Source organism: Thalassophryne amazonica, chromosome 3 (assembly GCF_902500255.1).
Source record: "Thalassophryne amazonica chromosome 3, fThaAma1.1, whole genome shotgun sequence".
NCBI lineage: Eukaryota > Metazoa > Chordata > Actinopteri > Batrachoidiformes > Batrachoididae > Thalassophryne > Thalassophryne amazonica.
The window spans coordinates 63730562-63874740 of NC_047105.1; the positions used below are offsets into that span (position 1 = coordinate 63730562).

At 41.1% G+C, this 144179-nt stretch overlaps 6 protein-coding genes across 6 annotated transcripts in view; 3 read left to right on the forward strand and 3 right to left on the reverse strand.

Moving 5' to 3' along the window:
• Positions 1 to 5524: 5524 nt before the first annotated feature.
• On the forward strand, positions 5525 to 68616 carry LOC117506880 (rootletin-like). Its single transcript, XM_034166545.1, has 37 exons — positions 5525 to 5858; positions 6463 to 6589; positions 6672 to 6814; positions 10273 to 10464; positions 10550 to 10633; positions 18376 to 18467; positions 18562 to 18727; positions 18809 to 18915; positions 19019 to 19246; positions 22665 to 22755; positions 22845 to 22931; positions 23006 to 23218; positions 24235 to 24434; positions 24528 to 24710; positions 26615 to 26759; positions 26870 to 26988; positions 33193 to 33448; positions 34661 to 34854; positions 34937 to 35064; positions 35273 to 35442; positions 35540 to 35719; positions 37729 to 37863; positions 37995 to 38138; positions 42725 to 42963; positions 43060 to 43219; positions 46087 to 46254; positions 46369 to 46792; positions 48127 to 48290; positions 48392 to 48512; positions 50614 to 50777; positions 51120 to 51335; positions 57240 to 57464; positions 57542 to 57691; positions 57786 to 57986; positions 60001 to 60132; positions 61594 to 61767; positions 64372 to 68616. The coding sequence occupies exons 1-37, from the start codon at positions 5802 to 5804 to the stop codon at positions 64480 to 64482; spliced, it is 6090 nt and encodes a 2029-aa protein (XP_034022436.1). The 5' UTR covers positions 5525 to 5801; the 3' UTR covers positions 64483 to 68616.
• Positions 68617 to 68860: 244 nt separating this feature from the next.
• Positions 68861 to 79134, reverse strand: mfap2 (microfibril associated protein 2). Its single transcript, XM_034166544.1, has 9 exons — positions 79030 to 79134; positions 75902 to 75963; positions 72552 to 72602; positions 72140 to 72166; positions 71972 to 72064; positions 71801 to 71842; positions 71621 to 71708; positions 70931 to 71004; positions 68861 to 70574 (listed from the first exon to the last, which is right to left on the reverse strand). Exons 1-9 carry the CDS (start codon positions 79068 to 79070, stop codon positions 70471 to 70473), a joined length of 582 nt encoding a protein of 193 aa, XP_034022435.1. The 5' UTR covers positions 79071 to 79134; the 3' UTR covers positions 68861 to 70470.
• An 8257-nt stretch (positions 79135 to 87391) lies between these two features.
• Positions 87392 to 101016, reverse strand: sdhb (succinate dehydrogenase complex, subunit B, iron sulfur (Ip)). The gene is made up of 8 exons (XM_034166547.1): positions 100863 to 101016; positions 95108 to 95232; positions 94311 to 94396; positions 90424 to 90560; positions 89860 to 89976; positions 89667 to 89768; positions 89458 to 89580; positions 87392 to 87548 (listed from the first exon to the last, which is right to left on the reverse strand). Exons 1-8 carry the CDS (start codon positions 100932 to 100934, stop codon positions 87468 to 87470), a joined length of 843 nt encoding a protein of 280 aa, XP_034022438.1. The 5' UTR covers positions 100935 to 101016; the 3' UTR covers positions 87392 to 87467.
• A 257-nt stretch (positions 101017 to 101273) lies between these two features.
• Positions 101274 to 109755, forward strand: mrpl20 (mitochondrial ribosomal protein L20). Its single transcript, XM_034166548.1, has 4 exons — positions 101274 to 101462; positions 101568 to 101678; positions 108512 to 108589; positions 108742 to 109755. The coding sequence occupies exons 1-4, from the start codon at positions 101376 to 101378 to the stop codon at positions 108913 to 108915; spliced, it is 450 nt and encodes a 149-aa protein (XP_034022439.1). The 5' UTR covers positions 101274 to 101375; the 3' UTR covers positions 108916 to 109755.
• A 12815-nt stretch (positions 109756 to 122570) lies between these two features.
• Positions 122571 to 131830, forward strand: atad3 (ATPase family AAA domain containing 3). Its single transcript, XM_034166549.1, has 16 exons — positions 122571 to 122844; positions 125248 to 125324; positions 125804 to 125905; positions 126068 to 126127; positions 126201 to 126270; positions 126353 to 126518; positions 126790 to 126859; positions 128851 to 129006; positions 129112 to 129168; positions 129278 to 129403; positions 129524 to 129648; positions 129735 to 129786; positions 129927 to 129997; positions 130571 to 130738; positions 130925 to 131033; positions 131168 to 131830. The coding sequence occupies exons 1-16, from the start codon at positions 122658 to 122660 to the stop codon at positions 131585 to 131587; spliced, it is 2016 nt and encodes a 671-aa protein (XP_034022440.1). The 5' UTR covers positions 122571 to 122657; the 3' UTR covers positions 131588 to 131830.
• A 6465-nt stretch (positions 131831 to 138295) lies between these two features.
• ssu72 (SSU72 homolog, RNA polymerase II CTD phosphatase) overlaps positions 138296 to 144179 on the reverse strand; it is a 6503-nt gene continuing 619 nt past the window's right edge. Inside the window, exons 2-5 of the mRNA XM_034166550.1 lie at positions 143548 to 143691; positions 140766 to 140905; positions 140561 to 140679; positions 138296 to 138707 (exon numbers count right to left, since the gene is read on the reverse strand). Coding sequence (XP_034022441.1) covers positions 138606 to 138707; positions 140561 to 140679; positions 140766 to 140905; positions 143548 to 143691 — 505 coding nt within the window. The 3' untranslated portion in view covers positions 138296 to 138605. The remainder of the gene's footprint in view (positions 138708 to 140560; positions 140680 to 140765; positions 140906 to 143547; positions 143692 to 144179) is intronic.

The window sequence follows — 144179 nt, forward strand, 5'->3', positions numbered from 1 at the left end:
GTGCTAGTAACAAAAAAAATGACTTGCCCCCCAAAAACGTTACTTGCACAACCAAAAGTCAGTCTTATATCAACCTTAAAACTCCTACTCTGATGTGTCGGACTCTTCCTCTCTGGGGAGAGTTTGAGGGGAGAGCAGTGGCAGCAGTGGCAGAGGTTTTTTTTTTTTTTTTTTTTTTTTTCACTTGCACGAGCGAACGAATCATCCATGAAGATTATTTTATTTTATTAACTACACAGATGTATAATAAAACAAATGGTGACTGGTTTATAGCACAATTATGACAGAGTTTGAGGGGAGAGAGAGCAAGGAACCGCAGCGGCAGCCAGTTTTTTTTTCTTTTTTCTTTTCTTTGTTTACATGTGCGCACGAATGGGACAGGAGGTCCTCAAACTGGAGCTCCTGCAGCTCCAGTTATTTGTTGCAGATGTGTAGTTCTACTCTCTGCAAACAGAGGAGAGCTGCTTCTAGAAGAAACTGCTCTATCCTCTGCAGGCAAAGGAGGGTCACAAAAAAAAACCCCCTCATTTCTTTTAACCCCGTACTGATACACGGGCAATATCACCCAAGTCATCAAGAGGCATACATTTTTAACTTATGGTTCAAATTTTAACCAAACTAATTTCTGACAAGTTATTTAAATTAATGTCATGTCTGAAGTTTTAAAAAGTGAAAATATTATATATATGTTTTAATTTTAAAGTAATGCACAAATTTTTAAGGTTTTAGTGTGGACATGCTGTGTCTAGGTGCATTATGGGTATAGGGTAATCTCAGTACGTTCACGACATGAGAAATGCATTTGAGACACTCTGATCAGGCTTCACGGACAACAGCATTAAACTCTAGTGCCTGATACTCTTGTGAATATATTCTCTGGGTTTATAGACGTTGTTATTGTGTTTGCGTTTATTAAATTCCACGCATCTTAAACATAGCAGAGTAGCAGACACTGGAATTTTGTTTTGGCAAGTTTTCAAGGTCTCTACTGCCATCTACTGGCCAGTAGTGTTTACCCAGAATGCCATCTGTCTGTGTTTGTTACAAAACTTCAGAATTAGTGCATTATTCAACATTAAAAGATAAAAGTTATATCTTAACTTTGCACAAATGACAGAATTGACATTAATGGAGTTATTCTATCAGTATTAATTTTATTTACACCAAACCATAAGTCAGCATTGCTTTATTTTCCAAGACCTCCGCCTGATGTCAGTGTTGTCATTGAGTAGAGAATTGAGCTTTATGGCTCCTCTCAGCTGTGTTTGTGCAGGAACCATGTAGTAAACTGGAGCTTCCAGCATGGGGTACGGCGCTCAAAGACAGAAGTGCTGGCTCATTGTTTGGGTCTGTTGTCGCCTTTGATGCTTTCAAAAGCAATCGTAGTGTTAAACTCAAAATCAGCTTGTTAGTAGTTGCAAGTGTACCAGAGACAATACTGGAATTTATCGGTTATCTGTAACTTCTGATACATTTTTGGGTGGTTTATTGTTTTAAGATAACTTTTCAGTTATCTGATTATCTGTTATCAAAGTTAATTTTTTGGTTATCTGTGCCCACCACTGCTCTTTACCAAGGTGTCACATAGGAAACATCCCATGATGGGTAAAAGCAAAGAGCTCTCTCAAGATCTTCACAACCTTATTTTTGCAAAACATTCTGATGGCATTGGTTACAGAAGGACTTCTGAATGTTCCAGTGAGCACTGTTGGGGGCCATAATATGGAAGTGGAAAGAACATCATTTCACTACAAACCAGCCATGACCAGGTGCTCCTTGCAAGATTTCTGACACAGGAGTGAAAAGAATGATCAGAAGAGTTGTCCAAGAACCAAGGACCACTTGTGGAGAGATTCAGAAAGACCTGGAACTAGCAGGTACAATTGTTTAAACCACACAATACTCCATTGCTAAAGAAAAAGCATGTTGAAGCTTGTTTTAAATTTGCTGCACAACATTTAGACAAGCCTGTGAAATACTGGGAGAATGTAGTCTGGTCAGTTGAGACCATAATTGTAGTCTTTGGTTGTCATAATACACACCATGTTTGGAGATCAAATGGCACTGACATCACTCCAAAAACACCATACCGTCAGTGAAGTTTAAAGGTGGGAGCATCTGGCAGTGGCAAACTTCATATAATTGAAGGAATGATGAATAGAAAAATGTACAGAGACATTCATGATAAAAATCTACCAGGATGTTGAAAATGAAACAAGGGTTAACATTTCAGCAAGACAGTGATCCTAAACACACAGCCAAGCAAACCCTCAGTTGGTTTCAGAGAATGAAAATAAAGCTGCTAGAATATCCCAGCCAATCACCTCACTTGAATCCAGTAGAAGATCAATCGAAAGAACTAAACATCTGAGTTCATAGAAGAGGTCCATGGATCCTTCAACATTTGAAGACTGTTTGTGTGGAACAATGTGCAAAATCACACCTGAGCAATACATGTGACTAGTTTCTCCATACAAGAGGCATCTTGAAGCTGTGATTACCAAAAAACAAACAAACAAAAAAGACTTGTATGAAGTATTAAACACATTTCAGTAAGGGTGTTCAATACTTTTTCCCTGCGTCGTTCCATTTTATTACGCATAACTTAATTTATGTACTTATCTGTTTTGGTTTCTTTGCATCAATGGATGACTTGGCTTGTTACCGACATCTGATGAAAATGTCATCTCAATAGCACCTTTAGAAATATATTTACTAAGAAAATGGTGGTATGTTCATACTTACTGTACCTGCTGTATATGTTATGTTGGTGGTCTCTTGCGTCATTACATTTAATTCTGATAAATCAGTCACACTTGTGTCATACATACAAGATATTATAAACCTGTTACATCGTAAGTGTCGTGAAGAGGTTGTCTCATTTTGAAAGCTGCTTGGAGCGCGGCCGACTTGCACCCTTCTTTCCCCTAAAAACAAAGCATACAGGAGGTATGTCCTTTGCTCCCCAAACAATACCATAAGCACGATTTTTTTTTTCTCCCAAGATAAAACGGTGGGTCAATTTAAATTTAAAGAATAAAAGGACAATTTTGGTCTTCACTTGTATGAGGTATTATTGAGAAAGTTTGAGTCTGAATTTCACACATTCTTGAGAAATTTTGGTTTCTCACAATGAAAATATGAAAACCACACCCTATGCCCACTTTTTTAAGGGCTCTAGTTCTGAAAGTAAAAATCCAGTTCATTTTCTCCATTGACATTTCAGAAAATCCTTGTGTTTTAAATGGGAACAATGCAACATTTTTACCTTATTTTTATGGTTTGGGAGTAATTGTAATGGTTAAATGACTTGTTTTGGGGAGAATGGGGGCTTTCTCTCCCACACCAAGGGTCTCATAGCAGAAAACCAGCGTTGCAACTTCAGGGACACCTACCCGGTGTCCTTTGTACGAGTCTCAGGCCTTGTGGAAAACACAAACTGCTTTATAGCATTATAACAGCAGCACATACAGTTGTCCTTAAAAGTTTACTTACCCTGGCAGAATATTACTCGTACATTTTTATTTGGTTATTTATTTATTTTTGGCCATTTTTCAGAGAATATGAATGATCACACAAAAACTTTTTTTTCACTCATGGTTAGTGGTTGGGTGAAGCCACTTATTGTCAGATAACTGTGCTCTTTTTAAATCATAATGACAACAGAAACTAACCAAATGACCATGATCCAAAGTTTACATGCCCCTGTTCTTAATACCATGTGTTGCTCCCTTTAACATCAACAACAGCTTGGAGTCTTTTGTAGTAGTTTGTGGACGAGGCTCTCTGATGGTAAAGCTGCCACTGAATATGTTTTGGACTTTTTTTTTTTTTTTACATCAGTTACAAAGAAATACAAACAGTATGGCACTTTGTGGTAAATCTGCATGGATTAGACAGGTCTCAAAAACTGAGTGACTGTGCAAGGAGGAGAAGAGTGAGGAAAGCCACCAAAACACCCCGACAACCCAGAAGAAGTTATAGTCTTCTGTGGCTGTGATTGGAGAAATTGTGAACAGTACAAATTCTGCATTCTGCATCACCACTTCATAGTGGAGTAAGGTGGAGAAGGATATGCTTTCACCAAAACAGATCAGATCTAGGCTTCCATCTCAGATGTACCTTCTGGCAATTTGTAGCTAAACTTTCAGGTTTTCTTTTTAAGAAAATCCTCCTCTGTACCACTTCATCATGAAGCTGTATAACTGGTGATACAACATGCAAAGAGCTTGACAAATTTCTGTTGTGATTTTTCGCTGGACTGAGGAAAGCAGATGACAGTCTGTACACGAAGAAATCAATGCACAGCATCAGCTACGGACTACATTATCAAGATTGTTTTTGAACTATCTGACTCTTTTTGCAAGTTAACTAAATAATTTTGGATTGGATTGGACTGCTATTTAAAGTTAGTGTTGGCCTGTTTGGAACCTTTTGATCTCAAAGGACCAGTGACACACACCAAAATGTAAGTCCCATTTTTCTTGTTTCTAAATGAATAAAATATAAAAAGACAAGGATCCATTTTAGGTGTTATATATATATATATATATATATATATATATATATATATATATATATATATATATATAAAAAACAAATAATGAATGTTTTTTTCATTCGTGCAATCATGAAATTTCCTACCATTGCACTCATAAACATTCATTATTTGTATATTATATAACGGCTTAGTGGATCCTTGTCATTTGATTGGTGAATTGTATGTCACATGACATGAATTATTAGCGCCATTTGCCATTGTGTTTCATTGACTATGCAGTAGTTATTTTTTAGCGTGCAATTTTACTGCTATGTGAAATGTGCTATTTCACGCACCGACCACCATGCATGCTCACACTACCGGGAGCAGCGTTTAGCAAAACATAACGGAGTTTGTTTTGCTGGCGGATGACGATTTGAAGGAGCTAATTGACACTGCTAATTCTAACGCGCGCGCACACACACACACACACATCCACTACACTGTAGGCCATCTGGAGGCATGAAGAGCTGTTAGGGTGAAAAGGATGAATAAGTTTGAAAAGCTGGACAAATTTCTGACATGATTTTTCCCTGGAAGTACACGAAGTCAGTGAGTGCACGGCATCGCGGACGACATCGTCGCAATTTTGGACTCCTATTTAAAGTTTGTGTTGGACTGTTAAGCACCAGTGACACCAAATGTAAGTGTTGTTTATAAATTAAAAAAAATATCAAATGACAAGGATCTGTTTTCGCCGTTATATAAAACAAATAATGTTTTCATTCTTTCAATGGAAGGAATATTTAATTCGATGAAAGCTTGAGTGGAACATTCCGTCTTTCACCTCATGAAATATTCGTTCCATTGAACTCAGACGTTCTTTATTTGCATATTATTTAATTATTTATTTTATTTGGGGGACTGCCACTTTAAAATTTGGGTTTTTGTGTGTGTTTTCCCCCCCACCTTCAAAAAAAAAAAAAAAAAAAAAAAAAATTGGCCACTTGTTTAAAACGGACGGTGTTGAATTTTCACTTTCCCTGTGTAGTACAGGTGGTTAGCAGTGCTGGGTTCATTGTGAACAGTGTTTCTGTTTTTTTAATCTTGCTAATCCTGCTGTCCTCAATCTGTCCCGGAGGACAGCAGCCCGGTCACTGTGTGGCTGGAGGACAAACACACGTCGTCCCACCGACCGGCTCCGTTTATTTACTGGAAAGCCATAGAAGTTCGTTGATCCTGCGAGGACGACGCGCTGCTCGGATAAAAATCCCGAAGGAAGGTTTTGTTTGTTTGTTTGTTTGTTTTAAAGAGAGCCGCGATGAGCGCCGCGGAGCCCTCAGACTCAGACTCCAGCAGATTGGAGTGTGTGATCCAGGTGAGCTCCGTCTCTCTGCCGCTGTTTTAATATTGTTATAGACACAAATCTGTTCGTGTTCTCACTTGTGGGGGATAAAATGTGCGTCACATTTCGTGCTGGGATGTGTGGCACGACACACTGAACACATTTGGGTTTGAGATTCAAGATGAATGCGAGAAGAAAGTTTAGAATGGCACTTTTACTTCGTGGTATTTACATTTTATCAGGCCACCAGGGGTGGATTAATACACGGGATTGTCTGGGCTGACGTTTAGGGGCCCCGAGTCAAATGGGGCCATTTTTCTTAAGAATAAAAATGGAGTTTGAGGTTTTGTTTTTGTAATCTTTACCCTGTATGTTGGTGGTAGCACAGGTTGTTGTAATTGGTTGTATGTGTTTGTAAAAAATAACTGGGAAGAAGTGGTGTAACGGTGCACCTCCCTATGGTTCAATATGATTCAGTTTCAGTGTTGCGGTACAGTTCAGATCACCATCTCGGTACCTTGCTCAAAGATTTCCTCTTGTAGATGCAGAACAAAATTCATTAAAATTAAAAACATGGAATAATATCACTCTGTGAAAATTAAAACCTTATAGATGTGTATTTTCTCGGGCGCGTCAGAGACTGGAGGAAAGTGTTCTGTCTGAGGAGAAGAGGTTGACAGTCCGAGGACCTTCGCCGGATGCCACCCCTACATGTCTGCCAGCGCGAGTACGAGAGATTGTCACAAAGAACCTCGGTGACGGCTGTGAGTGAGCGCATCGTGCTCTCAGTCTACCAGGCAACATTTTAAATGTTTGGCCCTAATCTGTCTTCACTTTTCTCCGCAGCAGGAGCCATGTCCTCGGTCATGTCACTCCAGGAGGAGAACCGTGTGCTGCAGGGAGAGCTGGTGAGGCTCGAGGACCTGCTGGCGCACAGCAGAGCGGATCGAGATGAGCTCGCCATCAAGTACGGTGCCATCAGCGAGAGGGTAAGACAACACCACACCTGAGACCTGAGGGTACTGATTCCTATGTTATACATAGTGTGATCTAATGTCATGTGCTTTGGACACAGTGTCTGTAGTTTTAAAAATTTAATGTAATATATTGTAAATTTCCTCTTTTTAATTGTTTTTCATCAGCCTGTCTAGGGACTACAGGTGGAAATTAGCACTTGTGCTACAACCTGGCATAATGCATCTCTCCTATTTAAGGATAATGTATATTGTGCACTGTCCCTGTTTCAAATAAATAAATAAATGAAATGAAATGAAAAATACTCAATGTCTGCATCTTTACATTAGTTTAAAAAGTGAAGTAACAAGAATACCAAAATTGTCTACGTTGTTTACACATTTCTGCTTGAATAGAATATTATGTTGCATTCCTGTTTCTCCTCTGTGTTTTCTTAGTGTGTCTTTGTCTGAGATTTGCCCGTCTCCCAGGTGATGGGGGTGGAATGGGCTGAAGTGATATGTTACCATGGCATCTGTCACCCCGGGCAACTATAAACAGGGGCTTCAATGAAGGCGAGAGGAGGTGTAGTGGGTGGGGGCTACATGTAATTTGCGTTAAACATAATGAAAGGGAACAACAAAATGAAGCACTGATGGAAATGTGTTTTTATATACAGCGTAATTGATTTTAGTGGCGTAGACTGAAATCAAACAAGGGCATAGTCAGTTGAGTTTAGTCTGAATTTTCCTCTCTATCCCAGGACGAATTAATTAGGGTCTCACCCGAAGTGAAATTGTAAAGAAAGAAGAAATGTTCCTGGGCTGGTGGCCGAACCCAAACAGCACATTTTTTAACTTTATTGATTATTTTCCTTCTACCACCAAGTGGAGAGAACAGCCTTGACAGTTGGGGCCGTGTGCAGCTCAAACGAAGACTCATATAATCTCGGATGCACACGTTTCAGAGTTTACTTTAACTCCTACAGTATTAACACTCTTGGTGTTAAACCTAGCATAGTGGTAAAGTTTGTCAGAGTTTCCCCATGGCAGCCAGCTACTCTTCCTGGGTCCACATCCAACATAAAATACATACCACATTCCATGAATAAACATTGACATCGTTAGTTTACAAAATCACAACAATTAACTCAATACATTAAAGCAGTTATCACAATGCAAATATTTAGGCAAAAATACTATTAAAGCAATAGATTAGTAATTATAATTTGTGAACATAAATATCTCAACATATTTTTTAAACGTAAATTTATTTTTTATTTGGCAGATATTGAGGTGTAAACAACTGTTTTTCCTCAACAAATTATCCCTTGGGTTGGGTACCACAATGTGAACATTACCAGCATATCCAGTATTGTGGTTCTGTATGTATGTACATTTTGAAGCTGTGTGAATATGCTCGGTCCGTGACAGGTAAGTGTCAGGCATGAGCCCCAGCAATTTAAGTTTAACCACCTATGTAATGAGTTTACCAGTTATGGATAGCTACAGTTTAGGTTTAAAACCTATATATGTTGTCACAAGACAATGCCTTTATTTTTGGGTCCATTTAAGGCTAATTTATTTATATTAGTCAAATCATATGCTAAACTCAACTAGCTGGACAAAACTTGATATAACACATGGTGTGTAGTTGCTACATAATAAACAGTAGCATCATCAACATACATTGTTATAGCTGACTTTTCATGGTTCTACAGGAAGCTAACACTTCATCGATATACTTACTGAGGGACTAAAACTAGATAATTTAAGCTTTTCACTTAAAACTACATGATCAATTGATAACTAACAATTTACATGATAAATCATTGAGGTATCAGGCTCACTTGACTAATCATTTTCACCTTGTGGAGCATTTCTCTGGGAAACATCCATCACACATGTGCCTCAATGTTGAAGACTGCAACACTTGTTTTTGCTCCCATTTTCCATGAACTGAAATCAAAGATCTAAACATTTTCTATATGCACAAAAGACCTATTTCTCTCAAATATTGTTCACAAATCTCTCAAAATCTGTGATAGTGAGCACTTCTCCTTTGCCGCGATAATCCATCCCACCTCACAGGTGTGGCATATCGAGATGCTGATTAGAATATAACAAGTAATTTTATTATTTTTGTAAAGCCTTTTAAAGCCAACTGAGGTACCAAGTAACTTAATATTATCAGGACAATTATTCCAAATGTCAACACCTTTAACGGAAACACAATGACTTTTTACAGTAATATGGATCTTTAATTTCTCAAATAATAATGTTCCTCTGAAATTATAACTGGAACCCCTCATTTTAAACAGATCCTGGACATGTTGAGGCAAACCTTTTATTTTTAATCTTTATATATAATTTGTATTGTGATGTAATCAACCATGTCCCAAACTAACCTGTTCACCTCCAAGATCGTCTGAGACCTGCCACCCAGACAGCTGCTGCAGCAGTTGGTTTGCAGAACCAATGAATTTCTGCACAAACTGTCAGAAACCATTTCAGGGAAGCTGATCTGTGTGCTTGTTGTCCTCATCAGGGTCTCGACCTGACTGCAGTTCATCGTCATAACTGACGTGAGTGGCCAAATGCTCACATTTGATGGTGTTTGGCTGCTGATCAACTCTATGCGAAGGAGATGTGTTGCACATCTGACTCAACTCCCCCAGACCCCCAGTAAAGCAAAACTGCACATTTCAGAGTGGCCTTTTATTGTGGCCAGCCTAAGGCACACCTGTGCAATAATCATGCTGTCTAATCAGCATCTTGATATGCCACACTTGTGAGGTGGGATGAATTATCTCGGAAAAGGAGAAGTGCTCTTGAACACAGATTTAAACAGATTTGCAAACAATATTTGAGAGAAACAGGTTTTCCGTGTGTACGGAAAATGTTTTGGGTCTTTGAGTTCAGCTCATGAAAAATGGGAGCAAAAACAATTCATATTTTTGTTCAGTGTGTGTGTGTGTATAAATTGGTTCACTGCAAACACAAAATAACAGCACAGTAGAAAGCTAGGGACAGTTTGGATTCGGCAGAATATAACTTATCCCACTTCAAGATTGTATATATCTACTGGACTGTATCTATGTGAACACCAGCTAGATGTATATCTAGATTGTAGATCTCTGTGATGTCATATAGTTTTAAAGGTTCCCAAGAGTGTTAAAGCACAGAAGGAAAATGTACCTTGAAATGCTAAAGAAAGAGATAAAAAATAAAATTGAAACGAGAAACTCCTCCTCATAAGATGTTATAGTCAGTAATTGTACTTATGATGTAAACTGTAGCACTGACTGAGAGTATCTGTTTGCACACAATACTTCATCAGTTACTGCAAGTGAAATCACATATTGCTGTCAGAATCTGGACTACTGAACTATGACGTACAAACTGCTACTAATCAGTGTCACAGTATCCAAGAATTAGCTTCGGTGTGTCAGCTGAAACCTTGACCCTCTCCTCATTTTGAATTGTATCCCCAGCTGGAGCAGGCACTGTGCTTTGATTCAGGAGACGCGGACCATTATTCATCAGAGTCGCGCAGCCTGGCACAACAGAATGTGGATTTGCGCCGTCGTCTGGACGAGGAACAAGCAGCTTACAAGCGTAAGCTCACTGCCTACCAGGAGGGTCAGCAGAGGCAGGCGCAGCTCGTACAGAAGTTACAAGCCAAGGTACACTTGTTACTGTGTGTCTTTTGCTGACACACTGTTGCTGGCTCATGTGAGAAAGACAGTAATGTTTTTCCTACTTTTTTAGTTGCTTCAATACAAAAAGAAATGTGGCGATCTGGAGCAGGTACTGCAGGAGAGGACCGAAGAGCTGGACAAACACAGGCTGAGTGTAAGTGGAATTTAATACATGTCAACAACTGTGGGAACATTATCTTTTATTTTCATTTCATTTATTTGTTTATTTGATAGGGACAATGCAATCAGACATAGAGCAAACGATGTTTGCAACTGATGCGATGCACAAAGAGTTTATAGCTACAGCTAATTCACAACTCTTGTCCCTGTTTGGGCCTTTCTACATTTTACATAATTAACAATTTATTTAATTAACAATCTCATTCACCATTTCATTCAATCATTGATCTACCTTCTCACAACTTACCAACACACATCTATAATACATACTCTAAAAACTGAATTTCTATATGCTAACACACTCACGCCTTCATTCAATCCTTCCTTCACCCACTCTTTCACTCACAGTGCTATTTACAGATGGGTACATCATTGGCGACTTTTAAGCCAAAAGCCTGGAGGTGAACATCCTAAACTCAGAAATGGTCTTGAGCGGCAATGAATTCCACAGCTTTATATTTTTAAAAGAAAAGGCAGACTGACTCTGTTTCCGTTTGGTCTCCAAATAAATGAACTGAGTTGCTCGGGCACTTAATTATTAATACATTTAAATAGCAGTTTGAGAAAGCATAGATTACTAAAGCTTTCAAAGCAGTTTATTCTTCTCAAGAATGTTACAGCAATGGCAGCAAATGGGCTTTTTATCCATAATTTTTATTATTTGATTGTACAGTGAAGTAATGCACTTTGTGATCGAGGGGGTGGCCTGGGCCCATGCTGTCATGCAGTACGATGTATGTGAGAATATCATAGCATGCACGGACAGGAGGGCTGCCTGTTTTAGAATGTAATGGTCCAGTCACATGGCACTTAATGAAGGGCAATGAAGCCCAAACAAAACAAGAAATCTGGACTTTCGTTGCCATCGTTTAACCTTTGCCTAGCTTCATTCCTGCAGCAGTCGCTTCGTCAGGATTTTTAAACTGTTAAAAAATGTGAAAGAATGCCACTGAAAACCTCAGTTCATCCATATTTCATTTTGCTGTTGTTCTTGACGGTTTTTTATCGTTTGCTTAGTTTTTGTAACGTTAGTGTTTAGTTTGACTTCGTTCGACCAGCTGAATGTTTTCCCACATTACAGAAACCGTTTCTGAGCACTGCTGCTGCTGCCACTGCTTCATGTACCATCAGAAATTACAGGGCAAACTCAGCCTGTTTGGTTGGATTTTTTTATCTGGCTGGGGGGTCAGCTGGGTGGGGGATCAGCTTCAATGGGCTCAGGCACCTTATATAGGGAAGAATTAATCTTTTGTGTGGATACAATTAATTATTTTGCCACAAGCTGCTGAATTTGAAACAACAAAAAAGTTGTGTAATTTCCAACGGTACTTGAACACAGCAGCAGCAGCTCCTACGTGCACTTATTATTTTTTATTAATATAACAATATGAGTGTAGGAATGACAACCCAGCCCTTATGTACATGTGGCAACAGGTACATAATTCAAAAGATTATATGAAGAGCTGTTCTGGAAGGCAGAATTCATGTTGTGGATCAGTGGCAGCTTGTGGAAATAACCACACATGGGGAGTGAATGCGCCGCATTCAAATCAATATATATGGCTTACTACTAATACAGTGACAGAGCAGTCACCATGGCACACTAGCGTTTTTTTTTTTTTTTTTTAACTGGACCAAGATGGAGCGCGCAGTGTGTCGACAGTCAGTGCGGATTCTGATGATGAAGGAAATGATCCCTCTTTTGTTCTGGGTGAGTAACCAGAGCAGGTGGGTCCACTGATGTGCACTCGGATCTCCACATCTTCTGTTTGCATTTTCTCCAGGACTCAGGCGCTATGAGCTCTGTCCCGGTGCTGAGTCCTGGAACTCAGAGATGCAGACACACACTGTTCCAGCAGTGGCTCCAGGCGTGTTTCGTTTAAAGCGTTGAGATCAACGTTAGTTTCAGTTTCGTTTTGTTCCTCTTTCGTCTCTTTTGCACTCTTGGTTTGCAGACTGTTTGGTGATAAAGCTTGTTCATCCACCTTTTCTCAATGAATTGTGACTTTTTTTCCTTTTTTCCCTTTGTTCAGTAATCGTCGTACACCACGTGACTGGGCCATAAGATCTAATTAATTTAAAGCAGTTAAGATTTATTTGTATGGTTTTAGAGACTTTCTTAATATGATTATCAAATTTCAATTGGGGTCAAGGACCAGCCCATGATATTTAAATTCTGTTACAGATTATATGTTTGTATTTTGCAAATGTATTTGAAAACTTTGTTCTACATTTTGTTTTCTAATTGAAAAACACATTGAAACTATCTTAGTTAGATTTAGCACCAACTGATTTTGAATGAGCCATTGGCTCTCCTCAGCCATACATCAATCAATCAATCAATCAATTTTTTTATATAGCGCCAAATCACAACAAACAGTTGCCCCAAGGCGCTTTATATTGTAAGGCAAGGCCATACAATAATTATGTAAAACCCCAACGGTCAAAACGACCCCCTGTGAGCAAGCACTTGGCTACAGTGGGAAGGAAAAACTCCCTTTTAACAGGAAGAAACCTCCAGCAGAACCAGGCTCAGGGAGGGGCAGTCTTCTGCTGGGACTGGTTGGGGCTGAGGGAGAGAACCAGGAAAAAGACATGCTGTGGAGGGGAGCAGAGATCGATCACTAATGATTAAATGCAGAGTGGTGCATACAGAGCAAAAAGAGAAAGAAACAGTGCATCATGGGAAGCCCCCAGCAGTCTACGTCTATAGCAGCATAACTAAGGGATGGTTCAGGGTCACCTGATCCAGCCCTAACTATAAGCTTTAGCAAAAAGGAAAGTTTTAAGCCTAAGCTTAAAAGTAGAGAGGGTGTCTGTCTCCCTGATCTGAATTGGGAGCTGGTTCCACAGGAGAGGTGCCTGAAAGCTGAAGGCTCTGCCTCCCATTCTACTCTTACAAACCCTAGGAACTACAAGTAAGCCTGCAGTCTGAGAGCGAAGCCCTCTATTGGGGTGATATGGTACTACGAGGTCCCTAAGATAAGATGAGACCTGATTATTCAAAACCTTATAAGTAAGAAGAAGAATTTTAAATTCTATTCTAGAATTAACAGGAAGCCAATGAAGAGAGGCCAATATGGGTGAGATATGCTCTCTCCTTCTAGTCCCCGTCAGTACTCTAGCTGCAGCATTTTTGAATTAACTGAAGGCTTTTTAGGGAACTTTTAGGACAACCTGATAATAATGAATTACAATAGTCCAGCCTAGAGGAAATAAATGCATGAATTAGTTTTTCAGCATCACTCTGAGACAAGACCTTTCTGATTTTAGAGATATTGCGTAAATGCAAAAAAGCAGTCCTACATATTTGTTTAATATGCGCTTTGAATGACATATCCTGATCAAAAATGACTCCAAGATTTCTCACAGTATTACTAGAGGTCAGGGTAATGCCATCCAGAGTAAGGATCTGGTTAGACACCATGTTTCTAAGATTTGTGGGGCCAAGTACAATAACTTCAGTTTATCTGAGTTTAAAAGCAGGAAATTAGAGGTCATCCATGTCTTTATGTCTGTAAGACAATCCTGCAGTTTAGCTAATTGGTGTGTGTCCTCTGGCTTCATGGATAGATAAAGCTGGGTATCATCTGCGTAACAATGAAAATTTAAGCAGTACCGTCTAATAATACTGCCTAAGGGAAGCATGTATAAAGTGAATAAAATTGGTCCTAGCACAGAACCTTGTGGAACTCCATAATTAACTTTAGTCTGTGAAGAAGATTCCCCATTTACATGAACAAATTGTAATCTATTAGACAAATATGATTCAAACCACCGCAGCGCAGTGCCTTTAATACCTATGGCATGCTCTAATCTCTGTAATAAAATTTTATGGTCAACAGTATCAAAAGCAGCACTGAGGTCTAACGGAACAAGCACAGAGATGAGTCCACTGTCCGAGGCCATAAGAAGATCATTTGTAACCTTCACTAATGCTGTTTCTGTACCATGATGAATTCTAAAACCTGACTGAAACTCTTCAAATAGACCATTCCTCTGCAGATGATCAGTTAGCTGTTTTACAACTACCCTTTCAAGAATTTTTGAGAGAAAAGGAAGGTTGGAGATTGGCCTATAATTAGCTAAGATAGCTGGGTGAAGTGATGGCTTTTTAAGTAATGGTTTAATTACTGCCACCTTAAAAGCCTGTGGTACATAGCCAACTAACAAAGATAGATTGATCATATTTAAGATCGAAGCATTAAATAATGGTAGGGCTTCCTTGAGCAGCCTGGTAGGAATGGGGTCTAATAAACATGTTGATGGTTTGGATGAAGTAACTAATGAAAATAACTCAGACAGAACAATCGGAGAGAAAGAGTCTAACCAAATACCGGCATCACTGAAAGCAGCCAAAGATAACGATACGTCTTTGGGATGGTTATGAGTAATTTTTTCTCTAATAGTTAAAATTTTGTTAGCAAAGAAAGTCATGAAGTCATTACTAGTTAAAGTTAATGGAATACTCAGCTCAATAGAGCTCTGACTCTTTGTCAGCCTGGCTACAGTGCTGAAAAGAATCCTGGGGTTGTTCTTATTTTCTTCAATTAGTGATGAGTAGAAAGATGTCCTAGCTTTACGGAGGGCTTTTTTATAGAGCAACAGACTCTTTTTCCAGGCTAAGTGAAGATCTTCTAAATTAGTGAGACGCCATTTCCTCTCCAACTTACGGGTTATCTGCTTTAAGCTACGAGTTTGTGAGTTATACCACGGAGTCAGACACTTCTGATTTAAAGCTCTCTTTTTCAGAGGAGCTACAGCATCCAAAGTTGTCTTCAGTGAGGATGTAAAACTATTGACGAGATACTCTATCTCCCTTACAGAGTTTAGGTAGCTACTCTGCACTGTGTTGGTATATGGCATTAGAGAACATAAAGAAGGAATCATATCCTTAAACCTAGTTACAGCGCTTTCTGAAAGACTTCTAGTGTAATGAAACTTATTCCCCACTGCTGGGTAGTCCATCAGAGTAAATGTAAATGTTATTAAGAAATGATCAGACAGAAGGGAGTTTTCAGGGAATACTGTTAAGTCTTCTATTTCCATACCATAAGTCAGAACAAGATCTAAGATATGATTAAAGTGGTGGGTGGACTCATTTACTTTTTGAGCAAAGCCAATAGAGTCTAATAATAGATTAAATGCAGTGTTGAGGCTGTCATTCTCAGCATCTGTGTGGATGTTAAAATCGCCCACTATAATTATCTTATCTGAGCTAAGCACTAAGTCAGACAAAAGGTCTGAAAATTCACAGAGAAACTCACAGTAACGACCAGGTGGACGATAGATAATAACAAATAAAACTGGTTTTTGGGACTTCCAATTTGGATGGACAAGACTAAGAGTCAAGCTTTCAAATGAATTAAAGCTCTGTCTGGGTTTTTGATTAATTAATAAGCTGGAATGGAAGATTGCTGCTAATCCTCCGCCCCGGCCCGTGCTACGAGCATTCTGACAGTTAGTGTGACTCGGGGGTGTTGACTCATTTAAACTAACATATTCATCCTGCTGTAACCAGGTTTCTGTTAGGCAGAATAAATCAATATGTTGATCAATTATTATATCATTTACCAACAGGGACTTAGAAGAGAGAGACCTAATGTTTAATAGACCACATTTAACTGTTTTAGTCTGTGGTGCAGTTGAAGGTGCTATATTATTTTTTCTTTTTGAATTTTTATGCTTAAATAGATTTTTGCTGGTTATTGGTAGTCTGGGAGCAGGCACCGTCTCTACGGGGATGGGGTAATGAGGGGATGGCAGGGGGAGAGAAGCTGCAGAGAGGTGTGTAAGACTACAACTCTGCTTCCTGGTCCCAACCCTGGATAGTCACGGTTTGGAGGATTTAAGAAAATTGGCCAGATTTCTAGAAATGAGAGCTGCTCCATCCAAAGTGGGATGGATGCCGTCTCTCTTAACAAGACCAGGTTTTCCCCAGAAGCTTTGCCAACAAAACATGCAGACAAAACTTCTGCTGCCTGCTCCCGTGACTCAGCAGGTGCATAAAAAACTGCATCATCCGCATAGAGTTGGCAACTGGCACCATTGCAGGTTACAGGTAAATCATTTATAAAGATACCAAACAGCAAGGGTCCCAGTATAGAGCCCTGTGGTATGCCCTGTCGAATGTTTAAAAATGACAACTTATCCTGAGCTACTTTAACACACTGTTCTCTGTCCTGAAGATATGATGAAAACCAGTCCACTGCCTCCGAAGAGATGTTAAAGAAAATGGCATTTTAGATAAGAGCAGGCTGTGACTGACCATTTCAAAAGACTTTTTAAGATCTAAAAATACTGCTCCTACCACCTGACCCCTATCCAGGGACTTTTTCACATTTTCAGCCAAACAGCAGTTTGCTATTTTGGTTGAATAACCAGCTGTAAAACCAAACTGAGCTGATTGGCTTCCAGATGGTCAGTCAATTATGCAACTACCACTTTCAAATCACCTTTGATAGTATAGGCAAAATTGATATGGGCCGGTAACTGCACATGGAGTCCTAGTCTCCTGCTTTAAAAATCGGTACAACTGCTCTTTTCCAGCGTGAGGGAAATTTAGAGGTTCTTATAGACAGATTGACAACATATGTCAGTGGTTTAACCAGGACATCACTGTATCTTTTTAGAAAGCAACTATTGATATTATAAATATTATTTGATTTCGAGTTTGACAATTTTGTGATGATTTGTGCAACCTTTGTCTCATTGATTTGTTTACTGTAAAAATAGTCCACAGATGACATCTGGACTGGAAAATTAACATGTTCAATAGGTGCAAAATCTTTAGCTAATTTTTCAACTGACTGTACAAAATAAGAGTTAAATTAATTTGCCATTGTGGCACTATCAGTAATATTCTTGCCATCTATGGAATGTTCCCCAATTCCTTTGTGCTTAGTTGTTTTATTAGTTAGATTATGTAAAGATTTCCAATGTGAGCTATTGTTTCCCTTTGCATTACATATCAATTGAGTATAATGCTCATCTGATGGGTAATGCACTGTTTCCACATAAAACATATAAAAATGATTATGCATCAGGCTTTATTATTTTATTGTACAAATGTTTCGAGGAGCTTTCACTGCAAGTATGTCAATAAAATAACACAGAACGAACAGGTTTCAAAATGCAAGCCACATAAAATGAAAAGATAGTGAGTGAAAACAAGAGATCATTGCATGATATGGAGAAATGTTTTAAAACTCCAATCTGATCCCAGTATGTGGAAGTCACAACCCGTGAGTGTGAGTGAGTGAGTGAGTGATCACCCAGTGCTGCCAAATGTTCACATGGGTGAAAATGTCTTACGCTGGTCACTTTCAGCCCATAGTTTCACTTTGTGCAGTAGATATTACAAAATGGTGTGAAATTATGCTTATCATTTTCACTGTGAACATTACACAGTACTGTGCAAAGGTCTTTAGTACTGTAGAGTAGAATAAATTACATCATATCAGTCATATTTTACTCATTTAACGCCCGCCCTCAAATGAGACTGTGCTGCCCAATTGTATTGTATTTTGTACTCAGTAATTGATTACATTTCAAAGTAATCCTACCAACTCTGATAGTAGTATATTTTGGTAATTTTTAGTTTTTTTTTTTTTTTACGTTCATAACAATCAATGCTGGTTTCCGAACCATCAGGGGATTTGTTCATGGACGTTTCACTGACACAATGAATGACCCGTCTGCTGTTTTGTCTTTTAGTGTCACTGTGAAAAAACAAACGGTCACCATCAAGATGAACCCAGCAGCAACCTGGAAGACGCCTTAATTCGCCTGGAGGAAGAACAACAGAGGTGCCTTCTCTTTCCACCAGAGACGCACTGCATGGTGCTATTTGTGTCCTCATGTGCGTCAGCGTTTCTATTCACATGCTTTACTGTTTTCCAGGAGCAGCAGCTTGTCTGCCGTGAATGCCATGCTGAGAGAGCAGCTGGAGCAGGCCGGTTTGGCCAATGAGGCTCTCAGCCAGGACATCCGCAGGCTCACCTCTGATTGGACAAAAGCCAGGGAGGAGCTGGATCAAAAGGAGTCTGACTGGAGGAAAGAAGAGGAGGTGGGAGAAGGATGTTGACCAAAGTGTAAGTTGTTCAAATGAGCAAACTGAGTTTCATTAAGTATGTGGCCTCCTTTTTAGTCCTTCCACAGTTACTTCAGCAGTGAACACAGTCGACTGCTGATGCTTTGGCGGCAAGTCGTCGGCTTCCGCAGGCATGTGTGTGACCTGAAGAGCGCCACCGAAAGGTTAAAATGAACATTTTCTGAAATACGTCCTATTTGCTAATTCAGCTAAACGGATGAAATCTGAGAATATGATGCTAATATCACGACTTCTCTCCAAACGCAGGGACTTGTCAAACATGCGTAACGAGCTGGCCTGGGTGTCCCACTCTGCTCAGGTGTCCTGTTCAGGTCTGTCTGCCGCCCTGCACAGCCGGGAGGGAGGAGCAGCTCTGAGCCTGGAGCGAGAGAAAACTCTGAGGGTTCAAGTGGAGCAGCAGCTGAAAGAGCGCGTGAAGGACATGATGAATCTGCAGAGCAGAACGGATGCAGAGAGAAGTGAACTCAGTGCCAGGTCAGTGACACTGAGCTCGGGTCGTGCATTCTGGTCACTGATCTCCATGTAAAATCTTGCAAAGTGAAGCCAACGCTCACCATGTTATCACTTCCTACCAGCCACACATAGTAACGTGATATGTTGACCTTCTACACTTCCTCTTTATTACAGAATTAAAACTGCAGTGATGGAAGCATAGCTTTATGGAAGAGAGAAATACACTCAACAAAAATATAAACGCAACACTTTTGGTTTTGCTCCCATTTTGTACGAGATGAACTCAAAGATCTAAAACTTTTTCCACATACACAATATCACCATTTCCCTCAAATATTGTTCACAAACCAGTCTAAATCTGTGATAGTGAGCACTTCTCCTTTGCTGAGATGATCCATCCCACCTCACAGGTGTGCCATATCAAGATGCTGATTAGACACCATGATTAGTACACAGGTGTGCCTTAGACTGTCCACAATAAAAGGCCACTCTGAAAGGTGCAGTTTTATCAAACAGCACAATGTCACAGATGTCGCAAGATTTGAGGGAGCGTGCAATTGGCATGCTGACAGCAGGAATGTCAACCAGAGCTGTTGCTCGTGTATTGAATGTTCATTTCTCTACCATAAGCCATCTCCAAAGGCGTTTCAGAGAATTTGGCAGTACATCCAACCAGCCTCACAACCGCAGACCACGTGTAACCACACCAGTCCAGGACCTCCACATCCAACATGTTCACCTCCAAGATCGTCTGAGACCAGCCACTCGGACAGCTGCTGAAACAATCGGTTTGCATAACCAAAGAATTTCTGCACAAACTGTCAGAAACCGTCTCAGGGAAGCTCATCTGCATGTTCGTCGTCCTCATCGGGGTCTTGACCTGACTCCAGTTCGTCGTCGTAACCGACTTGAGTGGGCAAATGCTCACATTCGCTGGTGTTTGGCACGTTGGAGAGGTGTTTTCTTCACGGATGATGTGAAGGAGATGTGTTGCACTGCATGAGGCAAATGGTGGTCACACCAGATACTGACTGGTATCCCCCCCCAATAAAACAAAACTGCACCTTTCAGAGTGGCCTTTTATTGTGGGCAGTCTAAGGCACACCTGTGCACTAATCATGGTGTCTAATCAGCATCTTGGTATGGCACACCTGTGAGGTGGGATGGATTATCTCAGCAAAGGAGAAGTGCTCACTATCACAGATTTAGACTGGTTTGTGAACAATATTTGAGGGAAATGGTGATATTGTGTATGTGGAAAAAGTTTTAGATCTTTGAGTTCATCTCATACAAAATGGGAGCAAAACCAAAAGTGTTGCGTTTATATTTTTGTTGAGTATATAACACTATGCTAAAATACCCTTGCCATATGAGCATTGTGTTCTTAATAATTTGCATTTGTTTAATTAATTATTAAGATCCTTTTGTCATACGTACACTTTGTACATGTTCAAATTGAATCATCATTTGTTCTTGTTGTGTAAGTCAAGGAATATTTGTTGCTCGCCCTCTGTGCATTTGCAGGTATTAATGAGACAAATTTAACTCAGTAGAAAGTTAACTTTGAGTTTGCGAAAATTAGCATGGAAGCTAACATCCGCAAAATGTCTTGTAAATGACTCTAGAGGTCTTATCAGGTTACAAAAACAGCACTTTTAGTTTTAGAAGTATTTCTTGCTAGCTTTTACATAATATACCAGAAATGAAGTTATTAGCAAGTAGCTACACCAGGAAGTGATGTCACAATACTAACCTCCACAAAATGTATTGTAAATAAGTTCAGAGGAGCTATTAGGTTCCAAAAACAGTTTTTGAAGTGTTTATTTCTTGCTAGCTTTTATATAATCTATGGTAAACATGTATATAAACACAGAAAACAAAGCAGTTTTGAAGAGCCCAGCGACTTATGTCATGGTGCAGCTCTGCTCTGATTGGCTGTCACCCGTGTCACTCAAAAACAGATGCACGAAAAGACTTTGCAATACCTGATGGCCATATTTGATGGCCCGGGTAAAACATCAGGCCTATGTATAGTGATAACAAGCAGTGGTGGCCTTGGTGACCACCCAACCTAGGTTTTGGAAATGAAAGAAAGTGACAAAAAAAGAAAAGGTAATTACGAGCAACATGTAACTTCAAAACCACACATATGCTGAGTGTCAGAGAGAGGAGGAGGACATTTGCCTCAGCTACATTCATACAAAATCCTTCCTGCATGACCATATTATTTGAGTTTTAAAATGTAACCGCTCTTGAGCAGTGAGAAAATAACGGATTCTTTCTCTGATGTGGTAAGATTTTGTATGGAAATGCATTTTCTCTCTCTCTCACTCACTCATGGACCCCATTTACTGCATACCTCACTTGACCATCTACCTCGTTCTTTCACTTTCATAGCTAAATTAATAGAAAAACCTTTCCGCAACAGTGAATCCTTTCTGCAAGGTTGTGTGGAGGAATGTCTGTTATTTGAGGTTTACAAACAACCATGCCTGCTTCTGATCCATCATCAATCCAGCATCCACAAACCAGTCAGCAGGTGGCAGACATGTCTGTGGGATATTGCATAGGAAAACAAAGTCAAAGTTAACCAAATTTTAATCTGTTTATGTTTCTTTCATGGTGTTTTGGTAAGTTACAAGATGATGGCTTACTTATTTTTAGGTCATCTTTTTAAAACTGGGTATTTATTTGATCTATTAATTTGCTCACTGCATTTTACAGGGTACATGCATAGGCTTTTATTTAATGTGTTTAATTTGGTGCAGATCTGGATTAAAATTCTGATCCAGTCTTTGTTGGAGAGGGGTGACCTTGATTTAGTCACTGTACTCTTACAAATAAGCCTAGAAAATATATCATAGAAGTATGGACTGTTGCCTTGGTGCAAGTCTGCATTTTCTCGTGAGTGCTTTTTGAGTTCCATACATCAGTGTGTAATTGCGAAATAACAAGTAATTTGGTAGGAATAAAAAATTGGAGGTGTACATCTTGACAGATAGAAGGAACAACTTTAGTTACATGATATGCACCAGATAATGTTGCAAAGTGGCTTCAGCTAATATACAGTTGTCATGGAAACAGAAGAATGAGATTTTAAGGTTGTGTTTGGGTTCAAAATTTGACCCTCTAAATTCCTTGGCATTGAGCATGTGGCATACTGTAGCCTACTGTTGATAAGGTTCAAATTTATGGAAAAATAAAGCTGGTTTTGTTACAGAGAGTTAAGTACTCAATTGTATAAGGCAAACACAAGCACGCCTCTGTATAAGGTGCCTCCATCAGTGTTTGTATAATGATGGGAAGGGAGTGGTAAGATGGCTGCTCCACGGCTTCACCTGTCTCAACAATTAGTAATCCAGATAAGTACATAGACATGAGTGATTTTGTTGCACATCTATCATATGTCTTTCTAATCCTGGAATACTTTAACCCACAGATTGTTAGAATCAGTGCGAGAGGGTGAGAAGCTTAAGAACCAAATTGAAGAAAAAGACAAAGAGATTGTCATACTGACAAGAAGGCTTGAGGTGAGTGGTTTTTGGTTGTACTGATGTTGTACTGAGCCCCCCTCCCCCTTGTGGTGACTGAGGTTTTTGTGCTGGCTGTTTTTTTATAGGAGCATGCTGATAGTGATGAGACAGACATGCAGGCGATGAGATCGCAGACTGAGACGCTCATTGACACTCTGAGGGAAATCGCTCAGGTAAACATTTGCACGTTTTCATGTCGGTGGACAGCACACGAGCAGGGAGGGATGCATGTTATCTTCCTTTGTAGTCCATTTTGTCAGATGGAGAGTCGTCATCGGAAGCAGACCAAGACAACTCTGGGGCTCCACTGTTGGCTTTGATCCATGGCCCCTCTCATCGCTGCTCCTCAACTCCTAGGAGGCCTTCCTCCCCTTCTCGGCTCTCCACTCCGGTTCGTGTCCCAGAAGCGGCTCTGGCCTCTCTGCGCTCTGCGGTCACAAACAGACAGCTACAGCTGCAGGTAACGTGTCACTTTCTTGGTCTTCTTTTTGAGGGGTAGCTGTTTCTGTTTCTAGTACTCCGTCATAGTGATAGACCAGGTATTTCTACTAAAACTCAGCATGCTGTGGCTCGACTCTGAATGATTATCAGAACATTTTGATTTTGTGAAGTTCTGTGATCACAGTTATCATCACAGTGATTAACAGCCATCTTGACAAAGTTATAACAACTTACTCAAACTAATTTTGAGCTATCTTTTATTGATATGTAGCACAAATTCATGTCTTTTGTATCCATGATAGCACAAGTAGATTATGGATATTGACAAAATGTTGCAGACAGATGATTCTTAGATCAGGCAAGAGTTGTTTAAAGGTGCTATGAATGATTTATCTCCCACTAGATATTATACTAGAGCTACATTTCTAGACTTAATAAGGTTTTCCCCCTCAGCCACTCCTCCTCAAACCTCCCTCCCCTGTCTCGAACAGAAAGAATGGCAGTTGGAACCTTGTAATAGTTAGCTCTAATAGATTTCTATGAGTGGAAAAAGCCAGACGTCTGTAGATTCTAGTCCAGCCACATTCTTTGTTAGATACATTTTTATCCTCCAACTGTGACTTTTGGGTGCATTTCTGAAAGTCGCTTCCGCCTGAAATCTTGAAAAATATTAGCGAGTGCTGGTGTCTCATTATAAATGTGGGAAGGTCACTCATTTTACAGGATGTGACACACAAGGAAATGTCATCCACTAAATGTGTATGTGTGGCCACAGGACAGAAAAACTCAGAGCACAGAGGGAGTATTGCTTCATTCTCTACACAGGATGCTAAAAAGGCACTAAATATTCACATAGAAAATAGTTGTTTGCTGTTTTATTATCGTGTAAAATATGATTTTCTTTTATCACTTTCTTTTTCCTTTATTTCATGAGCTTGCCATATGATTTACATACACTCCACATAGACATACATTAATACATACAGTCACTTTATACACACACACCCCTCATTCACTGGTGTCATATGTTTGCAGGACACTCGTGGGCGTTTGTTGTCTGCTCAGACTTCAGTGCAGCAGTTACGCCGCCAGCTGTTGGAGACTGAATCTGCAAAGAGAGATGTAGAACAGCGAAACCAAACACTGCAGAGAGACAAAGATGCAGCACAGAGAGAGAGAGAAACAGCACAGAGAGAACGGGATCGTCTGAAACAGGAGCGAGACACACTGTGCAGGTTTACAAACAGTTCTGTCAGTGTTCACATCACGAGGTAGCATTACAGTTAATAATACAACATATTGTTCTGTCCACTTTGTGAATGTTTCAGTGAAAAAGTGAGCTTGGCAAAAAGTGTGCAGGCGGCACAGAGTAGCAGCCAAATGCTTCAGATGGACTGCGAGAAGCTTGAGGCGGCTGTAGTGTCCATGCAGCGAGAGCGAGACCACGAGAGGGAGGCGAAGGAGCTCGCTATTCAGGAGAGAGACCGGGCAAAGGCAGAGACTCAGAGGATGTAAGTGGGCTGGCTGATTAATGGTGATTAAATCAGTCAGATGAGGACACTAATCCACAAAGTCCATCATAGAGAAAAACTGTGCAGCACACTAGCTCACGTGAAGGCTTTAGGCTCCTGCTGTGTTCTACTACGCAATATCTTCAACAACCAACACAATCCCAGAAGATACAAACATTTTCTCTCCATTTACCCAGAAATCCACCTGACCCATTTCGTTTACAGGCAGAAAAGTAGAAACTGAAACTGCAGAAACTGCCTAAACTGATTGAGCTGATAAATACATAGAGGAGCGTACAATCGCAAAATGACCAATTTTTGTCTTGCTTTATACTCAGGAACCATAATAGATACAGCCTTTTGCAACCCACATCACAAAGACAATCGTTTGCTGTGTGCAGTAGTGTGGCTGAGAAAGATCCCTAAGCTCTTATGATGTCATTATGTCATCATCAAGCATGGGCCCTGGCTCCCTTTCTGAGACAGTTACAGCATTAATAAATCAGTTCAGTTAATCAGTTGAAAAAACTTAACACTTTAAAGTGCAGTATTAGTAGTACTATTAGTTGGTGTAAATCGGATAGACATTAGTCTTTTTAGATTTCCTATCAAATTTATACCCTAATGAATGATTTTTATTTGCACAAAGCTAAAAAAAAAAAATACTTTCAAGTTCAGCACAATTGTTCTGAAAAGATTAAGAAGTTAGATGGCAAAAATTAGAGTGCAAACAATTAAAATTTACCATTTGATGCCCAAAGCATTGTGAAAAGGCATTTAGTGCATGTGCCCAGAATTAAGTTCTCATCAGCCATTTATATTGCAACATCTTCATTCTGTTATTAATATATTGGTTTTGGTTTCTTACACCCACTGTTACCCAGTCATGTTAGACAGTGTGAGATTTTCAAGTTGCGATAGTGCGGTTGAGTGTGCGTATGTTTCGACTTCAGCAACATTGAATCTTTCTATAGTCAGCAGTTCCTCAAAAACTACATTCAGTTCAATTTCAATTTAGTTAGTTTAGATAGTGCCAAATCACAACAAATCTGCCTCAAGGCGCTTCACACAAGTAAGGTCTAACCTTACCAACCCGCGGAACAAGCACACAGGTGACAGCGGTAAGAAAAAAACTCCCTGTGATGATGATGAGGAAGAAACCTCAAGCAGACCAGACTCAGAGGGGTGACCCACTGCTTAGACCGTTCTACCAAAAAGGTTTACAATACAGAACACAACAACAATTGAGAGTCCATGCAGGGGTTCAGCGACCGTCAGGGGAGGGGGGTCATTGAGCCACTCGTTGGATCTGTTCCTACAGCAGAGTCCGTCCCACGTTCGCCACAGAAATCATCCAATCCAGCATGTGGATCCAGCCTCATCTCGGGCAGAGAGAAAAAGAAAACCGAATCAATCTGCCAGACAAACTTATGTCTGCCAGACACTTAAGGTATAATTGGTCAGCATTAAGCAACAGGATAGCAGAAGAAATTCCAAGGTGATCTCCGGCCACTAGCCCTAAGCTTCACTAACAGACCCAGATGTTAGATAAAGCTAAGGCCGAGACCCACTGTGTTGACTAATAAAATGAATTAGTAAACACGATCAAGGAAGAAGGAGACTAGTGAGGGAAGCCACCAAGACATCTCTGAAGAAATTCTTGGTTTCTAGTCTGTAACTGCAGAAACTGTGCACAGTGCAACATTTACCTGTTGCACCATCAGCTGCACAGGTTCATGGTGGAGTGAAACAGAGAAGGATTTTTATACAAGAATGAAAATCAGACCTCGGCTTGAGTCTCCCATGTGCCTTATAGCAAACTGTTGATAAAACCTTCACATCTTCTTTTTCAAACAAACAAACAAAAATACTTCTCTGCTGCCTTGCTTTCTACTTTACTGCAGACAGAAGCAGTGGGATCAGAGCGAGAGTCGAGCTTCTGCTCAGCGTGCAGAGTTGTCTGTAGTGAAGGAGACTCACCAGCAGGGGGAGGTTCAGAGGCAGTTGCTCGAGGAAGCAAAGTCCCAAATATCTGAAGCACTAGCCCGGGTAAGGAAACTTAAAGCTTGTATCCCCCGACATGTTTAATTTGCTCTTTAATTTAGAATTCTGACCTTTATTTGTTGAGACTTTTATATGATCCTGATTTTTCCATCCAGGCTGAGGGTCGTAACGCAGAGCTTTCCCTGCTGGTTAACAAGCTCCAGTCTGAGGAAGCTGCTCTGAGGGACTCTCTGGCCAAGATGGGCAGCATGAACGAGAGTCTCGCCCAAGACAAGTTGACCTTAATGCTATATCCTTCAGGTAGAACATTTAATTGATGTATTTGAATCCGTCAACAAAGCCTGTTTCAGAATAAGTCTTTGTACCTACTCTTACTCCATGTTACCATATTTGAAAGAAATCTTGCAGAACATTTCTATAAAAGTCATTAATAGGTAGGTCAAACTCTGTCAGACTGGAAGTTAAAGCATGCAACAGATTGACTCGCCTGTGTGAAAGACATTTTTGTGTGGTGCAGTCAAAGCGAACATGCAAGAAGTAAGTAACACAATTTTTGAAGTGACACTGAAATGATTGTTTGAGCATTTTTGCAAACTTCCTTAACAAGGATTTTGCAAGTGGAGCTGATTGCATTTTGTTACAGTTGCTTAAATTTGCATATTAATGAAATAACCATGATCTTTTGAGAGCCACTCTATGTTTCATTAGTACTCAGTGGTGGAAAGCTGGGATTTAAAATATGAAAACTGTATATTCAGTTCATACGTTTATGAACTTGAGGAGAAGCTTGTTTTGGATTTCTGGCTGTATTTCACCTGTGTTCACATCTGGAATATTCACATTGTATCAGTGATACCTTGCGTGGAGTATGACTGTTGTAACATTTTTACTAATTTGTACATCAGAGATGTGTGGAATTAATTGATGCCCTGATTTCAGCACTGGGTTTGCAGTGGCCATCAGAGTTTTGTCTGGATGTGGTGAAAGTGTTGAGTTTGTGGAGACATTCACTCATCTCGACAGTGACATTCATGCCTCTGGGTCCTCTTTGTTTGAGCTCAGGAGGTTCCTGGGAAGACTGAGGTCATGGGACAGAGGCATTAGGTGATGTTGATATCTGTGCAGGGTAATGTTGGTCCAAGTCTTTTGGGTCCTGGTGATTCCTTTCTTACTGTATCATTACAAGACTTGGACACTAACCAGTGACCTAAGCCGAAACTAGAAGTTTTTGGTAGCAGGTCTCGATGGAGGATCCTTTGGAGCAGCGAGAATGATTTTCTGTCAAACAAACGGTTACTTCAGGAGACTCTGATCGCTGGCATTGTGAGGTAATATCAACTATGGGATTTTGTCCATGTAGCATGCAGGCGGTACAGGGTTGAGGTCCCCAGTGGCTGGAGAAGGACAAGATGATGTGCATGTTTCACCTGGCTGCAGCAGAGGGATGGTTGCTTTTGAGAGGCAGGCATGGACCAGCAACATATGACACCAGCGCATGCTCCCAGACCTGACTGAACCTAATCTGTATAGGACAGGCATCTATCAGATTAAGTATTATCCGCCAACGAAGTTGGGCAGAGGTTATGTTTTCACCCCTGTTTGTTTGTCTGTTTGTCAACAGCCTGTAACCCACAATTTTTCATATATTGTTATGAACTTTTTACTGAGGATTCATATCCTGATAGGAACTGATTCAATTTTCAAGGTCATAGGTCAAAGGTCAAAATCAGGAAAAAAAATATCCTTTATCATTGAACAGTAAGTCCCTTCGGCTGCCTCCCTTGTTTGCACTCGGGGTCGCCAGCACAATCCAAGGTGGATCTGCATGTTGAATTGGCACAGGTTTTATGCTGGATGCCCTTCCTGATGCAACTCCACATTACATGGAGAAATGTGGCAGGGGTGGGATTTGAACCCGGAACCTTCTGCACTGAACAAATTTTCAGAAATTCATAACTGTCAAAAAAGATCAAATTTCTTTCATATTTGAGATTGTTATGTAGGATGTTACCCTTTATCAACTGATAAAGTTTGATCTGGATCTGATCCAAATGACAGATTTTGTGGCCATTTAAATGTAACATTGAAAACCCCATTTAATGTATATATTACATTATATCTTAATCAAATGTGCCCCAATCACTCTCATATTTGAAAGTGAGGTGCAGACTGGCACTTAGTGTCACCTGACAAAGTTTGATCTGGATCTGATCCAGATTGTGGATTTTGTGGACATTTGAATTTAATATTGAAAAGCCAAATTTGGTGTACATTTTGCATTCTATCCCAACCAAAGTGCCGCAGTCATCATTTTTCTGTTATAGATTTACCTACACCACCAAAATTGGATGGAGGTTACAATTTGTTATCAGTTAGAAACCAAGTGCCCAAAACCAATGACAAATTATGCACAGCAAAGATAACCAATGTTCTATGAAAATGGTTTGAAAAATCATTCAGAAACTGAAAAAGTTATAGAAAAAAAGCCTGACAACACCACAAAAAACTTCAAGTGCATGAACTACACTCAACAAAAATATAAACGCAACACTTTTGGTTTTGCTCCCATTTTGTACGAGATGAACTCAAAGATCTAAAACTTTTTCCACATACACAATATCACCATTTCCCTCAAATATTGTTCACAAACCAGTCTAAATCTGTGATAGTGAGCACTTCTCCTTTGCTGAGATAATCCACCTCACAGGTGTGCCATATCAAGATGCTGATTAGACACCATGATTAGTGCACAGGTGTGCCTTAGACTGCCCACAATAAAAGGCCACTCTGAAGGTGTAGTTTTGTTGTATTGGGGGGGGGGGGGGGATACCAGTCAGTATTGGTGTGACCACCATTTGCCTCATGCAGTGCAACACATCTCCTTCGCATAGAGTTGATCAGGTTGTCCGTTGTGGCCTGTGGAATGTGGTCCACTCCTCTTCAATGGCTGTGCGAAGTTGCTGGATATTGGCAGGAACTGGTACACGCTGTCGTATACGCCGGTCCAGAGCATCCCAAACATGCTCAATGGGTGATATGACAGTGAGTATGCCGGCCATGCAAGAACTGGGACATTTTCAGCTTCCAAGAATTGTGTACAGATCCTTGCAACATGGGGCCGTGCATTATCCTGCTGCAACATGAGGTGATGTTCTTGGATGTATGGCACAACAATGGGCCTCAGGATCTCGTCACGGTATCTCTGTGCATTCAAAATGCCATCAATAAAATGCACCTGTGTTCTTCATCCATAACAGACGCCTGCCCATACCATAACCCCACCGCCACCATGGGCCACTCGATCCACAACATTGACATCAGAAAACCGCTCACCCCACACGATGCCACACACGCTGTCTGCCATCTGCCCTGAACAGTGTGAACCGGGATTCATCCGTGAAGAGAACACCTCTCCAACGTGCCAAACGCCAGCGAATGTGAGCATTTGCCCACTCAAGTCGGTTACGACGACGAACTAGAGTCAGGTCGAGACCCCGATGAGGACGACGAGCATGCAGATGAGCTTCCCTGAGATGGTTTCTGACAGTTTGTGCAGAAATTCTTTGGTTATGCAAACCGATTGCTTCAGCAGCTGTCCGAGTGGCTGGTCTCAGACGATCTTGGAGGTGAACATGCTGGATGTGGAGGTCCTGGGCTGGTGTGGTTACACGTGGTCTGCGGTTGTGAGGCTGGTTGGATGTACTGCCAAATTCTCTGAAACGCCTTTGGAGACGGCTTATGGTAGAGAAATGAACATTCAATACACGAGCAACAGCTCTGGTTGACATTCCTGCTGTCAGCATGCCAATTGCACGCTCCCTCAAATCTTGCAACATCTGTGGCATTGTGCTGTGTGATAAAACTGCACCTTTCAGAGTGGCCTTTTATTGTGGAGAGTCTAAGGCACACCTGTGCACTAATCATGGTGTCTAATCAGCATCTTGATATGGCACACCTGTGAGGTGGGATGGATTATCTCAGCAAAGGAGAAGTGCTCACTATCACAGATTTAGACTGGTTTGTGAACAATATTTGAGGGAAATGGTGATATTGTGTATGTGGCAAAAGTTTTAGATCTTTGAGTTCATCTCATACAAAATGGGAGCAAAACCAAAGTGTGCATTTATATTTTTGTTGAGTGTAAATACGTACACCTGAGATCTAGTTTAGCTTATGAAAAGCCACTTCTAACAAGACTTTGACCTTGAAAATTTTCTAAGGTAAAATGTGTGGAATTGGAAACTACTGTTGGCGGAGGTTTTTGCTCCACGAGCGTGGTGCTCTAGTTTTTTCTGTCATTTTCCATTTTACCACCAGGGTGTCTCACAGACTCTACTTTGGCATTCCATCCAGGTACATTTGGCAAGACGGTTTATCACTTTGTTTGGTTTTTATATCAGTCTGAGAGAACAACACCATCTGTGGTCGATTAACAAGTGGAAACGCACACATCCACATGCGCACAACAAGCCCATTGTACTCTCCCGTGTTTGTCTCCAATTGAGTGCACGTGAGCATGAACCAAATACTTTAGCAAGCACCATTAGGGGGAAACATGACACCTGGTAGACTGGCAAAACACAGGAAGAATGTAAAAGTAAAACCTGAATGACAAGATGAATAAAACATGTAACTGGAGGTGATACAAAAGTACAGTTTTTTGTCCCTGTGAATGCGAGATTTGCATGCACTGTATGCGAGTGATCAATACTGACCACAGTAACCTTCAAGAAGTAGAAGCTCATTGGACGTGCTTAACACAGTAGAAGTTAACCGCCCAAACAGGTAAGGTGAAGAAGATTTTAATTCTGTACAGTTCTCTTTATACCTACTTGTCAGTTTAATAGGTACAGTTAGATAAACCTAATACACTGCAGTACAACAGTTGTGCACTAAACTTTCTCTTTATAAGGATTATGATGTTCCTTTTTTGCGGAAGGTGTTTTATTTTCATGTCATTTTAAAGGCTGTGATTTGTGTTGCCCTTGAACTGTACACTCAAACTAACCAACATGGGTGTTGTTGGTTTGTACGTTACATGAATGTAGGTCTAGCATGTAGCTCTACGATATAGAATCAAGTTTTATGGGTGAACACATTCAAATTATGTAGTTTTAGCATAACATGCAACAACTTAAATTTTAAGTTGTTCAGTGAACATAACAAATTATTGAAAGTATTTTCACCCAAGTAAAATACGTTAATGTAGCCAGAAACAATTTTGCTGAGTGACCTAAATGTAAATTTGTTGGGTCAACATGATGAATTTGCGTTACTGTTACTTAATTACCATGGGTCAGGCCAACTACATTCTGCTCGCTTGTTTGCACTCGGTCACCACAGCAAATCCAATTTGGATCTGTATAACTTATGCTGATCCAACACAGTAAAGTTAAGTTGACATGTAACTGTGCTATTTTAAAAGTAGTTGTAACTACGTACAGGGCAGTGGTGGTGACCGAGTGGTTAGTACACTTGGTTTCAGTACGAAAGGTTCCCGGTTCAAAACCCACCCCTGCCACATTTCTCCATGTAATGTGGCAGTGCATCAGGAAGGGCATCTGGAGTAAAACATTTCAGGTCCATCAAATCATGCACAAATAGATTCAGAAACATTTTATACCCCACTGCAATACGGACACTGAACATTTCCAATCATTTTCACACGTGGTCCATCTAGATCTGAAAGACTGAGTCCTTCTGAGGGTCGGACTGTATGTGCTTTATACACTTATGCACTTTTTCCAGTCTGCCTCACCTGCTATTCCAATTGAGTATGTAGAATGTATGTATGTGGGGTTTCTGGATATAGGGGAGGGCAGTGAGGGGAGATGTATGTGTAGTTTTTTTTGCATTGTCTTATATTATTTTAGTACTCGATATATATATATATATATATATATATATATATATATATATATATATATATTTAGAGCACCATGAGGACTGCTATCCAGTTTCATTGTATTTTGTGCAGTGACGTTAAAGAATTCAATTCAGTTCAACACAATACAAATGTTCATATTAAAGTCATGACACGGTTTGAATGTGGACTTTCAGCAGATACTACTGGTTAATTTACACTGGTTCTAATATACCATAAATGTATTAGTAAAGCTTTAATAAATGCAGCTAGACTCAGGTTTCTTTTTGTCTAGATTTATTAATTTTTTTTTTTTCATTGTAAAAATGGTCTGATTCATAGTTTTCATGGATAAATTTGTGCCTTTTGTCAGGTACAAAATCTATGGTGGAAATGCACCATTTAAAAAGCAAACAATTCCGGACTTGCACCTTGGGTGCTCATTGTCGTGAGGCACATTTACACAACCAGGACACTAATGTTCAGTGAAAAAAATTTTCTCGCAGCACCCATGCATGATGGACGTCCGTTTTTTTTTTTTGTTTTTTTTTTTGTAAAATATGCAGATGTTTAATGGACATATGCACACTGCGCAGTATTAGTCTTTAACTTGAGCCTCCTATTTAATTCTCATACTCAGCTGGAGGAAGAGAAAGTCCTTCTGCAGGCTCAGAAACGGGAGGCAGAACAAGAGAAACTGACCATAAGGGATGAACTGGTCCGCCTGGAGCAGGAGAGGTTGGAGCTCGACTCGACTCGCGTCGCACTGCACCAGTCCCTGCAGGATGCAGAGTTAAACCATGTTGGGATGGAGACAGAGCTGCAAAATCTGAGGACAGAGAGGCTTAAGATGCAGGAGAAAGTCACTCAGGTACACAACTCTTACACTGCATCATCCTCTAAAGGGAAAAAACAGTGATGTAAAAGTAAACTAATGTGGCTTTTCTTTTGAATTGTACTTTTTAGCAACATACCGGTAGGTTATTTTTTTTCTCATTTGTTTTGACTAGTGCAGTGCCCGTAGGAAGTTTGTATTCCGATAGAAAATTAGGAGCTTCAGTAGATTTCTCCTGGATGGTCGTATGAGGCTGCGTTTGAAGGTGGGATGTAGTTATCCCACCTTCAACATAAGTACACCTTTGAAGGTGTACTTATGTTATAGTATATTATTACTTGAATATAGTATTTCATATTGTATATTATAATTTGAACATAGTATTTCATATTGTTTAAATTGTTTTATTATCAATTATATAAAGGGTAAATGGACTGCATTTTATATAGCGCCTTTCCATCTGCATCAGATGCTCAACATGCTTTACAGAAATGCCTCACATTCACCCTGATGTCAGGGTGCTGGCGTACAAGGCGCTCCCTACACACTGGGAGCAACTCAGGATTAAGGGCCTTGCCCAAGGGCCCTTAGTGATTTTCTGATTAGGCTGAGATTTGAACCGAGGATCCTAAACAATTAAAACATTTTGAATATTTGAAACAGCAAATCAGTACTCCACCTCCTGAACGCAGTTTATTTAAACTTGAACTCACAGCAAATATAACATTTTATTTAGCTTATGTACTTAATGAAACATTGTACAAATTGTGGGAAAATATATTTTACTCAGCTTATGTACTTAGTGAAACATTGTACAAATAGTGGGAAAATTGTTGGTGTTAGCATAAAATGGATTTTGCTAACATCTCTTCAGTGTTGTCAAGTTAAACTCAGTCACAAGGAACACTGACAGCATGCCTTTCACAGTAAAAGTATTTGCTGGGATGCTGGCATTAAGCATTTTATTGTAAAGTGTTTGAGCAACATGTGAACTATCTGATGTTGTTTAACTTTGCTACCAGTAACATCAGCAAGCCACGCCATCTTGGAAGTACAAATGTTACAATGTTAATCAAAATAAGGATTTTGAAAATGAATCCCAAAAATTTTCATAATAAAGGATGTGCCATATGCAAGCCATCCGAAAGCTGAGGTCGATCTGACAAATGGAGAGATATGTGAACCACATACACTCACATGGATGCTTCTTGCTTTATAGATAGGTTTTGTTTTGTACTCTTGTTTCAGCTTTGTGGCGAGGTGACCTCATTGGGATCTGAGTTAGGTCTTGCCCAAGGAGAGGCCCAGCGTAACGAAGTGGCATTGGAAGAGGCTGGCCGTGGTCGAGCAGACCTGGCTAGAGACAAAGCAGCACTGGTGGTCCAGCTGGCGGCGTCCGAGAGAGAGAACGCCACGCTGTCAGAGGAAGTAGCAGCCTTAAGGTTTGTGTTTGCCGCTTGTCCAAAATGATGTGTGTTAACTTTTCTGTCAGTGCAGATTGTATTTGATACTGTAACCCTGCAGGACAGAGCAGGAGTCCCTGGAAACTAGTCTGTTTGAGGTGCAGCAGCAGCTTGTTCAGGTGGAGTCTCGCAGGGAGCAGCTGGAAACTGAGAGTCAGAACCTTCGAGTCCACTGTGAAACTCTAACCAGTGAGTGCAAGGAGAGAATTTGAGGCAGCATGAGGACAGATAGAAAATACAGAAAAGTGGCTGAATTATCCCCCTTTAGGGGCAAAACTAAATGTTGTTCAAAAACAAACAACACAGTAGTAGGCAGTAGTATGACGGAAGGAGAGGAACCTAATGACATTTGGTTGTATCCTGTGACTCACTTTTATTTTCCTGGATGGAACTTCAGTTGAAGTGAAGCGTGTGCGCTCATATGGGGAGAATGTGCTGGCCCAGGCTGAGAGGGAGAAACAGGCTCTGAGTCAGACTCTAAATGCTGCCCAGCTGGAGGCCCAGCAGGCTTTACGCAACGCCAGCGCTGAACACCGCGATGAGCTGGAGAGACTCGTCTTAGAAAAGGTGCGATAGCTACACTGTTGATCACTTCACTGACCAGACTGTTGATTCTGATGACTCTTGAGTCCATATTTCTGTTTTTGGCTGCTCTGTGTGACAGGAAACAGTGCGTCGCAGCCTGCTGGCAGAGCATGAGAACGCGCTGCGGAAGCTCCAACAGGAGAATGAAGAGCAGCTCCTCAGAGCACAGAGAGAAAGGGAGGAGCTGCAGGATGAACTGAGGAGTCTCCAGCACAGCAGAGATCAGAGTCTGCTGCAGGCTGAGACGGAGAAACAACAGGTCAGGTTTGGATCCAGTGCTCAGGGAAAGTGCAGTCTGATAATACAGTTATGGTCGGAGTTTACACACATACACTCATCATGGGCTTTTGGTGGCCATCAACAAGCTTCTGGCATAATTCCTCCTGGATATTTCACCACTTTTCTTGGCAGAATTGATAGAGTTCATTTAAACTGATTGGTTTTGTGGCACAGACCCAGCTTTTATCGCAGAACACGATTGGGTTTGAAGTTGGGGGGTTTGGGAAGGTCATTCCAGATTCCTGCTTTATCCAACCCAGTACCAGTTTTGACATGTGTTTGGTATCATTGTTGTGTTAGAACTTGTAATTGTCCAAACTGCCTTGCTGTTGATGTGAGGTGGTGTTACAAGCATACAGAGCATACAGAAAGTATTCACAGTGCTTCACTTTTTACACATTTTGTTATGTTACAGCCCTGTTCCAAAATGGAGTAATTTTTTTTCCCTCAAAGTTCCACCTACAACAACCCCATAAGGACAACATGAAAAACTTTTTTTTTATTTTTATTTTTGCAGAAGAAATCACATGCACATAAGTATTCACACCCTTTGCTCAATACTTTGTTGATGCACCTTTGGCACCAATTACAGCCTCAAGTCTTCTTGAATATGATGCCACAAGCTTGGCACATCTGTCGTTGGGCAGTTTTGTCAATATGAATAATGGAGGAGCATTTTGGATAACAACTGCAGAACACATGTAAACTTTACATTGTGTGCCTCCATCCGTGCAGTGAATAATGAGTAGGTACTGTGCAGCACTGTCCCATCTGTTACCAATGCAGAGCTTAAGTGAGGGAAATAAATATGTAACAAGGCCATGTTTTATTCAGCTCCCAAAATGCTGTGTGCCAAAAAATTTAATTATTTCCCATGTTTAGTTTTTGCACACATACGCAGCTGCACTGTGACAAGTTGCCAAGCATGCACAGAGGTTTGAGACAGAAAATATCACTCGGCGAGATTATTATTGGGTGTTTATATGAATCATAACAAAAATTGAAATACATTTATTGAGTTGAGAATAGATTTGTTCTGTCAGGGATCGTGTATGGCCAGTTTTAATTCAGACAGATTTTGAGTCACCTTTGTAATATTTATTAAAGCTTGACTTACATAGTGTCTGATGGATCGCATTATTTTAAGACCTTCCTAATTATTTGCTCTGGAAATATTATGCTGCGTTTACACATGATGACGACAAGTCATGAATGCCACAAAGTATGCATTGTTGGCCGCTGATCACGAATGTGAGGATTTGAGGCAGAGGCATCAGGTGTCATCAGGAACTTATGTTACCATGCGTTACGATTAATGGCACATGTTGCTGGCAAATTATCAGGAACCATTACACACAGTCAAGAATAATGTTGCGTGCTGTTCCACGCTATTGCGCATAGCAGCGCATCGTTACGTTCTGTCACGTGAATGAGGCGAATTGTCTCCACACACACCCATATTCATCCCTTTAGTTGCTGGACATTTCAGATCGCTTCAGTTTGCTCCTCAAAATCCACAGCAGAAGAACTTTGTGATTGCATGTTTAATTGGGCTTTGTGCCATGGAGTGGCACAGAGAGGAGGAGGAGACGGAGAGAGCCAGATGTGTGACTTCACGTGGCTGTCATCTCGCGCATTTTCCCCAAACATCAGGCGCAGTAGCAGCAGCAGGTGGAACACCTGCAGGAGCGAACTGATGAGCATTGGAACAAAACTTTAAGCCGACTTGGCGTCACTGTCCTTCTTCAGCATACTGCAGCAATGAAATTGAATGCGGTGCAGCAGGGTTTAATTGTGCGCAAGTCAGAGAAGAACGCTGTCACGCTCTATTAAGGATCATCACTCATCAAGACAGCTCAGTTATGACCTCCACAACATGCTTTAATATTCATGTGACATTTTTGAAAGCTGCTGTTGTGCAATAAGCATATTGTTTGAATCTTATACTGTACGTTTTACCTGTATATCGCCTTTTTCTCTCTTTTCAAGGCCCTTTCTCTGAAGGAGGCAGAGAAAACTGTTTTGTCTGACAGGGTGTCCATCCTGCAGGCTGAGCTGTCAGCTGCAGTGCTGGAAGCTGAGCGGATGACAAGAGAAGCAGCTCAGTGCAGGGAGCAGGAGCAGGTGCTGCACCAAGTCATACAGTGGCTATAATTGGTAGAATTCAGCCTCTGGTTTAGCTAAAGTTTCTGTTTAATGGCACAAACGTATGAGGTAGAACAACTGAATTGACTTTTGCATGTGTGTTTTTACAGATTAGAGTTGCGGCTCTGACTAGTGAGCTGCAGGAGCTTCGTGGTCAGCTGGAAGATTCGGCTTCTGTTCACGGGCGGGAGTTGCAGAGTCTGCGTGAAACTTGCACCAACATTCAGTCACGTGCTGATGCTGCTCTCAAAGAGGTACAGTGGATAAGCCATTTCAGGATTAAAAATAGTCTCACTGTCTTGAGCAGTACCCCCTCCTGCCAACATTTGAACATACCAATGTGGGACACCCACGCGTGGCCAGGAGTGCCAAGGGCGCGAAGCGTAACTGGGGGGGGGGGGGTCCGGGGTTCCGGGGTTATGCCTGAACCCACACAGTTGTGGGACTATTTCAATAATTTTTTTTATTCAGTTTATAAAACCGCCAACTCACGAGAGCGTCACCCCAAGGCGCATCACACAAGCAGTTCAAAAACAATTTAAAATGAATTAAAAACAACAAATTTAAAAAACACAATTAAAAGATCAAAAAATAAAAGAATAAAATTTTAAAAGGATGCAACGCTCTAACCATAGCACTCTGATGAAACAGATGTCTTGAGTCTTGACTTGAATGTCTCTACAGTATCAGACTGTCTTATTGACACTGGGAGACCATTCCATAGGACTGTGGCACGATATGAAAAACCCACAGACTTTTTTTCACCCTCTGAATACAAAGTAGTCCTGCATCCTGTGAGCACAAAGCCCATGCCGGTACATAGGGTTTAACCAGATCAGCTAGGTAGATCGCTGCTAGTCCATGAACAATTTTATAGGCCAATAACAGAACCTTAATGGAGAGATCAATGGAGAGATGGCAGAGCAGGTGTGATGAGGTCAAACTTTCTGCGCTGTGTCAAAATTCTGGCAGCAGCATTCTGAACTAATTGGGTGTCCTGCACACACACACATGCAGAATGCGGGACACGGGTAAATACCGGGACTGTCCTGCCCAAAGCGGGATGGTTGGCAGCGCTGCCCCTCAGCGCTCCTCTAGTTTAAGGTGTGAGGTGTCTGAATTGGAACAGTTAAATAGGCTGATGTGTTGAAATGGATCCAATCACTGAAAGCACATTAGTAAACGCTTTTTAATTTGGCACTGTACGACCATGTTGACGCACTATTTGACCAGTGTAGTTGGCCACCGCACTCTTGAATTGGTTTAAAGGCCACCGCACTCTTGAATTGGTTTAAAGAGTGTCATAGAGTTTGTATATTGTAGTGCTGTAGTGGGAGGATGATAGTGTCATGTTTCACACCAAGGAGTGTATGAATTTGGGATGGCTGATTTTGACTTAATGCAGAAAATGCTCATTCAAGATGGCAGTTGTGTTGGTCATACAGTCAGTTAAATAAGTATTTGATCCACTGTCGAGTTTGCATCTTTTCCCACCTACAAAGAATGGAGAGGTCTGTAATTTTTATCGTAGGTACACTTCAACTGTGAGAGACAGGATCTAAAAAAAAAAAAATCAGAAAATTACGTTGTATGATTTGTCCTTCTTGCTGTGAGTGCTATATGAGTGTTACTTAAACTAAATTTTATGTCCTGCTCCTATGTAGAAAGTATGGGGATGTTATGTCTTCCTGTTTGTGTGTGGTCATTTTCTTGAGGACACCTTAATTTATTAACAATACACAGTCCATGTAATATGGAGTTGCATCAGGAAGGGCATCCTGTGTAAAACCTGTGCCAAATCAGCATGGAGATCCACCTTCGTGAAAACAAGGGAGCAGCCTCAACTTTACTTACAACATGGGTACTCCCTGGGAAGTAGTTGAGCTAAATGGATTTTAGAGCTGTTGGGTGCTTATATTTGGTTACTAATGAGGATGAACTGATTTATTTTTAACAGCTATTTGTCAAAAATACTCTGACAGACTTTATTTTCAAACTGTGGGTCTGTTACAGGGACACAAATACAGTTCCATATAAAAACAAGCCAATTAAGCTACTAATATGCACAAAAAATTCCAACAACTACAGTCATTATTTTTTTTAATCAAATTTGCTGGTTGTCCAAAAACCTGTGATTGGCAAGTCAACTTCCTCTCATTGGAATCCCTGAATTTGCATTAAAATGTACATCGTGACAGTCAATGGATGGAACATAGTGCATCTATGAGCAGAGGTGGGACAAATTCACTGTCAAATCATTCTCAAGTCATCAGTCTGCAAGTCCCAAGTCAAGTCTCAAGTCAGTTTGCAAACAGTTGGTTTTAATTATGACTTGAGACTTGACTTGACACTTGCTGATTCATGTCTTGAGAGTGACATGATGGTGACTTTGTCCCACCTCTGTCTATGAGATACAGTGGGGCCAAACAGTCAGTCCCCGATTGTGCAAGTTTTCCTACTTAGAAAGATGAGAGAGGTCTGTAATTTTCATCAAAGGTACACTTCAACTATGAGAGACAAAATGAGAAAAAAATCCAGGAAATCACATTATAGGATTTTTAAAGAATTTGTAAATTATGGTGGAAAATACATATTTGGTCAATAATAAGAGTTCAGCTCAATACTTTGTAACATACTTTGTTGGAAATGACAGAGGTCAAACGTTCCCTTTAAGTCTTCACCAGGTTTGCACACACTGTAGTTGGTATTTTGGCCCATTCCTCCATGCAGATCTCCTCTAGAGCAGTGATGTTTTGGGGCTGTTGCTAGGCAACATGGACTTTCAACTCCCTCAACAAATTTTCTATGGGGTTGAGGTCTGGAGACTGGCTTGGCCACTCCAGGACCTTGAAATGCTTTTTATGGAGCCACTCCTTCATTGCCCGAGCGGTGTGTTTGAGATCATTGTCATGCTGGAAGACCCATCCATGTTGCATCTTCAATGCCCTCACTGGTGGATGGAGGTTTTGGCTTAAAATCTCACGATACATGGCCCCGTTCATTCTTCCCTTAACACGGATCAGTCGTCCTGTCCCCTTTGCAGAAGAACAGCCCCAAAGCATGATGTTTCCACCCCCATGCTTCACAGTAGATATGGTGTTCTTGGAATGCAACTCAGCATTCTTCTTCCTCCAAACATGACAAGTGGAGTTTTTACCTAAATGTTCTATTTTGGTTTCATCTGAACACATGATATTCTCCCAGTCCTCTTCTGGATCATCCATATGCTCTCTGGCAAACTTCAGATGGGCCTGGACACGTACTGGCTTAAACAGGGGGACACGCCTGGCACTGCAGGATTTGAGTCCCTCTCTGTATAGTGTGTAGCCTTTGTTACTTTGGTCCCAGCTCTCTGCAGGTCATTCATCAGGTCCCTCCGTGTAGTTCTGGGATTTTTGTTCGCCGTTCTCATGATCATTTTGACCCCACGGGAGATCTTGTGTGGAGCCCCAGATCAAGGGATATTTTCAATGGTCTTGTATGTCTTCCATTTTCTTACAATTGCTCCTACTGTTGATTTATTCACACCAACCTGCTTGACTATTGTAGACTCAAGAGGAAATTATCCATGCCTTTGTCTCCACGCGGTTGGACTATTGCAACAGCCTGTTCACTTGCCTGGGTAAGAAGGAGATAAATCGGTTGCAGTATGTCCAGAACTCTGCTGCGAGGCTTCTGACCCGCACCAACAGGAGAGCCCACATCACGTCTATCTTGGAATCCCTCCACTGGCTCCCTGTTGCCTCCAGAATTAATTTTAAAATCTTGGTTTTGACTTTCAGAGCACTACATGGTCAGGCTCCTGATTACATTGCTGACTTGATTCAGCCTTACACCTCAGCCCGCAGCCTCAGATCTTTAGGTCAGAACCTGTTGATGGTTCCCCGAACCTCCTTTAAAACTCGAGGAGACCGATCTTTTAAAGCCGTAGCGCCTCGTCTCTGGAACAAACTCCATCTGTCCCTGTGATCCCTGGACTCTGTTGAGATGTTCAAAAAGCAACTAAAGACCTACTTTTTAAACAGGCTTTTCATGGCCAATAATCTTTTAGTACTGAGTGTTTTACTGTATATTTTTATTGTTTTACCTTGTAAAGCGCTTTGTGACCCCTGTCTGTGAAAGGCGCTATATAAATAAAGTTTACTTACTTACTTACAATGTTCTTCCTGGTGTCCTTCAACAGCTCTTTGGTCTTGGCCATGGTTGAGTTTGGAGTCTGGCTGTTTGAGGCTGTGGACAGGTGTCTTTTATACAGATAAGTTCTAACAGATGCCATTAATCCAGGTAACGAGTGGAGGACAGAAGAGCTTCTTAAAGGAGAAGTTACAGGTCTGTGAGGGTCAGGAATCTTGCTTGTTTGTGGGTGACCAAATACTTATTTTCCACCATAATTTACAGTTAAACTCTTTAAAAATCCTACAATGCGTTTTTCTGGATTTTTTTTTTCCCTCATTTTGTCTCTCATAGTTGAAGTGTACCTATGATGAAAATTACAGACCTCTCTCATCTTTCTAAGTAGGAGAACTTGCACAATCAGGGACTGACTAAATATTTTTTGGCCCCACTATGTTGTTCTCAATTCATTTGTTACAATACTTAAGTAAAACATTGAAATGTTCAAAAGGATTATGGTTAATTCAGTCATTGGCAGCCTTCACTATCAAAAAGCCCATTAACCATTAATTAATAGAAACGATTATTAGAAAATTAATGGAACCCTCTGCTCTTCCATGTGACAGTTCTCAGTTCCTGTACTAAATACCCTGTGAAATAATTTGCCACTGTTTTTTGATGTTGATTGTGTATTTTCTTGTACCACGTGATGCTTTTTGTGCTCCAGCTGGAACAGTGCAGAGCCTCTCTCTCAGCTGCCGAAGAGAGTCGAGACCAGCTGAGATGGGATGTAGTGGAGCTTGAGCGACAGCACTGCCAAACTCAAGATGCAGCAGAAAAGTACAGAAGAGAAGGGGTGGAGCTACGGCGCAGCCTTGGTGATGTCACCAAGGAGAGAGACACTCTCAGCCAATCAAATGCTCACCTAAGGGAAACTGTCAGGAGTGCAGAAACGGAGAGAATTAGGTAATCATTGAAGTTCATCCAAGACCGTGATGACCAGAATGAGAGATAAGAGTAAATGTTCAAAGTCAAATGTTTTTGTGGTTTTGGGTTTGTCAGCATCAAACGTCAGTGTGAAGAAAAGGAGCAGAGGCTGGCTGTGCTGGAGGAGAACTTTGCACTGAATCAGAAGGAGGCGAGCGAGCTGCGAAGTTGCCTCAGGGAAGTTGAAAGGTCAAGACTCGAAGCTCGAAGAGAACTCCAGGAGCTCCGCAGACAGGTCAGCCATGCTGCCTGTTCCCATTATTCCTATAGACGATGTTTAAGAGGTAACGTGGAAATTGGAAATCCACTCAGTGCTGCTGCTGTTAGAGCTCAGTGCAGCTGATTCAGTGTATCACTCCATTTTACTGGACAGAGTTAAAAGCTATTTTGGTGTTTTTGTTAATGTGTTTACATGTCTGAGGTATTAAAGGCCTTTCACACCGAGCGAGCAAACGCAGCGCACATCGCACTAAAACCCATTCAATGAGAATCGTCATGCAAATGCTGCGTCGCGGTGTGGCGCACAAAAACTGAGCCTGCGCAACACTCCGCCGGGAGTGCTATGCTCCACTGGGAGCACGCACCGCTGCTTGACATTAAACTCACTATGGTCAAAGTTCAGCTTAATCCAACTTTCACCGCTGCGTGCTGTAACGTAGCTTTGCGCATCAGGCCAAAACACGGAAGTCGACAGAGTGCAGAAATGTGTGTCAGAGGAACATCAGAACTGTTAAATTGCACAGCAGTTTTCTAAAGAAAATCATTACAAATGCTTTTTTTTTTTTAAACCTCAAGATTAATTTCTGATTACTGTACATTTTGAAGTTACAAAACGTTTTTTGCATTAGAAAACTCGTAATTAAAATGGTTTTAAGTTTAAAATATATTCTTTAGAAATCTTAGATGTTCATTTATAAATTAAAACCATAACTTATTTGTTGTTGTTGTTATTTCAGATGAGATGATTTCTTCAGTAATGTGATGAGGACATTTAGACATTTATTTTTACATTAATAAAATGGTATGAAAAGTAATGTGGAGGCAGCATGGTGGATGAGTGGTTAGCACTGTTGCCTCACAGCGAGGATGTCATGGGTTCAATTGCCGTCTGTGGCCTTTCTTTGTGGAGTTTGCATGTTCTCCCTGTGTTTGCGTGGGTTCCCTCTGGGTGCTCTGGCTTCCTCCCACATCCAAAGACATGCACGTTAGGTTGTTTAGAAACTTTAAATTGTCAGTAGGTGTGCCTGCGGGTGAGGATGTGTTTGTTTGTCTCTTTGTGGCCCTGCGACAGACTGTCGTCCTGTTCAGGGTGTACCCCGCCTCACGCTCTGTGACTGCTGGGATAGGCTCCAGCCCCCCGAGACCCTTGTTTGGAGTAAACAGTTGAAGATGAGTGAGAGTGTAAGTGATAAGTAATGTGTACATTTTTAAGCCTGATAGATTCATTCATGTCTGCATTTCAACCAGGAAAAAAGACACTGTAAATAAATATAAATATTTATTATAAACACAACAGGAGATGATGTAACAACTGCAGTGTGTCTGTTAATTACGATTTCTCAATGTTAATAAACCTTGATGAAATAATTTTTTAACTTAGTCATTTTGACATTTAATTACGTCCTCATTGACAATGTGATTGCTTTTAATGTCGTAATCAGGACAGAGTAATTACTAAAATATGAGTTTAACTGTTCTAGTGATTATGAAGTAGGGATGTGAATCTTACCACAGCTCACGATTCAAGTCGATTCCGATTCTTGGGGTGACGATTCGATTCAGAATCGATTTTCGATTGAAAGAGCTCCGAGAAATAGTTATATTACTTAAAAAATGTTTATGTTTAAGAAAATGCAGCTTTACAAGGTTAATCAAGTGATTCTGAAGATGTAAATTTACTTATGTGCTTTGCTCCTTCAGAGTTGGCTGGCAGTTTAGTGAAGTGATGGAGTGTGCGCTGGTCAGTAGTTGGCAGAGACCGCTGCTCTGCTTCTTTTAGCTCCGGGTGATAGCGTAGCATGTGAGCTTGCGGATTTGAAGTGTTTCCGAAGTACTTGACTTTCATTTTGCAGATTTTGCACACTGCATAAGTCATGTCAAGCTCCTTCTTACGCAGCAAATAATAAAATCCAAAATGTGCCCAAATATTTGCCTTCAACAAAGATGGTGCTGGGTGAATTAGCTCTTTGCCCGCCATGCTAAGCTGCAGCTCACGAATGTTTGAAGCACGTCGGACGCTCCTCTAGCGGGGACGCTGTAGTACGGAGGCTGTTGCCTGACAAACAGTACACGCAGCGAGTAAGTAAGAAAATGTTTTAAAAAATGCTTTTTAAAAATCGATTCTTGGATATTTTGAATCAATTCAGAATCTTAATAAATAACAATCGCGATTTGGACGTGAATTGATTTTTTTTTACTGGCACCCCTATTGTGAATGCTTTGAAATTGTACACAATAGGGGCAGGGCTTCTTCTATCTGTGCAAGTGTCTTTTTGACTGAACGTTGACTTCATGGTCATGTTTAAAGATTCATTAATTTAATGTTTAAATATAAAAGGAAATAATACTAATACTAATACTAGAGCACCGCACTCATACAGCGCAAACCTCTGCCAACACTAGTTTCCAAATCCACAAATTTTTACCTTGGAAAAAATTTTCAAGGTCAAAGTCCAGTTAGAAGTGGCAATTCATAAGCTAAATTACGGTACATGTGATCACATGTCAGGAGTATGTATTTAGGTCATGCATTTGAATCAGTTTTTTGTGGTGTTGGCAGTTTTTGTTTTGGGTTTTTTCAGCTTTTTCAGTTTCTGAATTCTTTTTTAGATAATTTTCACAGATGTTTTTTTGTTTGTTTGTTTAACTCACTGTGAACATGTATGATTGGGATGTGGATATTTTTGTTGTTCCTGCCTATGGCTGCTTCTTTTGATTTATACATTGTTTTATCCTTTAATGTTTCAATTTTACGGACTATGTATTTATTGTAAAGCACGTTGAATTTTCTGATGTAAAAAGGCTTCATGGGACTCAACTTATCAGGTAGTTTGTCAGCTACAAGTTGTAGTGTCAAAGCTTTTGTGCTTTTTCTGGTTCCAGCTGAAGGTTCTTGATGGAGAGAAGGAACAAAGAGGGAGGGAGGTGTTAGAGCTTCAAACCCGCCTGTCGCTAGAGGAGCAAAGAGAGGAGGAGAGGGCAAAAGAGGTTTTTGCCCTCAAACAGAAGTTAACTGAGGCTGAAATGATGAGAAGCTCCATCAAGAAAGAGGTGCAGATGGAAGAGCCTCTGTCATTTTGCCTGTAATTTAACAAATGTACTGTACTCGTACAGTGTTGCTATATTTACTGTATCAACATGTTTTTTCTTCCTTTTCCAATTTAGCTTGTCCTGATTCAGAAGCGCCTAGTGGAATCAGAGGCAATCTGGCAGGCCTGTGAAAGAGAACTGACCGCTCAGGTGCAGGAGGCACGTGGCTGCGAGAAGAAGCTGCAGGACGAAGCCAAGAACCTGGCGCTGCGTGCTCAGGTTGCCCAGGATGCCGCGGCTCAGTCCAGCCTACAGCTGAGCGAGGCCCAGGGCCGCCTGGTGGCCACAGAGGCGGAGCTGACCCGAGCCGAGGCCGGGAGGAGGGACCTGGAGTTTCGTCTGAGCAACCTTCAGTCTGCTCTCACGCGTATGCTGGGCATTTCAGCTGGGGGTAGAGGAGTTCGGGGGAGAAGCCCAGGGGGTGGTTCTCCATCTCCTAGCAACATCTCTCGCCACCACAGCATCTCACCTTTACGCTGCTCACTGTTACCTGCCAAAGGTGAGATTATAAAGTACAGCACTGATGAGTTAAAGGGTTGTCACACCTTCAGGATTTGGGCCACATGTAGGATCAGAAGTTGATTCAAAGCACATGTTGATATGAATTGTGGGGTAGATTGGGTCTGTTTGTGTTAAGTTGTTACTCATCATCAGGCATGGTTCGATTACCCATTTCACAGTAAACCATGGATTGAAAATGCCAGAAGTACAAAAAATGTGAAAGTTTCCTATTTGATGGTATGGGCTTTGTCAGCAAACATTATGTCATTCCACAGAATTCACTTAGTGAGCTTCACGTTGCTAAAACCCGTGTGTCATGGCTGAAAGACTAAAGGAATATTTTGATTGTCAAAGTAATAATAATAAAAGCTTAGATGAGGAAAGCCACCTAACCTGCAAAGCCAGCTGTTGAAGAGTGCCTAAAAGAAAAAGATAAACATCACACCATCTTATTTTGAAAATAACTTATCTAAGATCTAAATAGGGAGTTGCTATATTTGTGAAATTAATCGCTAGACATCTTTAATAAGGCAGACAAAATGGCTAATTAGCTGGCTAACATCCATGATTTTTTTTCTCCTTTGTTACTTATTTTGATTGTTATTTAAAACAAAATGACCTGAGCTATTTAACAAAATACATACTTTTCAGTCATGAAAGACTCCTCTAAGATACCAGTGGAAAATTATTTCTGTCCACTGTACAGCAAACAAATCTTACATTATATAAGTTTTAATATTTTTAAAAATGTAAGACAATAAAACAATGTGCTGCTTTGACACTTTGCTTTTAAATAATTCCTGCTGTAACCTGTAAGTTAGCTCAGTAAATCTCTATGCATTCATCAGTGCAAAAGATAAAAAAAGGATTTCCTGAGAGTTAGAACGTGTGAATATGCTGTTAAAAAGAAGAAAGAGAGCATGTGCACATAAAAAGAGTGTCCATAGATGTTATAATACTGTGTGTTGTGGTCATTTTGCATAAGGTTATCATACCATCACCAGATCATATCGACTCATACCTACTTGTCATATGTTGTAGGTTTGTATCAGGTCATGGTAAATGCTTACCATGTCTGGAAATTTCCCATAATGCACCACTAAATGTTCAGAGCAGAGATCCGTTCAGAGTAAGCCAAAAGCTGTTAAGAGTGACTATGAATCTGCTCCTCCATCACTCAGCGTGATGGAGGAGTTCTTACAAACTGGAGGCTGGACATTTTTTGCGTAGAGCCAGTACATCTTGAAGTAATCCGGTGAGGAGGCGTTACCATCGTAGCACCAGGCTTTCCAACTCCTGTTGACTTTCATTCTTATTTTGATTATTTTACAGAATTCAGAGTAAGCACTCCTGATAACACTCTAGGCTCTGGAGCTGTATCTCCTGAGAGAGGGGACACCCCGCCTCCTCTCCCTCAGACAGACCTGGACCCTGACACACTCCGAAGCGGTCTTCGAGACTTCCTTCAAGAGCTGCGAGATGCACAGAGAAACCGTGTAAGAGAGTCTGAAGGAAACCGCACAGTACACATTTGACATAATGCAAGGATTTTTTGTTCTTCTTTATGGTTTAAGTCTGGTTATCGCTGATTTTCAAGGACGATGCCCGATGTAAGCTGAGGGATCTGCAGAGGGAAGTAGAGGAGCTGAGAGGGGAACGGGAATCTTCTCGGAGTCAGCTTGCTCAGCTGCAAAACACCTTGCAGGAATTTCAAGAAGGTAAACGTTTGGATTCGTCTTATTCCAATCAATCAATCAATCAATCAATTTTTTTATATAGCGCCAAATCACAACAAACAGTTGCCCCAAGGCGCTTTATATTGTAAGGCAAGGCCATACAATAATTATGTAAAACCCCAACGGTCAAAACGACCCCCTGTGACCCCCTGTGATTCCAACCATAAGACAAAACAAGAATGGCACTCATAACGTCTACCAAGGTCCAACTGTCCATTGGTCACATTCCTGTTATTGTCTGAGTTATTCCTTTGACGTTTTGTTTAAAGATTCTGATTGTCGTCTTTTATTCCTGATTGCTGAACTTTAATCCTGATCACTCATCTTTGATCCTGACTTTAGAGCTTGATCATTGGACTTTGATCATTACTGGTGACCTTTGATCCTGTTACTCATCTTTGATTTAACTTTAAACTCTGATTGCTGACCTTTGATCCTGATTGCTAATTACTGTGGTTCCTTGTCAAAGCTTATGGTTTAAAGTTATGGGAGGTTTTGGCCATTTGTCTGTCTGTCTGTCTGAAATCAAGAGGACCTTTGATCCTGATCTCTGAGCTAATCAGCAATCCTGATTACAGGGTCAGAGGAATCATGATCAAACATATAAAATGTACTATCCCTGCTTTGATCTGGATCCACACCGGAAGTACCATAATCAAGACTTCCTTGACTCAAGTGTAGAGTATTGAAATGTATTTTTGTAATTTAATTATAAGCTCAGGGCATCACCAGCCTTCACATCAGGAAATCATGCTAAGAGTCAGCTTTGATCTGTTGGTCAAGACTTACCTTACGTATCTTGTCCAACTGAGGGGTTAAACCTCTGTCTTTAACTGAACACATAAGACAAACTCCACATATTTTTTTTTACTATTTATTAAACTAATTGCAGATAATAAAACACATGTAACTGAAAGTATTGTAATATGAATAATGTTTCTTGATAATTCCCTGTTCTGACACAGAGAAATGAATTAACAATGCAACAAAAGGAGAATAATAAAGCAACAACTAAAATAAATGACTGAATAAAATAATTTTTTGAACAAGGTTTATTTATGATTTATTGCAGCCCAATAACAGAACACCAGAAATTGTAACCCCACCCACAGTAACATTGAGGAAATCACTTCCCCATATAATAATAAAAACAACAGTAATAAAAAAGACATTTGAAAAAATCATTACCATTGAGGAAAAGGCCACCTTGCACATTATTTCTAACCCAAAACTCAGCAGTCTTATCTGGCCCAGGTCAGGTGACGTCAGCCAGTCCGTTGAGATCCAATCCTGAGTGCGAATTATCTCCCACCAGATTCCTGGTCCAGGGCTGCAGTGCTCTTGATATTCTGTGTCAGATTTAACCCTCCCAGCTTCCCATATGATGACAGGGCTGGACGGAAGACTGAAGAGACAAAGACAAGAGAGAGCCCGTTCTTTGTGGGGGGGGGGGGGGGGGGGGCTTTTTATGTGAACTCCAACATGGCTGTAAGCTCCACCCACCTAGCAGGTCAGACTGTTTTAACAAATGAAATGACTGAGAAGAAAAAAAGAATGAAATATAAAAATAACATACATAACACAACACCTCCTCTATTATGACTTTTATGGTCTTTTACCTAAGATCTTTTATCAATCAACTAAGAATGCAGGATGAGAGAAACAGAAACTATTGGTGTAATAAAGGTTAACTGAATAACAAAATCCTGGCAAGGGAGCATGAAGTCCTGCTGCTATAGAAGCAAAAACTTGCAGAGAAACAGAATCGTGGCCAGCAATGCTAAATAATGCACTGGGCCCAAATTTTGAGCTTGGCCTGTGGCATTGAGTTTTGACCTATTTTTTAGAAAATCAAACTACTTTGTCCTTGGATGACCTGCAATCATTCCTTGAAGTTTGGCCCAAATGTGATTAAAAATTCATTGAGCTATGTTGGTCTGTCTCTCACTCACTCACTCGACAAAAAACTAATCCTGCCTACACGATTGCGGGTGTAACAAACAGACAGACTTAATGGTAACAGAAACTTAACCTCCCTGGCTGATGTAATACATACTGATATTTGTGATTTTCATGTATTTAGAGAAGCGCGGCATGGACGAGCGTCTGTCCAACATGCAGATTCTCCTGCAGCAGCAAGAGGAGGTTGTGAGGCGAGGGGAGAGGGAGAGGAGAGCCCTGGCTGACAGAGTGAAGGATTTAGAGCGATCCCTGCAGGTTGCTGAGACGGATAAGAAACACGTACAGGTACACACATTTGTTTGTGTGTGTGCAGATGAGCACAACGTGACTGTGCTGGGACCTGCACAGCAGCCACCTACTGCCACAGTGACCATATGTCAGTACTCAATAACAGAGCCAGATTTAGACAGTGTTACACCACCTGTGGGGTCCCATGTTGATTCCCCGTATGTTGGTCCAACATAGCTTTGGACCGCCTTCTACGGGCCTCTGCAGTCTGCTTCTAAAAACACAGGATTTGTCACATAGAGCAGTAAATCTGTTTATTTACAACTCCAAAACACCAGATTGATTTGAAAATTAAAGTGTCAGTTGGTGAAGTTATTTCTGCTCCTTCCTTCTCTGCAGGATCAGTTAAATAAGCATCGTGCTGCTGAAATCCGTCTGGATGCAGAGAAGAGGCGTCTGCGAGAAGCTCTGGATGCAGCTGAGACGCGGGCTACCAGGGTGGATGTAGGGAGACGCAGTTTGGAAGGAGAGCTGCAGAGACTCAAAATGATCCAGGGAGATAGGGAGGCTGAGAACCATGCATCTCAGGAACGCTGTGACTCCCTGCTCAAACAGGCATGTGATAGCTCTGTTATGTCTGATTGTGCAAAATCATTTTTTTTCCAGATTTTTACAGTTGCCTCTATTTATGTTCTTTACTGTGTGAATGTGGGGAGGGGGGTGCCCCCACTGCAGGCAGCCACTCTTGTAACATGATAGGCACAGCATAAGACCATTTCTTAAAGACTTGATGATGTTCTTTTTAATGACTATCATATCAGTTGTGAGTATTCTAACTATAATATTGTTATAATATTTATTTTTAGACACCTGGGGACTTGTATTAGTTTGCTGAAAAGGTGTGTAATACAGTGCATCCGGAAAGTACAGTGGGGTAAAAAAGTATTTAGTTAGCCCCTGATTGTGCAAGTTTCCCTACTTAGAAAGATGAGAGAGGTCTGTAATTTTCATCATCCAGGGTTTTCATGTATCCCATAATCCCTTGCATGCCAGAGTCGCTGCAGTCAAAACAACATAGAGAATCCACATGATGACAATTGTAAATGAATATTATACTACAAAAATGTATTTTTTTATGCTTTTCATCACATTAATAAGAGACTACTGCATGATATCCTGAAAACTTGCTAAAACAATTATAACAAATAATCCGTGTCTGCTACGTTTAATCTCCGTGGAATTTAATAAATGCAAACCGAATTTCAGACAAGTCTGGAACAAAGAGGACAAACAGTGTTGTAAGGAACAATAATCAAGACGTTAAAGAGCAAACTTCACTTTCCCCCAGAACGATATGATCAGGAAGTGAGCGTCGCTCACAGCAGCTCCCATTGAAAATAACGGAGAGACAGCCTGTGATTCTCGCATGTTTACATAAAACAAACACAATAACAATGTCTATAAACCCAGAGAATATATTCATGAGAGTTTTAGGCACAATATAAAAATAGCTTTATGTTGCGATGTTAATGCTGTTGTCCGTGTGCAGCGGTTAAAGTGCAGCATGATCAAAGCGTCTCAATGCAGTTCTCAATGTTACTGAGATCTCACAGTGCGGCGACCTGTCCGAGGTTTTGCGGGATTTGAAACCTGAAAAGGGCGGATAGGTACACTTCAACTATGAGAGACAAAATGAGAAAAAAAATCCAGGAAATAACATTGTAGAATTTTTCAAGAATTTATTTGTAAATTATGGTGGAAAATAAGTATTTGGTCAGTAACAAAAGTTCAACTCAGTACTTCGTAACATAATCTTTTTTGGCAATGACAGAGGTCAAACTTTTCCTGTAAGTCTCCACCAGGTTTGCACATACTGTAGCTGGTATTTTGGCCCATTCCTCCATGCAGATCTCCTCTAGAGCAGTGACGTTTTGGAGCTGTCGCTGGGCAACACAGACTTTCAACTCCCTCCACAAATTTTCCATGGGGTTGATGTCTGGAGACTGGCTTGGCCACTCCAGGACCTTGAAATGCTTTTTACGGAGCCACTCCTTCGTTGCCCGAGCGGTGTGTTTGGGATCATTGTCATGCTGGAAGACCCAGCCGCATTGCATCTTCAATTCTCTCACTGATAGGAGGAGGTTTTGGCTTAAAATCTCATTATACATGGCCCCGTTCATTCTTCCCTTAACACGGATCAGTCGTCCTGTCCGAACAGCCCCAAAGCATGATGTTTCCACCCCCATGCTTCACAGTAGATATGGTGTTCTTGGAATGCAACTCAGCATTCTTCTTCCTCCAAACACGAGTTGAGTTTTTACCAAAATGTTCTATTTTGGTTTCATCTGACCACATGATATTCTCCCAATCCTCTTCTGGATCATCCATGTGCTCTCTGGCAAACTTCAGACAGGCCTGGACATGTACTGGCATAAGCAGGGGGACTCGCCTGGCACTGCAGGATTTGAGTCCCTCTCTGTATAGTGTGTAGCCTTTGTTACTTTGGTCCCAGCTCTCTGCAGGTCATTCATCAGGTCCCTCTGTGTAGTTATGGGATTTTTATTCACCATTCTCATGATCATTTTGACCCCACAGGATGAGATCTTGCATGGAGCCCCAGATTGAGGGAGATTATCAATGGACTTGTATGTCTTCCATTTTCTTACAATTGCTCCCACAGTTGATTTATTCGCACCAACCTGCTTGCCTGTGGTAGACTCACTCTTCCCAGCCTGGTGCAGGTCTACAATGTTCTTCCTGGTGTCCTTCAGCAGCTCTTTGGTCTTGGCCATGGTTGAGCTTGAGTCTGACTGTTTGAGGCTGTGGACAGGTGTCTTTTATACAGATAACAAGTTCAAACAGGTGCCAGTAATACAGGTAACGAGTGGAGGATAGAAGACCTTAAAGAAGAAGTTACAGGTCTGTGAGAGCCAGACATCTTGCTTGTTTGTGGGTGACCAAATACTTATTTTCCACCATGGTTTACAATTAAATTCTTTAAAAATCCTACAATTTGATTTCCTGGATTTTTTTCCTCATTTGTCTCTCATAGTTGAAGTGTACCTATGATGAAAATGAAAGACATTTCTCATCTTCTAAGTTGGAGAACTTGCACAATCAGGGGCTGACTAAATACTTTTTTTTCACCACTGTATTCACTGTGCTTCACTTTATCCACATTTTTTTAATGTTACAGCCTTATTCCAAAATGGATTAAATTCATTTTTTCCTTAAATTTCTACACACAATACCTCATAATGACAATGCGAAAGAAGTTTTTTATGCATATTTGCAAATTTATTAAAAACAAAAAAAACAAGAAATCACACGTACATAAGTATTCACTGCCTTTGCCATGAAGCTCAGAATTGAGCTCAGGTGCATCCTGTTTCCACTGATCATCCTTGAGATGTTTCCACAGCTTAATTGGAGTCCACCTGGGGTAAATTCAGTTGATTGGACATGATTTGCAAAGACACACTCTTGTCTACATATAAGGTCCCACAGCTGACCGTGCATGTCAGAGCACAAACCAAGCATGAAGCCACAGGAATTTTCTGTAGACCTCCGAGACAGGATTGTGTCGAGGCATGAATCTGGGGAAGGGTACAGAAACATTTCTGTGTCATGTTTGGAGGAAACCATGAACCATCCCTACAGTGAAAGATGGTGGTGGCAGCATCATGCTGTGGGGATGTTTTTCAGTGGCAGGAACTGGGAGACTAGTCAGGATTGAGGGAAAGATGAATGCAGTAATGTACAGAGACGTCCTGGATGAAAACCTGCTCCAGAACACTCTTGACCTCAAACTGGGGTGATGGTTCATCTTTCAGCAGGACACTGACTCTAAGCTCACAGCCACCTTACCAAATGAGTGGCTTCAGGACAACTCTGTGAATGTCCTTGAGTGGCCCAGCCAGAGCCCAAACCTGAATCTGATTGAACATCTCTGGAGAGAATTGAAAATGACTGTGCACTGACACTCCTCATCCAACCTGATGGGGTTTGAGAGGTGCTGGTGTCAGTATATGCGTCAGCATTTGAGTGCTTCCACCAAGCTTTCACATCAGCTTTGAAGTCAGAGTCAGATGCAACTGACGTGCTCACACGGAATCATAATCTCGACTTGTGTGTTTTCTGTGCTGTGATGCCATCCGCGTCACATGGAAGCTGAAGGTCCACGTGCCTGCACAAAAAAGAAATTCAGGTTTGTTTGTGGTCTCAGGTCTCAAGGTCCTATACAGACCATGAGGCCCATTCATGCCAGGTAGCATGAAGCAGAACACATCACGAAGGAGATGAGTGTATGACTCCTCCTGGACAGGACACCCGGCTTTGACAGGCTTTACTGCCAAAGCCGGTATCCATTTACAGCTGGGTGGACTGGGACAATGCAGATGAAGTATCTAGTCCATAGACCATCTGCACTCTGTAACTGGTAGAATGTCCTGGGCAGTAGGTTACCCCTTTGAGTTTTTCCTTACCACTGTTGCCTATGTGCTTGCTCAGGAGGAGATAGTAAGGTTAGACCTTACCCATGAGAAGCACCTTGGGATGACTTTGTTGTGATTTGGTGCTATATAAATAAATAGAATTGATGGACACAGACAGGTACCGTGACTGGGAATTGATCTCATATTTGTAGTGTGTTGTAGAAAATCATCAGCCATAATACAGTCCAGTAAAATAAAGGTTTGAATGAAAGGTATAACTGAATATCATAATCCTAACAGTGGTATAAGATGTCATTAGGAATACTTAAATCTGACCCAGGGGAAGAAAATATAACTAGAGCTAAATAGTTCCCAGGACATGACCTTGGGGCACACCTAGGAAGTTGAACTAAACATAGCAGCAGCAATGGAAAAATTCCTGTCAGTAAGTTAGAATGAAAACCATTATAGGGCTGAACTGTACGAGGGTAGGCTGAAAAGTTCTAAGGCTGACTATGATGCACTTGTCGAATTGAACAAATTCAGGGTTATTTTTCTACATAGTCTCCCTGTAACTCCACACATTTCTTCTAGCGGTGCTTGAGTGCTTCGATTCCCTTGGCATAGAAGCCTTCATCTTGAGAGTCAAAATAGTCCTCAATGGCAGCCATCACCTCATCATTGCTCCGATAATGCTTCCCAGCCAAGTTTTTTTTCAGGTTTGGGAACAGATGAAAGTCCGAGGGTGCCAAGTCAGGGGAGTATGGTGGGTGATCTACCAGTTCGAATCCACGCTCGTGGATAGTGGCCATGGCCACTGTTGACTTGTGAGCTGGGGCATTGTCTTGATGGAACAGCACCCCTTTCGTCAGCTTTCCTGGTCGCTTCTTTTTGATAGCCTCGCGTAACTGTCTCAGTAGGTTAGAATAGTACTGTCCATTTATGGTTTGTCCCTTTTCAAGATAGTCCACAAACACAATGCCCTTGGCATCCCAGAAAACTGAAACAATGACCTTCCCCGCAGATGAAACGACCTTGGCCTTCTTTGGAGGTGGTGACCTTGGGTGTTTCCACTGCATTGATTGTTTTTTTTTTTTGTCTCTGGTTCAAAGTGGTGAACCCAACACTCATCCTGGGTAAGAAAATGTTCCATGTAATTGGCTGGATCCTCCTCAAATTGCGCCAAGTTTGCCTTCGACATGATTAGCCTGGTGAGTTTGTGATCAGGTATCAGAAGATGTGGCACCCACCGAGCTGACACCTTTGACATTCCAAGTTCTTCATGCAGAATGTGTTCAGTTCTCTCACGGGATATTCCCACAGCATCTGCTAGCTGATTAATCGTCGATCATCTGTCATCCATCACCATTTCATGAACAAGGTCAATGTTTTTCTGGGTTGTGGCTGTTGCAGGCCGCCCAGACCTTGGGTCGTCTTCAAGGCTCTCTCTGCCCCTCTTAAATTCAGCTGCCCACTTCTGCACTGTAGATATGGAGGGAGCTTCATCCCCTAATGTAGCAACCATATCCGCATGAATGTCCTTGGGCTTTAACCCCTTCTTATGCAGGTACTTAATCACACAGCGATGCCAGATTTTGTCTATTTTTGCCGTTTCCCTCTACCACGAACTTTCAAACTTGGCTATGAACCACAAACTACCTCACAACCTGGGAGAAAATAACACAATCATCAGAAGAGTTGAACTTATTGCATGCCAATTTTTATTGAAATGGCATTTCTCCTTCTTGGTGAGCCTTAGAACTTTTCAGCCTACCCTCGTATATGCCTGTCTATGTCCTCAGTCTCTCAACCAAGATACAGTGATCATTTGTGTGAAGTTGTGGAAAGATCCAGCAACACACAAACTCAATGTTTTCCTTTATTACAATCCCCTACCCCATCTGAGCTTGTAGCAGGGGATTGGCGGCCACCAAGGCCACCTTCGCATGTTTTCATACACAAGTAAGTGGGCAAAATGTCGACCGGTCTGGAGGAAGGTGTCATCCTACAACTTTGTCCTGGTACTGTTGTCTTCACTATTTTGTTGACTGACTGACATTAGTGATGTGGTTTCTGCATACTTCAGGTAGCAGATGGAGAAGCTTGCGTGGCTTCACTCCAGAGAGAAGTGGACAGGCTGAGCCAGGATCTGCTCAAAGCACAGGACAGAGAATGTTTACTCAAAGAGAAGACTGCGGCGCTGAACCAGCGACTGCAGGAGGCCACCGCTGCTCACTGTACCACCCAGAGCAGCCTGGCTGCTCTGCAGAAGATGCTGGGCATCAACGAACAGGACAAAAAACATCTACAGGTGAGTGAAAGACGAGGAAAAATATGTGGTAGAAGAAAGCAGGGTTGTGGTGTGATTGTTACTCTGTGGCCCCGAAGGATCAAATGGATGAAGCTCGCACCTCATTAGCCGAGGGGAAGCGAAATATGGCCGCCCTCACAGAGCATGTGGAAAACCTGCAGACTGAGTTGAACCAGAGCAAATGGAGAAAAGAGGAGCTGGAAGCTGAGCTCACCAACACTCAAGAGGTGAGACAGTCATGTTGGGGCAGCTTGGCAGTGTAGCTTTGTCAGTTCAGATGTCTCTAGAAACGTCTTTATATGTGATCTGTTGCTCTGGCAGGCTTTGCGTCAACGCTTGACCAGTCTCATAGAGGCTCAGCGCAGCATCCAGTCGGCGCAGACAGAGCGCACAAGTGTGGAGGAGCGACTGCGCGCTCTGCAAAGAGCAGTGGCAGTGCTGGAGACCGAGAAAAAAGATGCAGAGAGGCAGATCGTAATGCTGGAGAAGGACAAAAATGCTCTGAGGAACACTCTGGACAAGGTCACCATTGTATTTTGTGCACAAATTGCTCAGCTACAAATACAGATGTGAAAAGTCATAGTGAACGATGAGTGCTTTCTCAGCTGGTAGCAAAAACGTGTATGTCTCTGCTTTCTAAAGGTAACTTGACACTTGCATGAATTTAATCCCAGTGAATAAACTGTTCCAAACAAGTGTGCAAAGAAAATTTTGAAATGTTCAAAATCTCTGGCACGCATTAATTTTGTGAAGTACATGTGAAAATTCCGCAACCTATTCAAAAACACTGTTGGCCACTGCGAGTCAATGCGTCAGTGCATCACAGCGCAGCACATCTGAATGATTATGATGAGATGTTAAAACTATAATAAACATAATTTTACAGATACTCATAAGAAGGATGCAACTGTTTTACCAAGCCATTACAATACAAATATTACAAATAAATTACCTTTTAGACTATTCCAAATGCATTCTCCACGTCATGAAGCGCACGAGAAAAGCTGCAGCTGTAGATAATTCCTCTGTGATTCCGGGAGCAATTAGAGATGGTTTCATCAACCAATTTCTGAGAGCAAATGATTAATCCCTATGAAATAATTATTTTATATAATGCAGCGTCCAGCGGCACAAAGCGCAGCATTTAGCAGGACAAAGTAGGTTGCATTGGCACGATGAATTGCGCGGCAGTGCAGTAATTAAAAGCAAGCAAGTGTCAAGGTACCTTTAGACAAGGCTGTTTTAAGGCTGGTAAAGCCTGTCTTTTGGGATTATATGACTAGCATGTTGCTGTGGGGTTCCTGGGGCTCTAGATTGGGTAGTGTTTATAAAATAGGTAGCTGACATTTTTCAAGGGTGGTAATAAATTATGAAAACTTTCTATAATTATTTGGAATGGCGTGAGTCCAGAATGTAATTATCAATGCTCATTATTCACCGTTGTTACGTATTATCTGTAATTTCTCCAAAAATATTAGTCCTATCAATGTTCTGTTTTCGCAGCGTTCATCCTTGATCCAAAATACATAAGCATACCAAATAGCAAATGTCAGTTTGCCCCAGTTTCTCTGTGATTGGAGTTATACACATGTAGGTGCGCACAGATACACATACACAGAGGTCACTTGGCTTTTAATTTATAGATGATTTACCGCCCCCTGCTGGAATGGAGTGTGAGTTCAGAATTTAATTATCGACGTCCATTATTCGCTGTTGTTAAATAATATCCATAGTTTCTCCAAAAATACTAGTCCTATCAACTTTCCGTTTTTGCGATGTTCATCCTTGACCCAAAATACATAAAACATACCAAACAGCATATGTCAGCTTTCTCCGTGATCAAATTTATACACACACATGCACGTACACAGAGGCCACTTGGCTTTTAATAGATTCTATCGCAAATTTATGTTGGCATGTTTAGTGCTGTGATCCATTTTTTTGCCCCTGGTTACCCAACTCTAGTTCTACATGGAGAAACCTGCTCACCTCTCCTGGTGTTGCCAAGTGGTCTCCCAGTCAAGTACTAATCAGGACTGACTCTGCTTTAGTTTGGAGTTCTGACTTAATGGGGTGTGCACAGAGCGGCACAGCTGTGGTCCAACAAGCAGAAAGTGTCAGTATGAAATAAAACGTGGTCCATGTGTGGAAAACTGCTTCTAAAAATAATAGACACTTTGAAATGATCCCCGAGAGGATCCTTAGTTCAAAGCCAAGCCTGACTGGAAAATCACTAAGGGCCTTCGGGCAATCCCCTATTGCTCGTGGTGTGTAGTGAGCGCCTTGTATGGCAGCACCCTCACATCGGGGTGAATGTGAGGCATTATTTGTAAAGTGCTTTGAGCGTCTGATGGAGATGGAAAAGCGCTATATAAATGCATCCATCCATCCATCCATTTTCTTCCGCTTTATCTGGAGTCGGGTCGCGAGGGCAGCAGCTCAAGCGGCAGGTTTCTTTTATCACATGGGGTTTTGGGGGGTGGTTATGGGTGATGCCATACTTTACCTTTGTTTCTGTATGTGTTCCCATAATCAGGTGGAGCGTCAGAAGCTGAAGACTGAGGAAAGCAGCATGCGTCTGTCTGCAGAGAAAAGCCGTCTGGATCGTTCTCTCAACACAGCCGAACAAGAGCTGCAGGAAGCACAGCAACAGATACTTCTGCTGCAGGTAGAGAGCGAGCCACAACCGAAGTTACACTCACAAATCTGTTTATTAAATCCAAGATGTGCACGTCATCACATTCAGAGAGCGTTAGAGTTTAAATAGTGAGAAGAGAGTAACTGTCAGAGTGAACCCTGACACCTCTCACTTCGCTTTCCGAGCTCTCGGTTTTACAACTCGCTTTGAGAACACCAATGAAAGTCAAAACCAGAAAAACCCAGAGCTGAAAATGAGACTTCACTAATCCATTATAATACCAACTGTTTTTTGTTTTGGGAGGGGGGGGGGGGGGTTGTGCATGTTAAAAACAAGCAAATAAAAATGCTGCAGTGTGTTTGTCTCACAATTAAAGTATCTCATGCTGAGAGCCATGTGTCAGAGTGTTTGTGCTGTGACTTTAATCAGGGTCTTCTGGTCTGCACAACTGTAGATCTGTAAACTGTAAAACCACAGCCAGGGCCATAGATATTTGGCCACAGACACAAATCTCCCCCCCATTATTTTACCTGTGTGCTCCACCACAGTGGAGTTGAAATAAAACAGTCAGCATGCTTCAGCATTATTCAGTGGGTTTAACAAAAATATCATCAGCATACACAGTCCCTCCATTTCACAAGAAAGAAAGAAAACAAGAAAGCTTAGGGTTAGTGGCCGACGATCACCTTAGTCTTTCTTTTGTTTTTCTTATTGCTTAATGCTGACAAATTATACTGTATTTTGTCTTTCTGATGCTTGATTTTGTACCTTACTTGTGTGAAGCGCCTTGAGGCAACTTTGCTGTGATTTGGCACTATATAAATGAAAATAAATTGAAAGAGACCAGGTAGGGAAGCCGACAACACACCTGTAATATCTCTGAGGGAGTTATAGGCATCTATGACTGTGATTGGGGAAGTGTACATAGCATGCATTGTGCAACTTATGTCTGTTGCATCACCATTCAGAATGTCATGGTGGAGTGGACCAAAGGAGGAGTTTTTTTATCCAAGGAGCAGCTCAAATCTAGGCTTGAGTCTCCCATGTGCCTTCTGGCAAATTTTGGCTACAATTTCACAGCTATATATATATATATATATATATATATATATATATGTGTATATGTATATATGTGTATATGTATATATTCTTATCTATGCCACTTCACTGCGAAGTTGTAGCCATTTGCGCACTAGCTCCATGAAACAGCCATGTGTTTGATGTAGTTCCACATATGTGTCTAACGGAAGTTGATGATGTCATCGTTGTGTTTCTGATGTGTGTACTGTGTGAGCTACACACACACTGGCTGCATTGCTCAGACACTCATGCCCCGCTGTCCAAGATTTCTTTGCATTTGTTCATATGGTACGTGTGTGTGTGTGTGTGTGTGTGTGTGTGTGTGTGTGTGTGTGTGTGTGTGTGTGTGTGTGTGTGTGTGTGTGTGTGTGTGTGTGTGTGTGTGTGTGTGTGTGTGTGTGTGATGAGCAGACACAGCTGGCTGACACGGAGCAGTCTCACAGTCTGTGTGAGGACTTGGCGAGGCAGCGTGATGAGGCCCAGCAGGAGGTGGAGCGGCTGAGGATCAGCTTCAGGGAAATGGAGAGAACTCTGGGAACCAGAGAGCGAGCTCACCGCCACAGAGTGAAAGGCCTGGAGGAGCAGGTATCCACCCCGTGTCCAGTAAACACACAAAAGTCAGCATAATATACAGTTTTGTTTTCAACATTATTTCGCAATCGGCACACAAAGGAAGGCACCACATGTTGTGCTGCCACCTGGTGAACGCTGCACAGTGGTACAAACAGATTACGCTTTCCTTCCAGTGAAGTTTACAGAAATATTTTAAAATCTGAAAATAAACTGTGAAACCTATGAACTTTGCAGAAATGTCACTTCATGAACACAGTGAGACAGTGAGCATGATTCATTGTATTTTAACATATTTTTATCTCCTCTATTTTAAGGTGTTTTTTTTTCTGTGTGCTACAGCATAATTTTACTTTTCATATCAGGGTTTTTTTCTTCACATTTGTATGTGGCTGTCTTTAATTATCAACCACTGAGGCTTAAATGAGCTGCAGTGCAAAAGTCCACTGATTCACACAACAGAATCATATTTTAACCATATTTCCATGACTGTTATGTCTTCATGTGAAAATAACTTTACAGTGAATTATATCCACACACACTCACACACTCATCTTCAACCGCTTAGTCCCATTAAGGGTCTCGGGGGTCTGAAGCCTATCCCAGCAGTCATAGAGCGCGAGGCGGGGTACACACAGGACAGGAGGCCAGTCTGTCACAGGGCCACAGACAGACAAACAAACACAGACACACCCACTCGCACACCAGGTGTTTGACTCAGGCAGCGCAGCACAGCAAGCGGAACAAAAATGGAGCTCTGATCCTTTATACATCACATTGTTGAACAACCTCCGCCGCATAGTGCTGATACAAATGCTGTGGATGCACTGAAATGATTGATTTTCAAATTAATGGATATATCTGCACCATCATGGATTGTCATTGTCCCGTATTATTATAGTGGAAACCCTGGACAATAACATGCAGTTGTGCACATACCCTGGGGGAATTTTTGATTTTTGGACATTTTTCAGAGAATATGAATGATAACACAAAAACTATTTTTTCACTCATGGGTAGTGGTTGGGTGAAGCCATTTCTTGTCATACAACTGTGTTTACTCCTTTTAAACCATAATGACAACAAAAACTACCCAAATAACGCTGATCAGAAGTTTACATACTCCAGTTCTTTATATCGTGCGTTGCCCCTTTAACGTCAATGACAGCTTGGAGTCTTTTGTGGTAGTTGTGGACAGGGCTCTTTATTTTCTCTGATGGTAAAGCTGCCCATTGTTCTTGGCAAAAAGCCTCCATTTCCTGTAAATTCCTGGGCTGACTTGCACGAACTGATATTGAGGTCAGGAGACTGAGATGGCCACTCCAGAACCTTCACTTTATTCTGCTGTAGCCAATGACAGGTCCACTTGACCTTGTATTTTTGGATCATTGTCATGTTGGAATGACCATGCGCAGCTTCCGAGTTGACAAGTACAAATTTTCCTGCAGTATTTTTGATAACATGCTTCCATTCATCCTGCCATCAATTCTAACCAAGTTTCCTGTGCATTTGCAGCTCACACATCTACAAAACATCAGCGGTCCACCTCCATGCTTCACAGTAGTAAGGGTGTACCTTTCATCTAAGGCCTTGTTGACTCCTCTCCAAATGTAACGTTTATGGTTGTGGTCAAAAAGTTCAGTTTTGGTTTCATCACTCCAAATGACTTTGTTCTCTGTGCTGTTTGGCATATTGTAAGCGGGATACTTTGTGGCATTTGTGTAGTAATGGCTTTCTTTTGGTGTCTTGACCATGCAGCTCATTTTTCTTCAAGTGACTCCTTATTGTGCATCTTGAAACAGCCACACCACTTTGTTTCAGAGAGTCCTGTATGTTAGCTGAAGTTATTTGTGGGTTTTTCTTTGCACCCCAAACAATTTTCCTGGCAGTTGTTGCTGAAGTATTTATTGGGCTACCTGACCATTTGGTTCCAATAGAATCCCTAATTTTCCACTTCTTGATTAGAGTTTGAACACTGCTGATTGGCATTCTCAGTCCCTTGGATATCTTTTTATATCCCTTTCCTGTTTAATACAGTTCAGTTACCTTTTCCCGTAGCTCCTTTGACAATTCTTTTGCTTTCCCTGTGACTCAGAAACCAGAAACATCAGTGCAGCACTGGATGAAAGATGCAAGGGTCTGTCAAGAGCCCAGAAACTCACTGACCTTTTACACACACACACACACACACACACACACACACACACACTGATTAAAAGCAAGCAGATCACAGGTGACGATGATTACCTTTACTAGCCATTAAAACCTGTTTGTCAACTTGTGTGCTTGTTATCAGGCCAAAATCACCAGGGTATGTAAACTTTTGATCAGGGTCATTTGGTTAGTTTCTGTTGTCATTATGATTTAAAAAAGAGTAAACACAGTTGTTTGACAAATACATGGCTTCACACAACCACTAACCACGAGTGGAAAAAAAAGGTTGTGTGTTATCATTCATATTGTCTGAAAAATGGCAAAAAAATAAAAAATTCTGCCTGAGTATGTAAACGTTTGAGGAAAATTGTAAACTGAAGACAGACAGACCTGTTAAGTTGCCACTCAGACCACTGTTGCTTGTTATATAACATTTATGTTTGTCACCTGTTATCATTACTCCAGGTGTCCACCCTGAAGGAGCAGCTGCAGCAGGAGATGAAGCGACGGCAGCCTTTCTTTCCGTCCTCCTCACTGTCTGGAGGAAATTCAGTTAAAAACCAAGCAGCAGATTGAAAGGTGCACCAGCACGTCGCCTTCAAATCCAGTGAAAATACACTCAGGATGAAAGATGGCAATATGTACAAAAAAAAAAAAGTATTATTTTTTTTTTAATCCTAAAATTTTCACTCTACTGTTACACATAGGATTTTTTTTATTCCTGGTGGTCATCTGAACTCCATCATTGCTCAGCATCTTCCCAAACCTCCTGGTCTTATTCAAGAAGGAACCCAAATTTCTGCAGGATTCTCCTCCAGACAGGATTTAGAGCAGGAACGAAAATCTCTGCTCTGCCAGTTTGCACTTGGCCTTGATTCCTTTACATTCATATTAACATTTGGGGACACAAAAGAAAGTCGTCATTGTGTGCCAGTGCTGGGAAACAAACAAACTGACTGCAATGAAGGAGCCATACTGGATTGGGTCCCGGCGGGGGGGCACAGATTTCATTCATTATGAGAGGACACTGTGTAAAAGCACATTTATGACTTTGGTTATTTGAAGGCTGATATATCATCACAGATAATAAGCTAGAAAAGCACTCAATTGAGAACATATTTATACCAACACTTCTTTTCATGTGAAACAAGCAGTCATATAGTTTTTTTTAATATTATATATAGGTTTTTTGTTTTTTTGGATGTCATAATAGGTCAGTTAGTTAAGAGTAGTTCAATAGAGTCACAGGCACCTGGCAACTCTGAGACGTGTTCAGGTGAGCTAGAGGATGAATGAAGAGAGGGAGCAGCGTTAACACGAACAAAGCAGTAAATCAGAGAAATTAAATATTGGTTTGTGATTGTTTCACAGTAGTTACATTCTAAAGTATATATAAATATGGCCACAACTCTACAGAAAGAATTTTGTATAAATGTAGCTGGAGCGCACAGGTGTTCTTCCTGTTCGCTCTCTGTGGTTCAGCCACACCATTGGTCAGAAACTCACTCCCCCGAAGCTGGCTGTGGGGCATTTTGGAAAAGCGCTGGTTCCATGCAATGAATGCACGGGCACTGTGAGCACAGGTAGGCAGACAGATCATCCAATCATTTCACAGGTCTGCCACTGCCAAGTATTATACTTTTTTTCTTTTTTCTATTTAGTGAGAGCATTTGATTTAATTGCTGTTGGGCACTAAAGAGAAATTTGCGTGCTCTGCCTTTAATTATATATTTATAGGTGTGCTACTCCAATTTTCTGACAATAGATGTTAGTTCTGTTTGCAATACCAAAACAAAACTTCCCTCCTCAGCCATTCCTCCCCAACCCTCCTCTGTATTGAGCAAAAGTTAACGGCAGGTGGAGCCTTTTAGCAGCTCTTTGTATGGGGAAAAACCAAACTTCTGTGGATTGTAGTTCAACCATGTTCTTGGTCAGAGGCATTTTTTGGGCTCCAAATGTGATTTTTGGACATTTCTGGAAAGTCACTGTCATCCACCATATTAAAAAAGAAAAATTCAATGTGAGTAGTGAGCAGTGAATACTGCTGTGTACTTAGAAACTTAAGACATGGGCAAGTTTCATAGGGCAGAATTTACGGCCAGACCAAAAATGTAAATGGGACTGAAAAGCTCAGAGCACAGAGGGAGTGTAGCTTCATTCTCTGCACAGGATGCCCTTAAGATACTAAACCTTTACACAGAAAATAGTTGTTGGCCATAACATTAATGTGTAAAATGTCCGTTTTGGACACCTTAAAGGTGAGGCTCAACACTTCTGTCACATTTGATTCATTATCATTTCAGGAATCCTGTCAATAAATGTCTCAAAATGGACACTGTAATCAGCAAATGCGCACACACGTGTATCTGAGGTTAAAAAGCTGGAATGGAATGAAATTTTGACTGGTATCTTTGTGTTAAAAATGTCCATCTGAATGGAAATCTGCAAATTTCAGCAACTTTATTGAAGTTTGACTTTATTAGCCTAATACGTTTAGCGTGCCGATTTTTAGAACTATGTAAAATGTCTCTACGTGGTACTTTGTGGTGACAAAGCCAAAAGGTGAAACAGACTTTTTTTTGTCTCTGATCCAATCTGCTGAAGTACACTGCCAACATGGTTTAATCCAGATTATTTTTTTATCCCAACCAAAATCAATATAAACTAATCATTTAAAGGTGCTTTATTTTAAACACAGTCATACAAAACCAAATGCACCCTTTTAATCCTTTTGACACTGATTTATGGAAGGAAATGAACACTTGACTTTTTCATCCATGCATACAGTTTGAGCGCACAGAAATCGTACAGTGGGTTGTGTTGAATGTATTCATACATTTAATTGGTCTTGTCTTGTTTTTACATCATATATACTGAGTAACAAACGTTAAGAAATTGATGATACGTTCCTGTTTTAAACATATTTGATTCTGTGGATGTTTAAGTGTATAATTGTCACACCATTTGCATTTTTCTTTAAAATTTTTCATTTTAGGTCATTTTGAAATCAGAATTTTTGTATTTATGTTTAAAACTCATGTATCCTTTTTCCCAATTTTTGAAATTATACCATATTCTAGCAACTCACATCATTAATTTTTTGTGCTTCTATAATGTTTAACTCACCTCGGTTCTTGTGAAATCTCTGATGTAGTCCCATTATGAAGCCAGTCTGTGTCTCATCTACATGTTTGCCTTTGTGGATTTTTTTTCTTAAATCCGAGTCTTGTCCTTCGAGCAGCAACTTGGTTGCTGCTAACTTGGCTATTTTTAAGATTGAGTTACTTTAGTTACTTTGCTGAGTGCTCAGTCTTAAAAATAACCAAGTTAGATTACTAGTTACTTTATTAGTTACATTCAGCAGCTGCCGACAAGTTGTCCACAGCTGCTACTGAAGTAACTATATAAAATAACTGTATAAACTAACTTTTCAAAGTAACTGTGGCAACACTGCTCAAAATATATGATACAAATTCTGAGCCAAGAATTGTCATAGGATTTTTTTGTTTGTTTTTTGTTTTTTGAAGTTTGGTCTACATTATTGTGCAAAGATCTTTGGCTAAAAAAAAATGCCACAAAGCAAAGCTCCTGCAAAAATATCAAAGTTTCTAAATCTAAAATAATTAACAATAATCAACTTGAAAATAACATTTTGGTTGAACTATTCAACGGTTTCCTAAAAAAGATGATTAGTTTTATGATTGATTTGCTGATGATGGTAGACTCACGTCTGTAAGTCTTCAGAGGAATCAAGTTTTCTTAATCTGAAGAGGTCTGTTACATTTGTTAATGTACTACATTATTTAATAAATGTAGACGGAGTTCTCGAACATTTAATTTTTTTTAATTAACATTTGGAAATTTAAAATTTGGTCTTTTACTTTTTAATGACGTACCAATGAAGAGAAAACCATGAAAAGAAACACAAGGGTGCTTAAGACTTGAACAGTATTGTGTATCACATTAATAATTACTTTCCTTACAGAGCATTATTTGAAGAAAAAAAAATGTAAATTAATAAAAACCTTCAGATATAAACAGTCAACCCTTTGGTTTTATTCTGAAGCACATTCAGGAAGTGATGAGTGAGTACAAGTAGAAAAAGGAATCTTAAATGTTGAAATCATGCTGCATTCAATGTTCCTGGAAATGGGACGTCAGACGTCAAAATTACATGTTTTTTTGTTTGTTTTTTTCCCTCTACGCATTATGCAAAATCCTGACGTCGTTCTGGTTTGCTTTGTTGCTTTTGTACAAAGAATCCACTTGACCTAAGAAACAATCTGTTTTTAAGATCAAAAGTAAGATTTATAGCATGCTTTCTTGAAACAAAAAAGACAAATCTGTGATTATTATCTAACATAATTCAGGGGATAACATGAAATCCAGAAATTACAATTTAGAATCATTTCCTACATTATTTAAATCCAGTTCCTTTTGCTCCCCCAAGTGGCATATGGAAATTCCGAGTTTTCGCTTGCAAACAAATGCAGCATAATTTCGACAGCTGCATTTATCTCTCCTCCAAAATGTCATGGTTTCACTTCCAGGTCAGCCCGAACCTTCTCACCATATATTGTGATAATTGGTTCATTAGTTTTTGAGTCACTCTGCTAACAATCAGACAGACCCAGGAGAAACCAGCACCTCGGAGGTGGAGGAAATGACAGCAGTATGGAGACTACAAATGGAACCCATATGTCTGCAAGGGGAAAAAAACACTGGCAACCATAATTCATGTGTTACATAAAAACCTCTCAGCATGCTGAGCTCATTACATACAGAAATTAATCATTTTTTAGAACTGAGCAGTTTTTCCTCTGTCTTTCAGGTGACAGTTCAGGGGGCTCATTGCCACTAAAATAAGAATATTCAGGATGTATTCTCTGCTGGGTTGCTAACCAGAGCTCCAGGTGGCAATGGAACCACAAAATTAATGGTCCAATCAACACCATTGACAAAAAGATATTTATTAGTATTGCCTGATGTCAGTGTTCAGTGGCCACCATTGATAGGTGATCACATGACAACTGATTTCACCACAAGTAAAATACTACAGTAAAATATCAACAAACATAAAGCATGTGATTAATATGGTACAGTATGCAAAAACATTTATGTGCATCTCTAATATTTAATGTTTTATAGCACCAGTGTGATGATTTTATAGCACCAGTGGTTGATACAATCATCCATGTTCTTTGGAATACATTTAAACAGGACGTATATAGGTGACGGCATAGAACAAAAGGTGGAGGGGAAAAAAAACAGGAATGGAACAAAAAGCTCAAATGTAGAAGTGCTTTTCACCCAGGAGTGACGTTGCACAGCAGTGGTTTCAAACTCCGAATACTCGAGGGCCATTGGCCTTGAGGGCATCAAAGATTAAAAAAGTTGGGATCTGGGCCATTAGAGGTATTTTACATGCACAGTAAAGGCTGCGTGCACAAGCTGATTAGTCGACTTTACTGGTCTACAAAGACACTTTAAGCTTGATGTCGACTATTAATTGAACACATAATTATGGCACTGTGTGTCAGCAGTGCTTGGTTTGTTTCACCCCCACTTCGTAAGACCTCCCCTAACATGGCAGTCAGGTACAACTGTGTGTGAAATGCCAGAGGGTGGAGCCAGACCATCAAAATACTGGTGACTGACTGAAAAACACCTTCTACTTTGTGCTCAGTCTCCTCGTGGTATTCAACACTATGGAGGCCCAAAGCAAAAACTGAATGGAGGGATCACATTGGTGAGGACATCCTGTAAAACCAGTGTCACACGGGACAACCTGACAGGACGCCATGCGCTACAATCAAGATGTGCCTGCCACTGTCATGGATCCCAGGTGTGAATAACGTATGATAATATGTGATCTGGATAGAAGATCAGCTGGTTTTTCAGTGCAGACAACCGCAGATAACAGGGATGTCGCCATAGCGGTTAACGCTGTGATCACACCGTGCTCCACAAATCAATTATTAACAAGCAATGGGCCACAATGGAAATGCTTCAAAAACCTCTTAAAGTGTATGCAGACATATTTGGCCTCTCTATTAATAAAGTGAGATGAAGACAAGATATTTGGGAATTTACACACACAACAGAGTGACTTGCATGAGTTAATTTTCTCTTATACTGACATCTTTTCTCACACTTAAGTAGAACAGATAGTGCTGTTGCTTCCACTCGTTTCTGTAAAAGGTGTATCACGAGCCATCAACGTATCCATTCATTTTTGTGGATATGATTTATTGCTGTCAAACATTCCCTTCTCGTGGTTTTATTCATGACATCAGAAGTTAGTCGACCCAACTTTCACGACATAACTCGACTTTAAAAAAATCTGAAGTGCAAACACCTCATAAGAAATGATGTGGGCTCTAAATTAGTGGAGGTTATGAGTCTTATCTGGCCCTCAGACTGCCAGTTTGAGACCGCTGTTGTAGAGGAAGACTCAGAGAAAGCAAAAGGTGAAAAAATGGGAAGATGACAAAGTCAGAGGATGAAGTAGTAGAAAAGCAGAAGGCTGGGAGAGCAGGCAGTGTCCCTGATCTCAGTAACCAATCAGCAGCCGCCACAGCTCTTCCCGCAGCTTCCTCCTAGTGATGCACACTGGCCGCTAAGCGCTGCCACGCCACAGCGAGAGAACTGATCACGGCACAGGTCCGCTAAACAGACAGAGAGGGAGTTGGCGTGGTTATGTCTCCATGCTGATACGACTCACAGGTGTCAAGCTGTTTGACACCAGTTTGACACCTCTCTCTGTCAGTTTGTCAGCAGGACAGCTACAAAAAAATGTTACAAATGGATTTCAATCAAATTTGGAGGAGTACGCCTTGAATCAAGGGAAAGCTGATTGTAATTTTGAGGCACATGGCTCCACACAGGCAGAGATTCACCTCTTCACCCAACTGCTTGGAAATCAGTTGAGATTCATTTTGAGATATCCCGCTGACAAAATGGACAATCAAATGCTGGTGATCACATCACCTCCTGAGTAGAGGAAACAATACAATGAACCCACCTCGGAGCAGTTCTTCATGTGCACACACAGTCCTCACACAAATCTCCTTGTTGATGACGTAGACTCGTCGCAAACTGAGTGAAAACACGTGCAGGTCAGACAGGCTGCAGCACAGTCCAAAATGCAATCATCTTCCCACTCTCACATCAGGCAAACGGCACTGTAGCCTCTAAATCTGAATTGGCCTCTTCTTCAATTTTCAATTTATTTTCAATTTATATAATTTATATAGCATCAAATCACAAAAACGTTGCCTCAAGGTGCTTCACACAAGTAAGGAAAAACTCCCTCTGATGATTTGAGGAAGAAACCTCAAGCAGACCAGACTCAAAGGGGTGACCCTCTGTTTGGCCATTCTTTTGTCTTCATCATTTTCACAGGAAGCATATAAAGACCATCATAACTGTGCAGCCACCTTAGATCCTCAAAATGTAGCATTTTCTATGACATTTATCTCATGCTATCATGAGAGAAAGCAAACATAAGCCGAAATTGTTATTTCTTGTCATCTCACACTTTGGCTATATTGCATAAGCTGTGTATAAAAATTTTGGTGATAATTTGTGGTGTTTTTTTGTTGTTTTTTTTTTTTTTTTTTTGGTGCTGCACACATTGTTTTGTTGGTGGAGGCTGAAACAGAGCTTCGGTGAAACAGTTCAGTGCTCCTTTAAAATGCTACCCTGTATGTACCTGTAGAAGCAGATGTTGTTCAAGCACTGCTTGCACGGCTTGTGCACGGAGTAGAGTCTTGTGCATGGGTACTGCTCCTCTCTGCAATCTGGAAACATTGCACAGCCACATGTGCAGCACAGTTATTCTGAAAGTGAAGTAAATGATGATCATCTGTCCGCTTCTCTGTAACTTTCTTACCGAGAGGGCCAGGCTCTGTGGGCTCCGTCTCCAAATCCGATTCTGAAATCCACATGGAAAACAGATGCGGCTTCACAAATGAGTAGTAGGAACAATGCAACCCACTTGTAAACACTGTCATAAGTGTGTGAGTCTGACTGGAGGACAGCAACAGATACAGAGCAGATGTACCTGACTTTTCAGGGCGGATCAGTTGGTCCAGTCGCGTTAGCCGTTGGTAGGTGTCAGGAAAAGAGTCGTGATTCTTAAGAACGTCTGGAGCCTCTAAAGAGACAGAGGATTGTTAAATATCACAGTGATTAACTATGAAAGGAACATTTAAACATGCACAGGCCTCACCTGGAAAATAGTCCGAGTCATAATCCCCTGAGAAGATACACACACACAAAATCACAGGAGGAAAGAAATGTATTTGATGAGATCACCACTTTTAACTGTGACCTCCACACGTGCACACATAAAGTATGGCACCATTAAAAAACAAATTCATAAACATCTGCATACTATAATGACAAAAAAGGAGCCGGCAAGGGCTGAATGCATGACCTCATATAAAAGATGTTTACAAGTGATATCCCAGATCAAAGCGAGCGGTTGAAGTGTTGTTTGCACTGTGACAACAGTTGCTATCCGGGGGGTAAATAAAAATAAGAGGAGGTAGGAGGACGGCTCAAATCATCAACAGATGTGGAAGATCTGATATCATGCGAAGCTGGAATGATTCATGTCTTAGTTCCCTTGTTCAACTCACCCACTAAATGAAACCTTTCTTCCTCGTGCGGAGGCTGGGCGAGCAGCAGGACTGTTGACAAGTTAGAAAATAATCACAAAGTTGCGTCAGCAAATTGCAGAGTGGAAAGTACTGTCATTTAGCAGATTTATTTTCAGTAATTCAGCTTCAGGTACAGTTTGGATTGTGCAGTGTGCGCGGTTGCTTTTGGACTCAGACCTTCTGAATCTGATGGATATTATTTTCTTATGTCTGCCTTTGACCTACAGTCTGTAGAACTCTCTTATAAAGAAACGTAAAGGGCACTCAGAGTACATACCTCTGCCCAGGCCTAATCCACACTACCATGAAATGTTAAAGGAAAATGCCAACATTTTCAACCTGGAATCTATTTTCAGATGTTTTGGGGTTCATCTTTTCATTTGGGACAAACATTAATTACACAGTCACAGGCTAACAGGCTACATGATGTAATGGCATCTGGGAAGCTAAAAACAATCTCAAAAGTGTGTGGTAGATTTTCTAAGAAAACCTTATTGGAACTGTGGAAATGGTCAGTGTTGACTCCTAAATAATGTCACACCAAAGGTCTGTACTATGTTGAACAACAAACCATATCTGTGAAATTGTGAAACTAGTTACTAGCCTAGCCTAGCTGTAGTTATGGAAGTTAACTTGCAAGTAGTTTTAGTGTTGAGTTCACAGCATGATATAAATGCAAATACAAACAAAGTAGCGGGTTGCGATTGATGTTGACTGTTTATTAACTAAGTTATTGAAGAAGCAGGTGGCTCTGTGGAATAGAAGTTGAACTAAGTATATAGACTGGGGCTTGGTTCCAGCTGTGTCTTTCAAGCTTCCTGTTTGTATCACTTCCTCTGCATTGCCCCAATCCACCCAGCTGTAATTGGGTACCAGCCTTTGGTGGATAATTAACAACGGATAAACAGACCCCCCCGGGACAGTCATCAACTCTAATCATTTCACATTACGTTATACAGCATTTACTTCTGGGTGATTCTTAGACTACGGGCACTTATTATGTCCTTTGATCATATTGTATGAAAAACAGAAAAAAGGGGAAATTTCACACTTTTATAGTTATCTTTACAATGAAAGTGTGTTAAGAAATTTATTCTAGTAGTCTATGATGACTTTTTCACCTTTTTTCAGCATCATTATATGCAAATATTGCCGTTTTGTGCTTGTCCCACACCCAGACTTTTGATCTTCAATGATAAAAATGAATGGTAAAGAAACGTTTTTTCTAATGTTTTAAAATATCTCTGAATAAAATATCAGTAAAATAATCAAAACATAATTGGGGTATTCAATGTCATACAACTGTTGTGATTTTTTTAAACAAAATGTAGTTGTCCCACACTATTGCCGTAATTTCCACCACAACACTGTAATGTCCCTTTAAACAGTTTGTATGAAAGATTGTTTGGGTAGTTTCTATGGAGATAAACAGTGACATCAGAGCACATGTATATAGCGCCAAATCACAACAAACAGTTGCCCCAAGGCGCTTTATATTGTAAGGCAATGGCAAATGGAAATTACATTTACAAGGCCAATAGTGCCCGTAGTTAAAGAATCACCCTTCTATGTTATTATTGCTAGTTGTAGCATGTTGGCTTATCTAAACTGTTTAAGTGGGAGCGAATGTGTACAGTTCATATGAACTTTTTGCATCACTCAGCATATTGTGTGTTCGGTTTTGCTGCTCTGATTGATTGTAAGTCTGTTCAGTTGCAAATGGAAGTTCCAGAGGAATTCTGGTCTGCGCCCAATGGTAACGCTCACTGGAAATCAAAAATTAAATGGCAGATTCCAATTCTCAATTAAGAATTCCTCTGGCTATGCCAGGCTAATGATAAGTAAAGAGCTTATTAGCAGTCTCCTTTTATTTATTTCTTTAACATTGCACACTGGGGTTTCTTGTTATCCATTTTTCAGGAAATTGCCTTATGATGTGACAAAGACAACCATGCTCCTGTTTCATTAGCAGTTTTAAAAAGGTGTTCATCTCTACCAAGACCCAACACTTCTCTTTTTATCTGTCCTGATCTGAGTTTAAGTACAGGTGTGTGCACTGTTTTACCAAAGTACAAACAACATGTTACTCAAAAGGACACTAAAAAAAAAATAAATAAATAAAGATTAATTGAAAGTAATACTTCATCTGCAACTGGCTTGAAATCTCATTAATTCTTCCTTCTCTGCCAAATTTAACTAAAATTTGTTAATATCTTTCTGAAATATTCTGCCAACAAACAAACACAAAGTGGGTCCTTGGTGGAGGTAATAATCACTATATTGACAGAGCGGCACGCTCCGTCAAAGCCCTTCTAGGTTGATAATGCCATTCACCTTAACCCTTTATTCAAAATTAAATGATTTCCAAGTCAGCCCTAACCCATGACGGCCCTTTTGTGATATCAGCTGTATTTAAACAGGGGCCTTAAAGTACTGGCCTGTGGATACTAATCTGGCCCATGAGAAAATTATGTTTAAAATGAGCTTTTATATTAAATGTAGTTTTTTCATACCTAATAAAATGGGATTTGCAATTCTTATTTTTGAAAATTTGTTTGATTTTCTAGCAAGTCTGTGAAACTGAGAGGATAAAAAATGGGCTTTTATTTTGACATAGCACAAGCTTGTTAGCCTGCACTAACAACCAGTAGACAGTGTGCAGGGGCTCAACCACTAATTACTCTTCTTTTCTCTACAATCTTCCTGATGCACCACAAAATGTTAAAGGTGGTGTAAGTCCCTTTTGGGTTACTGTATCAACATGGTGGCCTCCATGAGGGGGCCCGCTCCCACATAGACATGAAAGGCTCATTCGAAGATGATATAACACATTGATTCATTGTTGCAGGTAAATTCTACACTAATGAACAGGTGGCTATGAATGCTATACTCCATTCCTGCTGATAAATGACCCAAAATCCTGCACACTGTAGCTTAAAAAAATAACACAATGCTAAAATACCCTCAGCCGAATGAACATTGTGTTCTATTACAATTAGCAGTTGTTTAATTAATTATTAAGATCCTATTGTCTTACATACAATTTGTACCTGTTCAGTATAATAGGACTAGACTTATGCTGAGAACAGACAGACGGATGGACGGACGCAAAGCCTTTGTAATACCTGATGGCCTCGGGTAAAAATGGTTGAATTAAGTTTAACATGACATTTTTCTGTCTCATGTACAGGAATGAGGTTGCTTTTCTTGTGTAATACAGCCCGAAACAGCTTTACAATAAACTCTGAGCTTTGTTGTTCTGTTAAATATTCTAATGTTCCCTTTTACTGTCATACTAGTCTGGATTCTGATGAACACGCGGACGTTACCTGGCATGCAGATGAGCAGGACGACTCTCATGGTCTCTCTGAGAGGCAGACTGACTTTGACACTAAAGAGAGGAGAACAGAGTATAAAAAAGGTGGTTGGTCCTGGATATTCCACTCTCCCACCTCACTCCACTCTCTCCATCTGCCCTCCGTCACCTTTCCATCTCCCCCACTGCTCTCCCCTCTTGCTGCCCTCATTCACCCCTCACGCTCCCCCTCCTCAGGCCCTAATAAGCCAAGGCAAGAAAAGGGGGAGAATCCTGACAGTGGGAATGTGGCATGTCTGTCTTCCTCAGAAGAGTTTTTCTGTTTTCTTACTTTTCTTTGTAGCAGACAGTCTCGGGCCTCATTCCAGGAAAAGAAACAGAGGACCCCTCAAACCCACCCCACCCCCCCCCCCCTCTCTCTGTCATTCCTTCCCCTTTCTTTCTCACCCTCTGTCTCCACATCCGTTATTTCCCTCCTGTCCCCTTCACTGGTCATTTCCTCGAACCCCCCCCCACACACACACCCCGGTGCTTCTCCTTCACCAAGCAAAGAGCAATTCAGGTTGAGTGAAAGTGACAAGCAGACACAAAAATGTGAACAATATCAAGAGGCATCCTCTGGTAAATCAAATGATCAGTTTTTCATAGTTGCAGAGCAAAGATTATTCATCAAGTACAGCGGAGGCCACAGACTGGCAACCCACAGGCCAAGTGAGACCCAGATCTGCAGTTTACGTCCATCGGCATGACTTGGTTATGTGACAATTGAGGAGTGAGGACATCAAAAATTTACAAATATGAATTCAGTATTATCTTGTGCCAAGATGGAGAATCTATAGATCTTCGTAACTAACAGTATTTGCCCACAGAATATTATTTAGGTGCTGTGTGGAGCAGGGTCAAAAGCTGTAACTTTTTCCCAGTGAATTCTGGCATTTGTTGGGGGGGTGTTCTGGCTCCTGCACTGCCCAAAGCTTGCATGGACTGAGTATTGGGTAGGGTTAGACTTCAGGGCCTTTGTTGGTGAGGAAATAAAATATTGACTGACCTTGACTTCACTGATGATGCTGTGACCTTTGCAAAATCAAAGGATACCCTGATTTCAGCACTTGAGAAGCTGAATGAGGAATGGGAGAGTCTGGGTTTGTGATTGTCCTGGATCAAGACCAAGATCCAGGCTTTCAGTGACCTCCTGGACTCAGCCAGTAGATGTGTGTCTGTATGTAGTGAACCATAATTTAGAACCATGAATGAGTGAGTACTGATGGGCAGGGGTGGTGACCAAGCAGTTAAGTGTGCTTGTTTCCACTGCAGAAGGTGCAGAAGCTTCTCCATGTAATGTGGAGTTGCATCAGGAAGGGGACCCAACATAAAACTGGTGCCAAATCAACATGCAGATCCACCTTAAATCTGCTGTGGCAACCCACAGTGAAAATAAGGGAGAAAAAAAGGGTACTGCACCAATGAGTCCCTTCGGCTGCTCCCTTGTTTACACTCAGGGTTGCCACAGCAGTTCCAAGGTGGACCTGTATGTTGAATTGGCAGACGTTTTACACCAGATGCCCTTCCTGATGCAACTCCACATTACATGGAGAAATGTGGCAGGGGTGGGGTTTGACGTGGGAGCCTTCCGCACTGAAACCAAGTGCACCAATCACTTGGCACCACCCCTGTACCTCACCAATGATAGAGAGGTGCAAACAAGTTGCCAGTAGCTCATCACTGCTTTAATTATCAGGAACCACTCTGCAGAAAATGCTTAGAATTTGTTAGTACATAAATAATGAATGTTTATAAGTGCAATGGTAAGAATATTTCATGAGGTGAAAGATGAGATGTTCCATTGACGTCCCAGCGAATACTGCAAATGCTTCCAGACAGTTTACGTCATACTGAATCTGTTTTTGTGTGTATGTGTGACAAGAATAAGCACCATCACCAAAACAAACCCTGCCATGTTTATTTTTAAGCTAAGCGCAGCGCACACTGCGGTCATGTCGTGCAATAGCACAAAATGTATAGCACCAAAATTACAAGCTAAATAGAACCAAAACAGCACAGTAAATGGAGCACAATGGCAAATGGTAGGAATAATCCATCCAAAAGCACCAATCAAATGACAAGGATCTATTTAGGCATTACATAACCCTGATTAATCTACATTGGGCTTAAGAACTTGCAGCACTGCCGGTTTTATGCTTTTCAGCAGGAAACTGGAGATTATCCTGATTATTAGCATTTTCTACTTTTAACTGTTTTTGACTTTTTCCTTCCATGATTGAATTTCTGATGCGGCGCCTCCTGCAGATCTGTAGACTGTGTTACACACAACAAGTTTGTGGTTTTTGATTTTACACAGCCACTGCATTATTCTGTGTAAGGACATGCGGGACTGAGTCCATGTCTGCGTCAATTACTCAGTGTGTCTGTGCGTTTGTGTACCAGAGCACAGACATTTTTGTGCATCACTGTAGCTATCGGAAACCATATGTTTTCACACACATCTGGGAGTGATTAACCCAACCCCACCATAGAGTCTTTCCCTTCTCAGAGAGACCCCGTTTCCCCACACACGCACCCATGCACGCCCACACACACACACACACACACACACACACACAGTTGTGAGGAGGAGACCATCAGGAGGTGCATTGCCGCCATTCATTTGCAAAGATAATGATCTTAACTTAAACAACCACAATAATCCTGATGATCTCTTTGTGTGTGCACCCTCACCAACCTCCATCCTTTTGGAAGCCACTGATTTTCAGTTTAGTTCTTGGCACCCTCTTTCCATTGTAGTGCCATTCCTGCAGGCTGTGCAGTGAAGTACCTCCTACTCTTCCTCCTCTCCAGTGAAAACACGGGACCACATGTCAGCCCACCACAACTAGTGTTAAATGCAAACTACTCCAAGTTACTCTGGTGTCACATTAACAGATAAAAAAAGGACCCAAACTCAAATTACACGTGACCCATGCGGAGTCACCACAAAGGCCAAGTGATCTTAACTCCCAACTCTATGATCAAATGACGTGAACTCGTCCTCAGTGGTTCCATTGTTTGAATCAAAGGAACGTGCAGATCCAATGAAAGCAGACAATCAACACTCAAAACTCAGTAGTTTTAAAAGGGTCTTACCTAGACAGATTCAGTTTGCTTCGACTCTCCTCAGGTCTCATGCGTCCTCTGTGTGCTGAGAAACTGAACACTGGTTGTACCACCCCACATCTGGAGTCTCCTCCCTGTCCCGTCCCAGCTTTGGCCCCCGGACCCTAATCACAGCAACAAGCACACACAGAGACTCTAAAGTTTAGCTGGACGCTTTTAATACACATGTGGATGCACTGAATAAAGCAGCTCGACTCTTTGTTATTTAGGAATCTTTAAAGTGGTTGTTGCCCCAAATGGTTATAAATTAATGACTTGTATCACCTTTCTGAAAAGGTCTATAAGGCATGTTAATGCAGTCTGGCCTCCAGTATTAAAAATCTATAATTTATTTTCAAGGGTTATAATGTGCCATCACATTAAAATACGCTAAATTCAGCAGGACCACAAAACACTGGATAAAGAAATTTGGAAGATTTACAGCATTGAGCTGCATAGCACTTGTACTGTCCAGGTTTAAAACTCCAGCTTTTGTTGGCTTCTGTTTTATTCTTCTCTACAAGAGTCAGACAGAAGTCAGAATTCCAGAGCAAGAATTTTAGCTGAGGAAGCTTCTGCGATTTGAAGCGAAACGTCCTTGCGTCAAGCATCCCAGTCCAGTCGAAGATTCAAGCTTCTCTACTATGTCCAGGTGTTGGTTTATTTATTTATACCCTCTTCAAATCCATCAATCTTGTGCAGGCTTTAAAACAGTATGTTCAATTGTGAATGCCAGTGGACAAGTAAGAAGTACAAGGACACAATACAATATAAGACTTCAACCACCTGGATGAAGTAAGTATTCATCTGATATTAGTAAGGTAAACTGTTCACGTAACACTTGCAGTACTCTGTAAAATGACGACCTCTAGAGGACACTGACTGTGCATCACTGTACATGCACGTCTCAAAACATGAGGATATATTTGTGAAAATTCATCAGCAGTACATCAGACCTGTTTCTGGTGGGTGGTGACTCTGCCAGCGTTGCTTCTTGTCACCAATCCTGTTTGTAATGTTCATGGACAGGATTTGAAGGGGCAATCAGGGACCAGAGGGTTTTCAGTTTGTTGGCCTCAAAGTTGCATCTCTGCTTTTTGCAGATGATGTGGTTCTGTTGGCTTCATCAGGCGGTAACCTCTGATGCGCCCTGAGTAGGTTTGACACTGAGTGTGAAGTGACTGAAATGAGAATCAGCTCCTCTAAATCTGAGACCATGGTCCTCCATCGGAAAACAGTGGATTGTCCCCTCTGGGTTAGAAGAGTTACAACATCAAAATTCTCTTTGTGCACTTGCATGCGGCGCACATCTCATGTTCAGTCTGCACTGGTTCACAGTGAGTTTACTCACGAGTATGACACACTGCATACAAGTGCATGAATCAAAGTTGTGCAAGTGTCAGGGAGCCTTTAATTCCCCAAGTGGAAGCATTTAAGTATCTCGGGGTCTTCGTCGTGAGTGGGGGTAAATTGGAGCTGGAGATCAATAGATGGATTGGGTCCGTGTCTGAAATTTTATGGACGTTGTACTGAACCGTGGTGGTGAAGAAGGACCTGAGCCAGAAGGCAAGGCTCTCAATTTACCATTCGATTTATGCTCCTAACCTCACCTGTGGTCATGAGGTTTGGGCAATGCCTGAAAGAATGAGATTGTGGATGCAAGTGGCAGAAATGAGATTCCTCCCTCTGGTGAGGATGCTCCCTGGTTGTCTCCCTAAGGAGGTCTTCTTGGCAGGAGGAGGAGGCCCCAGGGAAGACCCAGGACATGCTGGAGAGATTATATTTCCCAGCTGGCTAGGGAACACCTTGGTATCCCCCAGGAAGAGTTACAGGACTTTGCTGAGGATAGCGAACTGTTGGATGAGCTCCTTGCTCTGCTGCCATCTCAACTCAGACATGGAAAAGCGGCTAAATGAATGAATGAAAAATTCTATATTTTTTGTCAGGTATTTCAGAAAGTGAAAATTTTATATATTGTAGACTGATTACATATAAACTAAATTGTTTCAAGCATTTTTAAAATTTTGATAATCATAGTGTACAGCTCCAAAAACAGAAAAGAAAATGTATCTCTGAATATTGGAATATTTCATAAGATCTATCCCAGAAAGGACATACTACAGAAATGCCAAACCTCTGAAAAGTACAATTATTTATACACTCAATACTTGGTTGGGGCTCCTTTTGCACGAATTACACCAATGTGGTGTGGCATGGAGGCGATCAGCCTGTGGCACTGCTGAGGTGTTCTGGAAGTCCAGGATGCTTTGATAGCAGCCTTCAACTCGTCTGTGTTATTGGGTCTGGTGTCTGTCATCTTCCTCTTAATAATACCCCACAGAGAATCTTTGGTGTTTTGTCCATGGTGCCAATCAGGTACAGTAATACCACGGCCAGCAGACCAGTTACTCGTAGTTTTACTGTGGGCAGATACCAAGTCCTTTGGGAAAAGGAAATCGGCATCTCCATAAAGTTTCTCACCAGAAGGAAGCATGAAGTGCTGTAAAACCTCCTGATAGTCTGCTGTGTTGACTTTGGACTTGATAAAACACAGTGGACCAACAACATTAGAAGTCATGGCACCCCAAATCATCCCTGACTATGCAAACTTCACACAGGACTTCAAGCTACATAGATTCTGTGCCTCTCCACTCTTCCTCCAGACTCTGGGACCAAAAATTTACTTTCATCTGAAAAGAGGACTTTGGACAACCCAGTAAGCCCATTTCACTGCAGTTTATGGCAGTATTACAAAAAGTACATTAATCTATGGGTTCGTGACGAGGGCACGGAAATGGGTCACTTTTCATGATGAGGCACTAAATGCGGGGTGGAGGTGGGGGGTCTGGGGGGTTATGGTTATGGTTAGAGGAGACACTTTCGCTATGGTTATGGTAAGAATTAGGAGATGAGGATTATAAATAGCAAAATAAGAAAACTTACGAAAATGGGGTACTTTTCATGATGCGGGCACGAAATAAAAACATGAGACTGGGCTGAGCAACATTCCAGTTCTTTTAATTCTTATTGCAGATAAGACACTTCTGACTTCTGATTGTGTCTTGGATCAAGAGTGGCTTAATTGCGACTAGAACTGCAACACTTGTAGCACATTTCCTGGACACATCTGTGTGTGGAGGCTCTTGATGCACTGAGCCCAGCCTCAGTCTACGATGAAGCTCACCAAAGGTTTTGATTCAGCTTTGCTTGGCAACTTTTTCAAAGTGCCCACCCTTGTTACTTGTGCATCTTTTCCTACGAATTTTCTTTTCCATTTAACTTTTCATGAATACACTGCAAACAGCCAGCCCTTTCAGCAAAGACCTGCTGTGCCTTGTCAGTGTCAGTGAGAGTCTTCTGGAACTGTCAAATCACCAGTCTTCGCTATGATTGTGGTTTGTGTACTGAAAAGGACTAAGAGATTTGTGGTATTTATACTACATACTGTTACATATTTTTTTTTCCTTTTTGGAGCTGTAGATCGTAATTATGAAAAAAAAATGCTTGAAACATTTTAGTTTACATGTAAAGTGTCCAGAAGATATAATTTTTTCACTATCTGAAATATCTGACAAAAAATGAACTCTTGAACAATATTCTTATTTTTATTACTCCTTATTCAATAGGCCAAAGGGGTATTGTCATGGTGACTTGGCAGGCATTAGGCAGCGCCATCAACTGGCTTGTTAGTGCAATTGCTCTGAAATGGAGAGGCTTACCTTTGGGGAAGTTTGAAAATGGAGGAGCTTGAGGTCAAGGTCACAGACTAAAAGGTCTTGCTAATGCCACAGGAACGCTGCCACCTAGATTTCACTGCCATGGAGGCTGAGGGGTACCACTGGCAGCCACCAGCATTTTTTATTTTATATGCATCTGTAGGTGTGCATTAAAGGAGGTGATTGACAATCCATACAGATAGATTGTACTACAGGATTGACTCATCATGTGAAGATGTGCTACCAAAGAGATGAACAGCTTTCCATGAGTATTTTATATTAAGACAAACTGCACTGTCACGACCAGCAATATTGGCGATAATGATAACAGCTCATAATGCATAATTGTAAACACAGCAGCTCACTGAAAAGCTACAGACATAATGAATTATTTTGTATCTATTACAACCCCAATTCCAATGAAGTTGGGACACTGTGTAAAATGTAAATAAAAACAGAATACAGCTAGAAGCACTCACAGAGTGCAAACCTCCACCAAGGCCATGGGGTCACTGACACCATAACATCTACATACCGTGGAATCATTGAACCTAAAAAAGTCTAACAATGATGTTTGCTCAGTAGTAAAAAAATTTTCATCTGCTGTGACTGGATAGCATGTATCCTTAGCGCTTGGCATCACAGTTTATTGCAACTTGCACCTTTCCCAGAAGCTACTGTCATCTGAGCACTGATATTGATATTGCATGTGCTTATAGACAAAAACAAATAAGAGACAAAATTCAATTTATTATTCACCTAACTGCAAATATATGAATTGTTTAACATTTATGAAACACTTCTCTGAACAAGGCCATAGGGTCACTGACCCTAAAGAGATTCCCTCCTTGGCACAGTGATCTATTCAACAATTCAGTTACAACCAAAACTATGATACATACACTTTTCTTTCCTTTATATTTGACATCTTTGACCATGAAAACATACCACTAGAACTTGGAATCACTTTTATGTCTTTATTAGTTCAAACGTTATTGTATAAAAACAATTTTTCGGTAATGGCGGTTTTCTTCTGGATCTAGCTCCATAACATTTGAAGCTACATCAAATCTGATGACACCTTACTGAATCAGTACAGATTCAGCTACAATTTGGTGTTAGTTGTGCATCTCTAGCTTCATTTGTCACCTCACACTGACACATTTTCTATTTTCCCTATATTTTTGCATATTCTGGATCACCAAATCCGGAATCCAGATCCGATCATCACCAAACTTTGTTGTTTGATAGAACATTTGACTATGTTACACCTTAATTTTTTCAAGCCTATCTGCCTTGTTTTTGTGGAATTAGAAACTAGAATGTCAAAATTCCCCCAATCCCGCAATGGTGAAGAATCCTTTAAAAAAAATTCATGGATCCGGATCGTGATCCGGATCACCACTAACATTTAATCACTTGTTCAGCTTGTCATTTCCAACCACTCCACAAAATTTCATCAAAATCCGTTCAAAACTTTTTGAGTTATCCTGCTGACAAACAGACAGACAAATGCGACCGAAAACATAACCTCTTTGGCAGAGGTAATTATTTGCAAATCCTCTTCAACCTATATTCAATTGAATACACCACAAAGACAAAATATTTAATGTTCAAACTGATAAACTTTGTTTTTGTGCAAATATTTGCTCATTTTGAAATGGATGCCTGCAACACGTTTCAAAAAATCTGGGACAGTGGTATGTTTAATCAAATCAAATCAATTTATTTATATAGCGCCAAATCGCAACAAACAGTCGCCCCAAGGTGCTTTATATTGTAAGGCAAAAGCCATACAATAATTACATAAAAACCCCAACGGTCAAAACAACCACCTATGACCAAGCACTTGGCGACAGTGGGAAGGAAAACTCCCTTTTAACAGGAAGAAACCTCCAGCAGAACCAGGCTCAGGGAGGGGCAGTCTTCTGCAGGGACTGCTTTTAAGAAGGACATTCATCGACTGAACCGGCTCATTAAGAGGGCCGGTTCTGTAGTGGGTCTGGGCTTGGACTCTGTGGAGACAGTGGTGGAGTAGAGAACACTCACAAAGACCCATGCCATCCTGTCTAATGAGAGTCACCTGCTGAACTCTGTCTTCTCCATCCAGAGAAGTTCAGTAAGTTCGAGATTTCGGTAATTGAGATGTTTTACAGAGAGACTGAGGAACTCATTTGTTCCGCGTGCCATTAGGCTGCTTAATGAGGCCTCTGCTGGGAGGGGCAGGAGGGAGAATGTGTTTTAGCAGCTAGTTTTTAGTTATTATTTATTTATTTCTGTGGTGGGCTTTGTTCCATTTTATTGTATCTTTTAATTCTATTTATCCTTGGAGCACAGATAATGCACAATTTCCCTTGGGATTAATAAAGTATTTGTCTGTCTGTCTGGTTGGAGCTGAGGGAGAGTTTACCATTGTGTTACATCACCTTTCCTTCTAATGACACTCAATAAATTAGTGTTTGGGACCTGTGGACACCAATTGTTGAAGCTTTGTAGGTGGAATTCTTTCCCATTCTTGCTTGATGTACGACTTCAGTTGTTCAACATTCCGGGCAACAGGTCTGGGTTGCATGCAGGCCAGTCTAGTACCTGCACTCTTTTACTACGAAGCTACGCTGTTGTAACACATGCAGAATGTGGCTTGGCATTGTCTTGCTGAAATAAGCAGGGACGTCCCTGAAAAAGATGTTGCTTGAATGGCAGCATGTGTTGCTCCAAAATCTGGATGTACCTTTCAGCATTGATGGTGACATCACAGATGTGTAAGTTGCCCATGCCATGGGCACTAACACACCCCCATACCATCACAGATGCTGGCTTTTGAACTTTGCACTGGTAACAATCTGGATGGTCTTTTTCCACTTTGGTCCGGAGGACACGATGTCCATGATTTCCAAAAAACAATTTGAAATGTGGACACACCAGACCACAGCACACTTTTCCACTTTGCGTCTGTCCATTTCAAATGAGCTCGGACACAGAGAAGACGGCGGCCTTTCTGGATGTTGCTGATATATGGCTTTTGATTTGCATGGTAGTTTTAACTTTTTAACTTGCACTTGTAGATGTAACGACGAACTGTGTTAACTGACAATGGTTCTCTGAAGTGTTCCTGAGCCCACGTGGTTAAGATCCTTTACACAATGATGTTGGTTTTTAATGCAGTGGCGCCTGAGGGATCAAAGGTCACGGGCATTCAATGTTGGCTTTAGGTCTTGCCGCGTACGTGTAGAAAGTTCTCCAGATTCTTTGAATCTTCTGATTATGGATTGTAGATGATGGAATCCCTAAATTCCTCGCAATTGAAGGTTAAGAAACATTGTTCTTAAACTGTTGGACTATTTTTTCACACAGTTGCTCACAAAGATGGGGCGAGGATCACCCCTCACCCCATCTTTGCTTGTGAAGGGCTGGGCCTTTTGGGGATGCTCCTTTTATACCCAATCATAACACTCACCTGTTTCCAATTAGGTGTTCTTTGAGCATTCATCAACTTTTCCAGTCTTTTGTTGCCCCGTCCCAACTTTTTTGAAATGTGTTGCAGGCATCAATTTCAAAATGAGCAAATATTTGCACAAAAACAATAAGTTCATCAGTGTGAACATTACATATCTTGTCTTTGTGGTGTATTCAACTGAATACTGAAGAGGATTTGCAAATCATTGTATTGTTTTTATTTACATTTTACACAATGTCCCAACTTCATTGGAATTGGGGTTGTATATTCGCACACCTCTTGGAGAGTTTTGGCGAGCAAGAGGGATTGTTTTTTGCGCGTGAGGGTGCGCAGAGGCCATTTTTCAATCGCAGATCAGTTGTGGACTCGGTCTAAACAGGGTGCTTACACCATATTACACTGCAGGCAGCAAGCAGCATTTTGTTAATAATCACCGGCCTTGAATAAAGGTCTGCCTCATTTAGGCGCCGGTCTGAGCACGGTTTAAAAAAATAAATGCTTGGGCTTTTCATCAAGGAAAAGTGGTTCCCACTTTCCTCGAAATGGTGAGTGTCAATGCTGAACTTCATTTCCTACCTCTGTTTCAGCTGGGCACATCCAGACTGCTCTGTGCGGTACATGCTAGGAGCTTTTAAATGGAAATGCAGAAAATTCCTTATACAAAATGTAGTATATACTGTGTTTATTACATGGAAAACCATACAAAAGCATTGGGACTTTTGCTTTTGTCCAGTGACTGCGAGTAACCGATTTAAATGCTGACTGTTTGGCGAGTTTTACTGTAAATAGCCATTATAATTACTATTATTAACAACAAACTTGTGAATTTTCTGTATACAAGTCGCAGGGCCTTCCATACTAGTAAAAACAAAACAATGCGATGTACTACAGAAATTGTTCAAAGCCAAACTTTAAGCCACAGGCATTTATTTTCCAAATCTGATTAACATTTACACATTGTGCCTGAGAACCAGCTGCTAATTTGAGCACAAGTCGAACAAAAGTACAGAACACCGCAGATTTCCTATGAGCAGCAATGTAGCTGCTGACATGCTGCAGACATGCACACATCTGACAAAAGCACACACTCTTCTGCACATAGACAGCACCTTCACAAGTTCTCAAGCCGTGCATGCGCACGCATTCATACACATGTACACACACACATATATTCGCATTAGAGTTTTCTGAGTGTGTTGATAGGTGTGCTTTAATTAGAAAATATTTATTAATGTTGTACAGGAGGATAACAAGGTTCAAACAGCAGCTGCTTTCTTCTCTTTGTATGTGGCCATCATCTTCTTGATCTCAGCTATCGCTTTTCCCGGGTTCAGCCCCTACAACAACAACAAAAATAAATAAATAAATAAATAAAATAATAATAATAACAATAACAGTGAGATTATGAAGAACAGCAGCCTGTGAGGCCACAGTGTGGGACATGTGACTAAATCATACCTACTCCTGACAAAATAGATTACTTTATTAATCCCCTCTCAATTAATAATTGAGAGGGGATTAATAAAGTGTCCTTGCTTGCTCTATGGAGCAAGCAAGTGGGATGGCAAAGGACAAGAAACAGTTCAAGACAATGTCAGGAAAACCACGCTCTGATTAGAGCTTGCTTTGATGACGACGACAATTATTAATGAATTCTTTAATAATCTGCAGCCTAGGGCTCAGGTGGTTGTCATAATTTCTCAGGTTATTATTCTTGTATCATCTCCACTGATTTAAAAAACAAAACAACAACAAAAAAAACATTAACAAAAATGTGCTCCAGTGAAGGATATTCATCACAGCAAAGAGCTACAGGGTCCCACATCTCTGCCCTGCTGGAAGTGCCACACTGAAGGACAGCTGGGCCACCAGCAGATATGCGTCTAATGATAAGTGAAGGATCGCATCATGTAGAGATATGCTTGAAACGCAGGACTAGAAAAAAAGAGACCTCTGAACTCTGAAAATTTGTTTCTAAAAAGTAAAGTAACATAATGACAAAAGTTTTTAATAAATTATACAATAATTTAAAGTTTGGTGGAGAAGAAAAAAAAAAATGCTTTGGGGAACCATTTAATTATTGTATATGTTCAAAATTTCAGTTCACTTTGTAAGAAATGTTGCTAGGAGCACCTGTGCAGAGCAATATGGTGGAATTATGCAAAAAAAACAAAAACAAAACAAAGACAAAGCAAAATGGGTCAGTGCACCAAGCATGCCGTGCTGCTAATGTGCACCACAACACTGAGCTTGCTTCACTATGTGGACAAATTAGGAGACATTTACTGAAATACATCTTTTGTTTTCTGATACTGCATTTGGACAAAAACAACCAGCTGTGTTGCCGACTTTAACACAGTATATTGGAACTTTGGTAAATAGAATACTGGCAGTACTGATTTCAAAATGTAAAGCCACAAGTTAATAATTTATGTAGAACAAAAATTGATTTTCTTTATTTTGGGCGGCTGACTGGTTTGGATTAGGATATGAACACAAACCAGGTGATACTGGAACCCCCCCCCAAAAGTCACAAATATCACAAAATGATACTCACTGACAGCTCCGCCATACTTGTCGCTTGGCTGTTTGATATAATTGGTGACAAACTATTTTCCTTCATGCATATATTCGTTCGTATGGTGTGTTACCATTGTTGATGTTTCACCACCAGTTTAGGAGAGCCATCAATGCTCATAGGCAGATGGACTGAGCAGGCTTGAGGCTGATAATAATGACAGTGAGCTCATGAACAATACCTGCATTCACCTGCTGGTATCTGTTGTCCAGTACAATAAATGCAACAAAGGCAGCAGTCCTCATACAGACTGCTGCCGATGACGGGGATATATGCATGAAGGCATAAAGAAGGCAACAGGCCCCCCTACCTCCAAGACTGCCCCATCAAGTCCAAAGCTGGTGAAGTGATCTCAGACCAGCGAAAACAACTTCAGTGTTGGGTTAAGGACCACCTTGAGCTGCAAGCAACCCAGAATGTCACCACCAATACTGCTCTAGATGCCATCCCAGATGTGCCAGTCCTGGAGGAACTAGACACACCACGCACTCTGGAAGACCTTAAAAAAAAAAAAGCTAGAGGGAAGGCACCTGGAAGTGACAGCATCCCACCTGAATTTCTCAAGAGTGGGGAAACCAGCCTCTACTTAAACTACTTTGCCTTTGCTGGGAACAGAGACACATCCCTCAGGACATGCAGAACACTGAAGATGTATGCTGTCGGGTTACCTTAGGGCAGGTCTTGGTGCAGTTCATGATTGTGTGACAGCGGTAGAGAGAAAAAGGATCCTGCAGTTTGGCCAAACGCTCCTCTGTATACTCATCTCGTGAGTCAATCATCCAACGATACGCCTGGCCAAGAGAAGGAGGTACAATTCTTCATCCACATGCTCATTTTGTATGCCAAGAATTCAGAGTTTGTTTTTGTGTATGCACACCTGCATGAGGACAGCAGGTCCGAGATATTTGTCTCCATTCCACCAGTAGCTGGGGCAGCTTGTACTGCAGCAAGCACAGAGGATACATTCATACAGCCCGTCCTGAGCAGGAAAGGAACACCATTTTATTTCCACATGACTACGACCGAACTCATTGTTCATGTTTCCCCCCCAAATAAAATCAGAGGTGCACCAGTTTCTGCCTGTCCTCCACACTTTGCAGGTACTGCTCCTTCCCTTCGTTTGTCTCGTCCCTCTTCTTTAGGTACGGTTCAATGGACTTGTACTGGGCGTAGAAGTTACTCATGTCCTAAACAGAGATCCAGTCAGCAACACCCCAAGAAAAATGATATATAAAAAGTGAAAAGCAGTAAAGCATGTGTAGCATTTTCTAAATGAGTGAACATGAGGTGCTAATCTGGTTATTTTCATGTAATAACTATAAAAAGTAAGATCAGAAATTATACAAATAGAGACCTGAAAATGTGTCAGTTTCATGAACTCAGCTACATGAAAACAATTACTAACAGGCAGTGCCCTCACAGGTGTCTATGTTTTTGTCCAATAATCCAGTTAATAACACTGACAGGCTAACAGCTTTTTGACACTCAGGGCTTTTTTTTTTTTTTTTTTTTTAACGAGCTCAAACCACTGGAAAAAAAAATCTGTTATCAGCTAAACTGTGTGTGTGTTTTTTTTCCCTTTTTTTGGGGGGGGGGGGGGGGGGGGGGTGTACAGATGTACAATATTTACTCACAGGCACCAGATCCTTGACCACATACATATGTGGCAACGGGTAGATCTTCATTGGTTTGCTTGTGTTTGTGTCAATCTTATTAAGACACGCAAGTGTGTTGCCTCCATTGATGTTCATCGCACAGGAACCACAAATACCTGCAGTTAAAAAAAGGCTTGACTTGAGGTTTAACAGTGTCAGTTCCTCCTGCTCACTTCAGCCCCGTGTCCATGGAGCATCTTTTTCTGGGCAGGAGTGTCTTTTTTTTTCCTCAATTGTTGTAAATGAGGACAGTGCCTATGCAGCCACCTCCAGAAAAACAAAACAAAAACCCACTGCACCCAGCAGCTTGCTTGTTTGTTTGTTTTCTGGAAGTAGCTGCATAGGCACTACCTGCTCCACCAAATCAGAGTAGGACTATTTTTTGCTGATTTGTCACTCAAAATCTATCACAAGAGAGACAACCAATAATCATCTGTGACAGCAGATTGGGCAGACACTTGGTTCTCAGAATTCCTACAGTTTGCAGGGGTCACCCACCCTGTTCCTGGAGGGCACCTGCCCTGCATGTTGTCTAACTCTCCCTGTTCCACTCCCAGGCAATTATCTCTATTAGGTGTGCTCAGCCAATCAAGAACTGGAAAATACCACTAAAAAAACAAAAAACAACAACAACAAAAAAATCAGGTATGACTTCAGTAGGTAGACGTGAAAAACATGCAGGACAGGTGCCCTCCAGGAACAGGGTTGGTGATCCCTGGTTTAAGTCAAGACAGATTTTCCCTAAAAACCCAATTTTCAGTAAATTTAGACTTACTCATGTCATCACGTAAAGGTGCCATGACACTTGCATGACTTTGATCCACGCACATGCACGCACGTCTTCGTGACGATCCCACCCGCTGTGGTCCTAACTAGACACCACGCTTTGTTCCACTGGGTGCCCCACATTGTGTGCTGGACACTGCGTCTATAAAATAATTTAGGAGTTGATTTTAGAATGCAGGCACCCACTCATGAAAGTGATGGAGTCTAAATTTGTTAATTAAGGGCCATAACTCTGGTACAATAAGTCCAACTTGAACGTTATGATCATAAGAGTATTACCAACCTATAACAAGGACCTGTACCAAGTTTAATGAAAGTCCTCCTAAAAATGTGAGAGGAGTTGGTTTCAGAACACTTAAATCCTTTTTGGGATGCAGGGACAGAAATCACCATGACATAATCCCCCCCTTCGGACCTTCAGGCAGCAGGGGATAAAAACTATATAGCACTATGAAACATTTAAATATACAACAAAATAAATATGATGCCAAAATGACCTGACAAGTTTTTCAAAATTATATCTTTACTTGAATATTTAGTCATTGACAACACCAATATTTAGCTATTAGTCGCAATGTTTCTGTGTAGGCTCTCAGTTGTCCAGGTGGTTTCCATAGCAGAGAAGCTTGAATCTTCGACTGGACTGGGTTGCTTGACGTGAGGATGTTTCGCTTCAAATTTAGCTTCCTCAGCTAAAATTCCTTGCTCTGGTAGTCTGACTTCTGTCTTTACTCTTGTAGAGAAGAATAAACCAGAAGCCAACAAAAGCTGGAGTTTTTTAACCTAGCGTCCTTTCCAGCTTATGTACCAGTGCCAGGGCCTCATGGCCACAGTTGGTCGCAATATTTCTGTGAAGGCTCTCAGTTGTCCAGGTGGTTTCCATAGTAGAGAAGCTTGAATCTTCGACTGGACTGGGTTGCTTGACGTGAAGACGTTTCGCTTCAAATCACAGAAGCTTCCTCAGCTAAAATTCCTCGCTCTGGTAGTCTGACTTCTGTCTTGACTCTTGTAGAGAAGAATAAACCAGAAGCCAACAAAAGCTGGAGTTTTTTAACCTAATCAAGGACCTGCAGTTGGAGGCAGATGAAACTATGGTGTCATTTGATGTGACTTCGTTGTTCACCTGCATGCCCACCGCTGAGGCCATCTCAGCTGTGAGGCAGAGACTGCTGGAAGATGTGTCTCTACCTGAAAGGACCAAACTCACACCAGACCACATCTGCCAACTCTTGGAGATCTGTCTTAACACCACGTATTTCCTGTTTAGGGGGAATTACTACAGGCAGATCCATGGTTGTGCGATGGGGTCTCTGGTATCCCCCATTGTGGCCAATCTGTACATGGAGCGAGTGGAGAAGATAGCCTTGACGTCGTTCACGGGCATCTCTCCCAGTCACTGGTTCAGATATGTCGATGACACATGGGTTAAAATCAAGCAAAAGGAGGTCGAGGACTTTACAGAACACATCAATTCGGTGGATTCCAATATCAAGTTCACACGTGAGGATGCCAGAAACAACCATTTAGCCTTCTTGGACTGTGATGTTACGATTGGAGAGAACAGGCAGCTCCAGACAGAGGTTTACAGAAAATCCACTCACACTGACCAATATCTGCTCTTTGGCTCAAACCACCCCCTTGAACACAAGCTCGGGTGATCAGGACTCTTCAACACAGAGCCCTACAGGTGCCCACAACTGCAGAGAGAAGGGCTAAAGAGCAACAACTTGTACGGAAAGCCCTCACAGTATGTGGGTACCCACGCTGGTCCCTGGACAAAGTGCAGAAGTCCCAGAAAACAATGAGACCAGATAGACAGGAGACGGACACAAGAAGAAGTGGAGTGTCTCTCCCTTATTTAGCAGGAGTAGGGGAAAAACTACAGAGGATCTTCAGACAGCACAAAATCCCAGTTTACTTTAAACCAGTCAACACCTTGAGACAGAAATTAGTTCACCCTAAGGACAGGATCCCTAGTTACAAACAGAGCAATGTAGTGTATTATATCAGATGTCAGGAAAACTGTAATGAACACTACATAGGTGAGACGAAGCAACTTTTACACAAGAGGCTATACCAGCACCGCAGAGAGGTAGCCAGTGGACCTCAGTCTGCAGTTCATCTCCACCTGAAAGACACTAACCACATGTTTGAGGACAAGGAAGTTAAAATCTTAGCCAGAGAGAAGAAATGGTTTGAGAGAGGTGTCAAGGAAACATTCTTTGTAAAACAGTTGAAACCCAGCATTAACCGCGGAGCGGGTCTCAGACACGCTTTGTCCCCTGTTTACAATGTGGTACTCAGGTCAAACCAGTTTCAGTCTTTTGTTCATGGTAATGAGTCATTCACGTCATCAGGAGAGAGTCGTCAAGGGAGCCATCAGGGGAGGCTTCCGTCCTGTCATTAGGAGAGTGCTAACTAGAGCACAATAGGTGCTAATTAGAGCTATTGTTTAGTCACTAGCCTATAGCAGTCAGCCTCTTGGTAGGTGGGGTCTGGTTAGGTTAAAAAACTCCAGCTTTTATTGGCTTCTGGTTTATTCTTCTCTACAAGAGTTAAGACAGAAGTCAGACTACCAGAGCAAGGAATTTTAGCTGAGGAAGCTTCTGTGATTTGAAGCGAAACGTCCTCACGTCAAGCAACCCAGTCCAGTCGAAGATTCAAGCTTCTCTACTATTTAGCTATTAGAATAATCTACAGAGTATGTTTCAAAAATACTGAGTAACTTCTGACAAACACAGCAATTAAATAACTGTGAATAAACAAGGTATCACAGATGTTGAAGATTCACAAAAGTTCGATTTTCAAACCAATTTAGAAAATGTATAATTTTTCTTAATCCCACAAAGAGACCGTAATATCATTGGCCTCCTTTAATATTAATATTTTCCACTGAAATGCAGACATAGATGAGATCCTAGATATTCCTTATACCTACATTAGCGTGTAAGGTCAGGCAGACTCAGGTGGTGTGTAGATTTTAAAGCTCTTTTAGCCATTCTTGCAATAAAGACACACAGTTGAATAATTACCCTTCTGTAAATATGCCAATGAAACCTTCTAATGTTCATATTACTGACCTTCTCTGCAGGAGCGGCGGAAAGTCAGAGTCGAATCCATCTCATTCTTAATCTTGATCAAGGCATCAAGAACCATTGGGCCACAACTACATGTACAAAGCATCATATGGGGAAAAACACTGAGTTTGAAATTAAAAATAAATGAAGAAAACCTCACTTCATGTTGTATGTAATCATAATAACAAAAGCCTGGTGTGCCTTTTAGAGTTTTGGATCTTATGCCGCATGTTCACAGAAACTGACAGTTTCCCCAGACACAAGTAAGGGAACAGATGGTGTAAGAGATCTGAAAATGTGCTGCGATGTCAAAACCAGCTTTGCTAAATCCACCTCGAGTCTGTTCACATGTGCTTAGTCAAACTTTCAACACGGTTCTAAGCATCATATATCAGTGATACTCCATGGGACATAAATATTTGTATCAACCAGAATAATCACTGTATGAATAGGTAGCTGTTCAAAAAAGGTTGTAGTCCACAAAAATGGCAAAAAAAAAAAACAAACAACAACAGACTTTTGATTTGAATATTTGCATCTAAAGTCTTCTGAGTGCAGTGAAGAAAAACAAATAAACAGAACCTTTCTGTAAGTGAAGTTAAATATTTTAAGAAAAGGACTAGTCTGCTGTTTGTTTATTTTTGAGTAAATAATCCATTATTTTCAGATAACAGGTCACCCTGATGTGCATGATCAAGCAGATCAGTATGTAAGCTAATGACTGACAGCTGCAGTACATAACTGCAGCCTTCCTTCCTCTCCCACCTCTTAACTACAAAATTAAAAGTTGTATCACATACGTGTTGAGGTCAATCTCATAGGTCTGGATGCGGGGTTTGTCTCCTGGAGTATCTGGGTCCCATCGGTACACCTCAAACTTCTTTATTCTGGACTGTGCTGCTGCTGTTTGGGCACATCGGACTGCCTGACAGCACAGACACGGGAAGAAAGAGAAAGAAAAAGAAGAATAATTTTTTTCTAGGTAATAAACAAGTACACGTCCATAGCTACATTTTGCTCTTTAGTTATCCAGAGAAATATCACTGTCACTGAATACTCTAATACACAATCAACTCAATCAACTTTTTTTTTTATATAGCGCCAAATCACAACAAACAGTTGCCCCAAGGCGCTTTATATTGTAAGGCAAGGCCATACAATAATTATGAAAAACCCCAACGGTCAAAACGACCCCCTGTGAGCAAGCACTTGGCAACAGTGGGAAGGAAAAACTCCCTCTTAACAGGAAGAAACCTCCAGCAGAACCAGGCTCAGGGAGGGGCAGTCTTCTGCTGAGACTGGTTGGGGCTGAGGGAAAGAACCAGGAAAAAGACATGCTGTGGAGGGGGGCAGAGATCGATCACTAATGATTAAATGTGGAGTGATGCATACAGAGCAAAAAGAGAAAGAAACAGTGCATCATGGGAACCCCCCCACAGTCTACGTCTAAAGCAGCATAACCAAGGGATAGTCCAGGGTCACCCGATCCAGCCCTAACTATAAGCCTTAGCGAAAAGGAAAGTTTTAAGCCTAATCTTAAAAGTAGAGAGGGTATCTGTCTCCCTGATCTGAATTGGGAGCTGGTTCCACAGGAGAGGAGCCTGAAAGCTGAAGGCTCTGCCTCCCATTCTACTCTTACAAACCCTAGGAACTACAAGTAAGCCTGCAGTCTGAGAGCGAAGCGCTCTATTAGGGTGATATGGTACTACGAGGTCCCTAAGATAAGATGGGACCTGATTATTCAAAACCTTATAAGTAAGAAGAAGAATTTTAAATTCTATTCTAGAATTAACAGGAAGCCAATGAAGAGAGGCCAACACGGGTGAGATATGCTCTCTCCTGCTAGTCCCCGTCAGTACTCTAGCTGCAGCATTTTGAATTAACTGAAGGCTTTTTAGGGAACTTTTAGGACAACCTGATAATAAAGAATTACAATAGTCCAGCCTAGAGGAAATAAATGCATGAATTAGTTTTTCAGCATCACTCTGAGACAAGACCTTTCTGATTTTAGAGATATTGCGTAAATGCAAAAAGGCAGTCCTACATATTTGTTTAATATGCGCTTTGAATGACATATCCTGATCAAAAATGACTCCAAGATTTCTCACAGTATTACTAGAGGTCAGGGAAATGCCATCCAGAGTAAAGATCTGGTTAGACACCATGCTTCTAAGATTTGTGGGGCCAAGTACAATAACTTCAGTTTTATCTGAGTTTAAAAGCAGGAAATTAGAGGTCATCCATGTCTTTATGTCTGTAAGACAATCCTGCAGTTTAGCTAATTGGTGTGTGTCTTCTGGCTTCATGGATAGATAAAGCTGGGTATCATCTGCGTAACAATGAAAATTTAAGCAATACCGTCTAATAATACTGCCTAAGGGAAGCATGTATAAAGTGAATAAAATTGGTCCTAGCACAGAACCTTGTGGAACTCCATAATTAACTTTAGTCTGTGAAGAAGATTCCCCATTTACATGAACAAACTGTAATCTATTAGACAAATATGATTCAAACCACCGCAGCGCAGTGCCTTTAATACCTATGACAATAATGATACATTTTTATAATCACAGAGCAAAAATGACTGACAGAACAATGATTATTGTATTTTGATTACTTAAACATTTACAAAGACAATTAAGGAAAAAAAAAAATCCAAATTATTCCCATTTTAAGATTTAACTCCTTTATTTCTGACAAAGGCATTGACTGACTTTGTACAACAGAGATCAATTTTTTTTTGTAGCTGTGGGACCTTGTATTCTAGTTTTCTTGTAGTTTTGGGGTATTTATTTGGCCCAGGACTCCTACAGAACTACACCATCTAAATATTTGAGCACATCATGCCAATGACACAACACAGCAATAACACTACTTGTAAAAATATGCTTCAAACAGCAGGTCTTACAGAATTTATCTGACCACAAAAATATAATAAATATCAGAGTTATTTTAAGAAACCACATCAGCCCAGAATGTTATTTGCTGGACATGTTCATGCTGTAGTCAGTGTACTGGAGGATATGGGGAGCCCATTTCAGGAAGAAAGCCAGGACCTTCTCAGATTCAAAAGACACTGTGGATGAGCAGTCAATTGAGTGTCTAACCACTATTGTTGCAAATGGTCAACAGCAGTATGCAACATTTCTGGATGATCTACTTAGAATAAATACTTAGCCAATTACAGCAATGATTACCAGAAACAAGGTGGTACTGTTCAATGTTCAAGCCCAAAGATCCAAGAAATCAGAGGATAAGGTCAGTCTCCTCAAATGTGAATCTTCCCTCTGTGCAAGTCTGTATGTTGCATGGCAGACAAGAGATGGCGACTTGGACAATTTCTTCTGTCATGAAAACCACCCCTTTCCACCATCTCTGTCTACCTATGGGCAGTTACACCAGGAGAAGAAGTCTGACCCCATGGCCTGTCTTGAACACAAATTGGAAGCATTAAACGATGTGACAACAGATACTAAAGTGCGACTCATGGATGGTGCGGCACTTGCTAACTTTCTTATGGTCCAGTCACACGGCACTTAACGAAGGGCAACAAAGCCCTAAGGAAACATGAAATTTGGACTTTTGTTGGCACAGTTTAACCTTCGTGCAGCTTTGTTCCTGCAGCTGGTGCTTCTTCGTCAGGATTTTTAAACCGTTGAAAAATTTGAACAAAGGGCAAAAAAAACCTCAATTTGTCCGTGTTTCGTTTTGCTGTCATTCTTGATGTTTTTTAATCGTTCGTTTAGTTTTTATAACATTGTTTGGTTTGACTTCATTCGACTGGCTGAATGTTTTCACACAGTGCAGAAGATGATTTGTAAGCTCTGAGGCTGCTGCTGCGTTCATGTACAGTCAGAAATTACAGGGCAAACTCAGCCTGTTTGCTTGGATTTTTTTTAATCTGGGTGAGGGGTCATCTTCAATGGACTCAGGCACATTATATAGCCCAGAATTAATCTTTTGTGTGGATACAATTAATTATTTTGCCACAAGCAACTGCTGAATTTGAATCAACAAAAAAGCTGTGTAATTTCCAATGGTAGTTGAATGCAGCGGCAGCCGCTGCGTGTGCTTATTATTTTTTATTAAATATAACAATATGAGTGTAGGAATGACAATCCAGCCCTTATGTACATGTGGCAACATGTAGATGATTCAAATGATTATATAAAGAGCTGAATTCACGTTTGTGAATTCCATCATCTACAGTCCGTAATATAATCAGAAGATTCAGAGAATCTGGAGAACTTTCTACACTAAGCAGCAAAGCTGAAAACCAACATTAAACGCCCGTGATCTTCGATCCCTCAGGCGGCACTGCATTAAAAACCAATATCAGTCTGTAAAGGATCTTACCGCGTGGGCTCAGGAACACTTCACAAAACCATTGTCAGTTAACACAGTTCCCTGCTACATCTACAAGTGCAAGTTAATACTCTACCATGCAAAGCGAAAAGCATACATCAACAACATCCATAAACGCCGCCGCCTTCTCTGGGCACAAGCTCATTTGAAATGGACAGACACAAAGTGGAAAAGTGTACTGTGGTCTCATGAGTTCACATTTCAAATTGTTTTTGGAAATCATGGACGACGTGTCGTCCGGACAAAAGAGGAAAAAGACCATCCAGATTATTACCAGCACAAAGTTCAAAAGCCAGCATTTGTGATGGTATGGGGAACTTAGACATCTGTGATGGCACCGTCAATGCTGAAAGGTACATCCAGGTTTTGGAGAAACACATGCTGCCATCTAAGCAACGTCTTTTTCAGGGATGTCCCTGCTTATTTCAGCAAGACAATGCCAAGCCACATTCTGCACGTGTTACAACAGCGTGGCTTCGTAGTAAAAGAGTGTGGGTACTGGACTGCCTGATTGTGGTGTATTCAACTGAATATAGGTTGAAGAGGATTTGCAAGTTATTGTGTTCTGTTTTTATTTCCATTTTACACAACATCCCAACCGTCACCAGTTCTGTTCATTACCTTTATGGACAGAATTTCTAGGCGCAGCCAGGGTGTAGAGGGGGTCTGGTTTGGGAAACACAGAATCTCATCTCTGCTGTTTGCGGACGATGTGGTTCTGTTGGCTTCATCAAATCAGGACCTTCAGCGTGCACTGGGGCAGTTTGCAACCGAATGTGAAGTGTCCGGGATGAAAATCAGCACCTCCAAATTTGAGGCCATGGTTCTCGACCGGAAAAAGGTGCCTTACCGTCTTCAGGTCGGTGGAGTGTCCTTGCCTCAAGTGGAGGAGTTTAAGTATCTCTGGATCTTGTTAACGAGCGAGGGAAGGATGCAGTGTGAGCTCGACAGACGGATTGGTGCAGCGTCTACAGTGATGCAGTCGCTGTATCGGACCGTTGTAGCGAAGAGAAAGCTGAGCAGGGGGGCAAAGCTCTCGATTTACCGATCAATCTACGTTCCGATCTTCACCTATGGTCATGAGATTTGGCTCATGACCGAAAGAACGAGAGAGAGAGCAAGTACAAGCGGCCGAGATGAGTTTCCTCCGCAGGGTGGCTGGGCGCTCCCTTAGAGATAGTGTGAGGAGCTCTGTCACTCGGAAGGAGCTCGGAGTCGAGCCGCTGCTCCTCCACGACGGAAGGAGCCAGCTGAGGTGGCTCAGGCATCTTTTCTGGATGTCCTCTGGACACTTCGCTGGAAAGGTGTTCCAGGCACGTCCCATTGGGAGGAGGCCCCGGGTAAGACCCAGGACACGCTGGAGGGACTACGTGTCTCGGGTGGCTTGGGAACACCTTGGGGTTCCCCTTTGGCTGACGTGGGAATGGTCTTTAGTGCGAGCTGTCCGGGGTTCGATCCCACAGCCATCCTGGCCACAAAGGTACTACGGTCACATATACTATATCACAATTATCTGGGAACTACTTTTTGCGCAGGAATTCATCAAGCACATCGGCCACAGGAACGTACTAACACACAATCCCCAGAAACTTGAAAGTTTTTCGGCCATAATGCATCCACTTTTAGCTTGTCATAAGCTAAGGTAGTGGTGCTCGTGAGAGTGTGGTTGTGCCCATAATCGCTTCTACAGCAGCACCTTCAGGAATAAGGTAGATAGAGCTTTCTCAAATGTGAGATATGCATGTTACTCTACAAATTCACACTATGTGGACGTTTTGGTGTGTACTGTGGACGTTTTTGGCATTTGGGCATTTTAGGTGTGGACTTTTTGGTTTATGGATGTTTTGAGTAGAAAGCCTCAGAACCATAACGTCATCATGTTGGAAATAGCATCAGACAAACCACAACTTCTTGCAAACGATGCTGCCCAGTTTTACTCTCACAAGAAATAAGAAAAAAAAAATACAAAAATTAATAGCATGTGTAGGTTGCGTTATTTTCTAATCACTAGCAAACAAACTAAAGAAAACGTCACCACTAAACCGGTCTGAAAATGTTTTATGTTTATACGTAACCTACATTCCAAAGCATAGACGGAGCCCTAAACTGTCAAACAGTTGCAACACCACTCCTATTAAAACAAAACAAAGTCATTTAATGAGTAAGGTTATTTCTTGAAATTTAACATACCAGCAGCGTTTTGGAGGAACGGAGTATCGACGCAGCACAGCACCTCAAGGACGAAAAACCAACTAGAGACATATTAAAAGCTTCTCTCTGACCTCCACCGCTTACACTGTTTTCCCAGCATCCACCGCGGCTGCGTCACAACTAGCGGTGCATATGTTTTGTGAAGCTGTACCTCCCGGATTTCTAGCTATAATCGGAACATTGTTTCATTTGTGGAAATATCGAGGCAATCAAATCTGATTTCGTTGTCTAACTACACACACACATGGACCGTAGCTAGGTGATTCGTTTGACCCCGCTATTCAAAACTGCTAACATAACTAAACTTTGTCATGTGAAACTCGGGCACCGGAAACAGTCGGTCCGCACTACATTCCCGGAGATAAAAACGAACGCACTCTCTACATTCAGCTTGCGCATGTCAGTTTGAGTTAACACGGAGCTCGGAAATGCGCTAAGGTTTCTTTTTTTTTTTTTTTTTTGGAAGAAAAGGTTGGCTGAATGAAATAAGAAATGGTGTTTCTAACATTCCCCTGCCATATCAGAAGCCGCGGTCCTGACAGATACTGGAAAGTGCAAGAACTTCTCAAATATGCAAGGGTAGGATTAAGGCTATTTTTTAAACTGGTTGGATAGCCGGCTTGTCCTAATCGAATAATAACAGTATGGCGTTTTGTTTTTTACTTTCTGTGTGTTCTTCCTCAGCATTTTAGAGGCAGAAAGAACCGATGTTACAGTTTGGCTGTGCGGGCGGTCACCAGGGCTTTTGTCTTCGCCACCAAAGGTCGGATACTGAAGAAACGCAACATGCGTAAGGTATGACGCAGGAAGTAGTCGGCACCATTCACTGGTCTTGTGCTAATATAATTTCTTCTGCTTCTCTTACTTAGCAGACAAGACGTAACCAAGGCGTATTGCTGCCGACCGCTGTACATTCTAAACTAATTTGAAATGCTGTTCCCTTTTTCAGACGCCGCTCAATGCTGAGAGTAACAAAGCAAAAACAGGATTTTATACATTATTTGCAAATATATTAAACAAAAACAACTGGAATATTACATTGACAAGTATTTACAGTGTAAGTCCCGCTATATGGAGCCATAATGCAACTAAATGTCCTTTGTGTATTGTTGTATTGAGTATTTGGATGTTATCTAGCTGAAAAAGTCTGGATGGGGTAGCCCTTCTACTAAAAGTGTGAAGCCACATAATGTGTGGTGCAAATATTTGCCGGAAATGGATCACTTTGCCCCGTTCTGGATCACGACACTTTGTCACTTTGGGGGCATTCCTGGCATCTGGCTGGAGGCCTTCTGGTGCAGAATGATACACACTGTGCCCGAGAATGTGTTTTGAACACAAAATGATATAAATTCTACTTATTAAATGAGAATTTACTTAGTTTCGAAAGGCACTGTTATATGTTTTTACGAGCAAAATATTAAGTGTTTACTCAAATTGGGTGGCATTCCTTAATAAATGAAGATAAAATAAAATATGTGGTAATAAACATTCTTGGATTTTGACATCTTCACCTAAGCTTTTAACTCAGTGAAGTGGGTCAGGATAGCACAAGATGCCCCAACTTGCTATCATTTTGCACCTGATATTGTTAGAGATGGAGAGCAAAGGAGGGTTTTAAATGTGTGGAGGTGAGATTTCTCCCAAATTAAAAAGTAAAAGCCCCGACATTCATGTCCATTCATGATGTTGAGATGACCCCCAAAGTACACATGGCTCACAAGTACTGACATGAGGCTACTGCTTCAGTGTTCCACATCTGGCAAATTTTCACGTCAGAGATAAATGTGTGCAGCAATTAAACAGCAAGACATAACACACTGACATTTTCTAACCAAGTAAGTAAGTATTTTCCCACTCTAGAACCAATGACAATGAATGGCTAACTCACCGTTGCTACTTCTTAGAGATCGTCACTTTCATACTTGCAGGAATGAGTGAGTCAGAAAACGCGTGCACACCACCGAGACCGGGATGTTTTGATTCCTCTGTTGATCACAAAGATGGCTGGATCCGGTCGAGCTTGTGGTCGTTTGTAGACAAAACATCAGTCTTTCCATTGGTACCAAGTATTAGCTTATTCGTGCTGATTACAAGAAACGGCAGCGCAAATACTACAGCAGTGATCCGGAACTGGCAATGAGCCAGAACTGGGCAAGTGACTGTACTAAAAAAAGAATAGCTAATGTATATATCATTTTATTGGCTATTGGTGGAAGTTTGAAAAAAAAAAAAAAGAATTAAAAAGATGCTGTGTGCACAAAGGGATCGCCAGTGGAACAGTGAGACTGGATCGTATTGAGATGCAGATCTGGAAAAGGCTTTATGGAATATACAGTGAGGAAAATAAGTATTTGAACACCCTGCGGTTTTGCAAGTTCTTCCACTTAGAAATCATGGAGGGGTCTGAAATTTTCATCTTAGGTGCATGTCCACTGTGAGAGATCAGTATTAGAGCCTCGTTCTGACACCGGAAGTGCAGAGCACACTTACAGAAATGTTGGCCAGTTTTAGGAGTGTTTGTCCCAGTTCATATATTGAGCAGAACACAGTCACTGTAATTAAGTGGAAGAAGTTTAGAACAACTGCCACTCTTCTTGTAGCTAGTCACTTCAACAAGTTGAGAAACCAGAGGAAAGAGTTGTGATAAGAACAGTCAAGATATATGAGGTTTGGACAGTCCATAGGAACATTGGAGAAATGTAGAGGTGCAGGGTCAGAAGCACTGTAGTCTACTCTGTGCCACACGGAGGAAAAAGTTTTGGAAAAGGCTTCACTGGATGAAGTATCTTCCCCCAAACCACAAACATCACGTCATTGCTATTATACCCTTCTATCTGTTTTCTAAAGTTGCTTATTCCAATTAAGGGTCATGCCGGTACTGAAGTCCATGGCGCACATTTCATTTCCTTTCATTCATCATTGTGATGGAGACTTGCCCTCTATCTAGTGCCCATTTTCCCCTAATTCACTGGATTGAGCAGGTCTCATAATTCCACTGTTTTTGATTGTAAAAATTACAGACTTTTTTGTGGATCTCTGAGCCTTTTTTTTCTTCAATCCTATACAACTGGTTTCAAGGCACTAAACACAGAGTTAGTCAGAGTAGTGTGACTGCTCTTCTGAAGTTATTTTTGGAGCAGGATATTACACTTAAAGGATAATAGACTGTACGTACACTGGAGATCAAAATTAGAGAACATAAAATTTCATAAATGTCAAGGTCAATGCTTAGTCCCATTTGAATTGATCCAAACAGGAGCAACAGAGCAGTATTTTAAGCATATTTAATGAGTTACATCTATTATATGAAGCACAGTATAAAAACTTAAATGAGATGTTTAAAAAGGAACTGATCAAAATTACAGAACACTTTTGAATACCTCCCAGTTATGTGTTAATCGCAGAAATAAAACAATGGTTGTCTTTGCATTTCCTACACCTAAATGAAGACAAGAGTGAGTGTATTCTCTTTGGTGACCCACAGATAATGGATGTTGGGGGATTGTTGTTTAAACCCACTGTCAGACATCTTGGGGTGATGTTTGTCAGTGCTTTTAACTTCGACAAACAAATTGACTCAATCAATTTTATTTATATAGCGCCAAATCACAACAAACAGTTGCCCCAAGGCGCTTTATATTGTAAGGCAAGGCCATACAATAATTACGTAAAAACCCCAACGGTCAAAACAACCCCCTGTGAGCAAGCACTTGGCCACAGTGGGAAGGAAAATCTCCCTTTTAACAGGAAGAAACCTCCAGCAGAACCAGGCTCAGGGAGGGGCAGTCTTCTGCTGGGACTGGTTGGGGCTGAGGGAGAGAACCAGGAAAAAGACATGCTGTGGAGGGGAGCAGAGATCAATCACTAATGATTAAATGCAGAGTGGTGCATACAGAGCAAAAAGAGAAAGAAACACTCAGTGCATCATGGGAACCCCCCAGCAGTCTAAGTCTATAGCAGCATAACTAAGGGATGGTTCAGGGTCACCTGATCCAGCCCTAACTATAAGCTTTAGCAAAAAGGAAAGTTTTAAGCCTAATCTTAAAAGTAGAGAGGGTGTCTGTCTCCCTGATCTGAATTGGGAGCTGGTTCCACAGGAGAGGAGCCTGAAAGCTGAAGGCTCTGCCTCCCATTCTACTCTTACAAACCCTAGGAACTACAAGTAAGCCTGCAGTCTGAGAGCGAAGCGCTCTATTGGGGTGATATGGTACTATGAGGTCCCTAAGATAAGATGGGACCTGATTATTCAAAACCTTATAAGTAAGAAGAAGAATTTTAAATTCTATTCTAGAATTAACAGGAAGCCAATGAAGAGAGGCCAATATGGGTGAAATATGCTCTCTCCTTCTAGTCCCCTTTAGTACTCTAGCTGCAGCATTTTGAATTAACTGAAGGCTTTTCAGGGAACTTTTAGGACAACCTGATAATAATGAATTACAGTAGTCCAGCCTAGAGGAAATAAATGCATGAATTAGTTTTTCAGCATCACTCTGAGACAAGACCTTTGTAATTTTAGAGATATTGCGTAAATGCAAAAAAGCAGTCCTACATATTTGTTTAATATGCGCATTGAATGACATATCCTGATAAAAAATGACTCCAAGATTTCTCACACACTGGTGGTAAAGTCAAGTTTTTAATCAACTATGGCTTTTAGCAAAGGTGAAGCCTTTTTTAAATTGTGTAGATCTGGAAAAGCCATTCATGCTTTAGTTGTTGGACTATTGCAATGGACTTTATGTTGGAGTCTCCCACTTTTCCCTTATTCCTATGTTTGTTTTTAAAGCTTTGAATGGTTTGGCCCCACTATGCTTACACATATTGACACATCTGGACCAAAACAGTTTTGAGATCGTCTAAACAGCGTGCACTAGAGTTTCTGAGGTCCAGTTACTGCCACTGGGGAGACTGGGCTTTCTCTGTGGCCGCACCCAGACTTTGGAACAAGTTCCCCCTGAGATCTGCACCATCACTGACTTGGGTATTTTTTAATTTAAATTAAAAACCTTCCTTTTTAGAATGGCTTTTACACAACCAGTAGTGCTCTGACATTTTATTTGGTTCTTATCTGTAAATATTTTTGGATGTTTTTATTGATGTGTCTGTTTTAAATTTACTTATTGTCTTATGGTTTTAAGTTATTCTCTGTGAATTTTTTTTATCTGACTGTGAAGCACTTTGGTCACCCTTTGGGCTGTGGAAAGGACTATAGAAATAAAGTTTGATTCCTTGGTTGGTTGGTTGGTTAATCTGGCACCTGGTGCTAATTTCCTTAATCATCTGACAAACCCTATTTAATTGGCAGGCTAACTTTCCAGTTTTCACTGACTTTTTGAGCCTTTCTAAAGTGACTGAAACCCTCCGGCAACAGGTTATCCAGATGAAGTCCTAAGGGATGACCCTATCAGCCATAGCAGGAGAAGTTAGCCATTCCAAATCTGTGATTTCTAGAATATTGCATCTTTACAACTTCACAAACTCATTCAAGTTCCCCAAGAAGGTTGGTCATCCACAAAAGACAAATGCAAGAGAAAACAGAATCTCAATGGGCAATCAGTCCAACACTGCAGTGCTGAACAGGGTAAGGATCTGTCTCATCATACAGTGTCTCGATGTTTAGTGCCATCACATTCAGAAGAATGTAGTAGATGTCAACATGCTCTACTAAACGGTTGTCCTGAACATTTGGACTGAAAGCCCACACTACAGTGACTAAACCTCTCATAGAATAGAATATAAACTTTGTCATTGCACATATATACATTTAATCCATCCCAATTACACTTAGACACAATCTAACCAGTAGGAGCACTGGGCAATGGAGCCCAGTCCGGTGCCTGGGAACCAACTCCAGATGTAGACACTGCCTTGGTCAGGGGCAGAGAAAGGAGCAGACCCTAAATAAGCATGTTTTTGATTGTAGGAGGAAACCCATGCAAACGCAATGCAGAAAGGCCTGGAATCAATCCCGCGACCTTCTTGCTGTGAGGCAACAGTGCTAACCACGACTCTACCGGGCTGGACTAACCTTTGCCGAGGAGCCTGTTGTGTAGACAGGAGAACTGGTCCAAAGTTCACTTTAGTGATGACAACAAGTTTAATTTATTTGGGTCAGATCAGAAACCTTATGTTCGCTGTGTAAAACTGGGGAAAGAGTGAACCCCAAGTGTGTAAAGACGTCATTGAAAGGTAGAGGAGGAAGTGTAATGGTTTGGGGAATGTTTTCTGCAGGTTGAGTTGGACGTCACCTCATAAAGCCTCTACATGGCAGAGTCAGTGCAAATGTTTAACAGAATTTCTTTGACAACATGTGGTCCCTTACCTGCATTCATCACCAATCAGCCAGAAATTTCCATGCAGGACAATGCCCCCTGTCTCAGCAAAATGGGTAAAGCAGTTTCTTGAAACTGAGAAACATTGAAATAATGAAATGGCCAGCCCAGAGTCCTGATCAAAACTCAATAGAAAACGTTTGGGAAATCTTTGGTGACAAAGTTATGACCAAGAAACCCACTACAGTCACTGAACTGTGGAGGAGACTGGAAGAAGAGTGGACCAAAGTCACACCAGAGCAGAGTGAGAGACTAGTGACGTCCTGTGCCTGCAGATGTACTCAAGTAATTCAAAGCAGTGGCGTGTATGCTTCCTACTAATTGTTGATTGTTGTAACCTTCAGGAATTTAGTTGTAATCTTTCTCTGTGGTCAGTCATCATTGCTGTTCTCTAATTTTGATCAATGTGTTTTCCACCAAATAAAGGTGTTATGTTGATGTGCCGTGGTTATTTTGTAGAATGCTATAGTCACAACAAAAAAATCCATTAAATGTTGAGCAATGAAGAGTACATTATTTCTGAAAAAAGTAAATGTTCATGAATTGTTCTGTAATTTTGATCTCCAGTGTACATGTAATACAGCTCCAAAGTGAGCTCCTGTGTAGCAGCTTAATTGTGCTGCAACTAAAACCAGTGTAAACTCCTTTGTGCATAGCACAGCACTAAGTTGAAATTGCATCGTCAAACTGATGATTTATAAATTGTGTGTGTGGGGGGCTGTAGTGTTTTGCTGATGTTTGTTGTAGTAACTAGGGGGGTGTGGCACTCAGTATGCTTTTCAAGTGATACTGTCATATGGACTAAAAAGTCAAGCACTATTTTTTTTTATTTTTTTTTAAGGAATGGTACTCTAAAGGTTTTGGCTCTACCCTATTTTCTGGATCTACCTCAGTCTTTGCTGGTTTATAACCCAGGTCAAGATAAACCTTTTTGCTCAGCTTTGTGACAAGCAGTTAATGCGATCGATCTGTTATTGTTTACCTTGTTGTTTTTTGTTGTGCACTGGCTGCCTGGTCTGCAAAACATCTGTGGTAGCAGCACGTGGGCACAGATGTTCATTTTGTCAGTTGTTGGTGCGATTTGGCAGCATGTTTTGCTGTTTGCTAAACACCGTTTTTCATGTTTGCTTGAAACGAGCATGACTGGTGATTGTATTTAATCTCTGGAAAGTTATGACATCATCACGAGCACTCATTTTAGTTTTTGAGTAAATATTAGAGTGGAATCTGAACCTTCTTGGTAGAAGTAATAATTATTTATAATTGAACAAGATAAATCGTGTTGTCTTTCAGCTCTGGATAACCCGCATTGCAGCGGCAACGCGAGAACACGGCCTGAAGTATCCTGGCCTTGTACACAATCTAATAAAGGTTAGTTAACACATTTACCTTCAACTTCATGACTTGTCGCCTTTTTTAAATTGCTGAATATCACACCATTATGCCACTTCTGCACACTGCTGCTTGTTGGAGCATCTGACCCCACTGTGGACGTAACACATTTCCTCTCTTCCTCCACACAGTGTAGCGTTGAACTCAACCGGAAGGTTCTCTGTGATCTGGCTGTTACAGAACCACGGTCATTTGCCGCACTAGCAAAGCTGGCACGGGCTCGGCAACAAGAAGGCTTACGTGCGGCACTTGGTGACGGCAGCGAGCCTTCCGGTGTTTTCTCCCGCGTTGTTGTATTTCAGTGAAGGACTGCTGCTGCTGCTTTTACAGACCTACAGTTATGTTGAACAAAAACTAACGCTGCTCCTGATTGTGTCGTCTCTCGTCCCACAAACCACACGCCTTGAGACCAGAGAGTGAACTAAACACCTAGTGCATCTCTCTGGGTGAAAAAACTTCTAGCTGACTGTTGTGATGCCTGGCCTGCATCTCTTACTTGTGTCTTGCATAAAAATGTCATATAAGGAAAGATGGTTTCAACGCTGGCATTTTCATCCAAATTAACTTGTCCCTCGCCTTAGGGATGTTTCTGCTGTGTCTTTGAAGTCGATAGCAAAACAGTGTTTTCCTCATGGGCACTTCAGCAGGACAGATGATTACTTATGCTTTGACTTGATTCCTCTCTTTAAAGGACATTTTATTCTCTCACTCTACTGCCCTGCACCCATCCTGAGATTGTGACATTTGGGCACCGTTCATATCTGAGAAAAGAGAATTTTACAATAACTTTCTGTACTGCCGAATTACTTTTTTTTTCTTTTCCCTCTATCCAGGGTGACCTAGTTCCTGTAGATTAATGCTACAGTATGCATCTCTTAAGGTTAATTTCAGAATATCTCAGACGTGAATAGCAGTTGTAGGTCCACAAACCCCTGTTCCACTTACTTCCTACAATTCAAAAATCCTTGTCATCTGTACCAGAGTCTCCATTGCACTGCTGCCAACCACTGCTCCTTTAGCCTTATTTAAATCATCTGCTGTAAGGAGAATGTGAATAAAATCCATTTATCCACCTGTTTGTCACAAAAACTTGAGTGAATCTATTGTGTTTTTGAAAGTATGTAGTAAAAGTGATTTCAAACTTCTCTGTTGGAATGTTTCTGTATTTGTTATGATCACGCTCACATTTTTCTTTTTAAATTGAGTGACCATTTTGGTACCTGGATCCAAAATGTGCACTCTTTGTATAACTTTGTTTACCCTCCTTTCATTGATGTACACAGACTGTCAACAGTTGTGGTCACTAATTTAAAGTGCACGGCGCTGCCTGTGTTTGTTCATTACAACTGACAAGGCCAATATTGAGTGATCTGTATGGTGTGAATTAGTGGGTAACTGGAAAAATGACAAGTGTATTAATAAACCTAAACTGTCATGTAAGAAAGGATAAAAGTGGGGGAAAAATGCAGATCTGACTATCTGGTGTGGCGACCCCGAACAATAATGGGAGCAGCTGAACTGACAACAAACAAGTTCAGTCACTCTTCCCTGAAGAGTGCAGCAGATAAGTGAAACAATCCTTCACATGGTTATACAAGCACCAAATTCAGCACAAATACAACTTAGACATTACTCTTGGAAAAAAAACTGACTAGCCACTTGAATTTTCGATAGGGGGCCAAGTAAGGGTCAACTGAAGAATTGCACAGGGGTCAAAATTTAAAAATGTTTCATTCATATTGAAAGCTATACCACATTTTACCATTTTGGTAAAAATAAAAAGTGGTCCAAATTATTGATTGAACTAATAGGATTAATAAATGGAAGGGTTTTGACTGTGTTGAATGTTTGGTCTGCAGGGTAAAGGTCAAACAGTCTCGACGTCTACTGGATTTTATGACGTAAGATATGTTATCCCCTAACGTGACAAGTAAGCATGACTTGTGCAAACTATTCCTTTATAAAATTCTATTAACCAATAATTTGCAACACATTTCACAATAATTTCAACAACTTTAACTTAACTAGGCCCTATCCTATAACCCCGTATACATCTCAAGTACAATAATTTTTGACTGCTGTTTTAAGTAGGAGGGTATATCACCTTTCAAAATCACAGGTGGACGTTCGAATTTAACAGCGAATGGCCGCCAGGGGGCATTAACCAAAATGGCTGCCGATCAGCTATCGGAATAACAACTTTTCTATTTTTGATCCTACGTTTTAATGTGACACCTCTATTCTAGGGTTTTTGAACATGTAGAATTAATTTGACTTTATTATAGTGATAAATTATAGCCAGAAGGAATTATGCACTTTTACATGACATTTGAGAACTTTTTTCATTCATTCAAAGTCTTTACTGTGTCTATATTTGAATCATGAAATACACGATAGTGCACATTTTATCATAAAAGTATACTAACCTAACAAGCTTCAGGAATTTTGGTGAATTACTTGCTGTCATTACACAACATGCTAAGAATGTGTGTCTTTCTGACAGGATACGCATGGTATTTGACAGCTACCAAGATGTCTCTGTTAAGAGTGCTGAATGTCTGAGAAGGACATGCGACGTTGCTCCTATAGATCTAGCCATCATAAATGAGTCTGTGCCCATTCCCCAGCAGCATGAAAAGTTTTGGGCCTCTGCTTCTAACAAACAAAATGTGCAACTTCTTGCCCGTGATGTTGCACAGCGTGAGCTCCCGAATGTGGTTGTCAGTGGCATGGTTGTCAGTGACAAAATCATTCCAGCTGTGGTCAAAACATCTGATGGTATTGTCAACGAAGTGACAGAGCTCACCAACTGGCTAGAGGAGGCTCACTGTTGAATTGTACCTCATTGCTGGTGGGAAGTCCAGAGAGGATCAATCAACTCAATCAACTTTTTTCTTATATAGCGCCAAATCACAACAAACAGTTGCCCCAAGGCGCTCCATATTGCAAGGCAAGGCCATACAACAACTATGAAAAACCCCAACGGTCAAAACGACCCCCTATGAGCAAGCACTTGGCCACAGTGGAAGGAAAAACTCCCTTTTAACAGGAAGAAACCTCCAGCAGAACCAGGCTCAGGGAGGGGCAGTCTTCTGCTGAGACTGGTTGGGGCTGAGGGAAAAAACCAGGAAAAAGACATGCCGTGAAGGGGGGCAGAGATCGATCACTAATGATTAAATGCAGAGTGATGCATACGGAGCAAAAAGAGAAAAAAACAGTGCATCATGGGAACCCCCCCACAATCTACGTCTAAAGCAGCATAACCAAGGGATGGTCCAGGGTCACCCGATCCAGCCCTAACTATAAGCCTTAGCGAAAAGGAAAGTTTTAAGCCTAATCTTAAAAGTAGAGAGGGTATCTGTCTCCCTGATCTGAATTGGGAGCTGGTTCCACAGGAGAGGAGCCTGAAAGCTGAAGGCTCTGCCTCCCATTCTACTCTTACAAACCCTAGGAACTACAAGTAAGCCCGCAGTCTGAGAGCGAAGCGCTCTAATGGGGTAATATGGTACTACGAGGTCCCTAAGATAAGATGGGACCTGATTATTCAAAACCTTATAAGTAAGAAGAAGAATTTTAAATTCTATTCTAGAATTAACAGGAAGCCAATGAAGAGAGGCCAACACGGGTGAGATATGCTCTCTCCTGCTAGTCCCCGTCAGTACTCTAGCTGCAGCATTCTGAACCAACTGAAGGCTTTTTAGGGAACTTTTAGGACAACCTGATAATAATGAATTACAATAGTCCAGCCTAGAGGAAATAAATGCATGAATTAGTTTTTCAGCATCACTCTGAGACAAGACCTTTCTGATTTTAGAGATATTGCGTAAATGCAAAAAGGCAGTCCTACATATTTGTTTAATATGCGCTTTGAATGACATATCCTGATCAAAAATGACTCCAAGATTTCTCACAGTATTACTAGAGATCAGGGAAATGCCATCCAGAGTAACGATCTGGTTAGACACCATGCTTCTAAGATTTGTGGGGCCAAGTACAATAACTTCAGTTTTATCTGAGTTTAAAAGCAGGAAATTAGAGGTCATCCATGTCTTTATGTCTGTAAGACAATCCTGCAGTTTAGCTAATTGGTGTGTATCCTCTGGCTTCATGGATAGATAAAGCTGGGTATCATCTGCGTAACAATGAAAATTTAAGCAATACCGTCTAATAATACTGCCTAAGGGAAGCATGTATAAAGTGAATAAATTGGTCCTAGCACAGAACCTTGTGGAACTCCATAATTAACTTTAGTCTGTGAAGAAGATTCCCCATTTACATGAACAAACTGTAATCTATTAAACAAATATGATTCAAACCACCGCAGCGCAGTGCCTTTAATACCTATGACATGCTCTAATCTCTGTAATAAAATTTTATGGTCAACAGTATCAAAAGCAGCACTGAGGTCCAACAGAACAAGCACAGAGATAAGTCCACTGTCCGAAGCCATAAGAAGATCATTTGTAACCTTCACTAATGCTGTTTCTGTACTATGATGAATTCTAAAACCTGACTGAAACTCTTCAAATAGACCATTCCTCTGCAGGTGATCAGTTAGCTGTTTTACAACTACCCTCTCAAGAATCTTTGAGAGAAAAGGAAGGTTGGAGATTGGCCTATAATTAGCTAAGATAGCTGGGTGAAGTGATGGCTTTTTAAGTAATGGTTTAATTACTGCCACCTTAAAAGCCTGTGGTACATAGCCAACTAACAAAGATAGATTGATCATATTTAAGATCGAAGCTTTAAATAATGGTAGGGCTTCCTTGAGCAGCCTGGTAGGAATGGGGTCTAATAAACATGTTGATGGTTTGGATGAAGTAACTAATGAAAATAACTCAGACAGAACAATCGGAGAGAAAGAGTCTAACCAAATACCGGCATCACTGAAAGCAGCCAAAGATAACGATACATCTTTGGGATGTTTATGAGTAATTTTTTCTCTAATAGTCAAAATTTTGTTAGCAAAGAAAGTCATGAAGTCATTACTAGTTAAAGTTAATGGAATACTCAGCTCAATAGAGCTCTGACTCTTTGTCAGCCTGGCTACAGTGCTGAAAAGAAACCTGGGGTTACTCTCATTTTCTTCAATTAGTGATGAGTAGAAAGATGTCCTAGCTTTACGGAGGGCTTTTTTATAGAGCGACAAACTCTTTTTCCAGGCTAAGTGGAGATCTTCTAAATTAGTGAGACGCCATTTCCTCTCCAACTTACGGGTTATCTGCTTTAAGCTACGAGTTTGTGAGTTATACCACGGAGTCAGACACTTCTGATTTAAAGCTCTCTTTTTCAGAGGAGCTACAGCATCCAAAGTTGTCTTCAAAGAGGATGTAAAACTATTGACGAGATACTCTAACTCCCTTACAGAGTTAGGTAGCTACTCTGCTCTGTGTTGGTATATGACATTAGAGAACATAAAGAAGGAATCATATCCTTAAACCTAGTTACAGCGCTTTCTGAAAGACTTCTAGTGTAATGAAACTTATTCCCCACTGCAGGGTAGTCCATCAGGGTAAATGTAAATGTTATTAAAAAATGATCAGACAAAAGGGAGTTTTCAGGGAATACTGTTAAGTCTTCTATTTCCATACCATAAGTCAGAACAAGATCTAAGATATGATTAAAGTGGTGGGTGGACTCATTTACTTTTTGAGCAAAGCCGATAGAGTCTAATAATAGATTAAATGCAGTGTTGAGGCAGTCATTCTCAGCATCTGTGTGGATGTTAAAATCGCCCACTATAATTATCTTATCTGAGCTAAGCACTAAGTCAGACAAAAGGTCTGAAAATTCACAGAGAAACTCACAGTAACGACCAGGTGGACGATAGATAATAACAAATAAAACTGGTTTTTGGGACTTCCAATTTGGATGGACAAGACTAAGAGACAAGCTTTCAAATGAATTAAAGCTCTGTCTAGGTTTTTGATTAATTAATAAGCTGGAATGGAAGATTGCTGCTAATCCCCCGCCACGGCCCGTGCTACGAGCATTCTGACAGTTAGTGTGACTCAGGGGTGTTGACTCATTTAAACTAACATATTCATCCTGCTGTAACCAGGTTTCTGTTAGGCAGAATAAATCAATACGTTGATCAATTATTATATCATTTACCAACAGGGACTTAGAAGAGAGAGACCTAATGTTTAATAGACCACATTTAACTGTTTTAGTCTGTGGTGCAATTGAAGGTGCTATATTATTTTTTCTTTTTGAATTTTTATGCTTAAATAGATTTTTGCTGGTTATTGGTGGTCTGGGAGCAGGCACCGTCTCTACGGGGATGGGGTAATGAGGGGATGGCAGGGGGAGAGAAGCTGCAGAGAGGTGTATAAGACCACAGCTCTGCCTCCTGGTCCCAACGCTGGACAGTCACAGTTTGGAGGATCCAAGAAAATTGGACAGATTTCTAGAAATGAGAGCTGCTCCATCTAAAGTGGGATGGATGCCGTCTCTCCTAACAAGACCAGGTTTTCCCCAGAAGCTTTGCCAATTATCAATGAAGCCCACCTCATTTTTTGGACACCACTCAGACAGCCAGCAATTCAAGGAGAACATGCGGCTAAACATGTCACTCCCGGTCTGATTGGGGAGGGGCCCAGAGAAAACAACAGAGTCCGACATTGTTTTTGCAAAGTTACACACCGATTTAATGTTAATTTTAGTGACCTCCGATTGGCGTAACCGAGTGTCATTACTGCCGACGTGAATTACAATCTTACCAAATTTACGCTTAGCCTTAGCCAGCAATTTCAAATGTCCTTCGATGTCGCCTGCTCTGGCCCCCGGAAGACAATTGACAATGGTGCTGGTGTCGCTAACTTCACATTTCTCAAAACAGAGTCGCCAATAACCAGAGTTTGATCCTCGGCGAGTGTATCGTCGAGTGGGGAAAAACGGTTAGAGATGTGAACGGGTTGACGGTGTACACGGGGCTTCTGTTTAGGGCTACGCTTCCTCCTCACAGTCACCCAGTCAGCCTGCTTTCCCGACTGCCCGGGATCTGCCAGGGGGTAACTAACGGCGGCTAAGCTACCTTGGTCCGCACCGACTACAGGGGCCTGGCTAGCTGTAGAATTTTCCACGGTGCGGAGTCGAGTCTCCAATTCGCCCAGCCTGGCCTCCAAAGCTACGAATAAGCTGCACTTATTACAAGTACCGTTACTGCTAAAGGAGGCCGAGGAATAACTAAACATTTCACACCCAGAGCAGAAAAGTACGGGAGAGACAGGAGAAGCCGCCATGCTAAATCGGCTAAGAGCTAGTAGCTACGCAACCTAGCGGATTCCTAAAAACACACAAAGTGAATAATGTGTAAATAATTTAGAGGTGATTCAGCAGAAGGAGTGCCCCAATCAAGGCACCAAACAGGCCATGAAGCAGCACAGGCAACGCACGACAACAGCGAACGCACGACAACGGTGCTAAAATAAAATAAAAATCGACTAAACACGCTGTGGAGCAGCACAGATAACGCACGACAACAGTGCTAAAATAAAAAAATAAATAAATAAATAAAAACGAAAGCGTTAGCAAGCTAGTTAGCTTGCCAACGCTGATGAAAGTTAGCTGATAAAAGTGCTCCGTCGCGATGTTTCGACTGTTAGAGGTCTTCCTTAGGCGTTGGAGCACAGTAAAAAAGTAAAAAGGTAAAAAACTCTTGAAAAAGACTGTTAGTTCAAGTCCAAAGCAGCAGGTAGCAGTCTCTGTGTAAACAGTCCCAACAGAGAGCCAAAATTCTGATGCAATCTCACTCCGAAGACCTAGATGTCCATTCTTTAAAACTTGTCCAATTTAGTAAAAACAAACATTCCCACGTTTCAATTAAATTCCACTTTGCATAGGCTCTCTGATGTCTGAGAAGGGCCCATCACAAGGAGAAAATGGCCCATTACCCGTATGCAATACATAACTGCTATGAAGGAGAGTGGTCTGTTGGAGTTGTGGGTTTCGTATGGTACTCAGGAAAAGAGAAGGTTCATACCTCTCCATTCCTTGCATGAAAAGCTGGGAGATGACCTTTGCCTTGTCCTTGTCAAACCCCATATCCTGACTGCCAATAACTGTATAAGCAAAATAGGCTCAAAGCAGGCAGCACTTCTGGCAAAACCTGTGCAGTTTCAGCATTTGCAGAGAGACCAGATATGTCTGATAGTGGATTTAAAACTCGCAGAGGAATATCTTGTACATGTTTGGGCAGGCAGTTGAAGCAAAACACAGTCAAAGGCATGTGATGTACTGAGGTACAGTACTGTTCAGAATAATAGTAGTGCTATGTGACTAAAAAGATTAATCCAGGTTTTGAGTATATTTCTTACTGTTACATGGGAAACAAGGTACCAGTAGATTCAGTAGATTCTCACAAATCCAATAAGACCAAGCATTCATGATATGCACACTCTTAAGGCTATGAAATTGGGCTATTAGTAAAAAAAAAAAAGAAAAGAAAAGGGGGTGTTCACAATAATAGTAGTGTGGCATTCAGTCAGTGAGTTCGTCAATTTTGTGGAACAAACAGGTGTGAATCAAGTGTCCCCTATGAACATGCTTTTCTCTTTGAAAGCCTGGGGAAAATGGGACGTTCAAGACATTGTTCAGAAGAACAGCGTAGTTTGATTAAAAAGTTGATTGGAGAGGGGAAAACTTATACGCAGGTGCAAAAAATTATAGGCTGTTCATCTACAATGATCTCCAATGCTTTAAAACGGACAAAAAAAACAACAAAAAAAAACAGACGCGTGGAAGAAAACGGAAAACAACCATCAAAATGGATAGAAGAATAACCAGAATGGCAAAGGCTCACCCATTGATCATCTCCAGGATGATCAAAGACAGTCTGGAGTTACCTGTAAGTGCTGTGACAGAAGACGCCTGTGTGAAGCTAATTTATTTGCAAGAATCCCCCGCAAAGTCCCACTGTTAAATAAAAGACGTGCAGAAGAGGTTACAATTTGCCAAAGAACACATCAACTGGCCTAAAGAGAAATGGAGGAATATTTTGTGGACTGATGAGAGTAAAATTGTTCTTTTTGGGTCCAAGGACCTGAGATAGTTTGTGAGATGACCCCCAAACTCTGAATTCAAGCCACAGTTCACAGTGAAGACAGTGAAGCATGGTGGTGCAAGCATCATGATATGGGCATGTTTCTCTTACTATGGCGTTGTGCCTATATATCGCATACCAGGTATCATGGATCAGTTTGTACATGTCAAAATACTTGAAGAGGTCATGCCCTTGAAATGGGTGTTTCAACAAGACAATGACCCCAAGCGCACTAGTAACCAAGCAAAATCTTGGTTCCAAACCAACAAAATTAATGCCTCACAGATGTGAAGAAATCATGAATAATTGTGGTTATACAACTAAACACTAGTTTAGTGATTCAAAAAGCAGTTTGAACATAATAGTTTTGAGTTTGTAGCGTCAACAGCAGATGCTACTATTATTGTGAACACCCCCTTTTCTACTTTTTTTTTTTTACTAATAGCCCAATTTCATAGCCTTAAGAGTGTGCATATCATGAATGCTTGGTCTTGCTGGATTTGTGAGAATCTACTGAATCTACTGGTACCTTGTTTCCCATGTAACAATAAGAAATATACTCAAAACCTGGATTAATCTTTTAGTCACATAGCACTACTATTATTCTGAACACTACTGTATGTACACTGTCAGTGTTAATTTAACACTGTCAGTGTTACTTTTACACTGGTGATTTTACTGTGTACTCAAAACAGCAGTCAAAAACTGTTGCGCTTGACATGTATATGGGGTTGTAGGACAGGGCCAGGACGAGACCCCTGTACAAACTGAAACTGACCTTTGTCACCATTTTTGCTGTTTTTACCCCATAACTCCATAACATTCAGTCACAGATTGTCCAAACTATACCTTTTTTGAATATTTCTGTTCAGACAAATAATGTGGTATAGCTTTCAATGTAATTGGAACATTTTTAAATTTTGACCTCTGTGTAATTTGTCAACTGACCCCTACCTGGCTGCCTATTGAAAATTCAAGTGTCTAGTCGTTTTTTTCAAAAGAGTAATGTCTGTGTATTTGTACCGACTTTGATGCTTGCATCACCATTTGAAGGATTCCTCTGTAAATATTCTGTTATCTGCTTCACTAGAAGTTCTGCAAAGTCGAGTGGAGAACTATCCAATACTTAGACAAGCTCCCTCCACCCTCTTCTGTCACATAGCACAGGTATTGACTTCAGTCTACTCAACAGCTTCAAAACCTCTTTCATTGGAAGAGTTACTGATACCTTTGTTTGCATTTTAGTTCAGGTTTACTGCATGGCACCAAATCACAAAATGTAGCACTGTGTTTAGGATTGTTGTCACAGGATGGGGTGAACAGATGTTTAAATCATGGATTGTTGTGATAACTTCACTAGGAAGGCTGCTGTTTTTCATGCATCCTGATGGATATTTTTGCAGGGTTTCTCCAAAAGTAATGAATATAGCAGAAATATTTGGTGATAAATTTGAGCTTGATCATAGGCAGAAATCCAGAGGTGACAAGGGGCGCATGAGTCCTGGCCCGAGAGTTGAACCCTCAAAATCATTGTAATTTGACTTCAAGAAGATTGAAGTCTTCTGCTTTTGAGGATGGTACATTTATCAGAGATTAGACTAGTGCCATGTAATGAGTTCATAATGTCATTTAAAACATTTGAATGTTAACCCTCAAGTTACTTAGGTATTTGATTTTTTTTTATGTGTTTATTTAGCACAAAATAAAACTCATAAAATAAGGTACATACAGTGAGGAAAATAAGTATTTGAACACTCTGCGGTTTTGCAAGTTCTTCCACTTAGAAATCATGGAGGGGTCTGAAATTTTCATCTTGGGTGCATGTCCACTGTGAGAGACATAATCTAAAAAAAAAATTGGAAATCACAATGTATGATTTTTTTTAATAATTTGTATGTTACTGCTACAAATAAGTATTTGAACACCTGTGAAAATCAATGTTAATATTTGGTACAGTAGCCTTTGTTTGCAATTACAGAGGTCAAACGTTTCATGTAGTTTTTCACCAGGTTTGCACACACTGCAGCAGGGATTTTGGTCCACTCCTCCATACAGATCTTCTCTAGATCTTTCAGGTTTGGAGTTTCAGCTCCCTCCAAAGATTTTCTATTGAGTTCAGGTCTGGAGACTGGCCAGGCCACTCCAGGACCTTGAAATGCTTCTTACGGAGCCCCTCTTTAGTTGCCCTGGCTGTGTGTTTGGGGTCATTGTCATGCCGGAAGACCCAGCCATGACCCATCTTCAATGCTCTTACTGAGGGAAGGAGGTTGTTTGCCAAAATCTCGCAATACATGACCCCATCCATCCTCCCTTCAATATGGTGCACTTGTCCTGTCCCCTTTGCAGAAGAGCACCCCCAGAGTATGATGTTTCCACCCCCATGCTTCACGGTTGGCATGGTTTTCTTGGGGTTGTTCTCATCCTCTAAACATGGTAAGTGGAGTTGATTCCAGAAAGCTCTATTCTGGTCTCATCTGACCACATGACCTTCTCCCATGCCTCCTCTGGATCATCCAGATGGTCACTGGTGAACTTCAAATGGGCCTGGACATGTGTTGGCTTGAGCAGGGGTACCTTGCTGCCCTGCAGGATTTAAACCATGACAGCATCATGTGTTACTAATGTAATCTTTGTGACTGTGGTCCCAGCTCTCTTCAGGTCATTGACCAGGTCCTCCTGTATAGTTCTGAGCTTTCTCAGAATCATCCTTACCCCACAAAGTGAGATCTTGCATGGAATCCCAGACCGAGAGAGATTGACAGTCATCTTGTGTTTCTTCCACTTTCTAATAAATAATCATAACAGTTGTCTTCTACCAAGCTGCTTGTTGTCCTGTAGTCCATCTCAGCCTTGTGCAGGTCTACAGATTTGTCCCTGGTGTCCTTAGACAGCTCTTTGGTCTTGGCTATGGTGGACAGGTTGGAGTGTGATTGAGTGAGTGTGTGAACAGGTGTCTTTTATACAGGTAACAAGTTTAAACAGGTGCAATTAATACAGGTAAAGAGTGCAGAATAAGAGGGCTTATTAAAGAAAAATTATCAGGTCTGTGTGAGACAGAATTCTTGCTGGTTGGTAGGGGTTCAAATACTTATTTGCAGCAGTAACATACAAATAAATTATTAAAAAAAATCATATTGTGAGTTCCGGATTTTTATTTTTTTTTTAAGATTATGTCTCTCACAGTGGACATGAATCTAAGATGAAAATTTCAGACCCCTCCATGATTTCTAAGTGGAAGAACTTGCAAAACAGCAGAGTGTTCAAATACTTATTTTCCTCACTGTACATAAAACAACCAGAGAGAGAGATAGATAGAGAGAGAGAGAGAGAGATAATACAATATAAATAAAGTGCAAGGGAGTAGTGCTAATGTAGGTAGTAACTCTAGTGCGTCCAAATGGTAGAATTTACAAATCAATAATTCTGTGACAGGGTGAGATGGAAACGATTGATCTGCTGTGGCGACCCCTAACGGGAACAGCCGAAAGACAAAGAAGAATAATTCTGTTACTAGGTTATTACTACTTTCTATTGGAGTAAAGGGGCGTTTCTGTTCGAGGACAGTGAGGCCTGGCCCCACCACCAGATGTCGCTGTGGAGTAGTAAACAACCAGCATGACCAATATACAATTTTTCAGGTTTTTTTTGTGTGTGATATTGGATAACAACAGTAGCGCTGGTTGATGTATCTATATATAGGTCTTTCCTCTGTATGCATTTTCTTCAGTACAATTAATTTTGGCTGCATTTTTTGTCCCTTTTAAGAGTTCCTCTTGAGAAATATTTCTCTTTGTTGTCCCCTAGATGGTGAAATGAAATTACGCGTGGCCTGCTACACACATTTTGTTAAAATTACAAAGTTAATTTGGGTCACCAGGTGTTATTAATAAAAACCTTGTAGTTATGTCTATGTCGTTGCTAAAGACTGGATGTTTTTCTTGTTGTTGATTTAATTGAACATTTACAACATACAAAGCTAGAGAGGAAAAAAAACATAAAGTAATTAAAAACTACCATTGTTAAAACATACAGAAGGAACACAGAGCAGACCTGCTCATTGATATGTCCAGATATGGACTTCTGTTACATATGTCACAAATGTCTGAATGAGCTGTGTCTGCATTAAATTTTACTGTCAGTAGGAGAATTTTGTTTTACATGAAACACTAACCATATTTAACTTGAAAAAGGCAACCCCCCCCCCCCCAAAAAAAATATACACTGCATTTTGTCAGGATAAAGAGCCAGAAATCAAAATAGCATTTTTGAAACATTGCAAAAATATCTGTAAAAATATTTAAATTTGGGCCACAATGGAAACAAGCAGTTTATGCTTTTTTTGTGTTACAGTATAAAAATATTAAATAAACATGGACACATAAATATACTGGGTATTATCTTACACGTTTACATTTTATACGAATAAAATCAATCACTCAATCAATGGTGTTTGGTAGATGTATACACTTGAATGAATTTTAAGTGCTGAATTTATATTTTATTTCTTCAGTCTTGCTTTCATGGGGTCTTCCATGTAGCCAAAACGGATTTAACCTTCAATATAACAACCTTCAATAATACAACATACAATATCTATCGGCAGCTGGAATTTCCATCTAGACTGTTGTCGTGCATAATTAACCTTTGAACAAGATGAATATTGTGTTTTAGAAACCATAATGAGATACAAAACGCTTACGTGATCGGAACAAAAACCTGATGCAATTACAGGACACACTGGAGCAATTTTTACCCTCTGCAGCTCCTGTAACGCTGATGGGCGTGGCCAAGTGAACCACCTCTCATGAAGAATGCTACTCGCACAGCCAATGAAAAGACGCGATACTTAGAACTGACCAATTGTCTTTGACGTTTTTCGTAGAAACGTGCTCTCTGCTGCACATGCGCAAAAGATTGCAGCGTGACATGCATGTGGAGGAAGGAAGCGGTCTGACAGATTCTGAGTCGGCTTGTCTGTAAAAGTCTGTATTAATTGTGAGGAAAATGTCGTGGCTATTTGGTATAAAGAAGCAGCCTGAGGTGCCTCCTGCGCTCCCGCTCGAGCCTCCTCCTCCTCCCCCGGCCGGGGGCTCGAGCGGCGGCGGAGACAAACCCAAGGACAAATGGAGCAACTTCGATCCCACCGGGTTGGAGCGGGCAGCTCAGGCGGCCAAGGAGCTCGACAAATCCCGTAGGTATTCAAGAGGAGACCTTTAGTGTTCCTTCTCCTCTCCTCGTGCACGCGCACGACCCTCCTCTTTCCTCGCTCCTCTCCTCCTATTAGTGCAGAGTTCAAAGGTCATCAGCTTGACATTTCTGCGGACTGTTCCTGTCTGAACTAAAAGTGAGCGGAGACCAAATGTATTTATCATATATTTTGCCTCCGTAACAATCAAGATCGGGTTTAGCAGAATTCACCATTGAGGAGTTGCGCGCCTGGCAACTTTGAAGGGTTCTGTGGCTGTGGTTGAATTAACTGCCTGCCTGTTACACTACCATATATAAGAAGACACTTCAGATCTAGGCTTGAATCTCTCATCTGCCTTCTGGTGAACGGTAGCTGAAATTACATGTCTTAGTTTAAAGAAACATGATGTTATGATACAACAGACTAAAGTTTCACAGATGTTTATGAAGTGTTCGGAGTTGTCATTGGGTGTCTTGGTGGCTTCCTTCACCTGTCTCTTTGCCCAGTCAGTTTTTCAGAATGGCCTACTCCATACAGATTGACCACACAGTACCATATTGTTTTTGTTTCTGTCTCATCACTCATCTTCAACTGCTTATCCAGGATCGGGTCACATGAGCAACAACTCCAGCAGGGGACTCCAGATTTTCCTTTCCCGGGCCGCATTGACCACCTCTGACTGGTGGAATCCGAGGTGTTCCCAGGCCAGTGTGGAGATATGATCTCTCCACCTAGTCCTGGGTCTTCCCCAGGGCCTCCTTCCAGATGGACGTGCCTGGAACCCCTCCCTAGTTAGGCGCCCAGGGGACATCCTTACCAGATGCCCGAACCACCTCAGCTGGCTCCTTTCAACATGAAGGAGCAGCGGCTTTACTTCAAGCTCCCCACGGATGACCGAGCTTCTCTTCCTGTCTCTAAGGCAGACACCAGCCACCCTCCTAAGGAAGCTTATTTCAATCACTTTTACCCGCGATCTAGTTCTTTCGGTCATGACCCAAACCCTCATGACTATAGGTGAGAGTAGGAACGAAAATTGACCAGTAGATCGAGAGCTTCGCCTTCTGGCTCAGCTCCCTTCTCGTCATAAAAGTACAGCAGAGCGAATGCAATATCGCCCCTGTTGTGCCGATCCTCAGGCCAGTTTCACGCTCCATTGTCCCCTCACTCGTGAACAAGACCCCAAGGTACTTGAACTCCTTCACTTGGGGCAAGACCACATTCCCTGCCCAGATTAGGCAATCCATTGGTTTCCCGCTGAGAACCATGGCCTCAATTGTGTTATCACAAATACTTTTGTCTAATTTCTTATGCACTCTGAAAACAGAGGGTGTGTGTGTGTGTGTGTGTGTGAAAAAAAAAAAAATTCCCAAATTGTTAATTGTTGTCAGATAGGTGTAAAGCAGGTCATAAAATAACTATAAAATATTTACATTTAAGAAGCTGGAATCGAAGTATTTGTTGTATTTTAAGTGACTTAACAAAATAATTGTCAATTAAATTAATATTCAATTACTGATTGATTAATCGTTACAGCTCTTGTCTACACCATTAGCACATCTTGTGTAATTTTAATGATTGTGGTGGCTAGTAGTGGTGTGAGATACTGCAAGATTTGGTATCTATCTGATACCAAGTATATTGAGGGCCAGCATCATTGATACTGATTCCTTTTGTTAATTAGGGTGGATGCATCATTATATTGCTAAATCTGAATGAATTTTCATGACCTTTAAGTGCCCCCCCCTCCCCCCATTATAAATTAATTAAGACCCAGGACAGAATTTGGGCAAAGATTATAGGTAAATAGAAAATACTTTATCATAATTAACGTCTTTGTTCAGAAATAATAGAACAGTAGTAAAACAATTTTTTTTCCCATAGATTGTCATGTCTGAATTTTTTTTTAAGTTGCTCCCTTCATTGCACTTCTTTTCTGGATTTTTTTTCTTAAATAAAAAGTACAAAATTGTCACTTCACAACAAATGTTTTAAAACAAGTATAATTTCAAATATAATGTGTTTTTAGGAAATGCAGTACAAAAATAAAACAAAATTTCTCCCCTTCTGTGCACTTCTTTTCTGAATGCAACAGTGAACACAGGAGAGAAACTGAAACTAAAGTATCTCTCTCATTACATTGCTATTAATCACTATCAATTGATAGTTGGACCAAGCTGCCCACCCCTTGTGGTTAGCAGTCACAGAATTATAAATATTAGCATGTCAAATATCTCTGTATGTGATGACATTCCTGCCAAGACACAGAACTGGATAATGGTCAGAAATGTGTGTCAGTCCACATCAGATTGATTTTAAAATGGGATTCATACGAATAACCTTCATTTTTGAAGCATCCACACCTCTTGAGTTCTTTGTCATTGTCTTCCTGCTCTTGTGTCCATTCAGGACATGCCAAAGAGGCTCTGGAGTTGTCACGCATGCAGGAGCAGACCGCTCAGATGGAACACCACAGCAAAATGAAGGTAAGGTCTCTTACATGAATGCATATAGTATCATAGATGATTTTACCAAATTGGCTTGCAGTCAGAGTCACACACAACTTCCACGCAAAGTGCTGATTGTAACAGTGGCAGTAACTTATGGTTTAGGGTCTTACTCAGTATAGCCTGTTACTGATGAAACTGCCAAACCACCAAATTTCTGGACAACATGCTCTTCCATCTGAGCCATCGTCACCTCACAGTGCCAAAACGGTGAGCAGCTTAGTTGGTTTGGATAAAAATAAAGGTCAGTGTCTACCTGCTGGTCAAATGAAACCTCTCTTTTTGAAAACGAGATCTGATCTGAAGGACCAGTAGCTCCCATCTGAATTGAAACCATAGACTATAGGAGCAGGTGCTCTGACCCTCTTTGACATTTCTGATTTGACCCAGGAAAAGTAGGTTGCATTTAAATCTTCCTGTCTAATGGGGTCGTGGTTGTCTTTGTGTCATTCTGGCAGGAGTATGAAGCAGCGGTTGAGCACCTCAAAGCTGATCAGATCCGGCTCCAGGGTGAGGAGAAGAGGAAAACTCTGAATGAGGAGACCAAGCAGCATCAGGCGGTGAGGTTCTGCTGAAAGCAAAATAAGAGGAGTTGCAGTGCAGAGATAGATGAACGTAAACTGTAATTTGAACTCATGCTGATGATTCCCTTTTTGTTTAATATATATATATATATATATTTTTTTTTTTTTTTTTTTTTTTTTTTTGTGGTCGTCTCACAGAGAGCTCAGTACCAGGATCGGCTCGCCAGACAACGTTACGAGGACCAACTCAGGCAACAGGTCAGCTTGCCTTCAGTTGGTGTGAAATTATTTTGAGAAAAATTATCTCAAACTGAATCTTTCCTTTCATCAGCAACTCCTCAATGAGGAGAACCTGCGGAAACAGGAGGAGTCTGTCCAGAAGCAGGAGGCCATGAGGAAAGGTAGACGCAATGCCGCTGTTGCACTGTTAACCTCTGACTGGGTCTCTGAGGTGAGGCTCATATATTTGTCCTGCTTTTGTAGCAACGATAGAGCACGAGATGCAGCTTAGACACAAGAACGAGCTTCTTCGAATCGAGGCAGAAGCAAAAGCACGAGGCCGCGTGGAGAGAGAGAATGCTGATATAATCAGAGAGCAAATCCGCCTGAAAGCTGCAGAGCACAGACAGACGGTCCTAGAGTCCATAAAGTAAGATGTAGCGGTTTGTCTGCTTTCACACTCAAGTATTTCTGATCTGATGTAGAGCAGCGAAGTTCAAGGACTTAATTGACTTGTGTAGATCGTTAAAACATTGTACAAAGCAGGCCGTTACATTTACTGATAGTTCCAGTGTAAGTGTGTGAACTGAGAATGATACGTTCTTAATGAATAAAGTCCTTAGTGTACAGCATAGTAATTTCCTAATTAATAGAAGTCATGTTGCATATCGTGCGTGTAAACAATGTACATTTTCATTTAGGACTGCGGGTACTGTGTTTGGAGAGGGATTCAAGGCCTTTGTGTCTGACTGGGACAAAGTCACAGCCACGGTGAGACTTTTGTTTCCATTTTATTTTAATTAATACACAAAATAAGATGAGTTTGCAGATCATCTCCATTGTTGTTAAGTCTGTCTAGTGCCCCGGTCACGCGGCACTTAATGTAGGGCAACAACTCCCAAACGAAACAAGAAATGTGGACTTTCATTGGCATCGTTTAACCTTTGCACAACTTCGTTCCTGCAGCTGGCAGGATTTTTAAACTGAAAAATTTGAACGAATGCCACAAAAACCTCAGTTTGTTTGTATTTCGTTTTGCTGTAATTCTTGATAGTTTGTAACATTAGCGTTTAGTTCGACTTCATTCAACCAGCTGAATGTTTTCACACCGTACAAAAGCTAGTTTTTGAGCACTTTTGTGGAGGAAGCTCCTCCACGGCGGTGCCGGTGTGTGTGGTGTGGGGCTTCTGCCGCTGCGTGTGATGCTGCGAGTGCTGCCGGTGGTGCTGGCCGGCCAGGAAGAATTTGTTGGCCTCTCCACCAGCGCACGGCAGCCCATGATCGTGGTGTTGGCCGGTGCTGCGCGCACATGAGGAGAGAGTTGCTGCACAGAAAGTCCGGCCGGAGCTGCAGCATTCTGTCCATGAAGGGCTTGCTGTCCTCCAGCCTCTGCAGACAGAAGAGCCTGCTGCCCCTTTGAGCGCCTGCAGGGATGCTTATTCGCCGTCTTTGGACGGTTTTCCGTCTTTTTGTAAATTCTTGCCGTCTAAAAGAAATGCAGGGCTGTGAAAAATCAGTGGATCTGCGAAATTCCTCAGATTTCATCATGGGGGGGAGGTGTTAGTGTTTTACTCTGTAATCATGATTGTCACTGAGTTTTTAAAATGTCTATTGCAAAGTGTTCTTTTTTAACAACATCGTGCAAGTTTTATAAGACCGCGGCAATCCGCGGACACCGGACACTCGGAGAAAAAAAGCCTGGCTGTTGCGACAGTTGTCGTAAAGTGAGACTGGATGGTTGTTGCGGCGATGCTGTGTGTCTCTTGCACAAAGCTTTAGCTAAAGGTAGCATGTGGACATCGCAAACCTTTAGAGTGCTAAAGTTTTTAAAAGAAGACGTGCAGCATGTCTCTGTCACGGACCGATGTCAGACAGAGAGAAGATGGCGAGAAAGATTGCTTGAAAAAGTCTGATAAGGACAAGAATCCGTGGAATTATTGCTGGCTTCATCAACACACCTGAAAGATAAAAGAAACGGGAAAAGTGAACTGTGCCCTCAGGAAACACGGTAAGAATTTTTCTCTCTGGAAAATAAACATTGTGCCATTTTAATTGCCTAGTCTTTGAGCCCAATCACAAACAAAGTAAATAATGTTTTCATGAAGATTTAGCTATATTTGTAAACTGTTGTGGTGTTATATTCTGTACATGCTTCTACAGGATGGCACAACATGCATTCAAAAGCCACATGTTGTGCCATACTGCACGAGAGCACAAGAGAAATTTAACAACTGTTTCAGGTCCAAATTTAGTCCGAAGAATGTACCACAGGGCACTTGTATTCTCAAAATTTTTCTGGGGGGTACACCCCCCCCCAGACCCCCCCTTAGCTTTCCAAACACCTATAGCATTCGGAGTAACTTCTGCTGTCTTGATTATTATAGATGAAACACATTGCTGTCTTTTTTTTTTTCTCCTAAGCATCCATGCGTCTGACAGTTCAGAAGTTTTGAGGAAGTGATCCTTGATCACTGTTTTTGTTGGCAGTGGGAGGGCTTTGCAGCAGCGCAATAAGCTTCGTTTCCATGGAGCTGACGGCTGACACAATGTAATATTTTGCGTCGTCTGTTCTGATCTCTGAACTGCGCCTCGGTTTGTGCAAACCAGGCAGCAGTTTACAAAAGCGTGACTTTGAATGTTCTAGCAGCAGCAGACATTTGCATGTGAACGGCTTTGATCCACAGAGGTGTAACATATGAAAACGGAAAACCCAGTGTGATTGTCAGATTGATTGACAGTGTTTGATCCAATTGTGTCACCAGGTGGCAGGATTGACCCTTTTAGCTGTGGGTGTGTATTCTGCCCGGAATGCAACAGCGGTAGCAGGACGTTACATCGAGGCTAGGCTTGGGAAGCCGTCATTGGTCCGTGAGACGTCTCGGTTCACTGTGAGAGAGGCAGTCAAACATCCAATCAAGGTATATGATCTGGAAACAGTTTTGGCTCTGAGTTGACAGCGTCAATTTTTAAAAAATCCTATCTGAAAATTTGGTCATGACTATCTCACCTCTTTTTGTATTTAGATGGTCAAGCGGCTACAGAGCAAACCTCAGGATGCCCTTGAGGGCGTGGTGCTCAGTGTAAGTGCCAGTTAAAGTCCTCACACCCCCTAGTGGACTTTATCAATGGTGTTGTGCATCATTTTAGAATGGTTGACCAAAGGTATTTTTATAATTTCTTCTTTGTTAGCCTGCTTTGGAAGAGCGAGTGCGTGACATTGCCATAGCAACAAGAAACACGAAACAGAACCATGGCCTGTACAGGAACATCCTCATGTATGGCCCTCCAGGCACTGGAAAAACTCTCTTTGCTAAGGTGCACACACAAGGCCTGAGCTCACCTGTTCAATATAAACCTTCACTCAGAGTCATCCTCTGAATAACTGAGATAAGACTTCCATCATTTTTGAATAACATTTCCTTTGGTACTGAGTAGAAGCTGGCAGTGCATTCTGGCATGGACTATGCAATTATGACTGGTGGTGATGTAGCACCCATGGGCCGTGATGGTGTTACTGCAATGCACAAGGTCTTTGACTGGGCTAACACGAGTCGTCGTGGGTAAGACAAACAAGTAAAAGCATTGCTTTAGTCAAATGTGGTTTGCGGACACCGTAATAGAAATGATAGTCTTTATCCTTTGACAGGGTGCTACTTTTTGTTGATGAAGCAGATGCATTCCTTCGCAGGAGAGCCACTGTAAGTCAGCACACGTTTCATTGACAACTCGTTTTTTTTGTTTTTTTTTTTCTGTTAAAAACCTATTTCCTGCATTCTATTCCATGTGTTCTCTTAACTGATCACATAAATGTTCAGTCTTTGTTTTCACCTTTTTGTAGGAGAAGATTAGTGAAGACCTCAGAGCCACGTTGAACGCTTTCTTGTATCGCACTGGAGAACAGAGCAAAAAGTAAATACATGTTCTGTAGTAAATGCTACCTTAGTTCTTAATTATGTTTTACATCTTATGCAAAAGAGTCCACTTTTCATTGTCTTAATTTTTGTTTGTCATACTGTTTTGTTAAGTTGAATCTGGATTGTCAGCCTGTCTTCTTCTGTTAGAGGAATTTACATCAGCTGTTTGTTGGCAACACATTTCCTGACAGACTGCATCTCAAAAACATGGCTGAGTCATTCAGAATGTTGAAATGGAAGTGACAGTGCCCCTAGTGGGCATTGACCAGGATAACTGTTTTCCACACAGCAAGAATACTGGCTGAATGTTGAGGGTTTTTTTTTTGTTTTTGGCTGTTTTCATGGACAGGAATGCAATCAGCCTTATATCATTTTGTCACACTAACTCTGAAAATAATCTGACCAATAAGCACGTATCAATCTCAGCATGGAGATGCTTTATCTGGAACTGGAAAAGGCAAATGGGGGGGAAAAAAAAAAAACAGAGAGGAGGAGACCGGTTAAAATTGCACCATACGTGGTGCATTTAACTACGCTAAGCTGCTTTCTTTCTGATCCTTTCCTGCAGATTCATGTTGGTGTTGGCCAGCAACCAGCCAGAGCAGTTCGACTGGGCCATAAATGACCGCATAGATGAAATAGTGAATTTTGCTCTTCCGGGACCTGAGGAGAGGGACAGACTGGTACGGTTGTACTTTGACAGATATGTGCTAGAGCCAGCCACTGGAGGGAGGCAGTGAGTATTAACCTGGTTTAAAAAAAAAAAAAAAGTCCAAAAAAATAGCCGTTTTAATTATCCTCTATAAGTAGATGATTCCTTTACTTTGTCTTTGGCTGATTGAAGTGATTTCATTGACACATGAAATGATGCTTTCAAGCACAAGTGCAAAAATAAACTGCTTTACTTTGTTTCCCCTCATAGGAGGATGAAGCTGGCACAGTTTAACTACGGTAAAAAGTGCTCAGAGATAGCAAAGAGGACAGAGGGAATGTCTGGAAGAGAGATCTCCAAGCTGGGCGTTGCCTGGCAGGTAGGTCCCCCGCAGTCATCAGGTTCAGTAGTGCCGTAGTTTGCATCCAAGTTTTAAAACACTGCTTGAAACATCTGCTGGGCTTAAATTTTCATTAAATAAAACTGCCCGTGTTGTGTCTTCGATTATTACAGGCAGCAGCGTATTCCTCTGAAGATGGGGTGCTGACTGAGGCAATGATTGATGCTCGGGTCGACGATGCTGTCAAGCAGCACCTTCAAAAGATGGACTGGCTGCATGGAGAAGGAGAGGAGTCTCAGTCCAAAGGTCTGCACACCAGGGTGACTGGGAGCGGCGGCAAAACGGGCTTTGTTCTGCCTCCCACGGCGCCACCGCAGTCTCATGGGGTTATGGGTACAAAAGCTGATAGTAAAAGTAAACCCTATGATTTAACCTCGCCGTCTTCAGACACTTTGGACAAACGTGGGGTGCAGGACTGTGAGCATTCTCTCAAAGCAGGAACTGAGACGGCAGCTCAGACTGCTGATGGCAAAGGTCACATGGAGAAGGAAGGCAAGCCTGGACTGGCTCCAAAAAATGGGACCCCAGTCTGAGGTATAGGTTGTTTTAGTAGGGTTGCCTGGATTATTAGAAAAACAGTGCAGCCTTCTTTTATAATTTGATAGTCTGTCTAAAAGTCTTTGTGACAAAGATGTTTGGGGATGAAAATTGCAAACAATTCATGATTGAAATGATCCCTGAGAGTCTAATGTATACAATGGAACATGTACTTGACAATGAAACTAATAATTGTATGACTGTAACCTGTATGATTAAATTGTTTTTTGTAAACATTTTACTTTTTTGTATAATTACAGTACTGTATAATAATACATCTTTCTGTGCCTATTTACTACAAGTGACTAATTGGCGTATTTAGTATAATGCCGCATTTTGATGTTACCTCTGTGCAATGAAAACTGATCTGGTTTACATGTGGCACTGTGATAAACCTGGTGGTTTTTGACAGGTAGCACAAATCAGGAAGGGGGTCTTAATGCTTCAACCCCAAGTTAGAAAAAACGATGGAACTGTATGGAAAATGAAAACCCGGATTTTAATGCCAGATTTTTATGCCCTCCTTTTCCACTCCAGAGGCCTCCTTCCAGTGTTTCCTGAGTTATATACTTTCTTGAACAAGCCGCCTGATCTCCTGTTGTGGCCTGGAGACTGGTGGAGTTCGAGCCTGTTGTCTTGTACTCCAAAGCGTTCTGCCCCATACTGATAAATGATGTCTCCCATCTTCTCCACTGTTCCTCAGTTGTTCGAGGGTCAGAGTCAGGTCAATATTCACCGTTTCCCACAGCTTTTTTATCAGCAGGGCCGGGCCACTTCACACGCACGCACGCACGCAGTCTGTGCCCTGGAAGTCTGATCGATTACTGGTCTGGGAAGGTTTCACAGCTGATGTTTGCTCCACCATTAATTCTGTGCTTGAGTTTACCTCTTCCATGACAGTGATGCTGATGCACCCCAAGCTATGGTTTTCATCCAGTTGCTGTGCTTCACTTGAGTGATGTGGCCCCTTTTGCATAAAGTAGTCAATGTGAGGCACCTGTCTCTTGCTTCAGGCACATTTTCTTTCCCTGGTGAATCCTCAAACCCTGGAGACATGTTACATATCTGCAGGTTGTGGTCTGCTGTTGCTGTGGGTGTGCTGATTGCTGTGGTGTTCTTTTGCCCTGTGTTCATTTTGTCAGCTGATGAGTCTTAAGTCCCCGCTATCTCAGACTCTGTGGATGTTTCTCCTTGTTTGATTCTTCATAACTATGGTGGGTGACACCAACATGCTGAAAAGCATGAGAGACTACAGCGATGGGCAGCTAACCCAAGACTATCCCGGTGGGGTCTATTCCCTTCTGCCAATTTCTTGACTTTCTGTCACTCTGAGTGTGCGCACAGAAGAATTGTGCATCTCAAAAGTTCTGCATCGCGACAATACTGTGCATGCGTAGTTGCGTGCACATGAGCAGTTGTGTACGGAGGGCAGGAGTGACATTCGACAGTAGTCACATCTCGTCAGAACACTGGTCAGGGTGTAATACATATTTTTCCACCGTTGTTGCAAAAAGTCTGCTTGCACACGATTAACCAATCAGATGTGTGGAAAAAATGTAATTAGATTAGAATTACATTTTAAATCCACTCTACATTTAAAATGCACTACCTAGTGTCAGAATACCCTCAACTCTGCATGAGTGTCAGAAATGTAACATTTTAAAGATTTATTTCAACACTGTTGAAACTAATTTTTACAAGTGTTGAACATTAGATTAACTCGGTAATAGTGATCATTTTAGCACTATACATGTTGAATTCACACTAAGGATTCTGTCATTTAAAAAAATTACATCAAGCAAAGTGAAGGAGTTAAAGTATAGTGCAGCAGATGAACAGTCTTTCATGTGGTGATACAAGCATCAGCTTTGGCATAAATGTTCATAAATCTGTTTGAGGAAAAAGTGCTGGCCACTTGAAAATCCAATAGGGCAGCCAGGGAGAGGTCAATGAAGAATTACACAGGTGAAAATTTAGAAGTGCTCCAATCATATTGAAAGCTGTACCACATTGTGTGTCTGATCATAAAGATTCTTAAAAGGTATAGTTTGGACTATATCAATCAATCAATTTTATTTATATAGCGCCAAATCACAACAAACAGTTGCCCCAAGGCGCTTTATATTGTAAGGCAAGGCCATACAATAATTACGTAAAAACCCCAACGGTCAAAACGACCCCCTGTGAGCAAGCACTTGGCGACAGTGGGAAGGAAAAACTCCCTTTTAACAGGAAGAAACCTCCAGCAGAACCAGGCTCAGGGAGGGGCAGTCTTCTGCTGGGACTGGTTGGGGCTGAGGGAGAGAACCAGGAAACAGACATGCTGTGGAGGGGAGCAGAGATCAATCACTAATGATTAAATGCAGAGTGGTGCATACAGAGCAAAAAGGGAAAGAAACACTCAGTGCATCATGGGAACCCCCCAGCAGTCTAAGTCTATAGCAGCATAACTAAGGGATGGTTCAGGGTCACCTGATCCAGCCCTAACTATAAGCTTTAGCAAAAAGGAAAGTTTTAAGCCTAATCTTAAAAGTAGAGAGGGTGTCTGTCTCCCTGATCTGAATTGGGAGCTGGTTCCACAGGAGAGGAGCCTGAAAGCTGAATGCTCTGCCTCCCATTCTACTCTTACAAACCCTAGGAACTACAAGTAAGCCTGCAGTCTGAGAGCGAAGCGCTCTATTGGGGTGATATGGTACTATGAGGTCCCTAAGATAAGATGGGACCTGATTATTCAAAACCTTATAAGTAAGAAGAAGAATTTTAAATTCTATTCTAGAATTAACAGGAAGCCAATGAAGAGAGGCCAATATGGGTGAGATATGCTCTCTCCTTCTAGTCCCTGTCAGTACTCTAGCTGCAGCATTTTGAATTAACTGAAGGCTTTTCAGGGAACTTTTAGGACAACCTGATAATAATGAATTACAATAGTCCAGCCTAGAGGAAATAAATGCATGAATTAGTTTTTCAGCATCACTCTGAGACAAGACCTTTCTAATTTTAGAGATATTGCGTAAATGCAAAAAAGCAGTCCTACATATTTGTTTAATATGCGCTTTGAATGACATATCCTGATCAAAAATGACTCCAAGATTTCTCACAGTATTACTAGAGGTCAGGGTAATGCCATCCAGAGTAAGGATCTGGTTAGACACCATGTTTCTAAGATTTGTGGGGCCAAGTACAATAACTTCAGTTTTATCTGAGTTTAAAAGCAGGAAATTAGAGGTCATCCATGTCTTTATGTCTGTAAGACAATCCTGCAGTTTAGCTAATTGGTGTGTGTCCTCTGGCTTCATGGATAGATAAAGCTGGGTATCATCTGCGTAACAATGAAAATTTAAGCAATGCCGTCTAATAATACTGCCTAAGGGAAGCATGTATAAAGTGAATAAAATTGGTCCTAGCACAGAACCTTGTGGAACTCCATAATTAACCTTAGTCTGTGAAGAAGATTCCCCATTTACATGAACAAATTGTAATCTATTAGATAAATATGATTCAAACCACCGCAGCGCAGTGCCTTTAATACCTATGGCATGCTCTAATCTCTGTAATAAAATTTTATGGTCAACAGTATCAAAAGCAGCACTGAGGTCTAACAGAACAAGCACAGAGATGAGTCCACTGTCTGAGGCCATAAGATGATCATTTGTAACCTTCACTAATGCTGTTTCTGTACTATGATGAATTCTAAAACCTGACTGAAACTCTTCAAATAGACCATTCCTCTGCAGATGATCAGTTAGCTGTTTTACAACTACCCTTTCAAGAATTTTTGAGAGAAAAAAATTCTACATTATATGACTGAATGTTATGGGATAAAAACATTAAGAATGGTGACAAAGGTCAGTTTCAGTTTGTACAGAAGTCAAAAGTTAAAATTGCTCCATTGTTGGTAAAAAAGTGGTGGAAATTATTGAAGTAATAATAGTTTTGACTGTTGAATACTTGGTTTGCAAAGTAAAGGTAAAACAATGTCAACATACAATGGATTCTATGATGTTATCCTGTAACAAGACAACTGAGCATGACACGTGGTGCAAACTACTCCTTTTTAAAATCCTATTAACCAATAATTTGCATCACAGTTTACAAAAATTGGAGCAACTTTAACTTTTGACCCTTGTACAAACTGAAACTGACCTTTGTCACCATTCTTGCTGTTTTTACCCCATAACTCCATAACATTCAGGCATAGATAGTCCAAACTATATCTCTTTGGAATATTTATGATCAGACAAATGTGTTTATACCTTTCAATATGATTGGAGCACTTTTAAATTTTGACCCCTGTGCAATTCTTCATTGACCTCTACCTTGCTGCCATATTGGATTGTCAAATGGCCAGTACTTTTTTCTTTAACACTGATTTATGAATATCATTCATGCCAAATCTGATGCTTGTATCACCAAGCAAACAATTCTGGCCAAAATTCACACTTATCTGCTCCACTAGTAGCTCAGGGTCTTGTTCATGAGTAAGGGGACAATGGAGCTTGAGATTGGCCACAGAATCGGCACAGCAGAGGCGGTATTGCATTCACTCTGACGAACTGTTGTGACGAAAAGGGAACTGAGCCAAAAGGTGAAGCTCTCAATCTACTTGTCAGGCTTTGTTCCTACTCTCACCTATAGTCATGAGGGTTGGGTCATGACCCAAAGAACTAGATCGTGGGTACAAGCGGCTGAAATGGGCTTCCTTAGGAAGGTGGCTGGTGTCTCCCTTAGAGATAGGGTGGGTAGCTCAGAGCAGACCCGCTGCTCCTTCGTGTTGAAAGGAGGCAGCTGATGTAACAGAGGCCAGCAGGTGTCGCTGTGCAGATGTAGTTAGTAAACCTCACTCCCAACAGCTCAAAAGGATTCTCTGGTCACAAGGCCAGAGCCCTGGGTTTTAGCCTTCTGGTTAGAGAGTCTGACTCCCATGCCGGAGCTCGTGAGTTTGCGTCCCGAGGGGAGCGAATTGGCAGAGTCATAACAACACAACGCAGAGTGCAGCCGCTACACTGAGGTGGTTCGGGCATCTGGTAAGGATGCCCCCTGGGCGCCTCCCTAGGGAGGTGTTCCAGGCACGTACATCTGGGAGGAGTCCCCGGGTAAGACCCAGGACGAGGTGGAGAGATTACATCCCCACATTGGCCTGGGAACACCTCAGGATGCCCCAGTCAGAGTTGGTCAATGTGGCCCGGGAAAGGGAAAGTCTGGGGTTCCTTGCTGGAGCTGTTGCCCCGCGACCCGATCCCGGATAACCAGTTGAAGATGAGTGAGTGACATTAAGCAAAGATGCTATATAAAAAGAATAACCAAATAATTGATCATACAATGTACTCAGCAATAAAAACAAATTAAAATATGCTTTCTGACTACGACTAAAACTGATCAGTCCATTTTGTATGCATTTTTTTGGGCATTGTATTATAAACCTACAAAGTAATTAAGTTGGCATTCCTCTGAAAAGATCAATTGCTTCTTTATTCAAATGGACATTTTTGCAACATTTAACTGACATGAAAATTAGTATTTGTAAATATAAATTAAAATGTGGAAACCTTCCACACACAAAAAATTACTGCACTGTGTAAGGTTCAAAACCCCCAGGGTCACAAAGTGCATATGAGAGTATGAAATGAGACTTGATGCTGAGTGATAAAACCTCAAACACTGCTTCATGTCAGTCAACTTTAAACCTTTATTTGGCACACCAGTCAGGATGGAGAACACAGACTCCATTTGGCTGAAGTCAAACTGAGATGATTTTTTTTTGTCATCTAAATTCAATAACCTTAAAGTTCTTTAAAGCTACAGTATGTATGATTTCAGGGTGTTTATACAAAAAATGGAACATTCATAATTATGAGTTCATCAGTATATAACTGCAACAAACTCAGAATGACCCCTTCTTGGACACAACCATGTGTCCAGCCCAAAAGGAACATAGGCTTTTGCATTTTGCACTGCACCTGGTAGCTAGTTCAGGCTAATGAGACTGAGAACCCTCATTTTTTTTTTTTTTGTAAAAGGGATCATACACATAGTTTATCACAAGGGGAAGCAAGGGGTAATTGATGAAGCAGCAAATATGAAGGGAAACCAAGTTGTGACCATGAAGGGGGGATGCAACTTGACACCTCACCACTAGATGCCACCAAATCCTACACTACAGCTTTAAACCTTATATTAATAATGAATCCCATTTTATTTTAAATTAATGCACAAAATTAACTATTTTCACAAAATGAATGACAAGAAGTTTCTTGCATTACCTTTAGTGGATTTATATGTAAACATACAGAAATAATTCAGGCACTCTGCCAAGCTTGCAGTATGCAATTACAATGCTTTAGTTCTTTTAACATTTCCCCCCCCCCAAAAAACCCATACTCTGAAAGATGTATCCTCCTTTAAATATGAATTAACACATATTGGAAACACACTGTGATAGCAGCCAACAGGCCACAGTCTGGTTCATTTTATAGTGGACTCATTTTAACTTAAATCTTTACTATTCTACAGTACATATTTGCACTTCGACTGTCATCTCATCAATATTTCTAACTTTCACTGTCCCCAACTATGAATAAAAATCAGATACACTTATGAACAAGTTTGTCATTTGAAGAAGAGGAAAAGAGAGAAAAAAAAAACCCAGCATCAATATGCTGTTATGAGAGCTAAGTGAGCGGGACTGACTAAATTCTCTGGGTACCGTGGCTCTTCCAAAGGAGGGGTGTGCAAGCGATCTGACTGGACTGAGTTGGAGTGAAGACCTCAGTCTGAAGTTTATGTGAGGAATAAAGGCATAGTGAGGACAGCATCAAGAGCATCCTCAGCATGGCGGCAGGGGACAGTCACCACCATGTCCAACAGCAACCATTTGTTAGGTCCTGGCCTAAAGCTGTGTGTGCAGGCACACAGCATCTGTGCGTAAGGACAGAGGATGACTCCAGTGGCCATGTCTGTATACAGTTTGATTGCTTATCATGTGGTATAGGGTCTATTGCAGATTCCCATTGCATGTCAGTAGAAGCAGACGGTATGAAGAAAAGGTCTACTGCTCTTGTCCTCAAACTCTTGTAGGAGCTCATCAATTTCATTCTCCATGTCGTCAGTGTGTTGGATCTACAAGGACAGAGGTTATGTTTTAAACACGTGCACGTACACTCAACTTACACAGCCATTCACACTACTACTGTTTTTCTGTCCAAGTACAGCCCCTGGCAATAATTATGGAATCACCGGCCTCCGAGGATGTTCATTCAGTTGTTTAATTTTGTAGAACAAAAGCAGATCACAGACATGACACAAAACTAAAGTCATTTCAAATGGCAACTTTCTGGCTTTAAGAACACTATAAGAAATCAGGAAAAATAATTGTGGCAGTCAGTAACGGTTACTTTTTTAGACCAAGCAGAGGGAAAAAATATGGACTCAATTCTGAGGAATAAATTATGGAATCACCCTGTAAATTTTCATCCCCAAAACTAACACCTGCATTAAATCAGATCTGCTCGTTAGCCTGCATCTAAAAAGGAGTGATCACACCTTGGAGAGCTGTTGCACCAAGTGGACTGACATGAATCATGGCTCCAACATGAGAGATGTCAATTGAAACAAAGGAGATGATTATCAAACTCTTAAAAGAGGGTAAATCATCACACAATGTTGCAAAAGATGTTGGTTGTTCACAGTCAGCTTTGTCTAAACTCTGGACCAAATACAAAACATTGGGAAGGTTGTTAAAGGAAAACATACTGGTAGACCAAGGAAGACATCAAAGCGTCAATACAGAAAACTTAAAGCAATATGTCTCAAAAATCGAAAATGCACAACAAAACAAATGAGGAACAAATGGGAGTCAACATCTGTGACCGATCTGTAAGAAACCGCCTAAAGGAAATTGGATTTACATACAGAAAAAGCTAAACAAAAGCCATCATTAACACCTAAACAGAAAAAAAAACAAGGTTACAATGGGCTAAGGAAAAGCAATCGTGTACTGTGGATGATTGGATGAAAGTCATATTCAGTGATGAATCTCGAATCTGCATTGGGCAAGGTGATGATGCTGGAACTTTTGTTTGGTGCCGTTCCAATGATATTTATAAAGATGACTACCTGAAGAGAACATGTAAATGTCCACAGTCATTGATGATATGGGGCAGCATGTCAAGTAAAGGCACTGGGGAGATGGCTGTCATTACATCATCAATAAATGCACAAGTTTACGTTGATATTTTGGACACTTTTCTTATCCCATCAATTGAAAGGATGTTTGGGGATGATGAAATCATTTTTCAAGATGATAATGCATCTTGCCATAGAGCAAAAACTGTGAAAACATTCCTTGCAAAAAGACACATAGGGTCAATGTCATGGCCTGCAAATAGTCCGGATCTTAATCCAATTGAAAATCTTTGGTGGAAGTTGAAGAAAATGGTCCATGACAAGGCTCCAACCTGCAAAGCTGATCTGGCAACCGCAATCAGAGAAAGTTGGAGCCAGATTGATGAAGAGTACTCTGTCACTCATTAAGTCCATGCCTCAGAGACTGCAAGCTGTTATAAAAGCCAGAGGTGGTGCAACAAAATACTAGTGATGTGTTGGAGCATTCTTTTGTTTTCCATGATTCCATAATTTTTTCCTCAGAATTGAGTGATTCCATATTTTTTCCCTCTGCTTGGTCTAAAAAAGTAACCGTTACTGACTGCCACAATTATTTTTCCTGATTTCTTATAGTGTTTCTGAAAGCCAGAAAGTTGCCATTTGAAATGACTTTAGTTCTGTGTCATGTCTGTGATCTGCTTTTTTTCTACAAAATTAAACAACTGAATGAACATCCTCAGAGGCCGGTGATTCCATAATTTTTGCCAGGGGTTGTATAACCTCCTGTTTGCTGAAAGACTTGAGTCACATGATAAATAAAGTGACTGGGTTTACTGCACAATTTAACCACTGTAACCTAAGACACTCACACATTGACACAGCTCACAGATTAAGAAGGCCCCCAAAGTGGCTTCCTCATGGTTATCCTGAATATCTACATTGATGACGTGAACAGGCTGTAAAGTCTCCTGCTCTCTGGAGTTCAGATCTGCAGAATGGAAAGATGACACAAAACCAGTTATGCAAGCCAGTAATCACACAAAACCAGTATACAACTGTCAATAACAGCCTCACCCTCCAGCACTTGGTCATAAACCCTCTCCTCGCAGGTGATGACCAGGTCAAACTTCTCCCTGCAGTTCTGAAAGCGCTCTGGCTTTGCTTTGATGCGCTTGTTGCGGTCCAGCATGTGTAGGATGCCGTTCTGTGTGTATCTGAAGAGCAGTGAGGTCAAGGAAAACAGCAGGAGCAAGACACTTCAACAATAGCCTGCTCAGAGAGGACTTCAACAAGACCTACTCTCACCATTCGGCTGCCAAAAACACCGCTTTGTTTGTATATGTGGGGTAACACACCAAAAGCCAACTGCACACAGCTGCCAGTCACTGGCTGAATCATTTTGCAACAGTACCCTCTAGTGGGGACCAAGAAGATCAACATTCATGAGATACAAAGATGGAATTTAACACTCAAAACTGTTTCCAGTATTCATATTTAAGAACCTTAGTTCCAGTTGTTGACCATCAGTTACTGAGATGGCAAAACAAGATGTTTGCAGTGAGCTATTTGTACGATAAAAACTGAGGTTTATAGGACATATGTGTTACTGACACTGCATTTTAACAGCTATTTTACCATTCACAACCTAGCTTTGAACATTTGGCCTACAGCGGAGTGTCAACATTTAGTTTCTGAACATCACCTCTAATAAAGTGGAGCACCAACTGGACGTTTTAAGAACCATGTTCAAATTTATCCTTAAAAGTAGTCTGTTGAAAAATCTGAAACTAACCAAAATGGCTCAACAATTTCAGCATCTAGTCTAGTTTTTAAATCAAACATATGTTGGACTCCAGCTAGTTATTTTGAGGTAACTTTTGGTTTAAATGAAAGCCAATTGGAGGCAAACTGATATCGGGGATTAGGACTGATGAACTTGCAAGAGACAATCATACAGCTTGGCACGTTTCACTTTTTGTAGGTATGAAGAAAGTGATGCAAACTGTCTTCCAGTCTTTTACTCAACATTCTTGGTGCACTGTGGTTTTTGAACATGTTCACTATCATAACCAAAAACCAATAGTTGAAGCTGAACTTCAGTAATTTACTTAAAAAAAAAAAAAAAAAGGGAATAAAGATTTAATCTTAAGATAGTATGAATCCTCTTAGATGACTACCTATTCCTTATTTTATACTCCTAGAAAAGCTGCATCTTTGCATTTGGACAACTTGTTAAGCACCTTTAAGTGAGAGTGGACACGGACCACGCAGATTGATCTGGAGAAGGAAACTCAAAACATTGTCAACCAACTTTAAGGGTCTAGGTTTTCAGCCAGACTCCAGACTCCTTTGGCCTTTAATGCCTTCTAGGAAAAAGGCACCTTGCATGCATCTTGCACCCAAATTACATTTTACCTCCAGAGACGCTGGAAAAAGTTTACTGTAGCTTGAGAGCAAGTTACTCCAAATCTTAATAAAAGCACTGGGCAGAAATGCCCAATTGTTAACATTTTGTGAAGTGTTAAATGCAAATTTTTGAGAAGCCAGTGTTGGTGAAGGGTCTAAACCAGTCTCTTTAGTAAGACACTCCCATCCTGTGATATTTGATCATTCCCCTGTATGAGCAAAAGGCCCAAATGCAATCTCCAACCCCTCATTGCCCAGGTAAAAAAAAATAAAAAAAATACCATGTAGCCATTATTAAAGTTCTGTAACAAAAAAATTAGAATTACCTACAGCAAAAATATCTTCTGCAAAGCCGGGCTCTTGAGACAAGACTTCACCGACTTCTCAGGAGTTGACTCACATGATGTTTCGCCACCAGTGAAGGCACCTCATATTAATTAGATTTAGGGCAGGGGCCAGCACCCCTGCTCCTGGAGGACAATCGTTCTGCATGTTTTTCATGTGCATCTGTTGCAGCCACAGCTGATGAATCCAATGTGGCGTTTCCTAGCTTGACTGGCAGAGCACATCCTCAGTTAGCAGTGGGTTGAGCAGGAAGACACAGCAGCCTTATCTAGGCCCTGAGGCCCATTGGTGCTGGCGATTATCCCTGGATTCCACAGCCTAAAGCAAAGGAGCCCAATACTCTTCTTTGAGGATCACCTCACCAGCCAAAGCAGGTACCCATTTGCGACAGGTAGACTGAGAACATAGATTAATTAGTGTGACTGGATCATATCCAGATTTACAAACTGGTAGCACTTGATCTTATACCCCTGAGCTACTTGCGTTTCAGCTTCGGTGCGGGGGAAGATGGGAAAACATGCAGGACTGCCGACCCACAGAAGCAGGGCTGTTAACGCTGATTCAGGAGGTTGGGTAATCAGCACAAATCCTTGGAGTCTCCCTCTACTTCGATAACTGCAGTTACGCAGGTCAACCACATGAGAGAGCCAGAGGCTGTTAGGATTTAGCTATGTATTATGAGACAAGTTTTGTGAAATTGTGACACCACCAAACACCAACTGTATTAGCAACATGTAGAGCTGCACACGTTAATACACTAAAACCATAACTGGTCTCCTTAAAACAAAAACTTACTGCCACTATATGTGCATCAACTACTGCAAAACATCTGGACTGCAAGGAGAGCTCCCTCCACACAATCTGTCTTTTAAACAAGTTTAATAAAACATGATTATTATACATTTAAAAACCAAAGATCCTGAACGAGATTTACCCCTCTGTGCACATCCATGTGCCGTGCTCCTCCAGCTCTGTCACACCTGTATCAATGCCCAGATTCATATCTAATCACGATACATGTACATGGGTTGTGTTTAGCCAAGTTCCTGTGTGTGGGGATGGGGGGGAAGGGGTCTGGAGAAAGAGTGGGGGGTAGAGGGGATACAGTTCCTTGTCCTTGCGGACCAAGTCGTTGTACATCTGTTCATATGTTGTTTTGAAGTCGTACACATTTGGCTTATCCGGGGCCGGACCGGGTAGCTTCACGTGAGTCCCTGTCCCAAATGAACGCACATCAAATCCTCGTTTGCTGCAAAGAGGGAAGGGACAAAAGAGAGTAAATTACATGCGTTTTACAAGAGGGAAATAAAGCAGACTGTTAACAGGCTTGTCCACGTGTGAAGCATCAGGTAGGATTTAAAATTGTTCTTTATAGCAACTCAACCAAAATAGGCAGATTCTGCACGAACAGAATAACTTTCAATGTAGAATGAAACCAAATGTATTTGGTTGAAAACAGCGTGTTGCAAGCAATGTGTATTCTATTGAGACTGACTATGCTTTAAAAAAAAAAAAAAAAAAAAAAAAAAAAAAAAAAAAACAGCTGGCAGTCTTCAGCCAGTCCAGAAAGTTCACAAAATAAATTCTCCCTTGTAGATAAAAAAAAAATAAATTAAAATCCCTGAAGTGCATCCCTTTCATGGTGTGTATACAAAAGCCAGAACAAGCTACAATCCATTTATGATTAAAGTTTCTATTAAAGAGAAACGGAACCAAAAAAAGTTATGAAACCCAAAG

Excerpts from the sequence above, each read along its gene's own strand:
- LOC117506880 (XM_034166545.1), top strand. The coding sequence starts at position 5,802 with ATGAGCGCCGCGGAGCCCTCAGACTCAGACTCCAGCAGATTGGAGTGT. Across the intron at positions 6,815-10,272 it reads ACGGTGCCATCAGCGAGAGG|CTGGAGCAGGCACTGTGCTT; the intron begins GTAAGACAACAC and ends TTGTATCCCCAG. Across the intron at positions 51,336-57,239 it reads GTGACTCCCTGCTCAAACAG|GTAGCAGATGGAGAAGCTTG; the intron begins GCATGTGATAGC and ends TGCATACTTCAG.
- mfap2 (XM_034166544.1), bottom strand. The coding sequence starts at position 79,070 with ATGAGACCTGAGGAGAGTCGAAGCAAACTGAATCTGTCTAG. Across the intron at positions 72,167-72,551 it reads AGAAAGGTTTCATTTAGTGG|GGGATTATGACTCGGACTAT; the intron begins GTGAGTTGAACA and ends GTATCTTCTCAG. Across the intron at positions 72,065-72,139 it reads TGACTCGGACTATTTTCCAG|AGGCTCCAGACGTTCTTAAG; the intron begins GTGAGGCCTGTG and ends CTGTCTCTTTAG.
- sdhb (XM_034166547.1), bottom strand. The coding sequence starts at position 100,934 with ATGTCTCTAGTTGGTTTTTCGTCCTTGAGGTGCTGTGCTGCGTCGATA. Across the intron at positions 89,977-90,423 it reads TGGTCAAGGATCTGGTGCCT|GACATGAGTAACTTCTACGC; the intron begins GTGAGTAAATAT and ends ATCTCTGTTTAG. Across the intron at positions 89,581-89,666 it reads GACCTGCTGTCCTCATGCAG|GCGTATCGTTGGATGATTGA; the intron begins GTGTGCATACAC and ends TCTCTTGGCCAG.
- mrpl20 (XM_034166548.1), top strand. The coding sequence starts at position 101,376 with ATGGTGTTTCTAACATTCCCCTGCCATATCAGAAGCCGCGGTCCTGAC. Across the intron at positions 101,463-101,567 it reads AACTTCTCAAATATGCAAGG|CATTTTAGAGGCAGAAAGAA; the intron begins GTAGGATTAAGG and ends GTTCTTCCTCAG. Across the intron at positions 108,590-108,741 it reads TTGTACACAATCTAATAAAG|TGTAGCGTTGAACTCAACCG; the intron begins GTTAGTTAACAC and ends TCCTCCACACAG.
- atad3 (XM_034166549.1), top strand. The coding sequence starts at position 122,658 with ATGTCGTGGCTATTTGGTATAAAGAAGCAGCCTGAGGTGCCTCCTGCG. Across the intron at positions 129,998-130,570 it reads ACTGGAGAACAGAGCAAAAA|ATTCATGTTGGTGTTGGCCA; the intron begins GTAAATACATGT and ends CCTTTCCTGCAG. Across the intron at positions 131,034-131,167 it reads AGCTGGGCGTTGCCTGGCAG|GCAGCAGCGTATTCCTCTGA; the intron begins GTAGGTCCCCCG and ends CGATTATTACAG.